Genomic DNA, 144,179 nt, shown 5'->3' on the forward strand with positions numbered 1-144,179 from the left:
CAGACGCTAAATAACCGAAGATGTTGATAAAGCGTCGTAAAATAACCTACTACTACTATACGTGAACTTGGTCATTTTCTTGCCATTTATTTGGCTGTTCAATTATGTAATTTTGATAACTTTAAAAGTTGCCTGTGAAGTATACAACCCAATCATCAGACAATGTTCAATCCGTTTGACCACGATTAATAATGTAAAGAGAATAGAATGCAGCCGTCGGCCATCTTTTTGACCACAGATCAACACAATTAAATGGACGAATTTGTAACAGTATGCTGCTGAAGTTTTAAGAATGGCTGTCAAATGGTTTGTGAAGTTCAAAATATAATATTTATGATTTTATTCAAATTGACGAGCATAATGTACGTATAAATAAATAAAAAGTAACTCATAATAGTAGTTTAAAGTTGAAAACACTCTTTCAGTCCAAGAATTCTGATAAGTTATTGGCTTGTTATTATCTCGAAGTCTTCAAAATGAAGTGCAAGAAGATAATGAACATTTGGGGCATTAATTATAAGTAATAGACCTAGTAGGAATGGGAAAGTTTCACTTGTTTTTTGCACAATATCAGTTGTTCTGCTGAGTGATGTAAGAATACTATAATGAATATTGGTGTACGAATTAAGTTTTGCAGAGAGAATAGTATAGATTTGTTCTTCAAATAGTGTAATTGTACTCTGAACTTTTTTGTTTTGGAAAGCGGTAAATGTTTATATTTACAAAAGAACTACAAATGAATGGTGATTGTTGACTTTTTTTGGGAAAAAGTGTAATTTGTTTTAAATTATAGAGTGTTCTTTCAATGTTTTGTTTAATATAGGCCTATCGTAAGAGGTTATGATACCTCTGTTGAGTTTTAAGCTGTAAAATTTATGTAGTCTGAAAGCTTAGAATGTTTACTTTGCCGATACTAGTTACTGTAGCCTGCCAACGAATGAAATAAGGTTAGGTTGGTTTGCTTTGTTTGCTGTAATTAATTTATACCGCAATGGTTCATAATTAGCAGGGTATTAGGTAGGCCTATGTAAGGGATACACATAAGTGGTGTGACTTACGTGGTGAAACTCGAAGTAGGCAGGAGTTAATGCATATGTGGCACAGTAATTCAACTTCAAGAAGAAACAAAGTACGTTTCTGAAATTATGTAAAAATGACAGTTTGTGAATCGTGGCCTCTGACAATTTATAAACTTTGCTGGTAGAGGTAGTAAATACTGTAAGTTATAACATTTTAAGCAGTAAGTTAGTCGTAGTAGCTGAATTATATTAATAGATAACAAAACTAAAATTGCAAATCTGTCTTAAAGGTATAGCTCCCTGTGAAGCAGACGTGAATAATTTCAAGGGAAAAATTGTTCCAGGGCCGGGTATCGACCAAACCAAAAGTCCCAGGAGCGTTACCCGCCCCCGGAACAATTTTTCCCATGAAATTATTCAAAACTAGAATTCTTTGACAGGAATTGTGTTTTGTCATTTTAAGTGACAAAGTAAGAGAATGGAGAAAAATGGAGAAACCAGCATAACGTGCAATATGAATGCAACACAGCAAAGCAAATGTTAACTCAAAAAGCAAAAGGATAATGTAGTCTAAGGGGAAGTAAATTAAGATGATGTGATCAAGAAGCTTGTGGGACCGAAACAGGCAGCTGAGGGTGGTGGTGATATATTCAACTAATTTTTAACTATTAACTTCATTCATTCTCAATGGGTTGATTGAAAAAATAGTGGCTAGACGTAACCTATTATAATTGTGTAGGCCTATATATACCCAAGTATTTTCTTGGAAAAACTTAAGATATTCACGAAACCTGAGGGTGTAATTGGCTTCAGAAATCGATTCTCTGGGATTCAGAAATAAGCCAACACAGTACTTGTAAGGAGAGGTACAGGTACGCTCGTAATTAGCTTAGGTTATAAACCATACTGTAATGTTCGGTGTTGAGACATCTTATTTATTTGAATGCTTTTATTTTGTCTGCTTTATAAATTAATGGGCCACGCATTAGCGTCGTGAAGAAGGCGTTGTGGGCGGAAGATTGCAGGTTCGGTTTCAAATGGGATCATGAATTTTTTCCATTGATCTAATCCTTGCGGCTGCACCATGGCCATGTGGTTTACTCATCCTCTACCAGAAAAGAGAATCCAGGGATATTTTCTTAGGACAAAGGCGGCCATCACTTATTCCTAGTCACTTTGCCTTGTGAGGTGTGAGCCTTAACATCCAGTCACAATACTACAGAAGAACTAGACCAAAGTAGACACATTTTTTCCTTCAATAATTTTGTAGGCCTACTATGAATAGAGTACTAAGCACGTGGTTAAACTTTCCAGCACCAATACTTTCCAAAGAATAACCTAGAACTATTCACCTGTCGTACGTAGTAATGAATGGATGTATCTATCCCATATTGTCCACATCAGAAGTCAACGAGCAAATGGATCACCATTTAATGAAATGTATTATGTTGAAATACAACCACTTTCAACAATAATCTCTTATCTCTATTTGCACTAAAAATGCTTTCCTGTTGGTGCAGTTCATGCCCCCAAACACCCACTCTCCAGAAATTTGCACCTCTATTGGCACTTAAAATACTTTCTTTCTGTTGTGATTCAGGCTCCCAAACACCCACTGCCCAGAAATTTGCACCTGGACCTCTCGAGCAAACTTAAGTACCTACTACTTAAATTACATGTCTCATGAGCACTTGCCATTATGGCGGCAGTTCATTCATTACTATGTACTGCAGGTAATAGTTATAGGTTAGGCTATTCTGTGGAAAATATTGCTTGCCGGAAAATAAAACCATGTGCTTAGTACTCTATACTATTTTTATTAAGCACTTTTTAAAGAAAAAGTGGTGCCTCCTTTGGTATAGTTCTTCTGTAGAATTACCTTTTTTATATTGAGGAAAAGGGTACATAGCTATATATTAAGTACCTACTTATAATCTTTCTAATCTCGGTATGACCAATTACTCAAACGCGAGTAGGTACTAATTTCTTAACTGTTAATTCAGTTGGCTGGCTGCTAAAAAAGTTTCAGTTTAAAAATGTTATATAAATTTTAATTTAGTCGTACAAAATCCGTGAGATGATTATTTATAGACTGGAAGGACTCGTGGAATCTACTCACAGTAGGTGTTCGTCCATTGATAGAATGTAACTTGTAATTTTATTTTCTTTGATCTGTCACTTGTATTGTGCACACATTGCATTTGTTTCTGTGGGTTTATTAAAATGTTACTGTTATTTCTGCCTGATATGGTGGCAGATGAAGTGATTTTAATGCAGTTTTGCTCGACACAACATAATTTATTTAATTAATATATAAATGAATCTTGGAGAGAATTTCAGCACGTGCTTCCCTGCATTTGGTTGCAGTTTGAAAGTAAAAAAAGTTTTAAGCCTTTCTGGACATATTTAACCAGTGTCTGTTCAGAGAAGTTTTTTTGTTGTTCTTTCACATTTGTCACTCAAAAAGCAGAATCTTCTTGATAGATCCCCTCCTCCAGCATATTAAAAAGTGGTGGTTTATGCATATATATTATAACTTTCTATGTTTGAGAAGATGAACAGTCATCAAAAGAAGACAGAAAATTGTTCAGCTATACATTCTTAAAAAAAGTTTTTATTGTTTCCCCTTTCCAAGAAAACCTAAGTTTGGAATATACGAGATCTGTCCAGAAAATATCCTTTCATTTTAAAAATTTCAAGAACTGGTTATGTGACCTTGATACAACTTGGCAGCTAGTCAGAGCATACATGAACAGTCTCTCTCTCTCTCTCTCTCTCTCTCTCTCTCTCTCTCCCATAAGGCTGTTCTGTTGGAGTAAGATATTGTTGAATGATTAATGAGCTTCTGTACTCTGTGACTGTTGCATTGACAATATAACAAAGCAAGTAGCGAATTTAATTTTTTTTAGTTCATTGTTAACTCTCTAGCATCCCTTAGTGCTTTCTGTTGTGATCACTGTTGTCATTACTTATTACTTGTCAACAATAAGATGTTGAAACATGTGTTCAGATTTCTGCCCAGTGATAGTTCTGATATTATATTGTATTTTATTTTGAAGATTGTTTAAATTAATAACCCAGCACACTTGTTGTCACACTCGCGTTTACACAAGTTTCCAGTTTCTAGACACCCAGGGAATTTTTATTTTTCGAGGAAAATTCTCTGATGGCTGAGCCTGGGAATCGAACCCGAGTCCTCTGGATCTGGAAGCCAGCATGCTGACCAACAGACCATGGCGGCAGTCAAAGTAGCGAATCTGCAACAAGTTTTGTTTCCAATTTGGATATTTGTCCACATAAACTGTTCACATGATTAGGAGACTTTGGGGGATGATTCATCGAGTGAAGCCCAGATAAATTGTGATACTAGCTCTTCAAAGATGGCCAAGAATCCATTGAAAGTGATCTACATTCTGGAAGTTCTTGACTAAGCAGAATGCATGCAAATTGTAATCAGCAAAACTAACAATTAATAGTACGAGGATTAGAAAAAGATCTGTAAATTCCACTGGCTATTGTTTCAGAGATTTTGACAGAGGATTTTGTTATGAAACATAAGTGGCACAAAATTCGTGACAGTGCACCTGCACTTTCTTTCTTTCTTTCTTTCTTTCTTTCTTTCTTTCTTCTTGTGGATAAACTTCATATCATTCCCCCATACAGTCCAGATTTGGTTCTTTGCGACTCAGTGAGGCTAGGATAAATACGAGGTCCAAGGGGCCTAAGATGTCATTGTCATACGTAGTCAATTTTTTTTTAATGTCAAGTGGTTGGATACTTTCTATACAGAACTAGTACAAATCAGTTGCCACTTGCTACTTTGTACGTTGAGACATTTATATTGCATGGATGTAAAATGCGTTACAGTGTACCTCATTTTGAGAGTAGAGTATCATCTACTGTAAATGTATTTAAAACACATAATTAAGAAGATTTATTAGTCTGAGACTGGACTACTGTTGTGATCACTGGACTAATGAGCAGGACTCGTGCTCTGAGACCACTCGGGCATGGTTTCGAATCCCACTTGGCTGATTATTGGATTGATTTTTTTCCCCCCTCATCCTCCGAGTCTGGTTTGGTGGTCAGATCTGGGATTCGAGGGTTCACATCTATCTGAGAATGATGGATTTTAAAGGATGCTAAAATCTTTGGAATGGCGTCCACTGGAAAGAAAGTGAATATATGGGTCCAGTATGGTACTTAAAGAAATCTGCACTTGATAGAGTACTCCAAACAAATTTGTCGGCCATTTTAGACTCACGTTGAATTTCGATGCCAAATAACCTCTGCAGTCGAAAGGGTAATTAAATAAAATACTATTACTACTACTATTCCCCAGTTTTAAGGTGAATTTTATGTACCGGTAACTCATGGTGAATCCTTAGACTAATCTCTTCAAAATATTATCTCGCTATCACCAATTCTATCAATGCTTGATAATTGCACAGTTGCTACAGGTTGTTAAATGGCAGAAAATAAAAAAAAAAAGAAATAATCCGAGAGAGATGAGATGATACAAGAGTCAAGAAGCTTTCATAATAGGAAAGAATCATAAATGTTCACAGTGTTGATGAATCTGAGGGAGAAAGAATGCTGCAGAAGCTAAAATTTAAGTTTCTGAGGGAAGTGGAATGTGAGAGTGAATTGGGTCAGCTGTGTTCACAGTAGCGTCATTGGGAAACTTACATTAACCCTTAGGAGCCGTGCGTCCCTTATAGTAGCCAGCTATTATTATGGTCATGACGTGATATATGTTATAAATTGTATGTTATACCGTATATAAAATACGTTGATATTCTTTAATTTTATATAGTGGCATAAGTCTTCCAGCTTCTAAGGGTTAACCCTTAAACTATTAAAACTATGGGTTAACCCTTAGAAGCTGGAAGACTTATGCAATTGCACGCAAATGCCTAACTCTTAACCAGGGGTTCGTATACCTGCATAATCGGGTAAATTCGTGTTGGGTTCGTTAGCCGAACTGTGGTGCACAAGATATGTCTGGCCAGCATATCATACCTAAGATCGCAGGTTCACGTCCCGGCCACTGCAGTCAATTGAGCCTGTGGTAAAAAGGATGGGGAGGGCCCATGTAAAACAATCAGTGTAATGGTACACATGGAAGCTGACAGGTTGCAGTTGAAATGATTTGCTCCTTTTTTAAGAGAAAAAAAAAACATTACAAAAAAAATTGTTGTTTTAATCAAGTGCAATATCCTTAATGTTATATAAAATTAAAGAATATCAACGTATTTTATATATAACATACAATTTATAACATATCACGTCATGTCTATAATACTAGCTGGCCACTATAATAGACACATGGTTCCTAAAGGTTAAAGAGGCAATCGGTCTATAGTTCTGTAAGAAATTGGAGACTTTCTTAATAAATCAGGAATTCAAAAACTGATTAATTAGTTGGGACAGTTATACCACTTGATATTGAATGCTGAAATTAGGAAAGAAAATGTAGCCATAATATTGTTAATGTTGAACGAGGATATTTCCATGAGAGTAAAAAAGTAACAATATGGAAACTATGAGAAATGTAATGCTTATGGAATAATAGTCTAAAATTACATTTAAATAATGCTAACTTATTTAATTCTAAATTTCTTGAATTAAAACATACGAATATGAGGATTATGGTATATGGAAATTTCTTATGAAGTTGGAAGAAGCATATATTGCTTAGTAGCTATAATAGATTTCTTATTACTTTGGTAAAAAGTAGTTATCAATTCTATCAGAACTTGATTATGTACATTTGCATCATATGCACATGGCAATAAATTCCATCCCAAATAAAGGCTCAGCCATAATTCATTGAAGAAGATTCGAAAATTAAAAATATTAATATTGTTCATTTCAAATTTGACACACATTTTTTATTTTAAATTAAATTTAATATGTAGATACCAGGTGATAGTTTTTAATGTTTGCAAGTGTTTTCAATCATGTGATTAAGCTGATTACATTAGTTTGTTACATCGAAACTGCTTTAGAGTTCATAAAGTTTCAAGTTGACTTAATAGAAACAAAGTAGGCCTATGTTGATAGTTATGACATCATTCCATTAAAGAAAGTTATTTTAGATTTCATTCAGACTTTGCGAACTTTTTTATGAATTTATATTCGTGTTTCCAGAGCATACTTCAAAGGATGGCGGGACAACAAATCTGCTTGAAGTGGAACAGTTTTCAGTCTAATATTGTTACAAGTTTTGAAAGTTTGTGGGAGGAAGAAGGACTAGTTGATGTTACATTGGCTAGTGATGGTCAATGTATTCGTGCCCACAAAGTCATTTTGTCAGCATGCAGTCCTTTTTTTAGAAGAGTTTTTCAGGTATGTTATGTAATTTACTTAGTTTTGCTTCCTAATAGATGAAAGCCATAACTTAGTAGAGTTGTAAATTATTAGTTCAGTAAAGAATGAAAGAATGCTAGAACATTCTTCATAGCCATAATTTTTCTCCATCATTCATTAATAACAATGTATAGCCTATATATTTTAAATTTTAAAATTATATGTTCTTGGTGTAATATTTAATCTTTTTAAGTCTTGATTTGTTTTTTCCTCATAACTTGTGCTTTATTGTTCTCAGTCTTTGTGTATACAAGCGCGCACGCACACATACACACACACACACACACACACACACACACACACACACACACACACACACACACACACACACACACACACACACGCACACACGCACACACACACACACACACACGCACACACACACACACACACACACACACACTTTTTTTTAATTATAGGAAGTCTGAAGAAAAGCACTGTTATGACGTAAAGATCTGTTTAAGTGTTTTACAGAAATACTTGTTTTCAGTATTCCTGATAACCAAAAAAGTCAGTCATTTTTGTTCATAATTAACTGCATAGTACCTCACCACAATTTCATCAAGGTCAAGCTTTCCTACATTAAGACTTGCTATATACGGTACCTATTGATAGAGTCTGAGGTTTCATCTACAGACACATCGCTGGCTCAATATTACAGGTTCTATGTCTATATCAGAAATATTACTACATACACCCTTGTAATATTTAGCCAGCGACATATGAACAAGAATCGCTTATATCCTCTCGAATAGATGTGACAGTTTCATTGTAAATTTTGTCTACATAATTTTTTTTAAGATAGATTCAGATGAAATGTTTTGTTTGCAGTATATTTGTAGAAGCTCCCTTAAAACTGGATTTTCAATTGGATTCCACAGAATGTTGGAAGCAATACTGTGGTTAAGTCTGTACAGAAGTTTAATAGGTTGTTAGTATAGTCTGTTTTATTTGATTTTTCTGCTATATGTCCCGCACTCTGCTCTCGACATGACACCACGAACTGAATTATTTAAAAACAGACAAAACATATGAGAAAATATGTATCATCTTCGTGATATTTATTTTGTACTGTAACTTCACTTTTTTGTTTTTTTGTTTTTTTTTGTTTTGTATGCCCTGTATATCTCCCATATTTCATCTACAGTCTCGGAAATGTTTGTTCACTATAACTACTCAAAGACAATACTGTACATAAATTTGTTCTCAGTAATGTTGATCAATTTGATCTCTCAAACAGATTTTGGGAAACTTGTGTGGATTATTGATACATTTATGTGACCATAGTGTGGCTACTGTGTTTCAGAGCAACCCATGTCAGCATCCAGTGATCATTCTTCAGGATGTTCACTTCACAGAACTTGAATCTCTTCTGTGTTTTGTATATAAAGGAGAGGTCAACATTGAACAAGAAAATCTTCCAGCTTTGTTGAGAGCAGCTGAGACATTACAGATTCGAGGACTTTCAGGAGCTTCAGAACAGGTCAAAGAAAAGGTACGCAAAATTTCGTCCCATTGTACTTACTTATATCTTTATATTTTTGTAATCTTGCAAATATCCTCTTGTGATTTGCACTAGGTTCATTTTAATAGAACTTTATAGAATTATGACATTAAAGAAACTACACTGTGAAGGAACGAAAAACGAAGACTTAATAGCCATGTAAAATATAGTGGGCTTCGACTATCATTATTCATTGATTCCACGAATTGGTTGAACGATTATGTATCGAAATGACAACAATCATATCATTTAAACTCAAGTTACAATGACTGTTCTTCCTGAAAATAAAACCTAGTCGCACATAAACATATTTCTTGTAAGTTATAACACTGACATAGTTAATGTACTACTACATTACAAGAAGTATCAACCTTTTACACTTTCACATTGATGTTATATTTAATAAACAAATTATTAAGCCGATCACATATTTTTATATGTTTTTAAAGGATTTCAGCAGAAAAGCTTAATAAAAAATTCATTGCCACCAAATTGCATGTTTCAATCGGACACCATGTTTCTTTACTGACTTTGACATAGAAATTAATAGCTGATATATTGTACATCTGTTATCAGGCAATACATTTCACTTGACGATATGTATCAGAGAAAGAACAATTGTTTGTATTTATCTGAAGTCTGATTAGTGTAATATGTAACTAGTCAGCAATGTATGCATTCGAGAGGGAAAGGAATTAGCCACCATACCCGATTATCTCCTGGCTTAGTTGCCTCACAAGTGGTGCCTTATTGATATCACTTGCGAGGTTCAGACCTGTCTTCGGACAGTTGACTAAACAACAATTGACTGTTTTAGGAGTAAACGATAACGAAAGATTTACGTTGTTCATACATGTAGTATTCTGCTAGGTGGTTACCATGCCTACTTCTGGATTACAGATTGAAATTTGGCCAAGGGCGATGGATTTTCAGATGGAAAATATCTTACATGTGACTTCCATCAGACTAGAAAATGAAGCGATTGGTTGCATATATGAATGTATGAAAAAACATTCCAATCTTATGAATCCATGCTTGTTGAATTAATGTACCATGTATCAGTAATCGCAGGATAACGGCACAACAAATATATTTGTTCAAAACCACAAATGGTTTAATAGACAACCCTGATCTTCTACAGCTAATTAGTTTCAATATTGGTAAATCAAATTTGAGAAAGCAATCTCTCTTTTATTTACAGACATCAAAAACACAATATCATAAAGTGTCTCCACTTTTATTAATGCTTCGAACATACAATCATCTATCAAATAAACAGGATTTAGATTTTTCGATATCATACAATATGTACAAGAAAAAATTATGTAAAGCATTATTTGATGTCAATGATTTAAGTACTGTTAAGAATTATTAGAGCTAATTCGTACTTCATCGTGCTTAAATATTTAAATGTGTATCTTATGTTACAAAGGACAATATATATATATCTATATATATAGCAATAGTTTCATGGTAATATGTTAACTTCTAGTTGCATGTTATAGTTATACTCATATATCTGTGGCTTGGTTCTAAAAGGGCCAATGTCAATTTTTTGCACTTTTGAGTTATTACACTTTCGAGCTTATCTCGGTCTGTTCTTCCATATACTAAAAGGGCCAATGTCTGCTGCAGTTAATATGGACGGTGCAGAGCATTCACAAGCCAATGTCATAGGTTCACTGTACAAAATAAGCAAACTTCAAACCCATTTATCTCAAAACTAACATTTTTGACATTGGCCCTTTTAGAACTAAGCCACAGATACATCCTACTGTAATTGGAACCCATGTTCTGTAGTAGTGATGAAATAAATAAATATGTAAGACAGAAGTTCTTTGTTCGTAAATAAAGATGATTGAATACAAAACTATGTGTATAGGTCCAACATTACTCCGTTTGATAACAAATGTAAGCGTGATACAATTGTGGAGACTTCTGGTAGAAAAGAAATTAAAATATTAGATTCAAAATGTCAATGAACTGTAGTCTACTGTGTATAAAGATACCATGGATGCAAGGTGCACAGACTGAAGATAAATATAAGATAAGCCAAGACCAATTGAAAGGAGCCAGTGACTTTATTTTAAGTTCTTGGCACTGGAAGCCAACTATTCTAATATGTTGTCATTTTTTATTTATTGTTGATCTTCACAGATGGGGGTTTGCAGTACTAAGAAGGGCACACTGCCACCCCCACAAGAATCTTCTCCCGATGGCCCACCTCCAGTGAAGCGTCAGCGAAGCTTGCAACAGTCACAGTCTCCTCCCCTGCCTGATACTCCTCTTGCCCTCACTCCTACCTCTCGCCCCATTCGTTCCCGTCATCCTTCGACATCTTCAGTAGAACCTTGGGAACAGCCACAGCAACCAAATGAACCTGAGGTCCCACCCAAGGTGGAACCCAGGGACAGTGAGTCAGGCAGTCCGTCCCCACACTTGCTGGCAGTGGAAGAAGCGCTGGAAGACAGTACCGATGGTTCTCTCGGAACTACTCTGGATCTGGCACAGGCTCAGGGAAAACTGACAGGATCAGACAGTAGCCAAATGAAAGGTAAGATTTGATTTCATATACTCTATGGTGTCCTTGTCATTAGTAATTGTAACATTGGCTCTTTCAGTTTTATAAAGAGTAATGTGTTTATTATTCAGTTTTGGATGCATATGGGTTAATAAAACAGGAAGTGAAACAGACTTCGTGAGGTGCATGAATAGTTCATGTTTAATTGGATTTTTTATGCTGTGTCATATATGATATGGTATGGGTGAAATAAGAGTATTTGGAAATTGCTTGAAATTAGCAATTCTATCAAATTCTTGTTTTTAATTTCACATTATACAAATTATAAAGAGAAAATATTGTGTTACAGCAAGAAAATTGATTCAAGATTTTCGCGGAAATATAGATACATTTTCCAGCATGGATAACCAGAAAAGTGATTTTAGGCATACTGTATATGTCCGTGTACAGTGATTTCTTTAAACCATTGAATGGATTTTGTCCCTATTCATTATTTATGCGTCAGTTTATCCAGGAATGATGCACGTGAAATATAATAGTTTTTAGTAAGAAATTAATAGGTCTTCATTTGAAATCGAAAATACAAAATGGTCATGAACTCTAAATATACCGTAACCATTTTTTTTTTAATTTTATTTCTTGCGTAAGATGAAAAGATAGGTTAAATGAGGAGTCCAGCATGTTACCAGATCTCTACTTATTGTTTTTTTTTTTATAAATATGGGAATTATTTCTGCTTTTCGTTATGAATTATTTTAAAGTCCTGAGCATGTATGAAAAATCAGAAATTTCTTAATTATTATTAACAGAAATTTCAGCTCGGTTGGAAAAATTTATCATCACTAGTGAATAACTGAAGAAGAATGCTAAGGGAGTAGAATTGAAAGAGAACGATTTGTTCAGAGTCTTGTAATAAATCATTAATATAAATTACTTTCAACATTCATGTTACTTTTAAATGCCGATTTTTTAAAATAGAAATAATAATATTAGAAATGATTAAATTAACATATAACAATTACATGCGAATTTATGAAAAATTACTTACATATATATCTACTTAAACTGTACAAGTCATAAATGAAGATAAATGTTGTCTTAATTTTGGGATTGTAGAAGGTACCTGTTATGTGTAACCTGGTATAAATTGGAGAAAAGTTTTCCGGGCTATGAGGCCGTGGTCCGTTGGTTGTGTGACCAAACGTTTCGTTCACTGCTGCGGTGAACATCTTCAGTGGTGTATATTGCTGGTGCAGCTGGTTCTACTGCGTGTGCTGATTACAGTCTGCGCTGGCTGCATTGTTGTATATATAGTGTGGGAGGGGGGTGGCAGCTTGCTGTTGTCGCCTTGGTCCACGCTCGAATGTGCTTCGTGGGCGGGTTTGCTGTTGCCTACGTGATCCGCGTCCGGGGTTGTGTTGTTTAATTGTGCTACGCGGGCGGGTTTGATGTTAGTTTTTCTTAATGCCAGATACCAGGCCTTATTAACCTTGAGGCCTTCCTCTTTGCGATTGAAATTTGTAATCGGCACACGCAGTAGAACCAGCTGCACCAGCAATATACACCACTGAAGATGTTCACCGCAGCAGTGAATGAAACGTTTGGTCATACAACCAACGGACCATGGCCTCATAGCCTGGAAAACTTTTCTCCTATTGACGCCGGCCATGAAAGCCTACACTCTATTACTGGTATAAATTAAATTATTTAATTTAGATTTGTCTTTTAAATAAAATAATTCAAGAAAGTAAACTACAATGACTCCCAGTGAAAGTTCCCAGTGTTCTGATCAGCCAACCAGCCACAAGTCCCCCCTTTCATTCCCCCCTCTACTACCATTGCTCGCATCCATAAACTCACAGTGCTTTGCCAGGTTAAAACTTATGTAGTGTGCTATATTAATAACATTCGGTACTCATCCTCCTCACAGTTGCTGCTGAATGTGTTGTCCATCTTATGTGATACATAATTCATAAATTTCCTGATTGCCCAGTTCCTTGTAGAGAAAGTAGAGAAATAATACTACATTTAGTGAATAGTTTTAATGAAACAGGTTCTGTTAATGATGTGATGTAAATTATGTGTCATACAAGATGGGCAACACTTCAGCAGCTACTGCGAGGAAGATGAGTATCAAATGTTAATATAACATAGTATATAAGTTTTAATCCAACGAAGCTTGCTCATGGATGCAAGCAGCGGCAGTAGTGAGGGGAGGGACCTCGGCCCACAGAAACACTGGGAACATTTGCTGGGACTCATGTATAAACAGTAATATCATTTGAAACATAATAAAGAAATTGAATTGTTCTGAAATACATGAAACCTACAATGAGAAAGTTTGTATTAGTTTCGTGACATTTCGGTTTTTCCTTCCTATATTTCTGGTTAAATAATAATAATTAGTTTCAGTCAAAAGATAACATAAAGATCAGATAGAAAAGAAGGCTTATATCTTCTGTGGTTTAGTACATAATATGTTATTTGCATTTATACACATTAACTTGTGAAAAAGGTAATTTATTAAGTGGAATTACATTTTGCACATCTTATGAAATAAGTGAGTTTCGTTAGCAGTATAATAACTGTGCAGTGAAGTTAACATGAGTGAAAATCTGATCTCCGAGTTTTAGAGTGATCAGAGGGAATTATAAGTAGCCTACTTCTTGATAATAGAATTCAGATGTGTATTATGGGCTTGTGTAAAATAATGAGTATTCAGTGTTGTTTAGTTGTTTTTATGACATGATTTCTGAATTAATGTCAATCTTCAGTTGAGAATAGTGTATTACAAACTAAATTGAATTCTGTGCTTTGTAATTGCGAAACCTTGAACTACCACTTCTATGAAAATGATCGGATATATTGTTAATAGGTAATAGATTATTTCACTTCAGGTGACCATAGATAGAATAGTGGGGCATTGTAATTTTTATGGTTAACTTCATCACTAAGAGGTAATTATGGTACATTGATAAGAAATTGTTGTGTGCATAGTAACTGAAAAAGTCACTTGCATTACATCATAACATGGAAAGAGTAGTTTAGTCTGTTGGATCTGTTACATTAACAACTGCAACTATGCATATTTTTTTATCTGTATTATTCTATTATGTGATCCTTTAAACTACAACAATTACTGAACATCATTAAAATTAAGTTACATAATGTTATTATACGGTATAGTGAACAGAAAAGTGCTACAGAAAAAGCAGTTCTTTTTTTCTCCCAAAGTATTCCTCATATTCTGAATAGATTACCTGTAATTGAGAAACATGATAAACAGTGCTAAGCAGTATAGCGAATTTGAAGATTTGAATACCATAAATGACAGATAGTATCAACTATACTAGGCTTACCTTACATCTAGCTACTTTTTAATTATTACTGGTTGAGTAGATTATATCCGTCCCACAAAGTGCCAGTGTGCACCCATTTCCCTGTTACTAAGATAGCATGTTGTCAATAATTTGATAATCTTAAAATTATTAACGTAAAATATCATTAATTATAAGCAATTAAAACATCATTTACTCACCTAAATCAAACAAAGAGAACTGTCTACCTTCTTGTTCCAAGCATTTGTGGCACATGCTTAAGAGATGATGCGTCACTTGCTGCAGTTCCCTTTGAGAAATAGATGCGATATTTTCCCGGATACAGTTTTTCAATTCTTTCAGAGTATGTGGATTATTTTTATACACGGTATCTTTAAAGTTCCTCAGAGAATAAAAGTCACAGGCAATTGTGTCAGGAGATCAGGGGACCACACATTCCTACTGATAATTTTCTTGTCAAAAGTTATATGAAATACATCCATAGAATAGTGTGCTGTATAAGCTGTCACAGAGCCCTGTGGAAAAAGGCAAAAGCATTCCCTTTCCATAACTCATCAATAAAGGAACTCATAATAATTTCCACTTACTTCTTGGTATTAATAGTTTGTTAAAAAAATAGGGCCTCTTATCCTTTCGCTACTCATACCACCATACTTATGTATTTACATCATGGGAGCTTTTCATGAAAGCAGTCAGGTTTTTCGGAGCTCCAGTGTCTACTATTTATTTGTCTTTCGAGATGGAACCAAGCCTTGTTGGAAAACAGAACGAAATTAGAGTCATTTTCGCTATCATGCAGTCTGTTTAAATTCGTTCACAAAATCTATGCCTGATCCTCAGGTCACAGTTCTTGCACTGCTATAAATTTGTAAGGTTATAACTTCAATTACTTTGTAGCATTTTTCACAAAATTATAAAACATATCCATTTCCTGGAGAAGATGACAAAGTGGTTTTTAACTGAAATTTCTAAGTGATGTCCATTGTCATCCAAATTTTCCTCAATGAGGACAGTACATCTTCTTCTGCATTTCTTATTTGTGACACTTACTGTCGTCTTGAATTTATTACAATATAATGTATCGTCGGTTGTCTTGGAACATTAACACAGTGAGTCTTTCCTGATATCTTCTTTGAAATTCATAAGCTGAATTTTTTTGTGCACGATTATCGAAAAAGTAATGGCTGTTCAATGCTGTAACATGTTGCTATTTTGAGCTATAAATTATAAAAGTGAACACACACATACATTGAATTTATTACAATATAATGTATCGTCAGTTGTCTTGGAACATTAACACAGTGAGTCTTTCCTGATATCTTCTTTGAAATTCATAAGCTGAATTTTTTTATGCACGATTATCGAAAAAGTAATGGCTGTTCAATGCTGTAACATGTTGCTATTTTGAGCTATAAATTATAAAAGTGAACACACACATACATCTAATCTCATCTTGGCTTCCATAAGACTAAGATAATCTGAGATCGCAATTCAGTGCTGTTAGGAGTGTTGCCACATTTACTCATTGATAACATGCTGTCTCTGTAACTGCTACATAGGAGTGCATTGGCTTAAAGTCAAGTTTCTGCTTCGTTGGTAAGGAAGTAATCTACGAGGGCTATTCATAAAGTAACTTCCGTTTATGTTTTACAAACCTGTGAATGACGTTACAGAATTGGGTTACAATACATTTGAAAGTATACACTCTAGTTTATTTTTCCACATAGTTTCCAGTCACATTGAGACACTTGTCAAAGCATTTGACGAGCTTTGAAATTCCGCAATTCCGCCACCTGCGACTGAAGCCAACCTACGATGCTGGTTTTCAACTCTTTGTCATCATCAAAACGCTTCGAGCCAAGCCATGTCTTCATGTGCATGAAGAGATGGTAATCACTAGGCGCCAAATATGGGCTATAGGGAGGATGATCCAATACTTCCCAGTTGAACTCTTGCAGTTTGGTCGCAGTGCGACGTGCTGTATGCAGGAAAATCACCCCAGAGCTCAACATGCCATGACGTTTGTTTTGAATGACCCTTTTCAAGTTTGTTAGTGTGTTACAGTAACGCTCAGCGTTAATTGTGGCATTCCTCTCCAAGAACTCCACTAGCAAAATTCCTTTTCTGTCCCAGAAGACAGTTGCCATGACTTTCCTCATGGAAAGTGTTTGACGACACTTTGTGGGTTTTTTTTTCGGGGAATGAGTATGACCCCACTGTATTGATTGAAGCTTCGTTTCTGCATTCACATACTGGACCCAAGTCTCATCTCCTGTTACAATCTGATCGAGAAAAGCATCACCTTCTCTTTTGTAACGCTCAAGAAAGGACAGTGCCGCTCCCATCCACTGAGCCTTTTGATCCTCAGAAAGGAGTTTAGGCACCCATCTGGCAGAAAGTTTCCGGTAGCCCAAATCTTCGGTAATTACTTTGTACAGAGGAGTACGAGTAATCTGTGGAAAATCCTCACTAAGCTCCGACATGGTGAACATGTGGTTTGCTCTAAACCTTTCGTCAATCAAACGAATCAGATCTGCATTCACGATACTCGATCGACCACTTCTCTCTTCATCATGGACATTAATTCGCCCATTTTTGAACATACGGCACCATTGTCTTACACCACCTTCACTCATTACGTCTGGCCCATAAACTTCATAAAGTTGGCGATGAATTTCACTGGCTTTACAGTTTTTGGCCACAAGAAATCTTATTACAGAACGTACCTCTCACCTGCCGGGACTTGCGATTGCAGCACACATTTTGACAGCACGTGGCTCAGAGAGGAACAAAGACACGACCTTGACTCTACCGCTGCTCGACGTGTACTGCTTCAAGGTACACTTTACCGCAAGAGTGGCGTCACTGTCTCTGTTACGCACGCTATATGAAAACAGAAGTTACTTTATGAGTAGCCCTCGTACTTACGAAGCATTATTCAAATACACTTGCGAATGATTAGCATTATTATTGTTTCTGCTGTCAGCATCAGCATCACAATCATTACCATCATCATTGTCACAATTATAGACATTCAAGAAAAATGGATAGTTGTTGCAATTGATATATAGGGTAGCCCAAAAGTCCTGCACCATAGGCTGGATTACAATATTTGTTCAATGTGTTGGCCACCAGTGTCTAAAACACAATTATATACATTCACTATGATTCGAAGGATGTAGGTCACCATGCCCAATGAAAAAGCACGCCACTGAGAAGCAATTTGCTCATGCAGATGCTGTTTGTCCCAGATTTTAAGACTGTACACTTTTGCTTTGAGGTGGCCCTACACCATTGGATTCAAAACCAGGGGTCAGGGAGCCCATTCCATATGTCTCCTACATTCAATCTGTTGACAGAAGTTCTTATAATCTGCCCATGATGCAGGACTTAAGGGCCAGCCTGTACATAAGCATTTTCTGTGTTTGTGGTTCAAGCATGTGTTGTAAGGAATAAAGCACTGCATAGTTTAATTTGAATTGTCGTAATATTTCTTCTTAATAAAATAGGGCCTATATGAACGTGAGATGTATCAGTGGATTCTTTTGTTTTATTTCTTTATTTGTGTATGTAGGAAACTGTTCTTAAATTTATCTTGGCACATTTTAGGCTTTATGAATATGTAATCAAAAAAGGAAATTGGTGTTTGTTGGTGTGCAGACAAGAAATCAAATGGAATAGCTACATTGGGATAAAAAAATAGAATAATGCCTAAAGTCAACGTCATTGGAATTAATGATAATTTCTGTGTGAATGTAGAAATTAATGCAAATGTTCTGTGTGAAAAACTGTAGCTGACACAAGTTAGTGTGTTCAGATAGGGTAATAAAATGCTGTATATTTAACGAATAATAAATTATTGTCTTGTTTAGAAAACCACACTGAATCGTGTGATGGTGATTAAAAGGCGACATGCAACATTTCAGTGCTTATGTCTTTGGAAGTATTTCACATTTTGGATATCTAATTTCTTAAGCTTCTTATGGACGCAAGGTTTTGTGGAGTAATGAATAAATATTCTGGAGTAAAAGTCTACAGTTATGATAATTTTACTGCTTTTATATCACGAGAATGTTAGTAAGAATACCTAAGGGAGGAGTAATAATACATTTCTTATATAACTTAGTCTTAATTTTGGTACAAGACAATAAGCTAGTATTAGAACCCCTTTGTTGTTGAATCGTCTTTTGTTCTTATAGGCTGTAGAATTTGTTTACAGTACTGAACAAAATCAACTTCGTAACAAATTTTGAACATTATTAAGCCATCTCTGATGTTAGCCAAAATAGTTTTACATATTACCTTTCAGAAGTGTCAAATTGCAGAAAATATGTATAAGTATTATGTGTGGATACCGCAAGTTAGGAAGTTGCCTGGATCATGGATGCATACACAGTATCCATTCCCTTCCATTATCCACGTAAAGATATATGGAAGAATTGCTAACTCATTGTGTTTACACTGTTCATATGATGACAAATCTCAACAACTGGAGGTTAGTCTTTCAGGTAATGTGGCTGTGCACTCACTTGTCTGCATATCTCATCTGTGGTAGGTCTTTTTCGTTAGCTGTGGTACCTCCCCTCTTGTGATAACGTCCTTGATTGAACTTATTTTTATACAGGGTGATTCACGAGGATATACCATCGCTTACGGAGCTTATTTCTGAGACATTCTGAGCAAAAAATGTCATGTGTTATCCTAATCTCAATATTTTCACAGTTACACTAATTTGAAATTGTTTGTAAAATACCATTATTCTTCAGTTTTAAGAGTAAAAGAATATTATAGATAAACAATGAACTATTCAGAAGTAACATTTCTTTAATTAGCTAATATTCTGAAGCTAAAAAGTGTTGTGAATTCCATAATTGCTTTGTACAGAAGTTTTTTTTTTTCGATTTTTAACTACAAAATTACATTTTCTTACGCATTTATCACAGCAATTGTTACATATCACGTCACTCTTGTAAATTCTTCAAGACTGTACATTAGGATGCATAATTAAACTGTAAAGTATCAATTTCCTAAAGTCGTATGATTTATAACAATTTTTGTGATAAGTCCATAAGAATGATGTCATTTTTAGTTAAAAATTGAAAAACAGAATCTGTAAAAAGCAACTGGCAACACATTTTTAGCTTCAGAACACTAGCCAATTAAAGAAATGTTACTTGTGAATAGTTCATTCTCTAATTGTAATATTCTTTTACCCTTAAAACTAAAGAAAAAAGCTATTTTACAAACAACTTCAAATTAGCGTAACTCTGAAAATATTGAGATTAGGACACATGTTTATATGACATTTTTGCTCAGAATGTCTTCGAAAATAAGCTCTGTAAGTGACGGTAAATCCTCGTGAATCACTCTGTATAGTAACTACTCTGTTCATACATGATTGCTGGGTTTCTTATTTCGATAATATAGATTGCAGATATTCATCTATTTGGATAATCACTAATAAGTAATCGTAATTTATAGTAATTATGTTATTTCAAGTGATATATTTGTCTTAAATTGTGATGTGTACTAAGCATTTATGAAGTTAATTTCTTATGAATTGAAATGTTTTATTTTATATTAAATTTAATTTTGAAGAACATTATTTGCAAATGCTTACATTCTTATGTTGAAATGCCAGCTTTCTCTGTTTTTGCATGTTCCTTACGTGAAATGTGTATAAATTTTTGGAATATGGTGCAGATGTTATGAGACTACAGATCAAGTGAAATTAAGACTAAGCATGGCATACACGTACTCCTTTAAAAAAATGCAATAATGGTATTACATTCCAAAATAGGGAGCACTAGTATTGAGATAAATTGATAACTATTACAGCATGTTAATTTCCATCACAAATTATAAAAGGTTAGGCAAGCTAAGAAACCTTTTGGCGATTGTAGATTGTGAGTTGAAATATGTTTTAACTTTTGGATGTTTAATCTGTGTGGTGAAACGGAATGTCTCCGTTTCAGTAGTCCTTACTTGTCCTGTCTTCTGTTACATGCAGATAATTAAAATTCAACACATATATTACAATTATTAGACATTTGATTAAAAAAGAGACTTTCTTTGTTGGTTCCATTTGTGGAAGATGGTCCATTTGCCAATTGTGTGTTTGAAGGGAGTTCTGAAACAGACATTTCATTTCACCATACCCTGGAACATCCAAAATTAAACCATTGTATGTATCTACGAAGTAATGGATTCCGCATAAGGAACAAATATATTGCTCTTGTTTATTGTAATGAATGTTAAACAAATTACACTCAAGTTAAGGAAAGCTTGATGGTATATTCAGAATATTTAAATTTAGGCTATGAGAAAATCAAATTATATATGATTATCTTTAATTCATGTTGATATGGTATTTATAAATTTCTTCTTAAAACATTCTAATTTAAAACCAGCCCCTTGCGTTGCTTATACCATAGATCATTCTGACTTCTTTGTATTTAAAGATTAAATTTGTATTTGACTTTCTGTGCTATATCTATTATTAAAATAGTTTATTGCTACAAACTTCCCTTATTAAAGGCTTGTCATAAGGACAAAGTGTTGCAAACAGTTAAATTTAGTGAACATAAAATGTTTGTGCTATAATGATTTCGCGGACTATCATCAGAGTTAAGACGTGGAAATGTTACGAGCTTTCGGCTACTGACTCTGCAGTCATCTTCAGAGTTACTGATAATCTTGGTCAGAAAGTTGTCTCTTCTTATAGTCAAGTTGTGTCAGGTGATCTGGGATTGGCTAGCGGTTCGACCAATCTGAGACTGGGAAATATTATGTATTTTCATGCGGTCTGCCACTTCGCCGGGGTTTCTGGTGTGATATTTGGTGACGGCAAGCTGTGTTCTGCTGATTGGAATAGGTGGCCAGTCGTAGTCCATGATTTTTCTTTTTCCATGGTGTGCGTGCGTGTTTGTTTCTTACGCTCATAATATATTAAAATAATGCTAGGCTGAAAAATTATTCCCATTATAGCTGCAACTTTTTGTGCATTTACAGTTTAAATTAGCTAATATATAATGATTTTTTCTATGCATTCAGATATAGTTACGGTATTGTACTGGAAAGTCTTTTAAAATACTGATAAATAATGTATACAGTTCCATATTTTAGCTGTATTTTCATTACTAGACGTAGAACGGTACCAGAATTTTTCGAAAGTATTACTCATTTTGTTTCATGTGATAGACATGAGTGAACAGTCTTTCTAAAAGGACTATTGGTTTTATTGCAAGAATGTTGAAAACTGAGCAATAAGCATAAGCTTTGTCATTGTTATAATTATAAAGTTATGTTAAGAAAAGTGAAGGAAAGTAAATTAAATAGTGACGATTGCACAAATAATGACGTATTTTGAGATGTAAACAATGTCTACTTAATCACTGCTTGAGTTCAGTCTGAATCCAGATTGCAAGAACAGTGTTTAAATCGTGTTTAATGAAGCAGTAATTGATTTGAAAGTTTTAGCCATAAAAGCAAGATTTTCACCATTATCTTTGACTTTTTTGACCAATAATACTGAAGCATGGGTGGTGTGAATGTGTTAACAGTATTACGTAACATATTTTTTTCTCGTTTGTACACTTATACCTTTATTGTTAATTAATTAATGGTAATAGGCAGTTCTACTACATTGGTATCTGGAAAATTGTACAAAGCCATTGTTGATGAAAGCCATTTCATTATTATTTGGGAAGATTATCTTCCTTAACCTCATTGGACAAACTGTAGTTGTTATGCAGGCTTCTGCTCTGGAGATGCTTGGGCTGTTCATACGAACCTTCTCCATTAATCACATAAAAACAGGATTGTCAATGGATCACATTGTTATTATCATATTAGTTATAATGGTTATACTGTACTCAGTTCGAGTTGTTTTCTAATGCCAGACGTTTGACAATAAAGTCATTTGACCTCTTGCACTCCAATATTTTTCAAAGATATTATCATGATCAGCCACTGAAGCACAGATTTTGAGGTGTTCCGAATCCATTTCTTGGTTTGAGTTGCACGATGGGCAGTTAGGGGACTGATATATTCCAATTCTATGCAGGTGTTTGGCCAAACAATCATGGCCTGTTGCCAATCTAAATGCAGCTACAGACGATTTTCGTGGTAAATCGGGAATTAACTGTGGATTATGATGCAGAGAGTTCCATTTTTTCCCTTGGGATTGAGTTATCAAATTTTGTTTGTTGAAGTCTAAGTATGTAGATTTAATAAATCTCTTCACAGAGTAATACATAGATTTAGTAACACGTCTGTAAGTAGCAGTGCTGCCCTTCTTTGCTAAAGCATCCGCATTCTCGTTTCCCAGGATTTCACAATAGGACGGTATCCATTGGAATACAATTATTTTATTGAGTGATATTAATTGAGAGAGCATTTTAGTTATTTCTGCCGTTTGAGATGAAGGTGTGTGTTAGAGACGATTGATAGAATAGCTGCTTTGGAGTCTGACAATATAACTGCATTCCTAAATTTATTGATGTGGCATAGAAGATTCCTGAGACATTCACTTATTGCAATGATTTCACCATCAGAACTTGTTGTTCCATATCCAAGAGATCTATAAAGTGAGAAGAGACAGCACGTAACACCTGCACCGGCACCTTGTTCTCTGGAGATCAAGGATCCATCGGTGTATAAATGAAGCCAGTTTTGTGGAGGGTACCTAATATTAATTGTCTCTAAAGACAATTGTTTCAGTATTTCAGTGTTTACTTCTGATTTCAGTATTTCTTCTGTTAAATTTAGATTAGATTCTATATTTAATAGAGTTAAAGGGTTTGGTTTAATTTGTAAGTTTTCTTTTAAATTTGGGATATTGATTTTCTGTTTTAATTCTTGAACAATGGATATGAAACTTTTTTGAGTTTTCAATCTACAGAGAGGACTGTATGAATGCCAATTGTTTCCTGGTAATCTAATAAGTTTTTCATATTGAATCAGTGCTTTTTCTTCTATTGTCATTTTGATGCCCCAAAATCATGTAAGATATGCACTGTGAAACAAGGCGAATAGGGACGAATTTTTACTATATTTATTTGTGACAAATAGTAAATATAATAATAAGAGTGTTTATTTGTTCCCTCGTTATGAATAATAGTAGTATATAGTATGAGAGAGTAAAATTAGATTTTATGCGTGAGTAGAAAGTTTAGCGCCTGAGACAAAGCTGAGGGTGATAATTTCCACAAGCACATAAAATCTGTTTACTGTCATGTGCTATACAATATTTTATCCATTACTGCTATCTAAATTGCATTCTGTTTCATTTGCTACATTCTAGACGTTTATTATTCATATATCATTCTCTTCATTTCATGTAGACAGGATCCTCCTATTAAAATTCTGTAGAACCTAAAATGCTTAAATGAATCATAAACTCCTATATATGCCTAAAAACTATGTGTCTGAAATGTACCTTTTTAGTATTTTGCATATATTTAAAATGGAAAAGCCGGAACTAAAATGCAAAAGTGCCAAAAAAACTAAAAAGTGCTATTTAAAATGTAAAAAGAATTCTTTTACAAACACTGACCTGACAAGTTCGTTCCATACTGGTCTTAAAAAGGAAGGGAAGAAGATTTTATCTAATTCCCTGGAACCGAAGTTCATTTGAATAAGTCCATCCTATCATAAAAGGAGTGGCAGGTTGTTCAGATTAGGCGAGAGCTTACAAATTAATTTTTGCGTCATTGCACCCCTTTTATGCGAAATGAAACTGACCAATCAGCAATCAGTTTCTTTCACTGATAGAATTTGAGTTTTCAATTCAGTAGCACTCATTGTTGGCACCAGTTCTTCGTACATAAATTACACCTAAATGGAATATTTACTAAAATTAAAATGATTGTTGATTTTATATTAACTCCTAAAAGTCTTAAATTGGATTTTACAAAGTCCTAAATCCCTTTTTTTTTTTAGCACCTAGAAATCTTTCATCTTGTTATGAATTTTCCGATAAGCAAGTTACAATATAATAAAGTTTGAGTAGGCCGTCTGTGCTTATCTGATTTTATATATTTTATGTTATAAACTAATATAATTTATATAAAATCAGATAAGCACAGACGGCCTACTCAAACTTTATTATACCTAGAAATCTGTTCCCTATTTATAAGTGATATGAAGGGGAAATTACTGTGAGTTAATTTGATATGTCTTAATGTTGTGGAGACAAAGTAGTTATCAGAACGGTGAATATAGGGACAGATTTAATTGTTAATTCAGTCTCTACTACAAATTGTAATATCCGAGGCCAGTCATTAGAGTCCAATAAATTATAGCATTATTGCTGTAATAAAATCACAGAAATTAAGAAGATTGAACGTTATTCAGAAAACAGTAGGTATGATGTTTAACATTCTAATCACATTCTTTGGATGACTATGATTGATTAACCCTCGTGAAACCATACTTTTCTTGTAATTCAGAAATGACTATTGACTAGGTTGATCTCAGCTAAATTAGCAGACCACTGTTGACAGGATGATGGTCTTTATATAAGAAATCAAGTCAACATTACTATTTGCAAATCTTAAGAGAAAGTGTGGATGACATATTAACATTCCAGTGAAATTTGCTATTCTTATCACTTGAAGAAGTGAAGTGGAGAACATAATTAACTTTTCGTGTGTTATTCAAGTTTAAGTTTAAATGACAAAACAACTTTTATTTGATGTATCATATCGTTGAACATTAAATAATTATCTGTTCTGGATTGCTGTCCTGATATTAAAATGGCATTGTCAAGCATAATACATGTTTGTTGAGAAAAAAGTACGAAGTTTCTCACAATGAGCATTAAATACTTACTATGGCAATTGATAAGTTTAATACGTTAAAGTATGAGGATTTTAACACATAATGTTTACCACCATGTGAAAATGAGAGGTTATAGTTTTAATAAGACTTAAGTTACTTTTGTCAGTTTTAAGAGAGAACATTTTTAGCGAGCAAATATTTGAATTTAATCTTTTGTTATGTAGGTAGTTGATTCTTTAATTTCATAAGTAAATTTATTTCCTGTAATGTATACAGTGCCTCTCAAAATTGAATATACATCCACTATTTAAGGTAAATTTAAATCAGTAGTATTCTGATCTGAATTACGTTGTTAAACTTTCATTTCTTGATAACTATTTATGCCATTTAATTTGTAATTTTAAGTTGTTTATAAGAAGTTTTGCTTCTTCACGAATAGCTGTTTATAATATACGAAAGAGTTTTCCGAATTCAATATGCAGATATCCACTGAGTAAACAAAATTGATGGCTGTCCTTTCGATCCAATCTAAGCAAAGTTCGTATAGATTATACACCTTGAATGTGTTAATATGTTCATTTATCTGGGTTATAATTTATCATTTGCTGAAGATGTAGATATGGCAATCAAAATTTTAAAATTCAACATAATGATAGGAGTTATTAATAATGTATTCAAACCCTCTCAAGTGCAACATCACACAAGGCTCTGTGTTCACAAAATACTTGCACTACCAATATTGGCCTATGGCTTTGGGGCATGCACCATACGGAAAGCTGGTGGGCGAGAAAAATGAAGTTCATGAGGAGAACTACATTGCTTGATCACTGGAAAAAATGAGGACATTCTTAAAGAACTAAAGATTGAGCCCATCATTCACTTCATAAGTCAATATAGATTTCAGTGAAAGGAGAATGTTGAGAGGATGGACTGTAATAGATGGCCTAGAGTCTAGACAAATTCTGTCATATTTCCAATAAGGAAGAAGAAATTTGGGAAGACTAAAAAAATGCTGACACGAGACCATAACGAATCCACTTGGGTCTAATACATGAAGACAGATGACGATGATAATTTTATAATATTATTTCCTAGTAACGAAATCCACAGGTTTCTATGCAGCTTCGTAACTGAAAGAAATTTTGCCTAATTCATTCATTCATAGTGTTCTGCCCAAGGGCAGGTCTTTCACTACAAACCCAACATTCTCCAGTTTTTCCTATATTCTGCCTTCCTCTTAGTCTCTGCTTATGATCTATATCTTAATGTCGTCTATTATTTGATATCATCTTCTGCCCCGAATTACTCTCCCGTTCACCATTGCTTTCAGTGCATCTTTCAGTAGACAGTTTCTTTTCAGCCAGTGACCCAGCCAATTCCTTCTCCTCTTCCTGATCAGTTTCAGCATTATTCTTTCTTCACCCATTCTTTCCAACACAGCTTCATTTCTTATTCTGTCTGTCCATTTCACATGCTCAATTCTTCTCCAATTCTACATTTCAAATGCTTCTAGTAGCTTCTCTTCACTTCGTCGCAATGTCCACGTTCCTTCACCCATACAGTGCCACACTCCACACAAAGCACTTCATTAGTCTCTTCCTTAGTTCTTGTTCCAGAGGGCCGCAGAAGAAGCCCCTTTTTATATTAAAGCCTCCTTTACCATTGCTGTCCTCCTTTTGATTTCCTGGCAGTAGCTTATGTTACTGCTTATAGTACACTCCAAGTATTTGAAGCTGTCCACTTGCTCTACTGCCTAATTTCGAATTCGCAAGTTTATCTTCTTTACTTTTCTTCCTATTACCATGGTCTTCGTCTTGTTTGCATTTATCTTCATTCCAAACTGCTCACAGCTGTCATTTAGCTCCAGTAGCATATCCCTTAATATCATCTCCTCTTGTGGTAACGTCATACCATCAGCATCATGCATTTTATTTTTCTTCCTCCTACTATCACTCCTCTCATGTTCCGAAAACAGTTCTCCTCTTAATCTCTCAAGTAGATGTTAAACAGAGTATGTGATAAAGGACATCCTTGATGTACTCCTCTTCCCTATTTCGCTTCCTTCTGACATTTCTTCTCCTATCTTGACTTTTGTTTCATATAAAGATTACTGAACAACCTCCTCTCTTTCCAGTCCACACCAATTTTCTGTAGGATTTCCATCAGTTTATTCCAATATACTCTGTCAAGCCCCTTTTCTAGGTCCACAAATACTATATATATATATACACACTTCTTTATTCTTCTCTAGGTATCTTTCACTGTCCCTTCCTGAAGCCAAACTGCTCTTCTTCCAATTGTTCTTCCATCTTAGAATATAAACGTCGATTCAGTATTCGCAGGTTCATCTAATTAAGGGAATGAATTTATTGGTTTTAATTTCGTCCAGAAACTGTTATGATATTTTATCATATAATTGCTGTCTGTTCAGTTTTGAGAGATACTGCATGTTGTGCCACATGATTATTGTGTTGTCAAGAGAGCAGAATAATATGTTGTTTAATTGTTTGTATGATATGGAAGTGGTAAAAGAAAATATATATTTTATCTTGTGTAACATATTTTGAGCTGTGGTGCAAATCTTTGGGTATTTGTACTATATGTTGAAGCATTTATTTGCTTTACTTTCTATCTGGCATTACAATGCAACATAATTTTCTTTTTAAACAGTACAGTGCAAATACCTAAGATGCTTTTGCCAAACTGATCAATGTGAAGCCTGATATCTAGAATATATCGTAATACCGTGTAAAGTGTAAAATATGCAACCTAATTTTGTGTTCAGTTGATGTCATTTGCACGTATACTTTAGTATAGCATTCACATCACTTCATATTATTAAAAAACTGGATCGTGTATTAAATGAATACATAGACCGTGATATTTTTCGAGAGTTGATTTGATTGATCGCAAGAGTAAATGGATTTTGAATGATATGTGTCAGACAAAAACTTTAAGGTTTTAATGGTTATGTTAATGGCGTGCATACAAAATTGTGTGTTGGTGTCTGGTTTCTGTTTGCTCCCAAAGGTATGAGAAATGCATATTTATATAAACTTAAACTGAAATAAGGAAATCTCTAAGGGGATTATGAGTTAATTTACTAATAGTCACGTCATAGAAAAATACTCTGCTCTGTTGTCTTGCTTTTTTGAGGAGAAAGTAGGCTTTTTTTTTGTATGCATGATGTTTGGAGTAAATCGGCAATTTTGAAATGTTCGTTTCAATAAAACAATTTATAATTGACATACCAGACGATTCTTGTTTCAATGATGTCTTGCTTGGAATTTTTATCCAACTTGGGAAATTAACTGAATAAAGTGGCAGTTGTTTTACTGTTGTAGAATTTTATTTTGGTGCTACTGTTAAGCTAAGGTTGACAGGACTTATTTAGATATCATTTTGGCTAATTCATTTGGGATATATAATAATTATCATGTGCTGTGTGAATGGTGTTGTCTTTGGTGTTGTGGAAGCACAGACTGTGTGAGTAGTAGCCATGTGTTGTGATGTGGCATGCTAGCAAGTGGAGGGCATGGGAGCCACGCCATTGAGAGCATGTGACTAAAGTCCATGTTGTCTTGTGTGGCGTGCGTAGGCGAAGGTGACGGGTCGGGGCTGGACCTCCTCCTCCCCTACCAGAAGCTGCCCTACGCGTGTCTGCTGCCCCGTGCACAGGTGCTGGCCACGTGGGCCAAGGCTCGAACCTTGGAGCAGTTGGCTTGTGACCTCATGAAGATCCTGTTCTCCACCGAGGAGCGCATCCTCTGCAATGTGAATGGAAAAATGGGGAAAAGGCAGTTTAATGTACATAAAATTCAGTTGATTCGCGAAGTTCTACATTTTTTTAGCAACCTTCCTCCAGCAGAGTTTGAGGAACAGTGGAAGAGCTGTGTTACAAAGATAGACACTGCAAATAGGGGACTAAAAAGAAATCTCGTGCTTAGAGGAAGGAAGGCAACTTGTCTTTTGTAGTTGGCTGTCAAGAACATGCTGCTTCAAAAACTGCTTGCGTCATCGAGATTACAAAGTTAGAATACGTTGAGAGGACCTACACACCTATAAATCAGGTTTCTGATAATGTTAACTGTTATTAAATTATCTAATAATAGGAAACCTTGACGGTATTTTTATGATATTATAGAATCTCATCCAAATGAACAGAAAATTTATGGGTTCATAGAGTCAAGCTTGTTGCCAGGGTTGAGTTTATAGTTGTGCCTATATTTGAGTTGGTCGAGGCCATAATCATTGCCTAAGGCACAAGTATGGATTTCTTCAACTCTCGTAATCTCAAGTTACACCCAGTAATAGATACTGCACAAGAATATTAGTTTATTTTACAAAAAAAGCACATTTCAACAGAAATTACGAACGTATTGTTAATAGTGGTCACCTTAACAAAATACTTTCATGTGGATTATAATTTAAATTATATATAAAATATATAAAACGATTTTTTTAATGCATGTATTCAGTTTTATTGCTATATTTTGAACTTTTTTTGTGCTGACAAAAAATGCAGTAACCTGAAAACTGAATTTAGTTTTCTAAATGTAGTAATATTGTTCTTATTTAAATGTGACTATCTGAGGATAAAATAAAGTTATATCCTATTTTTAATGTGATTTTTTTTTACTTTAATAATAATAATAATAATAATAATAATAATAATATTAATATTAGTAATAATAATAATACTCACTGAAGTTATTTGTACATTAGTTTCATTTGGAATGTGTGGAAGGAAGAGAATTCGCAGTTGAAGTTGTTTTTAATAATTAATTGTCACTTGTTCACAATTAGTAATTTTTAAGATAATGGATGACTCTTAAAATTCTATTGTCTTTTGTGTTGTGAGTGAAATTTAGTTGAAATTAATTTATTCTTGTTTCTTGTGCAGCAAGATAGGCATTTTACACTATGAAATTGTGTTTAAAAAAACTTTAGAAACAGTGCGAAAAATACAAAATAGAATATTATTATAGAATTCACGAAGAAACTGCAATATATGTAGACTTGTTTATATTAGTTGTTGTAGTAAAAGTCTATTGATTTAAATAATATTTCTTGTGTAAATCCTATATTATTCTGCCCTCTATTAAAATCAGCAAGAAGGAATATGTTGTAAAAGGCAATAAATTGCAAATTAATTATTTTAGGAGTTCTAATTGGTTTAAATGGATCGATAACTTGACATTAAGAGAGTTGAATTGTTGAGATGTAGGTGCAATGAGGTGGATGTATAATAGAGAATCTTAATTTTATTGGTTCTAGAAAGGAACATAGTAAATCTTTCTATTAGTCTTATACGTGCACCATATTCCACCTACAGAAATGTTAGTATTTGTGAGCATGTATAAAGTACCAGTAATAGCGGTTGGTTGGTGAGAATGGATAATCTCCCGTACATGTTTTAATATGGGCTCATAATTCAAGTTATGTAATTCTCAAGAAATCTTTGCTCAGCAGGAATTTTAGGGAGAAGACAATCTACCTCTTTAATAATGAAATTTAGTTGACGGCATGTGTTCTCGTATATATATAATTATGATGCCATAGATTGAATAAAAAGTTTAGACTTCATATGATGAATCTACCTTGAACATTCGGACTCAGTTTGCTGATAACCACCTAGTGTTATTAACGTGCTCCAGTGAAGTATGGAATAGTGCAACTGTTTGAAGTTGGTAGTAAATTAAAGAATTAGATTTGACTAATAAACTTGAAGCCATATTGGATCATTAATTAATTTAAAAAGTCTCAAAATTGAATATTAGGAGAAATGTTTGCTAAAAAGTGGCAGCTCATTAGATATCTAAGGCTGTGTAAAATGATAGTATGTGTTAGTTGTGCAGTTTGCATTGTAAATGGTAGATGCAGTCTGAAATCATAAAATAAAAGGTAATCTTTAATAAACCGTAGCTAGGGAAACATATTAATGATGTGTCTAAAATAGTCCTATTGTACAGATTTATGAAGCCCAAACTTTGATAATTTTACATCTAAATGCACTGTACTGAAGCAGTTCCTGTTGAGGAAATGAAGTGCCAAAAGCTGTGGTGCAGCAGTGGAATACTGTAACATGTTTTCCAGTTTTGTTTCTATTGTATTTAATCAATTCAAAATCTTTATGCACACATTTTGGATTTTGCCTAAGAATTGCCATCCAATTGCATAACAAAATATGTGCCAATTTTTAAGTATAAAGTACAGATTTGCTGTATTTATTTTTCGAGTTTTATCACGTTTACAAGGTAAACAGATTGAGAAGTCCATGACAAAAAAATTCAGCTGGCTGTGCTGTTGAAAATAAGTTCAGTACAGTTTTCATATGCAGTATATATTAGTTGCAGTTAAAATGTCCTTGAGATGTAAAATCAAAGAAAGGACCATCTAGGTCATATAGTCATTCACCTTGCTAGGGTATTTGTTGATGTCCATGACAGTACCCAATATATTTAGTGATGTGTATAGAGTATTATATTTGAGATGCAGTATTTATGTAATATTAAATAGAAATAGCCTTTGTGATAATAGATAGTGCTGGTGGTTGGATGTACTCTATAGTGTTTATTGTAGTTTGGTTGTGAGTAGGGAATTGTTTTAGTGAGTTAGATGAATATGATGTGAAGTTCTCATCTTCATTGGTGAATAGTCGAAGTATGTGGCATCCCTTAAAAGATGGTTATAGTGCTTAGAGCTATGAGACCCAGTTTAGAATGACTAACCTACAGATTTGTAGCACCTAGTCTTAAAAGTGAATGATTACAAGTTAGTCGTTTATGTGTCACCAACACCAAAAAATTAATTTTACATAACTGCGTACATATATGTAACTAACATGAGACTTATCTGAACTTCATTATCATTTACATTATGGTTTAGACCTCTTGGGCTGTTCCAACTCCAAACAATATTGGTTGGACCATCTTTTCCTAGGTCTTCTTAATAATCTTTTATCACATAGCTAGTATTTATATGTAACTTTCGTCATGTTTGTACCTGAGATTCGACCAATATGTTCTTTCCAGTTGTTTAGTAATATTTTGTTATCTGTAGGATATTCTGCATTTTTAAGTTTGGTTGTTCTCTTGTAACCTGTAACAAACCTCAAAAACCTTATCTCAGCAACCTCGATTCTTATTTCATTCTTTTTTTTTTTCTTAAAATCTTATTTTTATTGCCACACAACAATACAGGTAAAGCCATTATTCTTATAACATTCTATTAATTATTTTCTTGCAAACTTTCTTGTTTTTCCCCTAATGTTCGACGTAAATCCCTTTGAAGTAATTAAATGCATTCATTTTTTAAAAATCTATTTTACGGTTTTTTTTTCCCAGAAGTTACATCACATATCAGGTACCTAACTTGTTCTACAATTCTATTGTTTAATACAGTTTCACTCTTAATGACAGGGAACATAAAAATGTCATTACTTTTTTTCTGTCTATAGAAATATTCATCTTAAAATCTTTGCATAATTAACCAACTTCAAGAATAGCTAAATGTAATTCAGTTTAACATAGACAATAAATACCTGAGTGTCAGCAAATAATATTATAAAATTTACCTTGTTAATATTGAAATATGTGAATTATTTGCAATAATCTTTTTATATTTCATCTACATAAATATAAAAAGTGTGTGGTGATAGTGGGCACCCTTGTTGGACTCTTAGATTATTTCGGCCATTATATTCTCACTATTTCGTATTTTAATTTGTATTTTATTGCTCTCATAAAGATATGTATGGCAAATAATATATGAAGTGATTCCTCTATCATTATATCCAATTGTTTACTCTGATTTAACGTATCAAATGCTGTTTCATAATCTATAAAGGCAAATAAATTAGACAGGTTAATTTACAACCTTTTTCAATAAACTGTGTAATTGTGTATATAGTATCTGAGCATGATTTTCGTTTCCTAAAACCTTGCCGAGATCTAATAACATTGGATATATTCGTTTCATTATTATTTTAGCATATAATTTGTAGCAGATGTTAAGGAAACTATTGCTCTGCTAGTTTTTAGACTTAGATTTGTCTTCCTTTCTAATGCATTGAATTTAATTGTCCTATATTCCATTAATCTAGTATTTAACCGTTCTTCCAGCATGTATTCATATAATCTAGTATTCTTATCTTCATTGTGGTAGGAGTATCATCACTTCCTGATGTTCTCTTGTTTTTACCTATTCTTATTAAATGATCTGTGATGTGAACAGCCCATGAAGGGCCAAGGCTGACCAATCACCTGCTGACCTCATGTCCACATGCCTCAATAGATCATCCAACCAGAATGGAGATACCATGTGGTCAGCACGATGATTTCTTGCTTTTATAGCTTGTTTTCGAAACCGGCTTTTGTTACCTGTCATAACTCCTCAAATTCATCACTGGTCGAAATTTCATAAGAAAATTCCTTTCCCATGAGAATTTGAACATGCATTCTGTAATGCAGGTCCAGGTGTGATGTCTTAGACTATGTCCTACACTTCTTACTAGAGCCCGAATTTCTATGCACTATCAAATCTTAAAACATGCATGCATTCATGCACTAGTATATGACAAAACATGCACAACGAAGTGAAAAAACAGTAAAAATATACTCCATCAAAGTTGAGTTCTACATTATGTTACATTTTTATTTTATTTTGTAACAACGTACTACATCTAATTTCTCAGCATTTTCTTCACTTAAGCTCATTTGTTTATCTGAAGCACGTTCTTGAACACACAGAATGATCTTTCTATGTCACAAGAAGTGCCTGGTACATACGTAGGCCTAAGCGAAGAAATTCGGAGCAAAATGAAGTCGAATTGTAAGTCTTTTACATTTCTGCATGACAATGATCCTACTGGGAATCGAACCCGCGACGTTAAGACTTTGCAACGTTATGCCTCAACTGTGACGCTATTGCGTGCTCCAAAGTACACAAGTACTTACATCTTTATTACAACAGTCACAATAAACTACATCACCATCTGTCTTCAGAAATTTCTTTCTCTCAATCAATTTTGTCACAAGATCTCTTTTTGCAGTTCTAACAGAAGTTATAACAACACTTCACAATTCGACACAAAAATATAATATGAGTAAATTACAGTTTGCAAGCTTGCTGCTTCTGCCTTCCTTTCTTTCAATGGCTTGTAACGAGCTAGAGTTGGGGGTTGGAAATTCCAGTGTAACAAAGGGTGAGTTTAGTGGCAAGGACTAGTTCTCAGGTAGGATGCCATGAAACCGTGTTACCAATATCTTTCTTTTATTTATTATCTCAATAGACAAATAACGTGGAAATGCCAGATTCTACGAAGCAACATTAATAAAAGGCACTATTATGCAACTTATCATAATATATGCACTAAAGCCAGAAAAAAACAGATAATATACAAAATAAATATATGCTATTAAATCTAAATTCTTCAAAATATTCATTATGCGTGAATTTACTCCGAAAAAAGACCAAAACATGCGAACATGCACGGAAAAAGTACTGTTATTTAGAATCAGAAAGTCATAAAACGAATATCTGCAAAGTTTGAGAAGTGTAATCAGCTTATATAAAAACATGCATTTGGAAATCCGGGCTCTACTTATTATGTATTGTAATTCTTCTGAAGTTATACAGGAAAACCTTGGATTATGAGCATAATTCGTTTCGAAAACATGCTCTTAATCAAAACCACTCGCATATCAAAGCGACTTTATCCATAAAAAAACAATGCAAACTCAGATTAATTTGTTTCACAAACTTTTATTCATGTGAAAAACAGTATATTTTATTTTAGTAGGTTATTTTACGACGCTTTATCAATAGCTTAGGTTATTTAGCGTCTGAATGAGATGGTGATAATGCCGGTGAAATGAGTCCGGGGTCCAGCACCGAAAGTTACCCAGCAGAAAAACAGTATCATTTAGGTAAAATTCAATACAATAGTGCAACACAAATTACTTTACTGTATTTTGTTTTTGAGTGTCTTTCATTGTTTCACTGCTTAGTAAACTTCTTGAACATTTAAAGAAAATATTTTCACTATCACTAACGGAATCACTTCTGACTGCTTGACTGACTAGAATTTTTTGCTTTGACTAAGAACTTATCCAATGACACTTGCTTTTGCGTCGTTTTGAAGATTTTGCGGAAATATGACATTGCGTTGTTGTTAAACAGATTTATTACACACACTGCTATAATCTTATCAGGGTGGTGAATTTGAACAAAATTGTGTACTGCTTCCCACTTTTTACACACTTCTTTAATCTCATTTGAAGCAAGGAATTCGTCCGCTCTTTTCTCCTCTTCCTCCCTAGACGAGATCTCCTTCATTGCCTCTTGCTGTTGCTCACAAGCGAAGCAAGTTACATACAAATCATGCTCCTCATATTGCAAGATATCGCTTGTTTATCAAACAAAAATGTTTCCTCATATTCGTTCATTTTGCAAAACACTCGCAAACCAAGTTACTCATAAGCCAAGGTTTTATTGTATTCTCTAAATGTAATGAGGACAAATATACTTAACAGCAAATACGTAACAACTAATTTTAAAATTGTAGGTTTTAGATTTGTTAATACCTATTCGAGAAAAATGTCGTTTTGTTAGTTCGTCCACTCAGTTACAAATCAACCAAGCTTCTTGTAGTGATTATAGTTAATATAATGACACCTTTAACTGCAAGACAATTTTGTTTCAAAATTCATATGGGTGAGAAATCAGGACATGGTTCATGTATATATCATAAATCTATAGCACAGGTCTCCGGCTTTACATCCCTGCCAGAGGAAGTTGTGCTAAAGATTTATTAACCTTTAGGTTTGAACCAATGAAGCTCAGATACAATGGTCAGCATGGTACCACCAGACCACTGAGGATGACTTCCAGGCATTGCTTTAAATATCTGGTCCAATATGTATTACTTACTTGGTTACAGAATAAAATAGTATATTCAGTATGCTTTCAAACATGTTTGCTATGTAGGAAATTATTTTAAATGTGGGACTACTTCATGTTGGTATTCTTTTGCGTGTGTAACCTCGAAATAATGATAATTGACTTGCCCTACATTCTAACTGATGTGTCGAGGGTCAGTATAATTACGTAGTAGGAAATAAAAAATATGTACAACTTAGACTGTACTGTTAATAATTATAAGGTAATAGTGAAAAGGATTCGAAGAAAGACGACTGCAGATACACCTTTATTGAAATAGCAGTTTTATTATTGACTGTGTAAACTTTATTAGAAATCAGAATCAATTTTGTGTTCTTTGATTGTTTTTATATGTGAAAGTACAAATATGATAGAGCAGATATTTGCAGAACCACAATAAAGTAATGACTGATCTAGGGACACCAGGAAGCATATCGTCACTGCACCTTCAAAATTCGCCATATGTTTTTAGTAAGATTTTGCGGGAGAAAGAAGAAAACATTGTTGCTCCTAAGTCTTCCTATAACAGTTTATGTAATGGACTGTATTTTGAAACGTTAAACACTGATTTCCAGTTTGTTTATCATTATAATTATTGTAAGTTATATTTTACTTTTTCTCTGATCTTCCTAACTATTTTAAAGTGTACTTCGTTTTAGGAAACAGTGCTTTTCATTGTTTTCATCTTCGTAATTTTATTTTAAGTGTAGTTAATTTTAAGGTCTTTCTGTTTGCATTCTCTTATTGGATTATATTAGGTGAGGTGGAGGATTACCACTTCAGGAATCTAGATGTAGATTATGCACATATCAGCCCCACTCTCCTTTTGATTTCTTTCTCCATTTCACCCCCCCCCCCCCTCATTTCATTCCGTGTGTATTCTAATGTACGCCATTTACTGTAATTGATGTCCCTTCAGAGCTAGACATGCTTTGATTTTCGTCAAGTTCCTTTGCAGACCTACTTCTTTATTCCTTTTACCAAGATCTATTAACATTGCAAATAACACAATATCCTCTGTGAATCGAAGATTGGACAATCTTCCATTTAATTACTCCATTAATTTATTGCATTCTTATATTTTTTATTTTCTTAATATGTGAAGTATGAAAACAAAGTGTTGATAGTCAAAAAAATTATTTTCAAAATTTTCACAGGAGTACACTTTTTAATCATGATGTCTGTATTACTGGTATTCCCAAGAAACTAGTTCGATTAATTAAAATGTGTCTCAGTGAAACTTACAGCAGAGTCTATATAAGCCACTTTCTATCTGATGCTTTTCCAATTCACTTCGGGCTAAAGCAAGGAGATTCACTATCACCTTTACTTTTTAACTTCGCTCTAGAATATGCCATTAGGAAAGTTCAGGATAACACAGAGGATTTGGAATTGAATGGGTTACATTAGTTTCTTGTCTATGTGGATGTCGTGAATATGTAAGGAGAAAATCCACAAACGACTAGGGAAAATACGGAAATTTTACTTGAAGCAAGTAAGGCGATAGGTTTGAAAGTAAATCCTGAAAAAGTATATGATTATGTCTCGTGACCAGAATGTTGTACGAAATGGAAATACTATAAAAATTGGAGATTTATCCTTCGAAGAGGTGGAAAAATTCAAATATCTTGGAGTAACAGTAACAAATATAAATGATATTCGGAAGGAACTTAAACACAGAATAAATATGGGAAATTATGGGAAATGTGTGTTATTATTCAGTTGAAAAGCTTTTGTCATCTCGTCTGCTGTCAAAAAATCTGAAAACTAGAATTTATAAAACAGTTATATTACCAATTGTTCTGTATGGTTGTGAAACTTAGACTTTCACTTTGAGAGAGGAATAGAGATTAAGGGTGTTTGAGAATAAGGTGCTTAGGAAAATATTTGGGGCTAAGAGGGATGAAGTTACAGGAGAATGGAGAAAGTTACACAATGCAGAACTGCACGCATTGTATTTTTCACCTGACATAATTAGGAACATTAAAGCCAGACGTTTGAGATGGGGAGGGCATGTAGCACGTACGAGTGAATCCAGAAATGCATATAGAGTGTTAGTTGGGAGGCTGGAGAGAAAAAGACCTTTGGGGAGGCCGAGACATAGATGGGAGGATAATATTAAAGTGGATTTGAGGAAGGTGGGATTGATGATAGAGACTGGATTAATCTTGCACAAGATAGGGACTGATGGCAGGCTTCTGTGAGGGCAGCAATGAACCTGCAGGTTCCTTAAAAGCCATTTGTAAGTAAGTAGGATGTCTGTGTTACAGTGATTTCTTCTAACTATTGGTCAGATTTTATTCATATTCAATATCTGTGTTAATTTATTCGGAAATGATAATCTTTTTACTTTTAGTAAAAAATAATGTATCTTTTTATACTGTCAGAAACACACAATGGTGATTCAGTCCAAATTTCTGTAAATCCTAAAGATTTTTCTCTCTGTGTTTGTTTTTGTTTTTTTTTTTGTTTTTTTTTTTTTTTTTTGGTACAGAAGAAACTACAAATAAAACGGTATGATTTGTATGAAGGAGAAACCTATTTCCCATTGTTATATACAGAATTATTTATTTAGCCAGGTGACTGCACAGATGTTCTAAAAGAATTATCAGTCACTATTTGTAAATTACCTTTGTTATGCATGAATGAATGATAGCCATACTGAATCTGAGAAAAAAAGGATTACATTGAGAATTATTTCATTATAAACTACTAATATATGTGTCGAATATGAATGAGGTCTCGCCCACCTCATTGCATATTACATGACTAGTGTGAATTAGTCAGTTTGTTTTGTTACCATTAAATACGAGAAAAATTCGTACCGGCACCGGGAATCGAACCCAGGACTTCTCAGCTGTGTGCGCGCTGAGTGCCCTTAACCAACTGAGCCATGCTGCGACACGATCCACGACGCCGGCCGAACTCCTCTCGTAGTATTTTGTTACGGCCTTACTACCTGCATTTAAGACGATATTTTAACATTTAGAACACTTTCAAATGTCCATTTTCGTAGATAGGAGAGTAGTATTAGGGCCATTGGAAAGCAATTTTGTGTGAATCCGTGCAAAATTAAGTGTATGTACATAATGAAACTGAGCAGTTTATAATTAATGGAACCAAATATCTTATTTTCGGGATTATAAAGAATGCCTTTTAGTCTGCAATCTCTTATTTGGAGCAAATTAACTATAAACGGAAATATCATTGGAGATATGTTAGAACTGAATTGCTATGTAAAACTTACGAAAACGTATGTCACCTTCTTGTGTAATTTTATTATTCAATAACGTTGTTCATAGTATTATCTTTGAATGTCTCAGCTTATTGAAGTTTAACGAAATACCCGATACAGTTCATAAAATTACTTTTTTCATGTAAGTTGAGTTCCATATAAGGGAGAGGAAGTGTACGGATTTATATAACAGTTCAAACACGTTCGCGTGTTATAATTTGTTAGTTGGTTGTTGAAGACTCCAAATATAATTCTGTGAACTCAGAGGTGTGAAATCTTTGACTCCCAATAACTAGTGAGAATGATGAATGACAGTGTTAAATTGACTTGCACGAAAAATCCCTGGTAAATTCTTTCAGTTCCCAGTCATTTAGGGATAGTTTTTCTTTTTTGTGCTATAAATCTAACAGTTTTACATCTCTTCCAGAGAAGCCATGCTGAGGATTTAAAAACGTCTGTTGCCATCATTCAGATTAACTGCGAAATTCGGCTATAATGAAAATATGCTAACCACTAGATCACCAAGGACGACATGTTGTAATAGTATTGTAGGCCACTAGAGTTTGCAAGTGGTCTTGTGCTCTAATGTTGTGCTCAGGCATGGCTTTATATTCCACTGGTTGCGTTTATTTACATCGATATTTTCCTCGACAAGGCAAACCCATAATAAATCCTTGGTCTTAACTCGCCAAAATATCATCTCACTGTCATTAATTCCATCAATGCTAGATAAGCATGCAATTGAAACAGTGTTGTTAAATAACCAATTAAAAGTATAGTTCAGTCTCTTATTTTTTGTAACATTAATTGTAGTGTTAGTATAAATGTTTCGCCCCGTGATTTTGTAGGTGTAAAAAGTATAATCATAACAAAATATTATTTGTAATGAACAGTTACCGTAGATTATGATGTTGTTTTCTAATGCCAGGCGTTTGACAATGAAGTCATTTGACCTCTTGCACTCCAATATTTTTCAAAGATATTATCAAGGTCAGCCACTGAAGCACAGATTTTGAGGTGTTCCGAATCCATTTGAGGAGAGTTTAAATGCCGACCCTGAAATTATAGACAGGTTCTGCAGTTGTAGTATTTAGGAGATCTATGATCATTTTTATAGGTTGATTTACATTATTGTAGCCCCAAAGTTGGAAGTGGGCATTAAAGTCACCAATTATGATAGTTGAAGTTTATATTTAAAACAAAGTTAGATCAAGGGGAGTATTAGGTGGGTTATAGGCACTGTAGATTTTGAAATGTTGTTGATTTTTCCATACTTCAATTCTTATTAGTTCTAATTTGTCTTGATTATCCATTTCTTTTAATGATTTGGAAATTTGTAATTAATTTCTTTGATATACCTACGAGAATTCCACTACTGTCTACCTTTGAGTAAGAGTTTCATACTAAAACCTCTAAAATAAAAATATTTTAATTGGTCAGCATTAAGGTTTGCTTCTTGAATAATGAAGATACCTACATTATTATCTGAAAGAATATTGGTTAGTTCAGTCTTCTTAGCTGATGTTATATCATCAGCATTCCATTGTAAGATGTTTAGTTGATTCTACACCATTAAAGTAGTCCCTGCCCGGAGATCCGATTGGGGGACTATTTTACCTTTGGATAATTTTACCTTAATGGTACTCATTTCATATTGGAGTGGTTAAATGGCAAATTGTAGCCGATTGAAGTGAACACCATATTTTAACTTTTTGATGGTTACTTCACACACAACCCCCAGAATGTCTGGAGGACCACAACTGTTGGTCGACGGGTCCATTGGACCTAGTTGGGAGATCTTGTTGATCACCAGCTTTCCCTCCTTAAGCCACTGGAGGACGATTTTAGTGCCATAGCAGGTCAGCACTAGGAACAGAAAAGTAGGAAGGGTAGGAAGGAAAGTGAAATGAACCCCTAGGCCTCAAATGCTCTAATACTGTTGGGGTCGAAGAAAGTAAGAGTTCAGTCAGAGGACTGGATAGGAAAGGGTAAAGAGGGAATTAGGTATTGAATAGAGAACAATTATACCAAATTCAGTCATTAACTCATCAAGCTGACCAGTACTAATTGATGAGTAGCCTCTCGCTTTAGTTCAGCTTGTAAATTATGCTTACTAACAGCTGCACCACGGGAAGGTAGGGATGGGACATTGGGTATTTGTCCAGGTTGGTTCCTTAAAGCCTTCAATGAGAAGGATTAATGGCTCTTCCCACCCCTGTATTCGACAGATAGCCTTTTGCAGCCAAACATAATAGCATAAATTCTCTTTCAACAAATTAAAAATGTTCACAAAAGCAATAAATTTTACATTTATTTCTGTGAAATGGCATTGAAAATAATTATTCCAGATTCGTAAATCAACCTGCATTCAATTTTCTTATGTATCTTTACCGTAATTTTATCATTTTTAGTTGCTCAAAAACCCACCAAATGAAAGTCACTTATATTTCAATGCTGTAGCATTCTAGAAATTTTTTTTAGTTCAGTGTTGACAGATTCTGTCTGGTACTCACATAAGAAATTCGTAATTCCGTCATTTCATTATGGATCAAAGCTTGTTATTGAGTACCGGCATACATTTTTATTTGTGATTTCTGAAAGAAATTGCAAATGTAATCAAATAATGTTTTTAAATAGTTTCTTGAAATTTCCTCAGTAAAAACTGAGTTTCCTATAGACAGATGAATGGATGGATAAAGGTGTTTTTCACATAGTACTTTCTGTGTGCAAAATTTTCAATACAGTAGAATTCCTCATATCCGGCAGCTGTGGGATAAAGCCAATACCGGATAACTGATTTTGCTGGATAATTGGAAAATACGTTTTTAGGTTATGTAAAGACACACTGTACTGCACAAACATTTTTTTCCAGGTTGAAATTTAGTAATTTTCATATAGATATTTAAAAATAAAGTTTTGAAATACGTACAATGTTTATTTTTAGTACTAAATATGGTAATGTACATTAATCAGTTAATATAATTATTCTAATACAGTAATACATCATAGCATAAAAAATACTAAAAGTTTTCATAACCTTATGACAGTTTTAAATGGCAGTCATGTGAGTCATGTGACGTGAAGAGCAGTGTAGCCAATGTCGCAAATATGAAGACAGTGAAGTAATGCTCGATGATTTGAGCGTAAGAATATTTCGCTTGCGTTTTGCGGAACCCATTGTGCAACAGCAGTGCTTAGTGGTAATAGCCATGATACTATCTGTCACTCAAATGAAATTTTTGCTTGCTGTAGGAACAGAGAATTTCACACTTTCCTATTTAGACTCATCCAACACCCCTACGAAACGGGCGAGTTCAAGTGGTAAATTTAAAGATATTGTCTTTGTGCATTGTTTGCAAGGTCCAAGTGACAGCTTACCGATGCTACCCTTTATACTCCAGGGACATAATGGGTTGTTTTTGTCTTTGTTTTCACACGTGAACAATGTAAAGAGTGAACATGATTTGCGGCATGTGCGATCCATGAAAACCACTCACATCTTCGTCCAACTCTTCCCTTTCGCATGAATGATTTTTTTTTGGACCTAGCCAAAAGTGCCATTGATTTGGTATTGCCAGTTATTTGGGTGCCGGATACGAGGGATTTTACTGTATTTTGAGTAGATGTTTTTAGAGTAGACTTGGGGGAAGTTAGAAAATTCATATTTTGGAGAAAAATTTGCAAGTTTAAAATTTAAGATTCATAGCTTCACTGTATTATAATAAGTTACTTGAATAGTTAAAATTCCTGTTTTTTTTTTGCAATGGTAGGGCCCTTAACTTGTCATTACTCACCCCCCCCCCCCCCACTCTACAAGCGTGGATCATAATCTTCATTCCATACAAGAACAGAATACTCCCTGTCAACAAACATAATGCATAATCCTTCAGTGTCCCAACTGCTGTTTGGTCTTATGTTTACACTAGAAAATGAGGCATGCATAGACAGGTGGATTAGTGATACGTGACATAACATGTATTATTATTTTAAATGAACAGCCTAACATAAAGCATTAAATGCATGCAAAATTAAAAAAAAAAAGAATGTTCATAATGTTATGAACTTTCCATATTAGGTAACAGACTGTTTCTAAAGGGTTTCCACTTATGATGTTTGAACCCTAAATTAACTGGCATTATAGATGTACATATGATTCACCTTTACATCAAATTTGAATAGGGTGACCAACTTCTGATCACAAAAATACGGGAGACTTGGTCACGACAAATTTTAGCGCAATTTTTTGGGGTGTGAAGTCTGGGTTCATTGATGGAATGGTTTATATTTTTAATATAAACCTGTCAATTTATCTATAATGCAAATATGGTTTAGGTCACAACATTGAGTACAACAATATTTAAGAATACAATGTTTCTAGTTTTAACGTATAATATATTTGTCAACAAGATGTTGCAGAACACTTAACTTTTTATTCTGCTATACAAATTGAAAAAAAATCTCTTTACAATCATATGTGCATACAGTAACACAAAAGATTACAGGATTGCTGGAACTGAAATGTATTGATTGATACATACTGTACTTACTAAACTATCGATATTAATGCCAGTTTTTATCTGAATATATTTGGCGGGTATTATTATTAGATTGCATTAAAAATTGGCGATCATGATTCATAAAGAAAAATACCGGAGGATCCAAAAAGAAATATTAGCTCAAATAGAGGAGCTCCTGGAAAATATAGGAGAATTGGTCTCACTAATTGTGAAGTCTAATTAATGTAATTTTAAACTGGACGCATAATTGAATGATATATCTTAGTTAGCTCTAATGTATGTTATATAGCTGAGTTTATCTCTAATTTCATTAAAGAATGAAGGACGGGTAAAGGTACCGGTATTGGATGTTGAACACCGTAAACTTAAGTTCTTGCATCAGTATTGAGTGCACCACACACATACACACACAGCCATTATTTTCATTATCCTGTCAGTTGAACTTCTTGACCTCTAAGTACTACTTGTTAAGTCATATCAGCTGAAGCACTATAGTGGAATACTCCAAATGTCTCAAAAGTATGAGTGAAAGTATAACTTCTCCTTCATTGCAAATGATGATGTACAGTACAGTACTAATTGGTCTCAAGTAACTCTCGGACATGTATGCATTTATGTATTTGCGATATGTTATATTGCTGTTTGTCTTCGATAAATTCTGGTATTAGTTTCATAAGAGCTGCAAACATTTGTTCTGAATTGACTAACTACTCTGGTGATACATAAATGAGGACAGGTCAGTGATGATGCCGCATCCTGAAACCAAGTACAAAGAGTGCCTGTCATACAAGGGTTATCTTGTATATGCAAAATATTATCTCATTGCGCTCAAGTTTGACAAATTTTCATGATCTAAGATTACATTTGTTAATTTATGCTTTTGTGGATATGAATAATACACTTGTAGTCATTTGGCACTGAAGAAACAAGGATGTCCTTTGAAAGGCATGCACTTTTCGCCTGTAAGTGACATGTTTTTGATAGAAACTTGCAGGGTGTCTGGGTTTTTTTAAATTCAGACAATATGTACAGTGTTAAAATTTGTGGTGTCATTTGTAGAAATGTGACGGTTTTATTTGTATTAAAGATGTTTGCATGATTTTTAATGACATATGGCAATCATACCTACACATGATGAAGGTTGCTATTGTTACAGAATGTAAATTAACTGTGTTACATAATGTTTCAAGATGGTTGATCACTTTGATACACATTTGTCTACATTTGAAATGTCCAAAGGAGTATATAAAATTTAAATTTTGGAGTTAAAGCAAATGATTTGTCAACCTAATTTGTATACAGCTTGCAAGACTGAAATGTTTAATGTATCTAAGCAGATCAAATAGTACGCCTTTTTTTTTTTTTTGAGGCTGCTGCATACATTATAATATTTGTTGTTATAGTGGCCTACATAATTACATTTAAATCTCTGTATGCAAGGGTGTCAAGTGGAAGAAAGAATGGATCATGGAAACCTATACATATGAATATCAGTAGTTGTAAATACTTTATGTTGCTCTGTACAAACATTGAAATCTGTGAGATACTCGTATGAGATATTTTTATAATTTCTGTAGAGAGACCTTTTCTGTTTTACGTATTTTATGTAACATTATGTTTATTCTTTAAGATGTGTATACATTAGAATCACATGCAGGAAGCAATGAATTTAGAGCAGAGTATTGTATTATATTTGTTGTAATCAGAAGATAAAATATAAGCTGAATATTTGTGAGGTAAAAAGTGAGATAAACACATATCAACTTTGCTCAGAATTGTACTACAAGGTGGCGTATTTTCACTTAACCATTAAATATCTTAAATTAAGGAAATTCTAGTTGACAAAAATTATTTTATTGAAGCTAATGTGTTTCTACATATTGTTGGAAACGTGTCTCCGGTATTATTTTCTAAAAATAATGTCCTCCAGATGTCCACTAGCTTCTTCAATACATTGTGCCATTCGCTTGCAGAGGCTTTCCATCACCCTTTCGAAAACTTGGGGACTGATGATGTCATTATCCTCACGAATGTGTGCTTTCAAGTGGTCAATGTCTAGCAGAGAAAACTCTTTCCTTCAAGTAGTCTCATAAAAAGAAATCAGGAATGGTAAGGCCATAGGTTTGGGATAAACGAGTGTGTCTCTGAAATGAGAAATTACTCGTCTCAGAAATAATCTTTGCAGTGTGTTCATACACATACACAATGTGGGCTGTTGAAACTACAAATTTTGCAACTTCTGCGGGAAAGTTTTAAACTGTGGGCATGATCTCAGGTAGAACGAGTAGGATTATGCACCACAGCGATTTACACACACTCATTATTCTCAGAAGTTCCTATAGTTTTTGACTGTGGATGTTTATTTATAACTAATCCAGTTTGTTGCTGTTGTTGTATCCATTGACGTATCATTTTACGACCATGCCTATCACCAACCTTCATGCTGGACATTATCAAAACTGTAGGTTCTTATTAAATACTCAATGCAAAATATACACTATTGCACTGGCCACTTCTCCATTGCTACAGAATTATAACCTCAATATCTGCACAACAATGGTATGACATTCCTAATTCCCTCAACAATTATTGATTTGTAGTGTCAACTTAAAGTGGTTACTGAAATTATGCCACTTTGTAGATAAGCAAATCTTCTCTATACTGCACTTAGCATCATTGTTCTTGATGGGCATACTCGTGGTAAGGGCAGGCATCCAATGTAACGACAATGAGTGTGTTTCTTTGTTAATGTTTAATTGCCAAACATATAGTATATTATTTTCACAAAGAATGTTTGTAGCAGTGGCGCCGACTTAAAATTATTTTGGGGGGACAAGAGCTTGACTGAAAAGAACATCAGGATTTGGAGGGGGAAAATGGAAACAGTAAATAATAAGGTGAACATTGCTATTTTTTTTTATATTCACATTTAGGCCTACAGTATAAAAGTAAACACAACACTATAAGTCACTTCCCAAATTTTCTGAACGAAAAACATATTCACATGTAGGCCTAGCAGTAGAAAAATAAATATAACACAACAGTATAATATAATTTACAGATACATTTTCTGAAGGAATGTCCTCTTTCTTTGCTCATTTCTTGATATGAACTCATTTGACATCTTCTCCAGATCTAATGCCTTAGCAGCCTTCTTGTGAACATGTAAAATGCTCACAGAATTTAACCTCTGCTGTCTCGTAGTTGAATGCAAATAGGTCTTAAGTCTTTTAAGACCTGAGAAAGATCTCTCTGCTGTTGCTGTTGACACAGGAATTGTCATCACAATTTTCGAAAACTTGTACAGTTCTGAGAGCACGTTCCCAAGATGAACTTCTTGCTTGAAGTGACTGATAAGGTCGTCTATGTTTTCAACGACTTTTCCTTCACTCTGCAGTATCTCAGGAAGCATTCCTCTGTGAAGCAGGAGACTGTCAGAGTCTATATCTTTTCCATAGAGTTTTGTCTTTATCCCATAATTTTTTGTCGAAAACTTCCATAACCATCACAGTAGGGGAAATTCCGGAATAATTATACTGTGCACATAAAAGTGTTCAAATTTTTCGTATGCAAACAAATAGCATCAAAAGTGTAGTTGATTCTTCAATGTAGGTTTAATTTAGCTTGGTTGGTTAAACAGTTTTCAGCCACAACATAAAACATGTTTATCTAATATAATAATATGTAACTTTAGTTCATGCATTTTGAAAATAACTATTGTCTTTCTTTTTTCTGTGATACCCCTTCTTTTAATACCAACTTACAATCCAATGCAGTGTAGGCGTAGTATACCTTTGGACCAAGATTAGACAGACACACATTGCAGACCTTCTTTGTCAAGTAGTCATCACAGCCAGGACCATCTTTGAGACAATACAGGACACACCACATGACGGACAAACACTCAATCCCGTGAACAGAAGAGTTATCATTTCCATTGTCCATGCGGGAATCAAATCATGGATTACTGGGATGAGTAGCTGTCCAAAGAGCAAAGAACTATTGTGTTGCAGTGGGACAGATAGGAGGGCCAAGACCAGAGAGTAAGCACGATTGTGTGTGTTTGATTTCTTAAAATGACATGCTTGGGCAGTGCACGGATTAAAAAAAAACAGCTCTCTTGTTTCGGAATGTGATATATAAGTACAGGGTGTAAGCTCACATGCAGACAACCTACTCAAGGATCTGAATAAAAATCCATGATACTGTGTTTTGGATACTGTCGCAATAATGATACTTGTTACGACATTAAGAAAAGGTTCTCCTGTTATAAGCTGACTTCTCTTGCTCTATCATATGTGGCAAAAATGTTTGTAATTGTACAGAGGAAAAGGTTTGATCTAAAATGTTTTTATTTTTGTTTTGCACTTGCTTAAAAATTAACTTTTCTTTAGGCCTGGTAAACTACAGAATTTTACATTACAGTACTTATGCTCGAGTGTCAGTTGTTTGCCTTAATAGTGGGAGGCATGACTACTCTGACTAGACAATGCCAAATGCCTCTAATTTGGTGCAGCTATTAAGCCTTTGAAGACCATATGCAAAAGATTTGCAGTCGAGAATACAAGATTATTAAAGTTAAAGCAGTACAAAATTACTGTGTTGCAAGAACTACGACCCACTAATTCCGTATTCAGACATACAGAGAGAGAGGCAGTGAAAAGTTACAGCACTATGCAGGGGACATCAAGGAACAGATTGCCCGCAATCCATTGCTCGACTCACCGGTAAGCTGTAGCAGCACAGGTGGGCATTCAGTTTCATTACGGTAGGCCTAAAATTCCCGAGTGGTGTTGCATTACCGCACTTGTTATTAAACATTATTTGTGTTATTTGTGTTTGCTATCAGTAAGGTGATGTATAGTATTGCACAATGGATATTTCTAGTTGAAACATATCTCCTAAAGAAGAAATCGTATGGTAGTACCGTTTGCAAGTTTCTATGTCAGTTCCGTGATGCTGCAATGCCTTCGAGACAATATGTAACCAAGTTATTCAGAAAATGGCGAGAAACAGGGTCTGTTTTAAACAAAAAGAGAGAACCACAAAAAAGGGTATTAACAGAGGCGAAGCTTGCAGATATTCAAGCAAGAATTTAAATCAGCCCAAGGAAATTTTCACGCCAATTGGCGCAGGAGTGTGGTATTTCACAAAGATTGGCATTGTGAGGACTGAAAGTGCTACACTTTCGTTCTTACAAAGTGTTAGTGGTTCATCAGATAACACAACAGGATCCAGCTACCTGCATAAATTTCTGTCGGCAGGGAACTTCAAAACAGAAAGTGTAGAAGAACAATCCACATACTCTTGAAGCAAGGAGAATGAAATTAGACGAGAGATATCTGAAAGTCAGAGGCGGACATACAAGTGTTTCGGAATTTTTAAACTCAATACAGTGTTTATATCGAGAAGCTGGACATCATTTTCAACAGCTGCTTTGATGAAAGGTAAAATCTACATCAGTTCATTCATTCATTAGGTAACTCTTAACTAATAATTTAGGCCTACTGTAATGAAACTGAATTCCTGCCTGTGCTGTTACAGCTTACTGGTGAGTCGAGCAATGGATTGCAGGCAATCTGTTCTGCAACGTCCTGTGCACAATGCGGTAACTTTTCGCTGCCTCTTTCTATAGAATATATGAATGAATTTTGCAATACATAATGGAAAAATTGACTGTAATCTCCTATTCCCAAAGTAACAGATATTGAGTTCCGAAAATCCTATCTTTTTCATCAAGTGCTTTTCAATGATACAAAAGGTACAATATGATGCTTTATTAAGTGCAAGAGGATAATAGGGATTTTTTCCCTTAAGCTGTTAAGGCCGATTGATACATAATAATGATTTTGAACTCCTTTCTGGCGAAAAACTAAGTTTGCTTTTTCTAAGACTATTTTATTGCAGCACATATGGCGAACATTTCCATGTAAACAGTTCATGGAGTAATAATGTGTGACGCTCCTGCTCTTAACTCCTTGTGGCAGTTATAGGAAACTTGAAAGAATAGTGAACAAAACAAATCCATATATTGTGGAAGAAACAAAAAATAACACCTATCAAAATATTGCGTGCATTTCTCAAAGCAGACTGCAGGAAGTGACGCATAAAAAGGTCCCAAAATTAATGGTAATCCAAATCGAGAGATTTTCAGGATGTTTTTGTCAAATTTGGATGAGTGAATGACTTTTAACCGCTTGTAAGAAAGTGAGTAAATATAGCAACAGTTCGTATTCTGTTGATTCACTGATGCTGCCTTATGCCTGTAACCAGTGTACAGTAGGATACCTGCTGATAATAGAAATTGATGCATAGCAGTATAGCTAAGTTTTGCTCATTCTGTATTTTAAAAACACAACAACAACAACAACAACATTAATTTCTTTGAAAATTATAATCTTAAATTTATTTTCTACGAAAATATGAAAATCTAAATCAACAAGTATGATGTGTTACAGGTTACATTTGGGTAATTTTAATATAATTATTTTTGTATGACAACCCATCATGTTTGAAAATACAGTTTTGAAGTATGAAGAAATGTTAAAATATAGAAAACTGATTTATTTTTGGAGATTAATATGACATTTTGTTCTGAGACCACACAATCATTCTGTAATTTAATGATCAGTGTCACTGTGTGTTGTTTGCAATTATATCTATTTTTTTTTTTTTTGCCTGTAAATAGTGAATTTTTATTTTGTAACTTGAATCATATTCTTATATAGACTATTTTATTTTATTCTTTTTCATTAATATGCACTCGAGCTTTTTTTTCTATAAATCATAATTTGTCCCTTACGTAATTTTATAATTGAAATATTATGTAAATTTTGTCAAAATGAACTTTACAGTATCGTTTTGCACTCAATAATGAAAATACTTTTCTAGTCCTGAAGGTTGATGAAAGCTAATTGACGTTTTTTTTTTTTTTTTACGTATTATGTAGATTTAATTGATTTAATTTTAATTCTTAGTTATTAGCTATGATTTATAAACAACAGCTTGAATATGATTACAATTATTTCTTTGATATATAAGTATGAGTGTGTTGAAAATACTTCTAAAGTATTATGTATGTTTGTAATTTTGTTCCTAGAACATTGAAATAGAAATGACTTCCAGGTTTCAATTTCTGTTAAGAACTCAGGGTCCTTTTTACCTTCCTTGAAACTTGTAATACTCAATTATATTCTTTATTGCATGTTCAAATCCTAATAACAGATTTCTCAAGAGTTGTGTTTAAGATATGTATAACAGTGTGCATATCGACAAAGTATGTCAATACAGGATGGAAGGAATGTAGACGTAATTATTCTTTTTATAAGAATTCTTAAGTCGAAAAAAAGAGCTCATTTAAATTTTGTCTTTGACGGAAATGCTTTTCCCTTTCCCCAGATTCAGAATTGTTGAAAACTTTCATACAGTATAGCATTGAGGATTTCCAGCTGTGAAATTCATAACATGATAGTCAGTCAAAATTAGTACATACCATATTTTCCAGTGTTTAAAATGCATTCTCAAAATAAGACAGTTTTTAAGAACAATGTTATAAAACAAATTAAACTGAAAAACCAATCTTTTAAAATTCAATTTGTCTGAGTCTTCCATGTCCGCCTCTCCAGTGGACTCCAAGTCACTTTCTAATTCACTGTCTTCATACAGAAGGTGGTCTTCACTACTATTAAGAACAGTATTAAGCCCACATTTTTCGAATTATTTAATTATGCAGTGATCATTCACTTTGGACCACGATACTTTCAGCCTTTCACACACTTGAGTAATAGTATAATCTTATGTTCAGTTCCCCTCGCGTGTAGGTCTTATACTTTTATAGGCATGTTTGTTGAAATACCTAATGATTGCATTTGGGATGTAGGCTCTCATGGAATTACAGCTAGTTCAGTGTTACACTCTCTTAATTTCTTTCTCACGGGATTCTTTAAATGAGGGGGTCAGAAGCAAAGGGATACAAGCGACATTTCTAAAAAATGAGTTAAGTGCTGATTGTAAACACACCACTTCAACGTTCAATGATCTAAACACAAATGGAAGGTAATATCAGTGTCCCTAGCAGGCAAATAATGGATGTACAAAATTTTTGACACATAAAAAATTGCTGTTTATCATATCTATCATCCCAGAGCTATTGTAGACGACTTTTGACACACTTTGTATTTACAATTGAAAATAAATATCCAGAATCACTGAGTAAAAATTATGTTCAGAATTTTCGTTGAAAATGGATGGTTACTCAAAAAGTTTACACTGTACGATACACCAGTTGAACTCTTCATATTATATCTGTAAGATATCTCTCTGCCATTGCATTGTTGTGAATTTCTGCATATTATGTTCTCTTTGCTTCCTTCATATTTGTGAACAAATAGAAAAGTAGTAATCAGTTGGTGTCGGATTCCTCTTCTTCTAGGATGTGTTCTGTATTTGAGAATGCTTCTATTCTCTCCTGAAATTGAAACTATCTAGAAACAGTTCTCGTATTTCTATGTGACAAAAGAAATGACAAAGTTTATTTTTAAAAGACCCAGTATATTTCTTTCCTGGGCTTATCCTCAAGGAGAAAGAAAGACTGCTTTATCCTATGAAAAGCAGTTAATGAAAGCTATAGAAAGTTATTGTAAGCGAGGGTTCTTTAATCCTGGCACAGAGCATTACTTTCCTTCCATTCTGCATATCTTAGTTATAAACATGCAATGCTTTACACAAGTTTAGCTTAATGAAGTAAAAAAAGAATGCTCTTTCATTATACGTTGAAGAATTTTTAGTTTGTTTCAGTGACAGTGCAATCATTTAATTTTTCTTAGTGATGCAGTATTAAACAGTTCTATGTGTAATAATTATATATTATGTTGGAATTTTTTTTTACATGTATTGGTGCTTAGCAAAGAATGCCTCTATAATAGAATTTGTAAATATATCTTACCTAAACAGACATCACAAGCAGTTCTTGCTTAATTATTTTATTAGTTCCAGAAATTCAGGAGTTCATGTAAAAGTACTCAATCAGTGGTATAAAATTACTGACCTTAAAATAGAACTGAAGGTGCCAAAATTTAAATATGTGTAAAATGAAGATATTGTTCTGAAATTGTTATAGAATTCTAACTTCAGACTGATAAATCTGGTTTTTGGAAAAAAAATTTCACTTTTCAATTACTGGATATTTAATCTTCATTCTTACGATGTTGGATGACGTATATACGTCCGTTATTGTGACATATTAATGAATTTTAAATACTATTATAGTCACAATCATGCCATGGTATGAAAGAAAAATTTCACAACCTCGAGCGGGATTCGCCACCCTTGGATTTCCCACCCATAAGCAGTGCTGACTAGATCAGACGCTATGGACAGTACTCTATAACAGAGTCGCCAGTATGAAAGGATAATTCCAAGCCTTTGGCGTGAGATGAACTCGATAGCTCAGTGGTAGAGCACCTGACCGGAGTACAGGCAGTCACAGGTTCGAATCCCGCTCGAGGTTGTGAAATTTTTCTTTCATACCATGACATGATTGTGACTATAATAGTATTTAAAATTCATTACTGGATATTTCTTACCATTATATAGAACTGGACAAAAAGATTAGTTAAACATATGACCTAAAAAGGGAGAAAGCAACGGTGCATTGTTAAAGGTATAGATTGGAATTTTTCAATTTCTAACAATAAAAAGTCCAATTTATACGTCGTCTTAGTTAATTATATGTAAGTTGTCTTGAGAGGTTTATTCATGTGATTAAATACAAATGGAAATCATGAATGTTTTAAAAGACTGGACATATTTTTGTTTTTGAGTTTATTTTATGAACATAAATACATGTTTACATGGCAATTGATTTACATAAAATGAGTACAAATTACTTTATGAAAGTATTGGCACCTTTTGAGTACTAAATGTAGGACATCCATGCATACATGGGAAATACTGATATTTTCAAATTAAAAGAAAAACTCTTCCATATTGGAGGATAATCTCCACGGAAGTTTACGAGATTACTTTTTAAAATAGATTACAGATAAACTATATCAATTAATGAGTAATCATTGTATGTTAGCAGCCTCTGCTGCTTCCTGTAGTATAATTTTTTTTTTTTGTGAATGATTGGAAATGCTTCCGTCCCATGTCAATTTTATTGTCGGGAAATGTTTTTACTTTCGTATGTTTATAGTTGTAATGATTTTGTTGATTATTAATTTTTATTTGGTGGAGGGCAATACTACACATTGTTTTGGATTTGATCTCAGTTGTGGTACCTGATGGGCATGCATATTTGTATTTGTCTGTTGTAGCAGCAACAAAGCGTTTGAGTTAAAATAGATTTATAAGAAGATTTTCCATCTCTGTTGAGCGTAATTTGTGACGAATTTTAATAAAAGAATTCGAATTTATGTGATTCGTTTTATTTCCTGGTGAAGGTACATATTCAGCAGCAACTCTAAGTTTAGGATGGGACTCCATGAGCTTTGTAATTATTGAGTATATGATAATTTCGATTGCATGAAATGGTATAAGAAATTCATTTAATAACAAAAACTAATTTTACGACTATTACTAGAAGTTTAATTTAATCATTTGATTGGGATTTATAAAATAAATACGTAGTCCATTTTTATAATTTATAATTTTAAAATTGTCTTTGTAATTTGATCATATCAAGTGTTACATCATGTAGAGCAGTGGTATTCAATCTATGATACCAAACTCCTAGGGGTACAGGAGTTTATCTCAAGGGATATGCATCCCACTAACTAGATATGTAAATATGCTGACATTTATTTAAGTAAGCTTGTTGGTAAATAATTATTGCAGTTTACATGTTTTCTTTTATAAAATCCACTCTTGTTTTTTCTAGCTTCAATAATGTTTTACATAATTCATTACTATTATTATTGAATCAATAACTACTGAATAATAATAATAATAATAATAATAATAATAATAATAATAATAATAATAATAATAATAATAATAATAATAATTTATTTTACATACAACATCGATCATAGGCTTTTGTTATTTCTTGTAGAATTGCAATGCAGTTTAGGAGTACGAAGGTAAAACAAATGTATTTTGGGAGTACACTAGCAAAAAGGATTGAATACCACTGATGTAGAGGACTTTCACTTCTTATGGCTTGTTATACTTTCTTAGCTACTTACATTGAAAATCTAATCTGTACAGAGTGTTCACGTAAAAGTAGCTCACATCCATGTGATAGAAACATTCAAAGGAGCACGAAAATACTGATGTGTGTCTGCTGCCTGATTACAGAAGATGCTGAAAATGATCACTTTGACAATTTACACACCTCTGTGCGTGGTTCAGCATGTTCTGGTACACTCCCTGCAATTTAGACACTCTGATATGCTGAATGGCACTGCATATGTTTTCTTTGAGTTCATCCAGCGTGTACAGGTTGTTAGCTAACACCTTCCCATTCAAAGTGGCCCAGAGACAAAGATCACAAATCAATAAGTCTGGGAACATTGTGGCCACATCCTGTTTACTGTTCGTTCTTCAGTGAATTAATCGTGAATTCTCACAAGCGACACTCTTGATGTGTTGCATGTTGCTCCATCCTATTGAAAGGAGGCGTACTCTCACTTCTCGGAGTGAGTTGTGCACAAAACTGTTCAAAGATGTCGAGATAGACTTCAGAAGTGACAGTTGATCGAAAAATATTGAGCCCACAATCCGTAAGGTGAATACCCCTCACTAAATGCCAACTTTGATATCATGCAGCTATTCTTGATTAATCACATAAGAATTCTCTCCAGATCTTTACCTGGTGTTCCGAGAGTTCACGTGCCCTTTCAGATAGAATCATGCTTCATCAGTTATGAAATAACACAGAAGATCCAGCATTCCTTCTGAATTCACGTTTGGTTTTGTCAGTTTCCCTCAACTCCTAGACACAGGTTTAAAATTGAGAGATCACAGGATATTCAGGACACATTAGCTTGCTATCACAACCTTCATATTAATTTCTTCTGACACATTTTGATCTGCTGTTAAATATCAACAATCATGGCTGGCATACAAATGAATGGTGCTCTGTTTTTTTCACATTGGCCAGAGAACCTTTTGTGCGCCATTTCGACATCAGCTACTGAATGGCATGTTTGACTGGGACACTTCTACCAGGAAACGTGTCTGTGAAGATGTCCTTTATTCCTTTAATGGAACCGGTATGTATGTATGTATGCCTCCACAGTGGCAATCCTTTCTTTTCGAGAATACACCATGCTTCCGCCTCAATCATCTTTGCTAGATTACCAGAGAATTTGCTAGTGCAGGAAAGAAAGCAGACACCACACTTGCATATGCACTGTTTACTGTGCATCATGCCTAAACCGAAATTGTCTGAATGAGTATGACTGACCTTGGAAACACTCATACATTTGAAACCAAGCTACTTTTACATAGGGCACTCTTTATATGAAAAATTACAAGGCAATAAAAACTCGACAGTATGAAATCAGCGAATATCCACAAACAACAACAATAATGATGTAATGATGATGATGATGATAATAATAATAATAATAATAATAATAATAGCCAAATGAAGCATATTGTTTATTGCAGTCCCATAGGGTGGTATTCATAGACATTTCGCAGCACGTGCTACGAGCGTACTAAGCTAGCCCCCGGCTATCCACTGGTTACTAGTATAGAATTCAAGTCATATCCTATCGCTAACACTGGTTTATGAATACGAAAAATGCTGATAATCCACCGAAAGCCCGTGCTAAAAATCTGTGAATAATGATTTAATTCTGGATCAGTTGCTTTTTTCTTATACATTAGCAAGCTTTATTAGTCTGAATATTGACATTAAGCTGCTCAGCAATTCAGCAATGATTAATTTTTAATAGAATTTTCACTTTTAATTTGAATGGGCGTTGTTGCGAACAAAATAAAAACTATGAAATTGTTTTAATTTTCCTCTCTTTACCGAAAATGTTCAGCAATAATTGTGACATAATCTACACAAACTTGACAATTTGCATTTTATGCACTTATTAATTCCTATGCAAGCTCATAAAACTGATCACAAAGCCATCTGCTGACATGTTTGAAGAAGAGATCTTAAATTGCAGGTGTTTCCTCTACAATGGGTAAGAGTTGGTAGATCTGCAGTTAGTTCTGAAATGTCACTTTACCAGTGGTATGTATCTGTTAAGATATTTTAATGTTCATTTATTTTCATTTCTAACACCACTATCAATGATTCTTTATTTTATACAAAGTCTCAGCATTTTCTTTAGCTTGACTTTTCAGACTTACAGAGATGGAAAATCAACTTAAGCAAGTAGTGTTGAAATAAAAGAGAATCTTATGTTAAATATCAGTGCTTGAAGAGAGGAAATATTTGAATGCAGTTTAGTGTCTAGATTTTATAGAGTCCAAATGGATGTTTTATTCTGTTCTGTTTAGATTGTTACTTTATGATTAAATCAGCGAAATTGAACTTATAAATTGCCCCTTGCGAATTAATTAATTCAGTAGTTAAAGTACAAGAGATTTATGATATGGCAGTTAAGAGTGATGTTAAGGAAACATTATAATAAGAATGAATTCTCACCAGTAGTTCCCATTCGTTTCTTCTGAAAATCGTCGAAAACATATTAATGCATTTTGAGATTTGAGAATTAACATTTTAAGACGCTTGATGAGATATGATAAATATCCTGTAATAGAACAGTAAATTTTAAATCTTGTTGTTAGTCTTGGATGAAGACCATTAAACTGATATTTCTAGTATCATTTTGTTCTAAAGTGTGACCTGTTACTCGAAAAGGGACCTAAAGACGTGAAAGGAAATTTTACAGGAGAACAAAATAACGAATTTGCAGTGTAAAAACTGCATTTCTATGTTTTGACATCTTGCGCTACCTGTAGGCTTTCTTTACATACTAATCTAGGACGTAGTTTTACACAGTGCTTCTTAAATACCTACATCTTTCTTATAGTTGCTAAGAAAATAAGTGAAAACTTTAATTGCATTTTTCTCTAAAAGTACATAATGTAATATCAACATTCAATAAGTTATATATATTAAAAACTATAGCATCTAGAACCATGAATTTTTTTAAATGCTCAGTATTTCGTCCTCTTTTTTTTTTAAACCACAAAAAACAAAACAAAAACAAGAAATATGAAAAATCCGACTTTAGGTCCCATTTCTTGCAACTAGTCACTGTTTCTATTGAAGAGTTAATTTGTAGCCAAAAAATATGAAGAAACTCTTTCTGAACTCATATCTCCAAGAAATAAGTATCTACATCATATTGTCGATTAGGTTACGTATAAGCTCAGTAGGTGGGAGATCACCGTAAATGGTAGGGAGAATGTTGTTTGTCTACTTTTTCCAGAAATGAATGAATATACTTATTAGACTGACAAAAGTTCCTCCTTTGCACTTTTAATTAACCATAATACTATATAGCAGTTATATAGTTCCTTAGTCTTCTGTACCTGAGTTCGAATTCATTGTTAGTAATCTCACAAGCTTATCATCTATGTACGCCTGGGTTTTATAACATCACATTTAATTGTCTTAGAGAATATTACGTACATATATATGTTCACACACACACACACACACACACACACACACACACACACACACACACACACACACACACACACACGTATGTAAATTACTATTATTGCACCTAGATTAATAAATGTTTGTTTCTTCTTAAATTTTGTACTTCTTTAAGTGTTGGTGCTTGTATACCTTATGGTACCTGATTGCCTATACTTACATGAAATAAATATTTTCTTTCTCAAGCCCTTTAATGTGGCAACTTTGCAAAGTCATCTTAAATTTCATAGTTATGAGCTATATTTTTAAATTATAATTCATTAGTATGCTGTATAAGTGACAAGGGATTAGTTCTTATACTTGTGTAGGCTTCAAGTAATGTAATTATGACAAAATTAGAATAAGTTTAAAATGTCTTTCTTCTGCATTATTAAATGCTTTATTTTCTCTATTTAAGTAGACATTTATGTAATTGAACATGGAAGTGAATCATAGTTGGAAGATTCTCATTTCAAGCACTGATATTATTTGTAATTTCTGAAGTAATAGCTAATATCTATACATTCCGATGCTGGTTGTGAATAAAAGTCTTAAGAAATATATGAGAAATTAATATAATAGGAAAGATATCTACAGCAATGATATGATAATGTTGAATATTTGTTAAAAGAAATTGGATTTGTCTTTAAATTGTCTAAAGTTGAAATGTATATTGTATTTGTAACTTTCTGTTTTTCTTTTTGAATTGCAAAAGATATTTATTATTTTGATCATAAGAATTTGAGTTTAATGTATGTATAGACGTCAGTATATGTTGAAATGGTTCATTGTCCTGGCTTCTGAGTAGATACTTGATTATGTTAATGGAAGAGTTCACCATTAAGTCCAGTGTCAGTTGTAGGAGAAAATTAATAGATTTATATAGGTTGTGTAACATAAAACATAACTGTACTAGGTAGTATAACATACTGAAACATCAGTGTATTAGTGTCAGAGTTAGATTATGCGGTAGGCTTTCATTTATAATTTTATTATTCATTATTTTGCAGTTATTTTTCCTGGCACTGGTTAGGCATAATCATAACAAAGTGGCTAGATGTTTCAGCTTTGTAGTGTGTACATAAGAGTGTATGGATTACAGACTATGCAATAATTTCCCGAGGCTAGTGAAATGTTAATGATTAAGTAACCGTACTCTCCAGGTTGTATAGGTGATGTGTCATTATCAATAGACTCCATATGTTTAGCATATGTTTATTATTTTTTCCCATTTTGTTAGTAAAATTAATTTACCCATATTGTCAATGTAATGTTTAATTTCGAGTAAGAAATAAATATAGTTTACTGTAATTGTTTTCTGTGTAAAGTATTTTTTTAGCAGATTCACAAAATACGTTGATATTTTGAGCATGTAAATGTTTGTCATAATTCGACAAGTCATTCAGTTTAGATTCAGACAGGTGCACACATTTTCATTACCTTTTATTTAACGATGGCCAAATAGAATGTCATTCATCAGTCTCGAACTACTGAAATTTTCATTCGTGTTTGATATTGTTGAGTTAATATACAAATTTAAGGACATAGGAAATAACATTTTATTAGTTTAGATGGTAAGGAAGAAAAATAACTAAAACGACATCTAGCTGCCCTTAGGCCTATACATGTATTGTAAAAATTGTTTACTACAATTTCTGCAACTCTGCATTTCGAAAACAATTTGTTTCACAGTTATGAGGCTGGATCGGAAAGTAAAGCACAATAATTTTTTTCTGCGTTGGTATTGTGGCTGGGATGTTGACATTTCACCGAGATATAGTTTGAAGTTTTCACTACAGATACAATTTGTTTTGCATGTGCAACTCTAGCAAGAGAAGCGTGAACTACGCAACAAAGATGGCGCGCATATTGCTGTCGTCAACTTGTGAAGAATAGCAAAGTGTTGTTCATGGGGTATGAACTAGCTGTTCCATCATTTTTATAGCAGACAAGAAAGACTTTACTCACGCAGTTGTTTGTGAACCCAAAAGCGGCACATATGTAACATCTTAATTTTGTGATAACGTCACTTTCTGTAGGACTACACATCTGTATAGCGTATAATGGAAATCTGTGGAGCAAACACAGGTTTTTGCCTGCTTTAAAAGTGGCGACTTTTGGCCTCGCTTCCCAGTGTGACGTTAGTGACCTAGATGACTGTTTCTTGTTTTGCACACACATTAATAATACTGTCATCTAGTGTAATGGCTTCAAGTGCCTCATTAAAAAATGTAGGTTGCTACTTCAATGTGTAACTTATATATTGACTCTCTGTCTTGTATTTTAATTTTTCTTTTTCTTATTAGAAAGTGCCATTGTTTTGATATTGTCGGTGTTTGAGTGCCATATATGAGGGATTCCACTGTAATAAGGTCAGAATTGGATAATGAGTACATAGAAAAAAACAAGGAGAATAAGTCACGTTAGAAATGGATTGACATAGAGATAAATTAGCTTGTCACTTCCTACTAGAAAAGAAGCAGCTGCAAAATTTAGGCTATATTTGGGACACAATTGTCTGGTACACCATCTACACCACATCACTGTGTTAAATTCCAACAACTGTGTGATACGTAAAGATCACTTATTAACATGTATAAAACTAAACAGAGAAAAACAAACATTAAGAAATCAAATAAGCCTATGCTGAAAGCATGAAGAAAAATAATGTGAAATTAAGATCCTTCTTTAAGATTATATGACATGATATGTTAATGAAGATGAGGACCTGTCTTTCAGTTTTCGTATTCTTGGCTACTGACACAACCCAGTGCTTTATTATTTTCCTCTGAAAGAAGAGATTTACTTCATTGAAAGGAAGGACATTCTGATCGTTAACAGCATTTAACATTCATTTAAATTGCATTTAATTTTTACTTCATACAGTAGAAGAAGCAAGTGTAGGTAACTTACAAATTAATGGTTGTGCAGGTTATTCTTTATAGATTTCAGCACAACAACGAGAATTAAAAAACATTCTTCTTCTGTTAGTCCATTAGTCGTTTTTTATACAGGAGGTTTTAAATATATTCAATTTTGAATAACTCTACGATACCTTGCAGATATTGATAAAATTTTAATTAAGATCTAGTATTGTGCTCAATTAATATTCTTCACCATTGCTGAATGAATATTATACGTAATTTACTATAAACTTGGAAAGTTGATATTTAGAAAATATGTGGGATATACATTAAGTGGTGGTGAATATCTCAATTTAATTTGTTCATCATTTGTAAAATACTTGATCTCCAGAATGCATCACATCTTTTTCGCTTTCTGTCATTTAGTTGTTCACTTCGAACCTTTGACATAGCATTTTGGAATGATGCTGACAACTTTGATTTAATCCTTCAGTGGTCACATGAATTAGATAGTGATCCAGTACTTTATTTTTGATTGGTGATCAGAAATGACAGCACATATCGTATCTGCGATTTGTGTACCTTTCGTTCATATATTTCTCTACCCTCTCAGTCGTTGTTATTGACAAGTGTTAAGTGTTTTTTTCTTGGTGCATAATTAAGTTGGTGCATTTTTGGATCACGATTATGCTCCGTGCAAGCATTATCAGTCTCTAAGTTTATGTTTTTACAGCATTTATTATATGTTTTGTGAATATTGAAAAAATGAATATAATTAGACTCTGTTAATGTGTAATCATTAATAACTAACCAGAAAAATTAAAAATAAATAAATAAATAAAATTGCATGTAAAAATTAGCTTAAAATATGGATCACACTGTGATCCGTGTGACCACTAATGTTGCATTTGAGTGTGTGACCACTGGAGGATTAACAGTTTTACAAAGATTATTGAACATCAATTGAATGGAGTGTCTCACTTGTATTTTACAATATTATGTAGTCTTTCTATTTTAACTTTGTGTTTATTATTATTATTATTATTATTATTATTATTATTATTATTATTATTATTATTATTATTATTATTAACTTATAATAATTATATAAATGAAAATTTAACTTTGTTTCACTATTTTATTTTTTCAGGGTATTCGAAGTCAGAGTCGTCATTTCATGCAGATCTAAGTTATGATCCTACACAAGGTAAGATTTTGGCAAATCTGTCTCTTTTACTTTCAATACATAACCATATATTTTTTTTTTCCTACAAGAGCCTTATTGGGGCCTTGGTAGCTCGAATGATGTTTAAAACACGTGGACTATAGATTTTATGTGTTTTATTTGTTTGGTGGCTTCTTGGTTGCTACAACAGTACACTTACAGACTCTAACGTATGAGGCAGAGTTGCCAACCTTGAAGTCCCAAACAAGCCTTATGGTATTTTTTTAACTGTGATTGTACAGGGCAATTCTAAATGATTGGTACAAAAAGAAAACAGTTCTGTGAATGCTGTAATGAATTTATTTCACAAATACAAATATAACATGAAAGGTTACCTCTCGAAGTTTCCACGAACATTCACAGATATTCGCTGTAAGCGCCATTTGTGACACTGCAGATGTCTACACAATACCTACTCCATTTTTTGCCACACTCGTGCCAGCATAGTCTGATCAATTGAGTCAACCTTGTTGCCTATCCATTGCCTTAACTGCTGTAAGTCTGTGGAAATGGGAGTATGAACACCTTGTTCTTCATATACCCCCAAAAGAAACAATCACAAGGCATTAGTGGCACGTCATCCAAACCAGCATTCTGGAAGATGCTGGTTGAGGTGATTATGTACGAGATTATGCCAATATTAAGTTCCATATTGGCACAATACGTTGATTTTCAGAGGCTTTGTACGTAGGTCACATGAACATTTTCCACCACTTTGTTGTTGATGGATGGCCGTCCTGTGATTTTCCTCTTGCACAAGCAGCCTGTCTCCTCAAACTGTTCCACCCACCTTATGATGTTGTGAGTGTAAAGTGCTTCTTTAGCAAACTTGGTCTGTAAGTATCTTTGAACAATGATTATTATCGATGACGTTTTTACGTATTCTAGGATAAAATAACCTTTTGTATTGCTGATGCCGCCATTTTAATTAACAGAGCCTTGAATGAGCAATGGTGAGTTTTCAGTGTTTTTATTATTGCCAATCGGGACTTGAAGAGTTAACCCAGCGGTCATCAAAACACTGCACGCTCGGGATAGTGTCTCTTACCTGCGGACAAGACACTGCTCTTGCATGCAATCATTGCTGCTGGCGGGAATGCTCTCTCTCTATCCCTTGTGCACGACGTAGCAGAGTTCCTTACCCTCCATGCACTCTACCCATTTCAGCGAGTGCTGACGACCACTGAGTTAACCTTTCATGTTACATTTATGTTCGTGGAATAAATTCATTACAATAGTCACAGTGATGTTTTCTTTTTGTACCAGTTATTTAGAATTGCCCTGTATAATTATTTATTCAACGACCCCATTTACTCTGGACACCATTCAGATGCGATATTACAATCATGGAACACTGGTGGAATGAAAATGTCAGGAGAAAACAAAGTATTCTGATTAATATCCAGAGTTATCCACCACAGATCTCACAGAATTTGCTGCGGTTTGAGCCCAATTTCTGAGGTGATAAACCGTAACTGTTTGCTACTTACTACCAGATTAATACATGAGTATAACAACATTGTATCCTTCACTCAGCATTAAAAGAATTTAATTTTGTTGTAATGAATTTACTCAGAGATGATGTGCATGATGTCGACCTGGTTGGTGCAATTGGTATAGCACTGGCCTTCTATGCCCGAGGTTGCGGGTTCGATCCCGGACCAGGTCGATGGCATTTAAATGTGCTTAAATACGACTCATATCAGTAGATTTACTGGCATGTAAAAGAACTCCTGCGAGACAAAATTCCAGCACACCGGCGACGCTGATATAACCTCGGCAGTTGCGAGCATCGTTAAATAAAACATAACATTTAACATTTAATGTGCATGATCACTTCTGCCTTTTTAATTGTATGAGTGTTACAGGCTATCTTCGAGAATATGATGTCTATATTAAAATTCCCGAATTTATCGTATTCTCAGAAGTAAACAGCGATAAAAAAACTTTATTCACATAGGTTGAAGTTTATTGAGTTCCTTTTAATTGAAATTTATCATTTTGTAAGAACAATATGTGCCAATGAATTTTCATGTCTTCATTTCTTACTCTATAGCAGAAACCCGATATATTATTTGGAATATCAGTAATGGTCTGTCTGTCTGTTTTTCACTCAGCTTCAAAAAATTTCCCTTACCCGCCATTTCCTTGTCCATTCTGTGATCGAGCTTACACAAGCTGGGGCTTCAGGCGTCGTCACATCAAGGCAGTCCATACTCAGTCTCCAAGACTTTCATGCAAGTGGTGCCTTCAAGTGCTGCCCTCGCACAGTGACTGGGAGCAGCATGTTATGTCAGAGCATAACTTATCACCAGGTGATGCACATAATGGGTTGTTAATCCTGGAAGAAGCCCACATGGTGCTACAGATCCCCAATCCAACGCGGTTAGACACTTTTGTTAGTATGATTAAAAAAAGTGGCAGTAGTGAAGCAGACAAGTCGAGTGGTTCAGGAAGCAGTCAAGATCCTGAAACTACCTTGAATCCCACAAAGACAGGTACATAGTACAGGCTTGTGTGTGGTAAGTAGCATTTTACAGCTAGTCGGGCATAGAAAGTCCTCAGGGAATACAGTAGAGTTGTACAAAGCCAGAAACTAAGTAGATCATTGTTTTAAAGGATTTTATGCCCAACAGTCTTGTGTAAAGTATTTTTGTGATAGTATTGACCGTTCGTGTATTTAAGATTTGAGAATCTGAGATGACTTTAATTCTGAGATTATACAAAATTATGCATTGCGACATTTCTGAATTTTAATCTATTTACTGACTGTGATATTGAGTGGCATTAGCTAAAGTTGCCTTAACGCTGGATAAATTAGCTTCATTAATAATGAAATAAAAGTAATGGATCAAAGCAATAGAAACTAGATATGGAAATGCCCTTATAAAACATACTGTGAATGTCAGCTAAATTGGTGTAAAGGTGGGGTAAAAATATACTTGTTTTATATAATTTTTAGTGTATTAATGAATAGAGGTTATTTGACAGTGATTAGATTGTTCGTAGAAAATAAATTTGAAGACTTGGAGTGGTTTTCCTTAAAATTCTGTCATTGTGTAAGATTATGGAAAGTGAGGAGAAAGATACGAAGTCATCATATTCTTTAATAATCCCCTCCCCACTCTCACAGAAATATAATAAAATTTACGTTAATATTTTCTATAAAAGAAATGCTGTGTAACCTTTTGACATTAAACATTATAAACGTAATTGAACTTGTGTTTGGTTTTCTCTAAAATTGAAAGGGAATGGAGTATATGGTATCCACTATACAGTACTCTTGGTTTCACAAGTAAAGAACCTTCGTTGCAGGGTTGGGTTCAGGAAGCCATAAATCTGACTGACACGCTCCCAATTAGTGAAACTGTGGACAAAGATACCGCCAGGAGACCGCCGAGAATGCTGTGTTGTGAATTTTCCATTTTTGAAAGAATCTAACCAATTGCAAAAGAAAATACATTTAAAAAGTCCAGCCAAGAGCAAACGTGGCAACAGCTTCCCCTAACTGGCCTGTCAATCACTGTCATCTGTGCAGAAGTGGTGTGAGGCCAGGGTTCTTTACTTGTGGAGCCGAGAGTACAGTGTAGTGTCTTTATTTGTATGTACAGTTATAGACAATTATTCATAGTAGTTGTCTTGTCAGTAGAAGCTCCACTATGACATGAGCTATTCTGTTCTTTTCTTGTATTATTTCTGTCTATATGTCTTAACAGATTCTATTGTATCTTTTGTCCTGGCTGTACTACCGACAGTACAACAACTACAACACATGTATTTGCAAGAGATAACACGGCAAAGAAGGAGTAAAAGTGAATTAGACAATACGGAATTAAAAAATAACATGAGAATAAATTACCAAAAAAAAAAAACAGCTTTTGAGTTAGCTGTATTTTCCACATAAAAATGTTCGTATTAGACGTGACAACAGCTCCTGACTTGTTTTCGTTTCCTGATTTCATTGTTGGCTGAGGTTTGACCAATGACCCAGCATTTAAAAAAATCCATTTCTTAGAATTACATATGTTGACTGACAATTAATTTGACGAACTTTAAAATATCTCTACTATTAGGAACATCAGAAGGTTAGTTCTAGCACGTTATTAATATGGTAGAAAAATGCAGGCTATAAGGTAAGTTGGTAGGGCAAATAGCCTATATTTGTGGTGAAGCATCTGTAATAGTGCGTTGTTTGAATGAATTGCAGGAAAAATTTCTAGCTGGTCTTTGCACAAATATCTGTAAAGTGAAACAGCTAATGTAGGGGAAAAAATCGAATGTACCGAAACCAGTAATTTTGAGTTCATTGCCAATTATTGGAACCCTAGTAATGTCGACATTGGAGTAAATGAAGCTGACATACTGTAATAATTTCCGATTTAATAGATTTGATGATTAATTCGAAATGCACACTGTTGGTGCAAGATAGAATCGTTCTTTAAGTGATGGCATTGCAGGAGCATATGTACCATTTTTCAGTTTTAGGCTAACAGTGTTTGCGCTTACGTTTTGTTCTCACTGACGTAAGCAAATCCAATATACACAACATCATCTAATTGATATCTTAATATAGTTAATTACTGAGAATTACACTTGATGTCACAAGTTTCGTCCAGAATTATGGAAGCATATGTTGAATCTTGGATCCTTTATTTTATGAATCAACTTCAGAAATAGCCTGTACTGCTAGAGATGGAAGACTCTAGAGTTCTGTAAATGATATTGATGACTTAAAGGAAGATCATGTTGCCAGAATGCATTCAGATAAGTAAAAATAGTTTATTTGTTGAGAGAATCAATACTTTTAATGGCCACAAAAGGGAAAGATAGCCTACTGCATTTGTAACCTTTTCATTAAATTTTCATTCTTTTTTAACACATTCGTTGTGATGGTTGGCACTTTTGTCTGCTTGATCATCTAGCATGACATTTGCACATTGTCGGCCAAGCATTCTTAATTGAAAGAAACATTGAAGATGATTTTTAATTTTTTAATGGCTGAGATATTCCATCCTGTTTACATATTGTGGCCAAATTATGTCTGTAATTACTTGTTTTAAACTGTGGAAGTATGAAAATTATAACAAGTATCTGAAAATACTAATATGAAATACATCGTGAAACTGAAGACTTTTGTATTTCATGTTTTGGGAATATTAATTAGATCAGCAGGTTACATTACATTTAGCTCATATTTCACATGTATGTTTAGGGATTTTGAACCATCATCTCAGTTCTTTTTAGTCATCTCTGACTATAATGGTCTGGTCAGTAATATGTAAATAAAACATATAGTTTGCTGTTTTGAACAATGTTGTTGGAGTGCAGTGGATGCTGAAACTTCTGTAAACACTTCAGGAATGTTTTTATTTTTTTCCACGTATGAATAGTTTTATATAATGTATGTATTGTTGTGAGTTATTTTGTAGACCAAATTGCATAAATATTTGAAGTACAAATGAATTTAAGGTTGTATGTGTCACATCACGTAAATTGTAAGAATAAAATTATCTTATAAGTTATATAGTGTTTTTGAAGAGCTTAGCTATTTATACTGTAGAGTTACTGGAAAGTACGAATAAATTCAGAAGAAAAGTGAATCATGTGTGACATAATATAGACTATAATCCCTTTCTTAGTATTGGTTGTGTTTATTGAGAGTGTTAAATCCTTATTACAATATGTGAAGTATGAAAAAAGTATTACTGAGTTAAGAAAAATAGATGTGGATATTTTGGCGAAAATGCCCTTTTTAACAACAGTGATGCTGGAAAGCAGTTTCTAACTTCGTATATGTCTATGTGTACTATCTTTATTTGCCTTCAGAAATTTTGACCGATTTTGTTTATATTTAATATTTTGTTAGTTTAGCTGAGTATATAATTATAAAGTAACAAATTAATTTGAATATGGCTTTAAAAGAGGATGTCATAAAATGGTGATTCATTTGAGTTAGTCGTAAATTAATTTTATTTACTTTTAACTTTCTCGTTACATGATTGTGCAGAAAGTGTTGTGCCGCTGAAAGAATTGATTTCTATACTTTATAAAAGTACCATTCTTCAGCATTCCTAATAGCGTAAAAATGACTTTTATCATGCTGCTAAACGTCTATGTACAGCCTTTTCTCTAATACACGATGTGCCAGAAATAAGGAATTAAAAAGAACAGTGGAGGTGTCCTCCTACCAGCTAATGTGTATTCTCAAGTTGACATGCAGTGAAGAGGCTGAAATCATGCACACTCACTAGCACCAGCTTAACAGTTGCTATTAACCCGCCAGGGGTCGTGCACAGTTTTTTTGGTGAATTATTCGTTGTTTCTTGTTGCAGTCTTCAGTGCCTCTCCCCTACATTTTTAGTGTGTGTAACAATAAAACTAAGCACCATTATTGATCTGGGTTTGGCGTAAACCCTTGTTGAATAAGAGCCTGGTCATTTTCACCATGTGTGATCTTTAACGTTTCATTAATGAACACATGCTTTAAATTTGAATATACTTTCATTCCTATCAATGGACCGCATTCTGTGACTTTGTGAACAGATGCTATTACACATAATAGAGAGTTAATACACATGGATATCAATTTACCTCAACAATGTCAATGTTAATTGTAACACAAATTTCTGTTTTGTAAGGGAGTGTTTTTCAGTCGGTAGATTGGGATTATCAAGCTAATACTATGATAGAAATCAGTCTTCTTGTCAGTTGTTTTTGTATTTAGTAGGTTGTAAGCAGTGTAGTGCAATAAAAAACTACTACTTCTACTATTACTGCCATCACTACTATTACTGCTACTTCTACTACTACTATTACTACTACTACTACTACTACTACTACTACTACTGCTGCTACTACTACTGCTACTTCTGCTACTACTGCTACTGCTGCTACACGTACGTACACATACACACACACACACACACACACACACACACACACACACACACACACACACACACACACACAAAATTACTTAATGTACCTTGCTACTCTGGTAATAATAAAATCACCATACTTTTAATTGTGAATCAACAAAACCACCGCAATTAACGACTGTGATTGAAGCAATAACACAAGATATTGGTACTATTTCCAAATGGCATTTGACAAGGTACGAGTACTGAATCATTAAAATGGCGCACAAACAAATAAAACTATGATGGCTGTAATATTAATATTACACTGTTCAACAAATTTTAATGAGTTCAGTCTATTGGAGATGAAACTGTTCAATTCTCATGTATTTTTTCCTGCTAAATTCTAAAATAACAATAAAAATGCTTAGTTCGTGTTTTAAAGATACGGTATTTTGTATTTTTTTGAAAATATTACCAGCAAATTTGCTCATGTAGTGTACAAATGTTTAAACATTTTTCACTCACCTTATAGACAGAGACATTGATGAAGATAGCAGCAAATCTGGAAATCTTGTGTATTACTCCCAGATATGGATGCTATGTCAGGAACTGAATTAGGACTACCCTCATTAAAAAAGAGTATAACGTTTCAAGAGTATATTGTGTATTAAAATTCATGAGCTTTGTTAACGAGTATAGAGTTTAAAATAACGAGAAGATTTCATTGCAACTGAAATTTTTATATCTAAATTAAAGGGGGGTAAATCAATCGAAGTATAGAATTAGGCTCAACTCACACGGACCACAACTTTGCGATTATTTTGCAGTTTTTTGTGTGGTTGTGCTGTTGTCGGAACTGACCACATGCAGACTTCTTTTTTGTGGTCGCTTGAAGCTCATATTGACCTCAGACAGCCACACCACAAGCTTGCTATTTGCCAAGAAAATGTCTGTCGTTTCCAAGGATATGGTGTCGGCGTGTCGCACTGTGTGATTTGCACTCGACCACCGACAGCAACAATTCTGTGGTTGTTGTGTGAGTGTACCGACCACTCACGACCACAGATGTCGACAATGACTTCAGTTTGTCACTTCGTGATCTGTGTGAGTTACCATCATCTGTTTCCATACTAATTCCTGACCGCCCACAAGTGGACCACCGTTTTGTAGTTGTGGTGTGGTTGTGCTGTGGTTCGTGTGAGTTGAGCCTTAAACTGGTGGTACTCTCAGCATCTCGCTCTTATTTATACTTATTGCTAATTTTTGTTTTGTTGTAATAGTATTGAATGCACTGTTCTGTTGTAATACTTGATTGTTTTCCTTGAAATAATTTCCTCGTTTTATAATACGTAATTGCCGTGTTTGTGTCAAGTATTTTTTGCTCTCTTCTCAGTGGTGTTACATTTAAGAGTATAACCATCATTATATTTTTAAAAAATCTAGTGCTATAGGTTTCTAGTGAAATTCTGTAAATTAAACTCACTAATCTCAGAAAGATTCAGGTGACATTTGTGCACTGGAGTAAATAAAGCTCCTAAATTGTGGGGTATCTTATTAGAATATTTTCAGATTATTTTCAGCTATATCTTATTTGTATCAGTAATAATATTGAGGAATTTAATTTGCAAATATGACAATTTTTATGTTTATTACATATTTTCTTTACAAATTAAAATAATTTCTGTTGTTACAGACTACATGTTTCAAATAATTTCATATGAAGTTTCATTCTGATAATATTTATCTCCATTAATTGACTGGAAAAAAAGTTTCTATATTAAAATAATATAGCTATTGGATCTTGCCTTTTTTTTATTTTGAGGTTTCGGCAACAGTCTGTTCTTCAGGGTTTAAAACTAAATGTTTTTCAGTATTTAGAAAGTTACAATGACTCGACATCGGTTTATATGGAAATACTCTACATATTTGGTTGGTTTTACATATGATATAGAAACTAGAATGGAGGTCATTTTAGATTGTATTTCTGTACATATTTACATATTTTTTTCTTTTGAGAAAAAAATTGGTTTGAAAATCTCTTTTAAAAGCAAGGTGTCCCCTGCTGCTAAAATGTGCTATATTACATTATGTTTAAATTTTAGCAGTGCTTCACAATTCCAGGTAACCCCCTGAAGTTGCAGCTGTCAGAGTCAGAAAAAGATATTGGTAGATCAACACAGGGTTGAGAAATTAATGAGTCATAATAGTGGGATTTGTTTCTAATGTGCAGGTGTGTCCTATAATACTTACTATAGATAATAATGAAATTGTTAAGTCTTCGGTTGGACAGTTGGACTTTGTCTCTATGACGGTAAAATATATTTAATTTAGTTTATTCAGTGTTCGGTTAGTGAGGTAGTGTATTTATACTCTGAAGTCATTTTATAATGCCGAAAGATGTCATGTTTAATTGCTTAATTAAGACCATGAATTAGGGACTGCGGGTCGTCGGATTTCAAAACAGACAGGAGAGTGATATTTTGTCAACTGTGTAGTAAAATAATTGCGTCTAAAAAAAGGGGTTCAATTGAAGCAGAACTCGAATACCAACCAACATCTTGCGGCTAAAGAGAGAAAGAACTCCTCAATGCAGACATTATTAACACACAAAAAAAAAAAAAAAAAAAAAATCTCTGTAAAAAACTAATTGCCACAAATATACTGTGGAGTACACTTCCACAATATTCTTGAAAAATACTGCAATTTTGCTATCCCACCAGAATTTATTCTTGAAAAAAAACTATGTCAAGGACTGACATTGTCCGACTATTAAAGATATCGAGATAATCTGAAAGACACTATCATTTGGAGTGTGTAGCTGAAACTATAGATGCTTGTGGTCGCTGTGTGGCGAATTTTCTTACAGACAAATTAGGCAAAAAAGCCAGGAAAACCTTAGTTGATAGCTTGCATAGTCTTAGAGAAAACTAACCCACTGTCACTTATTTCATTAAGGATTCTCCCAGAGTGCTGCGGCCTTTATGTTACTGGCTGCTTCACCTTTAAAAGTATTTTCTTTTCATATCTGATTGACTTCACTTGTATTGTGCATGGGATCAGCAGAATATCGGAAGTAATACTCTTGAGCATTTGGAAAAAATCACTATTGTATACTGCAAGTCAAATTACAGCCACCAAGATGATAAGTAAGGAAGATAATGTAATGTTAGTAGACTTGATATTCACATAATCCAACTTTATATTTTTACATTTTTTGACCATATATTTAAGATTTTGTCAGCATAAATGAAATGCATACATAGTATACATAAATCCAATGTCTACATCATGTGGTTTAATTTTAAAGTGTTACAATTCGGTAGTTTTTGATAAACAAAATTGTACATATGTTTGTAATATGTTTACTGTTCGTAATATGATAATTATTTCACGAATATGTAAGTAGTTGTAAAGTTAAATACTATACACTAGGTCAAAATGAAACTGGCCAATGTCTGAAAGACCAAGTTAGAATCGGGTATTTCCGTGAGTACTTGGGACAGCCAGGCTTTGTTCAAAAGATTGTGTATATTCTTCTAGTACCCGTAGTTATAATGGGGAACACAACTATTAATCACTAAAATCTTCCGAGAAAATAATTCATATACGAGATTTAAAACAGACAGATTGTTCAGAGTGTTTAAACAGTAAATATTGTAGCACAAACACTATATATAACAGGTTCTCAAGTGGAATATGACTGTTGCTCGTTACAATGCCATACTTACTGCAGTAGTACTCTTAGTGTAGTGGTAGAGCGTTAGCTAAGTGTTTGTGAGATTGCAAGTTCAGATCTTCGTAGAGCTACTAAACTTTTTTTTTTGCCTTTTAAATGTATCAGTGAAAATATAGCAGGTTTTCGTCATTTTTTTATCCTTAGAATACATTTTGCTTTATTATTTTTGTTCCCATCTTTGGTCGACACGAAACTTAAAAGGAAAAGGGCACATAATTTGTTACAAATATATAGTATATCTATGGCATAAAATAAAAGATTGAACTTCTTAAATAGAAAATGAAATCGTTTATTGTAGTATATAACAGAAGAAGAAATACAAAATAAAAGGAAACAAAAATGCCACATCCTCAATATCTACTCCAGTAGCCTTCTGCATTTATAACTTTCCTGAGTCTGTTTCCTATAGAATTCACTATTCCTGGGAATTCATTCATTCTTAGTGTTCTGCCCAAGGGCAGGTCTTTCACTGCAAACCCAGCATTCTCCAGCCTTTCTGCCTTCCTCTTTGTCTCCGCATATGATCCATATATCTTAATGTCGTCTATCATCTGAGTTCATCTTCTGCCACGAACTCTTCTCCCGTTCACTATTCCTTCAAGTGCTTCCTTCAGTAGGCAATATTGATTATTTTCAAATGCTTTGTTTTTAAGTTTCCTCGGTATATAAAAGCCACACAGACGCATATTGAGACCACAGGCTATGACTAAAAATATGATTACCAATACCAAATACTTTCACAAAGTGTGATCATTAAATGATTGTATAATGACAGTGCATTCAATAAAGTATACATCATTACCTTTATTTTCCAGCAAAGACATGACGTAATTGCTGAGTTTGTCTATTAGGGAAGTATGGGTAAAATAATCTTATAGTAATAACACTGACAATAATAGTGATTACTCAATATACTTCGATTTCTTAAACGTGTAGAGAGACAAAATATCATTCAAGACTTTCTATTGGAATTTTCTGCGGCATTTTCTCAACATATATTAATTGATTATGCTTCAAGTAAAAAACTTGTTATTGAAGACAATGTTAACAGCAGATTCATGCAGTGGTTGCATTAATTTGATTTTCTCATAGTACTGACATATATCTTCCTGTTGAAGCATGCAGTTGATCAGAGTGGAATGCCAGTGAAGAAAGAGAACTTGCTCTCTAAGTTCTAGAAATATTATGTTTAAGTTTTCATTTTTTTGGATTTTTTCTATCCTGTTTTCGTTGTTTTAACAGCTTTGATTAATTTTGTTAATATTATTATACATTGTGTGGTGATTTTAATTGAGTGTCTTTCCAAATTTCAACGAGTTTGTAAAGAGTTTTTTGTATTAATTCTAGTATTTCAAGATTATACAGTTCAACAATTATGACTGCTCTAATATATAAATAATATTAGAGACTTACATTTGATTTGTTAATCTAATTTTATAAGCAGCATATAAAAGAGGCATTTGAATGGTTGTGTAAGGAATTATATAGAAGATTTCAAGTACAATAACTGTCAATCTGTAACACTAGATTAATTTTAAAGTGGGCTGCAAGATACTGACTTTTATAATGTGTTTCATCAGTATGTGAGCATATTGATCAAAGAATACATTATTTACTACTCATTGATCAAAATTGATAGATTTCTTCCCAGCTTCAAATCAGAAAGCCTGTTTATATCTTGGTGCCAAATTGAAATGAGTAAAATTTTTAATTAAACTAGCATCACAGATTGGCGTTAGTGGACTTACATATGATCATAAATTGCTCTCCCTGGTGTCTTCTCGAAGTTTTAACGAAACCTTTTGAATGACCCTATCTTTATTATATTTTGTATTGTAAAAGCAGGTACATACATATTTTGGAACAAATTGGGATCTATATTAATGCTGAAATTGATTTTTTTTCCCGAGGAGTTTGTCACTTACTGTCAGTAATTACAATTTAAAATTGTTAATTCTTTATGGAACTCTAGGTTCTCATTTATATTTTGTTTAAAAATCTCTTTGTAGTTGTTTAGTTGTTTCTTAAATATGAAACTGCTTATTTTAACTATGCACTTTCCAGTACCAAAGTGTCTTTGTTCGTGGGACTAAAATACTATCCTGTTCTACATCACCTGTACCAGAAATACAGATAGCTAGTAGTACAATTATTTTAAAAGTATCATATTGGTGCCATGATGAACCAAGTGAAAGTCACTATATGTTTGTCAGTATTGCAGTTCTTTTTATGTTCATAAAAGCAGGACTTAAGAATTCCTACTGTAAATGACAATGATGTATGTATAAATCTGAAATTTTGGTTAATATATATCTTATTTTCACAGTGGAATATCACCACAAGTTTATATGTATATTCATTTCAACTCCTTGAAGAAAGTAACATCCTCTTAAGAATTTAAACACTAACGATTCTTCTGTGGTGAGATATAAATGACATGAGGAACCCACCTCTAAAAGGAACTGTTTTTTTTTAACAACACTATGTCAACTACTACGATATTTAGTGTCAATGGAATTGATGATAACAAGATGAGGCTGGGGATTCGTTATAGATTACCTGACATTCACCTTACAGTTGGAGAAAATCTCGGAAAAAAACCCAACCAGATAATCAGATCCATACTGAACACAAGTCCAGATCAGGCAAATGTGCAAGCCACTTGAACTATGCCAATGGTGATAGGAAATGTTGATCATAGGACTCATCTAATCATAAAACCAGGACATCAATACTTTTTTTATATACGTATCTTTAATTAGTTTTCATTGCCTGAACTTTTTTATTGTCTTATATGAAAAGTTCTGTTCTGAATTATTCACTCAGAGGTTCATTTAAAAAATCATGTATCATTATTTTGAAGTGATAAAATATAACCTTATTTTGAACCAAAATTTGAATCTCCTATTTGCCTGAATTAATATATTTTAAATTCATTACTAGCTTGAATTTCTTCTACTGGTTTATTCGTATTAGCAAGAATTAAATCACAGAAAGTAACTATTTTTTAAATATCTAGTTTTCTCCTTTGGTTTAATTTGTAACTTAACTATTACAGATAGAAATAAATTTGAAAGTTGGCTTGTAATTTTGATTATTATAAATTTTATTTTTGCTTATTTAACAGGAGAAAAAGATCTTAAAATACTGTACATTGATGTGTTTGTCAACTTAAGATATACAAAGAAAAGTCCTAATATTTCTTCTCGTCAGTAATGCAAGAAAAATTGAAATATATTTAGTATTATTTAAACTCTGACAGGGTATTCCCTGATTAGAGATTTGAACACATGTCGTTAGTGAGTTGTTCATTGTTGCTGAGATATACTTATCAAACATTAAATATTAAGCAAAGGAAAAAGGAAACGTTATAGGTGAGACATATTTCTAAAAAAAAATTAATTTAAGAGGCATCATCTCCACTTCTATCGAAGAATTCTGTTCTGTATGAGGTGATTGACATTTCTCCTGAAAGATGGTCTTCTGCTCTGAACTTCTGTCCAGGAAACACAATGGATTTCCAATACAGAACAAACTGATTCATTATTAGAAATAAGCAGCATTCCCTCTCAAAATAGTTCTAGTGATAGGGCTTGAGATCTGTACAAAGGAACCTGTGCTGAACAACAGTGGCAGCTGAGTAGTGCCAATATTTTCAAGTTAGAAAGGAAAAGTAACAATGTATCGTTTTATATCGTGAAATGTTTAATAATAATAATAATAATAATAATAATAATAATAATAATAATAATAATAATAATAATAATAGTGATAATAATAATAATACAATAAATTCGGGACTTGGAACTTCTATATATGAATTCTATTTTCCTGTCCTTATTTTCAACAAAGAGTTCAATGACCTTCTGGCTGAAATTGAGGATCTTGCTAGCAGAAATGAAATAAATCCACCACATATTTCTTATACCAATGCTAATTACCACCAAAAAGCACAGAAGGAAAAGAGATCCACACATCCACAAATTCATTGGTATTTTACATAAATGTCCAAATTTAAGTTTCGACATTGGCTCACATTCTTAGCACCTTTTATTTACATATTTATATTCAAATCTGGAATTAGTCGTCCCATATACTTTACTTCCTGTTTATCTTCATATGATAATGAAGAAAATTAATTTTGTAATAAAGTATTTATGTTGTTGTTGTTTTCTAATGCCAGGCGTTTGACAATAAAGTCATTTGACCTCTTGCACTCCAATATTTTTAAAAGATATTATCATGACCAGCCAATGAAGCACAGATTTTGAGGTGTTCCGAATCCATTTCTTGGTTTGAGTTGCACAATGGGCAGTTAGGGGACTGATATATTCCAATTCTATGCAGGTGTTTAACCAAACAATCATGGCCTGTTGCCAATCTAAATGCAGCTACAGACGATTTTCGTGGTAAATCGGGAATTAACTGTGGATTTTGATGCAGAGAGTTCCATTTTTTCAATAAAGTATTTATTGTATTCATAATTTTATGTTGTTTATCAATACAACTATATTACATGCAGATGACGCCAGGTACTGTACTGTTTCGCTTACACTCTTTTAAAAACGGATTTGCCGCCAAGAAAGTTGCATTGTTAACCCTGATGTGGAACAAAAAATATTCCGTATTTAGTGCTGCCATCTCGAATCGAGTTATCGACTGAATGGCACGGAAAAGTCTTTTCCTCCTGCCTTTTGCACTCCTGTGAAACTCTATGGAGTGAATAACGAAACATTTGTTCGCATGCCCTTCCAGAACTGGCTCGCAGCTGACATGAATGATAAAGATTATAATATTGTTGGTTGGTTGTAGCCAATGCTCTGGTATCATGGCAATGAAGCCATCAGCTGTCTTGCAGTCCAGTATTTTTCTGTGATGTTGAGATGAACAGGCAAAGCTTCGCAATTTTTCAGGTGATACTTATCCATGATTACGTCTTTTCCACATAACACACAAGCTGGTGAGAGGGAGATGTCGATTCTATGTAAATGAGCTGTCAAACAATCATGCCCGGTCAAAAGGCGGAAGGCTGCCACTGCTGAATTTCTTGGTTCTTCAGGGATGATGTTTAAATTTTGGAGAAGAGATTCTCATGATTTATATGTAGCTGACTCCTTTATTCTGTTAAAAAAATGTTGTTTGTATTGGAATTTTTTTATTGAATTTTACAGAAATAAATGATTTTTGAGTAATTTGGTTTTATATTAGGGTGCAGCCTTTCTTAGTCAGTTGATGTGCCAATTCATTACCTGGAATGCTGCAGTGTACTGGAACCCATTGCAGAACTATTTCCTTGCCTAGTTTTTGGAGCTGCTTGGTCAGGGTACAGCACTGAGAATTTTTGTCAGTTTTCTGTAAACTATTATTAGCTGTAGCTTGTATAGCTGCTTTTGAGTCAATGACGGTTACAGCTTTGGAAAATTTATTTATTATTTGAAGTAGATTGGTTAGAATAGTGAATACAGCTTCAACTTTTCCAACAAAGTTTGTGAAGCCCTTCCCGACTGCTTCGTAGAATGATAAAAATTTACAAGTTCCTCCAGCTTCTCCACCATCATAGTCGTTTTGTAAAGATCCATCACTGTAAATGTGTAGCCAGGTTTCACAAGGATATTTGCTATTAATTGTTTCTAATGTTAATTGTTTTGCTACATTTGGGCTTTTTCCCACTACAGTGTTAATGTGATCTTTCTAAGATAATTTGTTATCAAAGATGACTCCTAGATATTGTGAATTAGGCCTAATTGTTCCTTGTAAGGGAAGTCCTTTAAGCTTGATGTTTATGTTAACTGGTTTATTGTCATTTGTGAATATCTGATACTTAGTTTCGTCTGCATTTACTTGCACCAATTTTCAAATTTAGTCATAGCTGTTTAATTTGGTTTCCAATAATTTGAGCTTGTTCTTTGGTTTTGAAACTCAGATGACGAGGTCATCAGCAAATTATGCACACTTTACTTCTTTGCCCAAAGATTCGGGAAGATCGTTGATAAATATATTAAATAATGTTGTACTCAACACTGCTCCTTGAGGTACACCCATAGCTGTTTGTACTTCGAAAAAATGTGACTGATATTTAACTGTGCTGTATTGCTGTGTGATAAATTCTTGTAACCAACGGAGCATATTACCTGAGAGTCCTATTTTGTGCAATTTTTCTACAAGCTTACTCTTCCACATGCTGTCATAAGCAGATTTAAAATCAATGAAAACAGCTGCAGTATGTTCTTTTTTGTTCATGGCTTCTTTAATGCTCTGAACTAAAGAACTTGTTTGTTAGGTGAGTTGTATTGTCTAAAGCCAGCTTGCTGTTTTGAAAACAAGTTGTTGGATTCAAGGAACCAATTGAGACGTGTAGCAATCATTCATTTCATAGTTTTGCATATCTGGCTTGCCAGGGATATAGGTCTGTAGTTATTAATATTGGATGCAAATTTACTTTTCTTTAAAATGGGTGTAATAATGCTTTTTCCAGTTAGCAGATACTGAAGTATTCCACACAATTGAAAAAAGTTTAGTAGGATTTTTTTAGACTTGTTTCCAAGATTCTTGATAAATTCTGAATGAATTAAATCTGGACCAGGGGTTTTATTGGATTTAAGAGTCCAAATAGCTGCATCAAGTTCATGAATTGTGAAATTAGCATCAAATACTTCTGTTTTGTGTTTGATGTAAATAGACTTGTTTTGTTTACCTTCATATTCTTTTTCATGGTTTTTTCTAACTTTTTGTGAGTTGTCAGGATTCTATGTGTTATTGTATATGTACTTAAAAGACATTTGCAATAAACTGGTGGTTCTGTCAGTTGTGTATTTTTGTATATTATAGGTGAGTTACTTGATGGATTACTCTTTGTGATATTAGATATAAATTTATACCATCTTTTCTATAGTCCATTTTAAAGATGAATTTGTTAAAATTTTGCGTTTTGACTGAGAGTATTTCTTTCTTAAATTTGGCCGCTTTAAGCTTCTAGTCTATAAAATTTTCTCTGTTACTGTTCTTTTCTGCTGTGTCACGGGGTACTTTCAACGTTTTTAAATCTGTTGTCCAGAAAGATTTGTAATTTGGAATCTTTCCTTGGTGTACCCATTTCTTTGCTGCTTTTAGTATAGTTGCACAAATTATATTGTTACATTTGTCTGAGGATTCATTCATTTTAATGGAGAGGTTATTTTCTAGGTCTTCTCTGAATTTAGCCCAATTGGCTTTTTTAGAATTCCAAGAACATCTGCTATAAGATTTGTTTGTAGTTTTCTGATGTAGTAAAATAGATATGACAATGATTGTGGCCAAGTCGGGTCTTCCAATACTTTTCTGCTTGCCTTGTTATATATGTCTGAAGATATTAAGAGTTAAATCTGGATTAGATGTTCCATGGGATTGAAGAAATATTGGAGGGTCTTCTGGATTGAATAATAATTGGATTGATTGGTTGTTAAGAAAATCTTCTATTGAAAGGCCAGTAGAATTGATGTATGGTTATTCCCATTTTTTAGAATTAACATTGAAGACTCCAATTATGAGAGTCTTAGGTGCAACTACTATACTGTTTAAATTGAGTTTGTTATTAGGGGGTTGTATATACTATATATTTTGAAATGTTGTTTATTTACCCAAAGTTCTGTTTTACAAATTTCAGATTTGTCTTCTTTAGTCATTTGTTTAATAATGTTAAAGGTTGAAGTTATTCCTCTTTTGATGCCAACTGGTATGCCACTAACTATTTGTCTTGCTTTAGGTTGTAGAAATGTATTGTAATTCTAGAGAACAAAGTACCGGTACTGTAATTATTCAGATGTAACATTGGCTTCCATTATTGCAAACATATCAATGTCCTTATCTATTTTGAACATGTTGGATTGGTCGTTTTGTCTATATTCATTTAACATAATTCAGGGGACGCCACAAGACGGCGACCATCATCACCCTATCATCATTATAATATGTACAGCTGCTAAAAATAGCTATTCAGCAGCGCACGAGTAAGTGAACGACATTATTACCTCTGACCTGATGCAGTAGTTCAAATCAATACATTCTGCTTGAATCTTTCCATGAAAAACCAGTATTTTTATAAAATTTATGATCTTATAGCACTGTGAATGTACAATTGAAAATGAGAAATAATTACATTTTATTTACATGTGTAACAGTATATTTGTATACTTATGTTGGCAACATATTTTGGCCCGTCCAATAATCTGTTCCTCCGTGTGGAGTTTGTATTGTACATAGGGCCAGTTGAAGAACAGATCTGCACTCGGAAATTAGTCTTGCCTAGGCTAGATGCTCAACGACAGGAATTCGGGTGGTATGTTTCCTGTATCTTGATTTAGTTTCGCTCTATGGAGTGTAATAATTGCCGGAAGATTTGCTTGTGTTTAATCAGTTTAAATTGTCCAAGGGTCTAAATTGTACCAAGCTTGTTTCACTTCATTCTCTGTTCAGCATGCATTTGATACAGTGAAGTTAAATTAGGCTGATCAGATTGAGTTCTTTGCGGGTCTTGGTTTTCCTCAATGTTGCCAGATTTACTATTATTTCATTATGTGTACTGAACTTAAATATTGTTTCGTTTACTATCAGATTGGGTCATATGTTATTTGTACTATCATACTAAGAAGCATGAAACTGACTAAGCATTACTATGATATTCTCTGGCACCTAATGCGTTCAGTTCTTGTTACGGAATCAATCTTTCTTCTTGTAAATAAACTTTATCTTAGAGAAACCGAGGGTTTATTCGAGCACTTGATCCCTTTTATTAACCCTTTTGACATTTATTTTAAGGTCATGTGTGACGGTTGGCAAGGGGGGGAAATTGACGAAGGATATCTGGTGCACATGGCACAAGGGCAATACCTCTAAAGCTGCCTCTGCTCAGCATGTCCTTTCCAAGACCCCATTATGGGAAGCTGTTATTCTTTTGAATAAATGGTATAAGTAGAAACCTTTTGGGCAACAGCAGGAAGAGATTTTCATAGGCACATATGCAAGGAAAATGTAGTGATTTGTTTTGTTATATTATACATGCATTCATACATACATTATATGAAAGATAAAAAATCCCTTATATGAGAAAGTATGTGCAGTTAGTTACACAGTTTATTCAAGTTTAATTTGGACTTACATTCTTCACACGTGAAAGTGTTATTATCTTATTTATAATGCCATTTGATATATTAAATAATCAATTTAAACATTAATACAACATATGTTTTCGTATCTAATTTTTACATAAACAGAATACTGTAAAAAACAGAATGTTCAGTTGGTGAAGCAAATAACGTTAATACATTTTCACAGTTGCAGTTCATATTTTGTGTAGATTGTACTGTAGGCTGCCTTGATTGGATCTGCTGTCAAAATTCAGTATAGTTCATGGCTTTGATACTTTTACATTCTTGAACTTTTGTTAGTAAACTGTGAATTGTAATTAAAATTGTGTGGAGTAAGTGATTTAAATTAATTTTTAAACCATCAGACTAAATACAAAATATTTTTTTTTTTTATTATTTAACAATAAACATTAGAATGAGGAGTTTCTGAGGAATGAATACTATATGTAATGTACTGTGTCTTGATACCTTGTCTTTCGTGATGAGGGCTGTTGCTTTGCTTTTTAACTAAAGCTAACCATCAAATCCATAAAAAGTTTTATGGTTCAATGTAATAATAGTACCTGTAATACACATATTGCATCCAGTGTTGTCCCAAATTTCTTTTTCTCTATGATGTGGTTTCATACAGGGCTTGAAGTGTACATTTTCACGAAGCAGAATACTGTGTTATTTTCGTGGAGATGGTGATATTGATGATGATGGAATTAATGACTAGTGAGATGACGCCAAGTATTACCATGCTATATTTATAATAATTAAGTTTGAACTATTCATATAAGTACGCATCAAATAATACAAAGGTTTGGAACTTTAATAGTGGCAACTATTTATTTATTACTAATACAAAAGTAATACCTGTGAGAAACTTCTACAGTCCTTCAATGTAGTCACCAACATTGTCAATAACTCGTTGCCAGCAATGTGGAAATCGTAGTATCCCTGTAGCAGGACCTGTTCTGTTGATGTTTCTGATGGAGTGATCTACTACCTGCAGAATCTCGGGAACAGTCCAGAATCGAATGCCATGAAGTGATGCCTTCATCTTTGGGATCGAGTCATAATCACAGGGGTTTAAGTCCAGTGAATATGGTGGATGGAAATCACTTTTCAACCCCAGCAACGGTACAGATCAGCTACAGAGTGTGCCACATGCACCCGAACATTATCATGTAAAATGCTGGGAGGGTTCTGCAAAAATTGTTGCCGCTTCCTTCACAACGCTGGTATCAGGTTATGCTCCAAAAAATGACAGAAATACTATGCTTCAACAGTCTGCCTTTACGGTACGATATTGTTAGAATGATGCCATCACAGTCGTACACAAGAATCACCATAAGTTTCACAATAGTAGGAGTATGACGAACTTTGTTTTGCGTGGCGACCTGTAATGATGTCATTCATTGGATTGGCATTTAAGTTGAGGTTCATACGATCTGGCCCATATCTCTTCTCATCAAGTGCAATAATACGGTGTAAAAAAGCATCTTCATCATGACCATAACACTCCAAGTGAGTTTGAGCAGTGTCTTATTGTATCCATTGCTGCACTTCCGTCAAATCGTGGAGAACTCACCATGATGCAATTTTCCTCTTTCTCAGGTGATTCTTTAGAATATGCAGCACAGTCGTATGCAATAATCCTATCTCTTGGCCTAACTCATGTATCGTCTGACATCGATCTATGTCTAACAGCACAGAAACTGCACTTGCTTGTCACTGACACTAGGGCAACCTGGCTGAGCCACGTCTACCACGTTCCTCATTGAAAACTTTAATCCACCTCGCCACTGTTCTGTATGGTAACGCCGTTTCCCCACATGCCTCAACAAGACCTTCATGACGTCTTGCTGTGCGATCACGGGCACATTGAATTTTCAACCAACTACGCTGTTCCTGTTTTGTGAACATGGCGAAAACACAATAGTTTAGATTGGTAACTCACACAAGACTCTCTTCTTCTCACTGCAGCGCTGATTTGAGTCGGAAGAGAAAATTCATTTACAGTGAGATAGTTTAGACATAGACTAACATATGATAGAAGTGAGAATAATTAATTCCGTGTAGTTTTGCTTCCACAGCAGTGTTGCCACTAATAAAGTTCCAACCCATGCATGGCCATGTATAAAAATATCAGACACATCTTTGGAAATTGTAATAATTCCTTTATAAAATTCACTTTGACAGAAACCACAAACGGTAGTCACTTCTTTTAATCGAAAAAAAAAAAATAGATTGAATAAAATGTACTCATCCTGAATAATTTGCTTCAATTTAAAAGAAAAACTTAAGCTATACAAGTGAAAAATGTTGTCATATAGTTACTTTCCATAATGATTAACGACTATATATATCTAATTAATACCAAATTAAAATGAACCGGACGGAATGGAAAGGCTCCTGAAATTCACGAACCAGAACACTGTTCTGATCTGATCTGCCCCGGTCCATTTCGAGCCGTGGTTTTATAGATTTTAAGTGTGAGACACATTAAATCAAGTAGTTTGTAGTGAATAATTTTTATATTTTGGAATAGAAGAAATTGTTTTATATATTTAACCGATTAATACAGTTATTATGAAGGTATCACAATGCTAGTAACAAGAATGATGTCAACATCTATAACCACATCACAGCTGAGTACAGTGCTGGACAGAGTATATTAAGCCAAAGAGTTCTGAATTTTATGAAACTAGGATTCTTTGAAATAATACCTCATTCTGAATTAAAAAGACTCAATTTTGTTACTTTAAGAAATGTAAAGTGATAGTAATAATTACCTTCATATTACATTCATCATCTGCATTATCATCTTACATCAAATGGTAATTTTGTTTGTTTCATATCCTACCTCTCGGCACTTTAACTATTAATTAAAGTTTGTCATCAAATCTGTGAAAAGGTTTATGGTCAAATAATATGCAAATATATTTTATATAATATTTTAGAAGTTGACCAGAATGTTGCACCACACAGTCTGAGAAAACTCACATTGAAAATATCAAATATAGCTCCATATTTTGGGGTTAAGCAGACTGACGTACTCAGCTGTTATATGTACTAGTCTTGTTATCTAAAGATCTGCTACTTGTCCTTGTATGATTAGACCAGGAACCAATTCTGTCGTAGTTGTTTCTATTTCACTCACCCATTTCTCTTCTTTTTCTGTAAGGTGCTGTTTATCCTCAATCAACGAGATTTTTGAATTGGAATTGGATCCTTCCACAGAACTCTCTTTTTCAGAATACTTTGAATCAGTTTTCGGAAACATTTCGTTTCCTTTGAGAGACTTCTTGGAATTTGACCTACTTAAAGAGCTCTGACTTAAAGAATTTTCAGAGCCGTATCTTGCACTCTCTTCACTAGCATTTCGTAAGCTCATAAAATCTGTTTTATACAGATCGTATCTGTCACTCTTTTCCTTTTCATATTGTGTTTCCATAGAGACTGATCTGTCCAGTTCGTATCTGTCACTCTTTTCCTTTTCATTTTGTGATTCCATAGAGATTGATCTGCTCAGTTCGTATCTGTCACTCTTTTCCTTTTCATTTTGTGATTCCATAGAAATTGATCTGCCCAGTTCATTTCGAGTTTTCTTAGAATTTATTTTATCTTCTTGCTCACTCTTGTTCCAAGATTTAACAGAATCTGATTTCATAGAGTCATATCTTTGTTGTTCATTTTCATACCAAGACTTTTTAGAGTAGGAACTATTGTCACTATCATTCCAAGATTTCGTTGAACCTGATTTGTCCCATTGTTGAGTTTCATATTTACTCCATTGTTCTGTTTCATTCCAGGGTATTTTGATTCTTGCTTTTTCGTGATTTTCATTCTCTATCCAAGAAGGCTCTTTCAGATCAGATCTATTCATGCTAGAAACAGAACTTGTGTGCTTAGATCTAATGCTTGATCTTGAGTTACATTCTTCAGGTGTTGGTGCTTTCTCATGATTCCTTCTGAGGGATGCTCTGTTGGTGTTAGTCTTCCTCAGCATTGCCTAAAAATATTTCACAGTTTCATTATTGGAAAAATTTGCAGACCATTATTTTATCACACTTTGTTAATAAAGAGCCATCTTTAAACTACGCAATGACATGCAAACAGGCTGCAGACCAGCAATGATCTTTGAAACTTGCTGCGTAACTCTGGGTGGAAACTGGTAAATACTTTCACAACCGTACCTCCTCATTCTTCTAGGCATAACTGGCATCTGCGTAAAAGATTCGAATTTACACGAAAGAGTTTTTGGAGTCTTTTGAGAGTACTTAATATACTTTATTCCGTAAATTTTCTCATAGATACAAATCGCTTGTTAGCACCTATGTTAATATAATATGGCCCAGAATAAAGTATTCTGAAGTTTGATTATGTTGCACTCGCTGCTCAGTGAGAAAAAATTATTGGCGGCATTGTTAATTGTTACTTCAGTTGTTGCTAAAGAAAAGAAAGCTGTGAAAGAAACATAATCTAAATATTACTCAGTATCCAAGAAAAAGAATTCCTCGTAGAGCTTTATTTTCGTTCATATGCAGTAGGTCGAGCTAGTGTGAAAGTGATATCGTCGGCTTAGAGTGTAAACCTGCTAACTACCAGAAAGGAAATTTTACAAGGGAAGCAAAAAATTGAGTTTAAATTAATACTGAAACTTTAAGACCAAATCCAAAATACAGATATAAATACCACTTATACTTTAATTTAAACTCAGTTTTTTGCTTCCCTTGTTGGCAGTTAGCAGGTTTACACTCTAAGCTGACAATATGTGAACTTTATGAAAAGGAGTTTCATAAAGATCCATCATCAACACGGGCAATATTACTCTTGGTGAGTAAATTCAGGAAAACTCTCGATTTTGTGTCAACGGAAAGGAAGAAGTGGGAGGAGAAAAACAGCTATGGAAACATCAATACCAATACGTGCAATGTCTTTAGTTGTTTTTCTCCTTCCATCTCTTCCTTTTCATTGACACAACATTGAGCCAATTTGCCTGAATTTATTCACCAAGAGTAATATTGTTTGCTTTGATGGTGGATCTTTATGAAGTTCCTTTTCATAAAGTTCACATATCGCTTTTCACACTAACTCCTACATCTCGGCCTTTCACAGCCTTTTTTAGCAACAACTGAAGTAACATTAACAATACCGCCAATAATTTTTTCTCACTGAACTGTGAGTACAACTTAAACTTCAGTATACTTTATTCTGGGCCGTACTATATTTTTCTTTTATTATCTGATATATACAGTCAACTCTGGATATATTGAACCTCTGCGGACTTGCATATTTCGTTCACTATATCCGAGGTTCACTAAATCTGAAGTATCTACTAATCTGGTAGAAATGACAAATGCTGTTATTGTGTGACTGCATACTCAGCCTTGGAATTTCCCGGGTCATTTAATGGAAACTGGGAGGAGGTTGATGGAGTTTGAAAGCCATCAGAATCTTACCTTCATTTATGCTCTGGACATATTGTCCTTCCCCTTTTAATAAAAGGTAATTTCATGTTCCGTTGTTTCGATGATATCCTTCATAATGGATATGTTTCTGAGAACAAAAGGCAACCCTTTGACGATGGAGGATTACAAATAACAGTAGAATAGTGAGCCTGAAAACAGAATGGCAACCCTTCGATGATGGAGTGAGGCAAGGTCGTCACTCATTGCCTGGATTTACAGTACAGCTTATTGTCTAGGAATCACTAATTCTACATTTGCCCTTTAACTAAAGGAGTAAGAAACTTAGAATGTTGTTCTCAACACATTCTTTCAATTTTATACAAGGTCTGACTTCAAATAAGAATTTGTCAGGATGTAACTCTCGTAACTTCAATTTTTAAGGTTCGCTATAACCGAAGTGAAGGTTCACTATAAATGGAAATATTAATGTACTTTTTAATGTATTTGGGTCGGGACCAACGATTTAGGTTCACTATAGCCGAATGTTCACTGTAACCAAGTTCACTATATCCAGAGTTGACTGTACCTTTATATGATGGTCGTGTTGGCAATGGTGACATCAGGAAATTCCTATGGAATTTTCTTGCTGTCCAGAACTATTTAATTTTCGTTTGAGTATCATACACACATTAACCACTGTTCTGACTCGTAGTCTCAAAATGATTACCGATACTGGTATCAACTTTTACAGGTCCTATTTGTGCCGGTAATTTTATGAAATGAGTTTGAATTTCATAAAGATCATGAGTTGTAAAATTTGTATTAAGAGCTTTTATCAAATAGGTTAAAAGGGATTTAAGTATTGGATGAAAACTAGGGCTTCAAGTAGATGAAGATACCTATTCTCTATGATGAACTGTGCTTATTAAATGAAGAGTCTTCTTCCTTTGTAAAACATAAACATTGGACAAGTGTGTGAAAATTACGTAAATGTTTTCAGGATACAGATGCCCCAGAGTATCTCCACAAATAAGAATAGTAGTTCAACATGTGTTTGCTATTTCTGCAAGCAGTGTTTTTGTGGAGAGTGTCTTGTGTATCATGAATAACTTATGGAATGTTGAATTGTTTAAGTGTGTAAATAGTAAAAGCTGAACTTTGTATCAGGGAAAACCTAAATTTAGTTGTGCAGAATTTTATCGCTTTATAGAAGAAGAAAAGAAGTTGTTGGTATCAAGCACAAAATACAAATTAAAAAAAAATAATTCTGAATATGGATCATCCAAATTTAAATGTGTAAAATGGCTGATAATTGTATTTATATGTTGACAACTTTACCCTGAAGAGATTATATTTGTATTACCAAAATGAATATCTTACATGTTTCGTGGGCTCATTTTAATTACTGAATGGTATGCAGCATGTTTTGCCACAAGGGAAGTGATCATTGCCAGTATGCAGTCACTTTGCAGGCTGTTACATAGCTTAATGACACTGTGGTAATTTATTACGTATATTGACTATGAAAAGATGTGTTATAATTTGACTTCATTTAACTATGTTGTAGTGGTTTCATGTACAGGTCAGTATTAATTTTCTGGGTGGTTACTTGTTGTCAGTATGAATAAGTGTATACAGGATGGAAGTGAAATAATCCTTCTGATTGAAAAGGATGGTAGGGTACACTTAAATGAATAAAAAACCTATATTATGTTTTGTAATTAAATGCATGGCTAATTGAGTTGGAAGTTTCAGCAATCTGGCAACATTGGCGCCTCTTTGTTCTCATAATACAGATATAAGACGTCAGTGGCTTCAAATTAGTAATTTTAAATTTACACGAAAATCGTCCACACTATTGAAATATGCCAGGGCGATAAAGAATTCTTTATTAGATTTTCTATTGTTATAGACAAAAGTCATAATTCTACTCGCAATACTTACCGAATAAAAGGGTGTTAAACATTTGGGAAAGAAATATTTTTTCTGAGGAAACTATGAACTTTCCACCAATATGGTATTACACTTTTTTGTTACAACATGATCTGTTCACTCTGAAAATCTACAGGGTTATTTCACTTTCACTCTGTATATATATTTTTCGAAGCATAATTATTATATTGAAAGAAACTGTCTAGGTCATTGACCAGGTACGTGTAGATGACAGAGAATTAGCTGAATTGCAGATCGTGCCGAAGAAAGCGAGACAGAACAAGGAATGCTGAGAGCAAGAATACAGAAGAAGAAAACATATGTGAAGAAATCAGATAAGAGCGACTTAAGTACCACAAATGCAATGAAGTTTAGTGACACGAGTAAAAATTCAAGTGATTTAACCAGATTAATGGGAAGGAAGATCAGTGCCGAGAGAAGAAGTGAAATTGTTTCTGTGAGTGCAAGAGCTGAAATGGTGAGAAATGCAGTGAAGAACAAGAATGTCTAGTTTATAACATAAAATGGTGAAGTGGATGTTTCTGGTCCAGAGACGGCTAAGGAAGAGATGACCAAGGACTTAGTAAGTAAATTGAAATATGAATTAGAGGAGTGCAATAGGAAGTTAAATAAGACGATAGAGGTAATAAAAATAGGTAAGGAGTATGGTGGAGGAGGCTAGCTAGGATAACGAAGTATAATATGTAGAAAATTAGTGAGATCTGAAAATGAAATGTACACAAGAAACAAACATAATAACGAACATATTGGACAGTGGTGTAGTATGTTTTAGTAACAAGTAGGTTATTATTAGAAACATTGTGTGTTCGACGTAAGTGTACTGAAAATCAAGAACAGAGTCGTAAAAGTGTCAATTTTTGAATGATCTAAATTAAGTTGTTAGGATTTAAATGTGTCGAAAGTTAAATTATAAGAGCAACTACAAAAGGTATATCTGTAATGAATGTAATTGTGGCACTGGATACAAAAATTGTGAGGTCCACATTACATGGATGTAAATGTGGACATCAAATATATATATCATATATCTGAACGTTGTGCATTTTTTTAGTGTTATTAAAAGATTATTTTAAAAAGTCTCTCAATAAATTTCTTGGTCAGAATTTTTTCAGAAAAGAGACACAATACTATATGAGGTGGATAGATAACAATAATATTTCTAAAGTGGCTATCCAAAGTGGAACAATTTTTATGCTGAATTGTCGCCTACAAATCCGAGTTTTTGAGTGTCATCTGTTTTTGTCATGTCCTGATTACCTGAAAGTTGAATGGTGGTTCATCACTGTCCTCTCTAGCAGTTGATCTTCTGCCTTTCAGCTCCATCTCAGCAATAGGGTTGCTAGAGAGATGACCCTTTCCACCTCGGTTTATAAACTGAGAGGTCATCACATGCTCCTGTCTGTACAATTAAATATACTTATAGAAGACAGCATGCATAGATGTGTTATTAACATATCATGATGCACTTCTGCATTGAAAACATATTATTCTCTAAATTTAAATGTCGTGTTAAAATGTACTGCAATATTTTGTATGCTTCTTGTAAATAATTATTAAGAAGTGAAGAAAATACGTAACTAAGGTATGATATTCCTTCGAGAATTTTTTGTTTCCCAAGGACTTGGCCTCAAGTCTTAACTACTCTGTCTGTACTTCATTAGTCCACAAACTCATTACAGGGAAGAAACATTATTGCATCTTCGTTATTGAAGTTTGAAAGGAAAATACTTACTGGTTATACTGATTTTTTAAGTTGTTTGACGCTTTTTTGTTAGTGGAGCTTGGTGATTCCCATTTCTTTTCTTTGGAATATCTCATATTATTGTCAATGTCTCTTGAATTACTGTTATTAGAATTCTTTCTTATTTGCTGTGGTGTGGGTGAGGCAATATTTCTTTGATTGTACTTCGGACTGGTATCTCGTAGAATATTGTTGTTTTCCTTTTCCATTGCGCGATTATCCATTTCATATCTCTGCTGCAATATATACGAAGATGAAATATGTTAAAAATAGAATTCCAAAATATGAGTAATATATCGCCGTCTAAATTAAAAGTGAGATATGTTGTAAATCAATCACTTTGAGGAAATTCAGAAAGAAAGACAAATATTTCCTTTATCCAGCTTTCAAGGTTACAGTTTTCATCTACAGAGTTGAAATTTGGTGTAAATATGTAATATCTTGATATTTTATTTAGTGTTATATTCAGTTTTGCTAAATAATTAAATAATTTTATGACAATTTCATCAAATATCCTATTTTTGCAGTGAAGTCATTAATATTAAATACTCATTTTGTAAGATAATCCAATATTTCATTAAACATTCATTCTGATTTTAAAACTTTCTACAGGCTATTGTTAACTTTTTAAAGAAATTAATGTTTAAATTAAAGTTAGATTGTTTTTGAGCATTTGGAGTTTTAAATTTTATTGGTGACAGATACAATTCCTGCACGAAATATTATCTAATGGTGCATACTTCGACTTAAAATTTTAGTTTTAAAGGAGAGTGGCCTATGCCACTACAGTTAAATTTTTCGAGTTGATAACAGTTCGAAAAAAAAAACTGTTTTAGAGAGCGTGTACTAAAAATATATTTATTAAAACTTCAAACTGAATTTTAGTCAGTTAATCGAAAGTTTAAATTTATATAAAATATTTGCCGAGTATTAGAAATCAGATTGTTATTGCACAGCCAAACTAAATCTCTTATTTTGTTGAATAAAATTGCTGGAGACTCTCTATAGGTTGGTTCAAGAGTTACGAAGTGTACTTGTCAGTGAATACCCCTCAAATTATGTTAGTATCCATTAATTTATATTCAACGTCAGCATGACTGGTCTTGTAATATATTCATTTAGATTACTTAAATTTTTTCACATAATTCCATATCACTTTTTCACCCATGGTATTTGTTTGGTAGTTGTTCCAATCTGACTGGATATTTTTTCGATCTTAATGGAAGTTCTACAGCGTGTTTGGTACACATTTCTGTAGAAGTGTTTACATACTAGTGGTAATTCTGCAAGTGATATAATCAGTGAAAACAAAATTAATTATTTTTACTTTTGATATACCACTATAGGCCTACAAAATTGTACAGTGTAAGTACCTCTTTTAAATATGGTCGTAAGTGGAGGATCTTCATATGAATGGAAATCTTAATGTGGGCTATATATTAAAACATTTGCATTTTTATATGAAACAGTTTGACGTGTTGCAATGTAATTCTTGGTATAATCGCTAACTAAGAAAGAAATAACTTGTCGTATAGTAAGATTACTACTCATACCTCTAGACGTCTGGCTTTTCCGGGATTATAGACTTCAGTTCTCTTATGGTGTACGTATGGCTGTACGGGAGATGGTGTGTGGCGTTCTTTTTGTTCAGTAACACTGTTTATGTTACTTGGTTTCTCTGTCTTATCCTGTGAGAGCAGTTTTCCTGACTGAACTTCAGTTGGGTCCCTGCAGAATGGTATTTGAATAAAGTGCTCCTCTTGTTCATTATCATCTGGCGTTGGAGAGAAACTTGTCTGGACCTCTTTATCTGGAACAAGAAAGACGTATGTTTGACAGTGGCGTACACAAAATTTTGTCAAGGGCGGATTCATTATTAAAATTGTTTGCAATTTACATTATTGGTATTTTATATTTTTTGTATTATTATTATTATTAAAAATCTTTGAAACGTAATTTTTTACAGCCATCCAATTTTTAACTTAGTTTAACTTGTGTTTAATTTTGTATAATAAAAAATGTTTGCGTCATTATAACACTCAATAATTATATATACATTTAGTCAACAGAAGATTTAGGGTTTCAGTCTACGAGCCTACACTTGATTGAAACTGTTGCAACCATCACATGGGAGCTACATGCTTAGCATAACTACACTTTGATTCTAATATGGGTAATAACGATAAGAACTAGGATAGCAAAAGCTTTTGTTCAGAAAATATAGAGTTTTAAGTGTCTGTATATTGTTTTATTGTAATTACAATATTATTACACTTTATATGTTTAAGAAACTGGTATGTGAAATTTAATCGTAGACCTCGGATTTTAGGTTTAAAAAACTTGATTTTAGATCCTAAATAGGTCACAGAAACATTAAAATGAGCTGTAAAATACTATTTTTAGGCATTAAAATATAATTTTAGTCACCAAAAATGCACAGGCTACCGATACATGTTTTAATACAAAGTAATGTTACAATCTTTAATATCACAAAGTACATAAATTCAGGAAACAAATAGTAACTAAATTACTTGCAAAACCTATTATCTCTAAACATAACAGAAAATAAGTTCCATGCTTGGAATGTTACTAGTTCTAATAGATGAAATAGGGCGAGCCAGTTTATCAAAAGCAAAAACAGTGCCATTTAATTTTGTTTCAACATTGCGTACATATTGTATAAAATATGGTCACTGGAACATGTTCAAGAAAATTGGAGTCTGCATATTATTGGAATGTTACCTCTTGTAATTTGTTTGTCTGTTTTCCATGGCGTGAAATTCCCTCTTCGGAGAGGTGCGTCCCATGCTTCATGGTCATCTTCACTGAATAATGAAGGCCCTGACCTAAAATAAAGTGTAGAATAATGTGTACTCAGACATCCGGGACAGTTATAATTTTGTATTTGAATAATCTAAGGATGTAAAAATAAAGACAAACTGGAAAATAGTAAGTTTTGATATATTTTCCGTGCTTCTGTATATGTTAAATGAGTTCTTTCCATCCTCTGCCATTTGGCAGTGTGGATAATTTAATTTCTGATATAAAGACACTTGTGAAGTGGATTTGATTTTATGATAATAGAGCTTGATAGACAGCAGTATTGAATTTTTGTGTTAGTGAGAAATTGCTACTTAACTTTACCTTGAGCTCTGTCTTTTAAAGAAGCGATTCTTTTACGTACCAGTACTATATATCTACAAAATGAGACTTCAGCTTTACTTCCTGTCTGAACGAGACCATATAATGGAATTTTGCTGCCATTCTCCGAGTTTGAACCCGTGAATCTCTGAGTCAGTGACAAACCTATAACTACTCCACCACTGATGACAATATATAAAGACAATATTAGTCTCTGTGATGTTTTTGGAAATAAAAAAAAATCACTTTTTGTAACGTGTTTGTAGGAATTTATTGCTTAAGCATACCGGTGCTTGTCGAATTTTACTCACCCTGAAATCATAGGATCATTTAGATAAGTGGTGTCAAAGTAGGGAAGATCTTGATCAAGCCGAAATGGCAATTTCCACACAGCTGGACGTTTCTTGCCAAGCACGAGAGATGCGCGGGCTCCACACTCCACACTGTCCAAGGACATTTGTTCCCTGTTACATTTATCCAACCCACTCATCACTGCCTGGTTGTACAAGTGAACCTATTGGAATAATAATTAATAATTATCGTTACTGCATTATCGCTTTTATTTAAATATCATATCATATCATATCATATCATATCATATCATATCATATCATATATCACCGGCGTAGCTCTGTCGGCTAAGGCGCTTGCCTACCGATCCGGAAGTGCGCTCGGGCGCGGGTTCGATTCCCGCTTGGGCTGATTACCTAGTTGGGTTTTTTCCGAAGTTTTCCCCAACCGTGACGCAAATGTCAGGTAATCTTTGGCGAATTCTCGGCCTCATCTCGCCAAATAGGATCTCATCATCACCAATCTCATCGACGCTAAATAACTTTGTAGTTGATACAGCGTCGTTAAATAACCAAGTAAAATCATATATCATATCATATCATATATCATATCATATAACATCATATATCGGGAATCTGTGTGTACTAAAGATACTTTTCATTTCATATTGTGAACATTTTAAAGGTTCAGTTCTGGCTGAATGGCTAAAGGTTAGGAGATCTGAATTTAAATCCCATAAAATTCATGTTAAATTTATTGTGAGAAAAGGATTTGTCAGAATACCAGTTTTTCCTACCATCATTTTACAATTATTTCGTCATACTTTATGTATTTTAAAATGGAATAAATGGGTGTAAATTTATCTCTGCATACTAAAATTGTGCTGATGAAGAATGCTAATATGAGGAGATGGAAAATAAATTAAAGACACAGATATTCTGCACCTGTGCATTACTGAAATATGACTGTTCAGACACTATAAAGACATGGAATCTGTTAGCCATAAAGTCAACAGTATAATGTACTTTAAATAGGGCGATCATCCCTTCAAACAGTTTAAACAGTAAAATACTCTCCTGTATAGATAAGTGTGGCATGCATACTGCCACTATGATGTTCTGATGTAAGAGGTACTTGTACACTATGTTCGATAGCTTTAGATCCAGGAATATACACAATTTCTTAGAAAGAAATTTGAACATATTGAATATCATACTCAATGTTTCATTAAAAGAAAGATATTCGGAAGCGAAATTTTCCGAAATTAAAATGTGATACTGAAATTTAGTGTTATGTACGGTATCTTATTTGTAATACCTTACATTGCTAATACAAATTCCTAAAGAAGATAATTACTTTGAGCGTACAGTTTCACAGTATTCAGTGATTGAAGTACATCTGACCTGTTGGGAGAAGTAGACGAGGTCTTGTTGTCTGGCCGCTCGGTACATTAGCAGCACTTGGAATATCGTTTTTGCTTTCCACCTTCTGCAATACTCTCGGATGAATTCCACAGTATTTACGTCCAGTTTACCTAATAAAATACATGACTAGTTTTAAGGTTAACCTTACATTTTAGCGTACAGGTACATTTGAGACTACTTCAGAAGTTATTTTGCTATAGACTTTCATTATAAATTTACAAGTTTTGATTTTTCTTAACTCGTGTTTAATACATATTCTTGTTCAGTGTAACTGAACAGCACCGAAATTTGCACCTGACAAAAATACAATATTATGTATTTGTATTTCCTAATCGAAAGTGAAATTCATTTTGTGATGTCGCCTAGAGTTTTGAAGAAAATAGATGAGCATATACGAGTATATATGTATACACACAGTAGATCCTTGATTTAACGGACCTCGATTCAACGGACTTCGGATTTAACGGACATATTTTAAAATCTCTATTTCTAGACTATTTTAGGCAGTTTCGATCTTTAGTAATAAAAAAACAGCATGCAATTGGAAAGCAACTGAAGATCGATGCTTTCTTCATTCAGCCTACTAGTGCACAGCAACCAGTAAATAAGTACTTGTATATTTTTTTTGGACCATCACTAACAGAAAGGGGGTTTTTCTATCACTAAAACAGTCTAAAATGTTTTTTTTTATTACTGTACTGTGTTTATAATCGGACCCTAATACTGTATAGTGTTTAGTATTAGAATAGTAATTACATTGTACTGTACTGTAGTATTAAAATTTCAGTGTTGTATTATAAAATATTACCCTTTAAAATTCGCGATTTAACGGACTTTCGGATTTAACCTCTTAGCCCCTATTAGTCCGTTAAATCGAGGGTCTACTATATTGTATATATATATATATATATATATATATATATATATATCTTGGGATAGTGGAATATGTGTTGCGGATAGTCCCAACCAAACATCTTGTCTATAGATTTGGGGTTGTAGAGGATGGCATTCAATAACAGTATGTTTTCAATTTATAGTTTCAGTAGTATTTTTTGTCTTTTATAATATAATTGTTTGACAGATAAATTCTGTAGGACCAAAAATTAATCGTTACGTAGATATCATAATTGAGATTAAAGACTGAGTGCTGTAATTTTCTAGGACATGTAAGGACTGAAAACTAAAATAAATTGAGAACGTGCTAAATGAATATAGTACTTTGGGATGTAATATTTAATTGAAAATACATTTCTTGCCTTCCCACTTGGACTTTTCTCTCGACCTGGGTGCTGTCAGTTATGAACTTACGAATGCAGAGAACGTTTTCCATAAGGATTTTGTCATGGAAAAACAATATAGAGGAAAGTGGTCATCTAGAATGTTAGGCGACTATTGTTGGCAACTAATTGAGGACATTCCTGCTGTGTTACAAACAGGGTCTTCTAGAATTAAAATATACGTGTGTTCATATCAAAACTTCCCACCTTGAATTCTTGAATGAGGCATACTTGTATATTTTTATATTGTGTGTGTTTACGTTATTTGCTTTGGTGGAATTTTGAACTAAATGGAAATATAGACTCATAAAAATTGTATAAAATATTTTTAATTTCAAACTGGAGTTATTTGCAATATGGTATCTGTTGTGAAGATGTTTTTAAAAGTTAATGAGAATTCAACGACACAAAAGTATTGCAGTCTTACGTTTTGTGAGTGGGCCCAGCTCTTTCCTTACACGGTAGCCTCGGTATTCTGAAACAGGCAGATTGCTACAGTTGTAACGATTATAATAAATCATCTTCTGTTTAAATATATCTTATGTACTGGATTTATTCTGAAGGCAGGTAAATTAAAACTGATGTACTATAATAACTGAACTTATACAATTTCATGATTATCTTCTGTGATATTCATGAAACAAAAATTAAATTTCAGTTTTCTATTTACACTTTTAACACTTAATATATTACTGATTAAATTTCCAACTTATTTACCGTGTTAATGTTTAGGATTTACATCGAAACTAGTCAAGCAAGGTAAATTCTAAACATTAACACGGTAAAGAAGGTTGAAATTTAATCAGTGAAAAATTAAACCTGAACTTCCAACTTTATTTCAGTTGTTATTTACATTGACTTTTATAAAATGTGCAATGTATTGATTTAAATTATGATTTCTGTTTGTGATGAGATTTATTGAACAGAATATGCATAATCATGAAGTTTATGTGATTTGACAGAACTTAAAGTTTACTATATTTGAAGTATGTAGTTTATATGTGTTTACGTGCAGCTGTACAAAGACTTCAAATAAGCCCCTGATACCTTTTTAGCAGAAATTTGTGCAGATTTGCTGTGTAAAATTTTCAATACTGTAGATGTAGGTTCATACAGAGTGGAAGGAAACGTATTACATTAATTCTCTTCAGTTATAGGACAGGTTATTACGAGCAGACTTTGTCAAATAATGTTTTAAATACCAAAATCTATTAAGAAATTCAGTTTTTTTTCGAAAAAATTAAATACAATATGTAGCAACGCTGCTGAGTATAAGTAGCAGTACATAGGTCCTACTCTTTAACTTGTCTCTGATTGAGGTTTTGGCTGATATGTACAGTAGTGGCAAAAAACCCGGACGGACCCTTGTAGCTGATAAAAACGAATCCTGTGCTGTGTATTGTGTCAAACTGTGGTAATTTCAATATGAATAGTGAAGCCAGAGGTATGTACTGCTATTTAATGTAAAAATATGCAGTTATCTTTGCCGAATAGAGGTAGAAATGTAATATTGATGCCAGATGAAAATAAAACTCTCAAAGTTTTTTCGTCTGAGTTTGAGGCACTGAAGGAAACAAAAGACGGTAAGAATCGAACAAATGCAATAAATTTCATTGTTACAATTAATTATACAAGATGGATGTGTTTTGTGGCTAGCAAAATTTGAATCTGTGACTCTGAAATCAGCTACAAGGATCGGTCCGGTTTTTTTTGCCACTACTGTACATCTATTATCAGGCAGTAGGCCTACATCTCACTTGACGATATGTGTCAGAGGAAGAACAATTGAGTAGCTTAATATCAAAGACGGACATCTGTCGTCTCCATTGTTTTGATCTAGAGGCAATTTTTAAATTCACAGTGTTCTTCGTAATATTTAACACAATTTATTTTGTAAATGTAGTGTTAGAGTTTGCATATGGTTTCACTATAACTGGAAAGAGCATGAAAAATTGTATAAAAAACCACAGCTATCTAAATTTCGATTGAGGTCAGATGTCCGTCTTTGATATTAAGCTACTCAATTGTTTGTATGCATCTGAAGTCTGATTAGTGTAATATGAACTAATCGGCAATTTATGCAATGGAGGGGGAAAGAAACTGGTCACCCTACCCCATTATCTCCTGGCCTAGTTGCCTCATAAGCAGTGCCTTGTTGGTATCACTTGCGAGGTTCAGACTTGTCTTTGGACAGTTGACTAAACGAGAAACTCTTTCACTTTGTCTCGAGCCATATCATCATGATATAAATCATCATGCCTGGAACTCGCGTTACGGAATGTGCGCTGCTTTGAGTCTTCATGGGGAAGAAATTTTCTCATGGCTAGTGTATGGGATCGGTATTCACCTAGTATCTTGATGAATTTGGGGAGCTACAATAGGTAGTGAAATCCAGTTTCGTAAACCAGCTATTACAGCTGGGGAGATCATTGCGCTACCACACGATACATCCGTTCTGGTTGGTTGATCGTTCACCTCTGCTGAGGCACACATGAGGCCAGCAGCCGGCTGGTCGGCCTTGGCTATTCATGGACTATTCGCACCACAGGTGGATGGTCTCCTTTACATAATTCTTCTTGATGCACTCTGGCTGCAGCATTGCCGACTTTCCACAGGCACATTCCCATGTTATTATACTCGTAATTGACGAGTGAAATGTGTAATTATTTTTAAGCAGTTAATTGAAATATGCATTTTTATGACTATTACTGCTGAAAATGACAATAAATAAATAACTCCACACAAGGTACTCTTCAAAATAAATAACTTCTTTTTTAAACGCTTTCATGGAACCATCCAAAAGTTCAACACAAAATTAATTTTTTTAAATCTATCCCCAAGAGAAGATAATATTGTTATACGGTACTTCTTTGTTCGTCATATTTTTAGGAATCATATCTGAGAAAGAATTGACTTGTTCTTTCCCATGTTCATAGCATGCATACTCACTCACTCACTCACTCACTCACTCACTCACTCACTCACTCACATTGGACAAATATATTGGGAAGTCTGCATATGAAAAATAAGAATTTCTGCTAGGAAGATAACAGATTATTTGAAGTCATCGGACAAACATGACACAAAATGATGTTTAGATTTTATATATTTTGACATTTATTATAAAAGCAGACAATAGGACGTAAAAACACAATAAGTAAATAATTGATTAATGAAGTATAATCTTACGTTTCTGGATCATGATAACGGCTGCTTCTTCAGTGAGATTGCTTTTTTCCTCTTCTTTTTTTCCATTCTCAACTGAAAATGTTCATTAAATGAAGTGATTAATGTTGCAGTAAATACTAAGACTGGCAAAGTGAGGAAACTTGATTGTGTAATTTTATTTAAAAATCAATATTAATATTTAAAATATTAGGATTAGCTTTATTAAATTAAGTTTGCTGTCTCGGAAGCATTATACTGAGGTCACTTTATTTAGTTTCTATCACGAAAATATTGGCGAGATCTAAATTTAGAATGAGATGATCGCTAATTTTCATGTTTATGTTGATTGTCCATTCTACTCGTACTTCCAATTTCTGTAAGAAGAAAACAATATGTACAGTTTTCGTTAATTACTATCCAAACTTTCTGTGATGTGATATACAGGTATAGTGCTCTAATGTTGGAAACTAGACAAAATTATCTGACAAACGTATTCTACAGCAATGTAAAAAGTTTAGTTATAATCTCTGATTATGATTTCAAGCCACCATATGTAAAGTGCCCATGGAACATGTCTTCTGTTATTGTATTTATTTCGCAACGTTGATATGTATATGTAGGTCTATATTTCATGTCAGCAATTGCATTCATTGTAATTTTTCATACAGTGCCACAGTTACATTTATTACATAAACACTTTCTTGCAGACACACTATTATACCTAAATTTCATACCTAATAATTTATTTCCTCTTCTTACCCAAACGTCACATTTATGCTTTCCCTCCTGTCCTTGAAATATAGTTTTTATGCTTAGTCAATGCTTTATATCAATCGTGAACTTATCTCCTGTTTCTATCCTAAGTAATATTTATTTTTAAATTCTATTTTTCATTATCATATAGTAACTATTTATTTTACTATACTGCGTATTCGTTTCCGTACTTTTTCTTCCATTTTTAACTAGCCTTATACTATCTTTCCCAATAATTCTTATTACTTCCCACTTTCGTTTTTCTCTTCACTATTTTCTGCAACCTCTTATATCCATCCCCAACTAATTTCTTCTACTCTCTCCTTCATTCCAACACTAATGACTTAATGTAACTTATTCAAATTGTCACTACCACTACTCCTTTCTTGATCCTTTTTGTTTATTAGTTTACTTATCTCGATCTCATTTTACTTACTACTAATCACTAATAATTGCTTTATCCGTGTACAAATACATTCGTTGTTAAATATTTTTCTTACATTAAACCACTGTTCTCTAATTTCATTCATTCGTTTCTTGCACTTATTTATCTCACGTATTTCCTTTATGTAACGTTGGCATATATAGTAAAAATATAAAATATCCCCTACTACACACCATAAAGACGTATGGGAAGCATGAAGGCAGAGCTCCATGCTTTCATGGCCTCGGTACTAGAATGAGGTGGTGTGGTTGGCACCACTCTCCGACCGCTTTTTACTCCCGGAAAAGTCTAGTACCGGTACTCAAATTGACAGAAAGCTGAGTGGACCTCAAAGCCGTTATAAACATTTTGGCAACGAGAAAAATCTCAGTATTGAACCAGGAACTTTATTCTACCAACAGAACTATCTGCCTATGGTTTTCCCGTGGCTTTCGTAAGGCGCTAAGGCAAATTTCGGGATGAGTCTTAAAAGAAATGGGCCACAGACCTACATCCTCGTCCCCGCGAAATTTTGGCATTTTTTCCCAACAGATGTCTTCGAAATATAATCTAGGCTTTGGCTTTCGTAAATTACCATTGGTACATGGGCGAGTTTACTTGAATCTACTTACACAGCGAAAGGATTCGGTACCTTTCAATGAGTAACATGCTCCTTCCGGCGTTTTTCTCTCGACGCTCCTATCATGCATCTCTCCCCTCCTTCTCCCCTACCTCCTCCCTTTATGTGTACGTCCATTTTCGGCTTTCCCCTAAAATTTTTTTAGAGTTCCTTGAGTGGAATAGCGAAACTCTGAGTGAGACAAGTGGCCAGCAGGCTTGGAGTTCACATATTCATTTTTTCTCAGCCCCGATCTCCTTGCAAGGACTCGTTTTCGCGTAACTTTTAATGTTTATTTTCCCCACTCATTCATATATATATATATATATATATATATATATATATATATATATATATATATATATATATATATATATATATATATAATATTCCTGTTCTACTGTCCTAAGAGGTCACTAAAATCGCTGCTACAGAAATTGAAGATGAATAGAGAGTAATAATTTCAGTTTTCATAAGATATTCGTGTAGAAGTATAGATTATGAGTTCATCTTTTTTTTTTTTACTGTGTTTTATGTTTTTTTAGGAATATCGTTTACATTAGAAATGTATGATTTAGCTAATTAATTTTTAAGTTATGTTAAAATACTATTGTTAGTGTCAACCAGAATAATTGAAAGAAAAATGGTTTACATACACTGCGGACGATAATCTACATTTTATGTATAGAATGTTAACAATCTTATTTAAAAAAAATATTAGGAAAATGAGAACAGCAGATAATAGTGCCTCCCATAGTAACGTTTCAGTTTTGATTCTTATAGTTTTTGTCATTTAACTAATGTGGTTGTATACTTAATAGCAACACATTTTTCCTGGGAATGTAATGAAAATAAAGTGTTATGCAATTTGAACATTTGTTTTTGTAAAAGAACCGATCAAAAGGACTTTCAAACGAGGGAAATATAATAGTCTGAGGTATCTTTCTCACTACTCCAGTGGTGCCCGAACTTCGAATTGTGCGCGAAGAAAACAATTCCTATGTGATATGGAAATTTAATTTATACATGTTAGTGCATTTTGTTTCGGTACTGATAAACTATACATTTCAAATTAATAATTAAAGAGTCTGATTTATCTTTATAGACATCACGTGTATAATAAGTAATGTATCATTTTATGATGCAATGAATTGTTGCTTTGTGAATTTTTCTTCACAGTTTCAAAAGTCATTGTAGGCTTCTCAAAACTACAAATGTTTTTACTGTTAATTATAATCAGTAATAAAAACTGAGCATTTTAAATATAGTTATTCTTCTAGAAGGTGGGAATACAGTTTTAGGATTATACAATACATTTGAAAAACATGACTATATTTCGATTCGAAATTTAGGAGTTGTTAGTGATCTTATATACAGGATGTTTCAGAATTCAACCGAAGAACTTTATCTGATTATGAAGGGGTTGTTGACAAACAATTTGAGATAAGGAACCCGGGGTCTCCGACGAAAAATGTCTGTTGTTAAATTTGTTTACATTTGATAGGCCTACTCATTGACTAATGCAGTATTAAAATGAAATAGGGGTTTGGAATGGTATGAGATGATTTCTAACCTTATCAAGGATTGGTGGAAACTCAACTGTTAAGAACTAATGACCCATGTTTTCAAAATTTAGCTTTTACAGAATCCGTAAAATTGCCGGCAAATAATGAGACAGTACGCCACTGCATTGTAGTGCGTTCGAGTCCCACCGTTTTGTATCCAATTACCTCTTATTTTATTGATGAAATCTCTGTATTGTTTCTTTTCTGAACCATCGAAGCAGTAATATTTATTACCCCTTCGGCAAGCGTGTACTGTACAGTACTAGCCATTGGTTCAGTAAGCCTTACAGTCAGTCATTTTGGTCCCCTTTGGAACTCAGACATTTGTTTGAAACACGCTGGCCTTTGGTTATAAAGGTGACGAGTTCATGATTTTTTTTGTATTCTGTGTTATTTTCATGTATTTTGTCCCATTTTATTGTTTAAGTTGTATGAAATTCGTTGTACGTAGTTTCTAATGGTTAAGCCAGAATAATTAATGAACTTCAGAAAAGGTACTTTATTTATTGCAGAAAAATACTGTACTTAAGGAGGAGGTCGTCATTTTGAACAGTTCCTATAATCTGTTTTCCCATTGACAGGGAGTAGTTGAGGAACAATTTGTTTTTCTTCATTATAGTATATGTACGTACTTACTGTACTGTACAGTAATTCCTGAATATTGCTTACTTCCTCTAAGAGAAACAAAAAGAGAAATTATTTCTTCATCTTTCTGAACAATAACCGTATTATCATGTACATTACAGAATAACTAGAGCTGGCTTTTTAATGTTACATATTTAAAGTTACATAACTTAAGTTAAAAAAACTACCTACTGAAGTTTGAACGTTCGACTTAATTCTCTGACAGAAACCATCTACAGTGTTTACCGATTGTGCTACGAGATATAGCAATATTGTATCCGACATATTTCTAAATGTACCCCTATGTCACGTGCAGGTTTAATCAGTGGCGTACTGGCCCAAAATATATTTCACGCCATTACGTGAAGGTTTGAATCTTGAGATCCCTATTCCCTATCTCAAAATACTTACCTAGGACACCTCCATAAACCCTTCAATTTCTTTGGTTAAATTCTGAAACACCCTGTATACAGAGTGGAAGTTAAATAATCCTGCAGATTGAAAGGGGCGATAGGGTTCACTTAAGTAGGTAGAAAATCTATAGTACGTTTTGTAATTTAATGCACGGTTAATTAGAAAATTAAGTTGGAAGTTTCAGCAGTCTGGCAACATCGCCGCTAACAGAATCCTCTTTCTTCTCGTAACGCAGATATGTATAAGAGATGAACGAACTCAGGTCTGTCTCCATATGTGGACTTCCTCGCATCTCCGTCTCTGGCTACAACGTTGCAATCTGGTTGCATCGTTCAGTGGCTTGAAATTAGTGGTTTTAAAATTAAATTTTCACAAAACTGTCCACGTTATTGAAATATACCAGAGAGATAAATGATTCTTTATTAGATTTTCTATCGATATGGACGTAGTTCACGATCCTACTCGCAATAGTTACCGAATCAGAGGGTGTTAAACATTTGGAAAACCACTTTTTTTTTTTCTGAAAAAAAAAAAAAACTATGAACTTTCCACTAATACGGTATTACACTTTTTTGTTAAATACGACGTGAGCTTTTCGCTCTGAAAATATGCAGGGTTATTTCACTTCCATTCTGTATTATCAGTTAATTTATACATGAAAGGAACTCTGGAAATTCGAGTTTATGCACGCTTCACAAATTTTATGAAGAATTCATAGTAGGCACTTTGTGGATGATTTCCAAAACATTGCTATTAGAAATAATGACATAAGTTGAGATTTTATACAATATTAATTTTATTCATTCAAAAATAAATATTCACATATACAGAACAAGATGCTAGTAACAGTTGGAGGACAGTGATATTATTTTACATGTAAATACAACGAACATATTACAAGAAATTACTCCAATAGCGAGTTTCTGGAAATCAACCACAAGATGCGCATGCATGATGAATACTGCATGGCAATACATATGTGAAAAAAACTACCTCTATGTGGTCGTATAAAATCCAAATTAGCAAGTCTGTAATATGGTAACTAATTCATACAAGAATTCATTTAACTTTTGTATGTAAACTTGTAAAAAATTAAATTAAATTTATTTGGATAGTTTTAATGAGTTGTTAGACTATAAGTTTAATTTTAAACTAGTTAAATGTTTGCATGCGCATATTATTGTGACAAAGTTCCAGAAATAATCTACAGCTTGAAGAAGGGACAAAGATAGAAAGTAAGGTAGGGAATTCAAGTGTGGTAGCACAGTAACGGGAAAATACATCATTATAGAAAGACAAAACATCTCTTTAAATGTAGTAACATGGCTTTTCAAATAACATAAACAGTATAGTACCTAATCTATAATGGAAATATGACAATGTCTTTCACGGCTTAGGTGTGTGATATAATTGTAACAGACGAATTTATGTAATACATTAGGGCATGAAAGATAAAGCTTACCTTGATGTCGTGCTTTAAAATTTATTTGTTCAACAATTGAATTGCGACGCATTCCAAAATTTCCGATAGCTTTATTGTATGTTGAATAATATTTGTTTTTATTCGACCATACTATAATACGCTAATTACATGTGACATAGCTGTACCTTAATAACATAAATTAAAGTACTGCTATTCATTATGTATTTCCAACTAAACATATGCGATATTGATTAATATCGTACGCGCAACAACTCGCAAACCTTGAAAGCAGCAATTCAAAATGGCAGACGCGATAATATAATAATATTCTAATATTCATTTCCTGTGTTTTAATGTGTGTCGCTTTGAGGTTAAAATCTCCAAACCAAAGCCTTACAAAAATTCAATAAATACTATGTAGACGCAAAAGTGCTTCGTGCCTGCCATCAGTTGCAATAGTCGAGAACACGCCGAAAATACTCTCATAGTTCTTTCGTATGCATCTTGCTTATAATGGTAATTGAGACGCTCGTATGAAAATTGTGAAACTCGCTTACGCTAAGTCAATTGGAAATAAATAAGAACACTAAATCTACGTATTAAGATTCAATAAGTTAATATACAAATTTAAATTTCCTTACTTTTGTAATATTACAATAGGCCTAAATCAGTCATAACATGAGATTCCTTAAAGGAAACATCATATAATAATTAACATTGAAATGTGTTAAATCACATTTGTGTCATTACCTCTTGGAAAGCATATTATACGACATTAATTCTGTTTCGTTGTTGCAGAACACTGTATTGTAATAATACATGTATATAAGAAATGTACTTATTCTCGGAGGAATAGGAGGATGATGAAGCTTAAAATATTGGAATTAATTTAAATATTTGAATTTGCAGGTTAAGTATTATCATTTACAAGTAAAATATTGATTGACTTAATATTAGTACCGTCTACTGGCTTAAAAATTAGTAATAGCTACTTTTTATTGCATATGAAGATATTAAACAAGTTTTAATAAAGCGTGATAATATTTCAACACTCAAATAACACAACATTAATTGTATTCAGATGTAAATTTCAGACTTTAAAACTGTTCTCTACTAAACTACGATATATAAATGTAAGTTAAAATTTATGATAAAGATATAAAATTTGACAATGTCATTACGTAAAAATTTAATGAGAATTAAGAAGATCCTATGAGTACGTTTAATACCCAGTGAGTTTTCGTACTAAGCCTCAATATATTAATAAAAGTTAAAATTTTATGAAGTAGGTAGGCAGTGCCATTTATATAAACTTTTAATATAAGTTAAGAAAAATTCAGGTGTACGTTAAATATCCAGTAAGTTTCTCCACTAAGCCTCGCTATATTAATGAAAGTTAAAATTGATGAAAAATATATAAAATTTGACAATGTCATTTACCTGAAAGCTTAAATAAAAGTTTTGAAAAAGTCAGGTGTACGTTAAATATTCAGTAAGTTTTTCCACTAAGCCTCACTATATTCATGAAAGTTAAAATTGATGAAAAATATATAAAATTTGACAATGTCATTTATTTGAAAGCTTGAATAACATTTTTGAAAAGTCAGGTGTACGTTAAATATTCAGTAAGTTTCTCCACTAAGCCTAGCTATATTCACGAAAGTTAAAATTCATGAAAAAAAAATATATATGAAATTTGACAATATCTTTTACCGGAAAGCTTAAATAAGAGTTTTGAAAAAGTCAGATGTACGTTAAATATCCAGTAAGTTTCTCCACTAAGCCTCGCTATATTCACAAAAGTTAAAATTGATGAAAAATATATAAAATTTGACAATGTCATTTACCTGAAAGCTTAAATAAGAGTTTTTTTAAAAAGTCAGGTGTACGTTAAATATCCAGTAAGTTTCTCCACTAAGCCTCACTATATTCACGAAAGTTAAAATTCATGAAAAATATATACAATTTGACAATATCATTTACCTGAAAGCTTAAATAAGAGTTTTGAAAAAGTCAGGTGTACGTTAAATATTCAGTAAGTTTCTCCACTAAGCTTTGCTATATTCACGAAAGTTAAAATTGATTAAAAGTATATAAAATTTAACAATGTCATTTACCTGAAAGCTTGAATAAAAGTTTTTAAAAAGTCAGGTGTACGTTAAATATCCAGTAAGTTTCTCCACTAAGCCTCACTATATTCACGAAAGTTAAAATTCATGAAAAAAATATAAAATTAGACAATATCATTTACCTGAAAGCTTAAATAAAAGTTTTGAAAAAGTCAGGTGTACGTTAAATATCCAGTAAGTTTCTCCATTAAGCCTCGCTATATTCACAAAAGTTAAAATTGATGAAAAATATATAAAATTTGATAATGTCATTTACCCGAAAGCTTAAATAAAAGTGTTGAAAAAGTTAGGTGTACGCTTAATACCCGTAAGTTTCTCTACAAAGCCTCGCTACATTAATGAAAGTCATAATTTATGAAGAAGCTATAACATTTGACAGTGCCACTTACCTAAAAACTGAATATAACTTAAGAAAAGACAGGTATACGTTTAATACGCAGTAAGTTTAACTTTACAGCTTGTTGGAGGCATGTAGTCAAAATTATTTTTTAAATAGCCGTGTTATTGCTACGCACATGGAGTACGGGACTGCATACAACGATCTTAGTTTTGATAATTTTATTGCTTAAACATTGTAATTGATTTAACTGCACACGCCTATGATTTTTTATTAAAGTCTTGGTTTTTCTGAACAGACGCATACGACGTGCGAGGCCCGCCTCGCACAAATCCGGACTACACGAGAGATAGTGAGTGGTTTCTATGGCTGCGAGGTGTGCAGACCTCGCATCTCGCAGTTATAGAAACCACTCACTACCTCTCGTGTAGTCCGGATTTGTGCGAGGCGGGCCTCGCACGTCGTATGCGTCGGTTCAGAAAAATCAAGGCTTAAGATAGGTAAGTTAAGTCTGTGTGTTTCATAGTAACTGGAGTTGGTATTGCAACTTGCAATGTAATAATTTTATGATACAAGAACCAAATATGGCAATGTATTAATTCAAAGTTTTTGTTTAATTCTTTTTTGAATTTTGAAAACTCTTCTCTATTGGATGTTTATGTAATTTATTTTTATTTTTATCAGTTGAGAGAGAGATTGAATTATATAATTGTAGTCCCGAAAAGAAGAATTATAGAAGTATAACTGCACTAGTTTTTCGTCTTTTGTGACAAATCAGATTTTTGCATAAAGTGCATTTTGATTCTAGGCGACTCACTTGAAACATTTATATTCCAGGGTATAATTTATAATTATAAAATGTGATCAAATGAAACCTGTTTATGTCATCTCTATTATTCGGATGATGCATGTAAATTGAATTGTAGATGCTGTCCTTCGTTACGATAAAAGAGTGTAGTGGTGTTGCCTAACTGGCAGGCACTTCCTGCTCTGATGTGGAGTCTTGTTTACCAGATTGCCTGCGGAACTTGAGAAGCTTGGAGGCGACGTTCCTCTTGGCCAGGAATGCCCTCATCATTGTCTGCACCTTTATGATCTTCTTCACTTTGATTTCATATGTCCTAAGCAAAACAAAAAAAAAAAAAAAGGAAAATTAAGTTTTAAGTAGGCCTATTTTGTTCTCTCGCCCCCGATTTTACATGTCATCTTGTTGGTAGTATACCCTACTTGAGTCGCCTAGAATCAAACTGCACTTTCTTCATATTATGAAATATGGGATTGTGGTATGTTTCTGTACGGAATTTTGAAGAGAATGTGATAAACTGCTCATTTGGAGCCAAATTGGAAATTATCTGCCTTAACTTTAGTAGTAAAATCACCCTGTGGAGTCTAACTGCGCTAGTTTTTTGTCTTTTCTGACAAATCAGATTTTTGGATAAAGTTCAGTTTGATTTAGGGGATAAACTCCAGAACATGGATTGCACCCTTTCCCTCTTACTTCAAAATTCCAACCTTGTGCAGACAAAATAAATTATTGGCACTGAAAAGTGCCTTTTCGTAAATATAATGATGCGCATTCGACAAACGCAGACAAATCTGCTCTTTTTAGTATTTTAAGATGTAATTTGATAGGTGCAATCCTTGTTCTAAAATTTTCCCGATTTAGGCGACTCACTTCAAGCATTTCTATTTCAGTATATAATTTATAATTACAGATGTGATTAAATGAAATATGTTTGTTTCATCTCGCGTTTGAATGAAATTTATGTATTAACAGGCTCGAATTGGCTTCTGGGTGCTATATCGTAAGCACTCTTGTATCCTTGAGGAAAACCTCGAGTCAAGCGTGAAAGGTTGTTTTTAAATCACATCCGAAGATAGAGGTTATGGCAAACAGTCTGTCCAAAACAGATGAAGTTTCTTAATTTCTAAACCTTAGAAAATCATAGGCAAAAATCTTAATTAATGTTTGTGCAACGACCAAGAACAAAAGACCGAGGAAGTTAGCGACTGAGTCTTATTGCATGATAATGTGTGTCCGTGTATTACGTGCAGGAGATTCTGAAGCTGGTAATGAGAAGTGTTACAATATTATTTACCTAGATTGGAATTGTAAGCGTGCGATTTTCCTGTGTTTGATAATTTCAATAATACATTTAAAAAATGATGAAAGATGAGTGGAACGGAGAAAAATTCTCTCCGGCACCGGGATTTGAACCCGAGTTTTCAGCTCTACGTGCTGATGCTCTATCCACTAAGCCACACCGGATTTCCATCCCGATGTCGGATCGAATCCTCTCAGTTTAAGTCCACCTCTTTGGTTCTCTCTAGTGGCCTACCCTCATGCACTGCGTCATAGATGTATGATAGTGGGACCATGTCCACATACATGTGCAGAGGTGCACTCGTTATGAGTGACTAAGTGGCCGGGATCCGACGGAATAAGCGCCATCTTAAATCACTGAGTGATTATTCGCATACCATATATTATTATGATGTACCGAAGTACATATGATATTTCCGTGCAGATATTCTGCGTCATCATATGATGAAAGATGAGTGGAACGGAGAAAAATTCTCTCCGGCCACTTAGTCGCTCATAACGAGTGCATCTCTGCACATGTATGTGGACATGGTCCCACTGTCATACATCTATGACGCAGTGCATGAGGGTAGGCCACTAGAGGGAACCAAAGAGGTGGAACTTAAACTGAGAGGATTCGATCCGACATCGGGATGGGAATCCGGCGTGGCTTAGTGGATAGAGCATCAGCACGTAGAGATGAAAACCCGGGTTCAAATCCCGGTGCCGGAGAGAATTTTCTCCGTTCCACTTATCTTTCATCATATGATGACGCAGAATATCTGCACGGAAATATCATATGTACTTCGGTACATCATAATAATATATTTTAAAAATGCAGAATCAATGCAGATGACAAGAAGGTTTTGGGCTTCGTGTTTGGTGGGGGAGGGGAAAGACATGGTCGTGAATTAAGCATGAACGAAGTGCATTTGATCACAACTTATATGTCTATTACGGATTAATCGTATATACAGTATGTGTGCAAGTGGAATAGTAAGATGAAGTAATGATTCGTGTTTAAGTTACAAGTAGGCCTATGCTTGTTGATTAAATGAAATGTGCTGTTTGCGAGACTTGTCTTACCTAGCCAGGTACTCCTCATTGTAATACTTCAGGAACACTTTGCTCTTGCCAATGACCCAGCCCTCCATCTTCAGACGCACCAGCAACAAGCGGCTGTTGTCTTTGGTAATATCCACGGTCTCGTCGAAATCAAAAGCCAGGAACTTGTATCTGAAATTTAATCAAATCACGTTATGAAGTAGCGTACTGGATGAAATATGGCAGATTGCGTTAGAAAATTCTGCACTATATTTCGAAGAATGATCTTTGTCTGTTACTTAATTTGGTAATAAATAGATCTTATGTTTAGGGTCCGGATTTATACTATTTTTACTCGGTATAGTCTATAAACATAAAGCCATGTCCCTATACCTTTTAGATTCCATTCTTGTCATTCAGTGAGTGGCTTATGCGCCACTTCACGTCAGCGCGCGGTTCACCCGATGCCCATGTTATCCCGTTCTCTTGTTAGATTTTGGAGTGTTGTGAATCAGGCCCTAACAACCCTCCCAAGAACACCTCATACCAGGGGTGTGTTGGCAATACTTTAACAAAGGGCCCACAAAAAAGAAAGAGTGGGTGGCCAGCGAAGAGATACATAGCAGGGGAAGGGAGAAACATTGTCCACTTCGCAATAATAATAATAATAATAATAATAATAATAATAATAATAATAATAATAATAATAATAATAATAATAACAACAACGACTTTTACCTTTAAAATAGGTTCCAAACTGCCATTTTGCTCACCGATTAGTTCAGCTCAGCTGAGGGACACATTTGAGTGTCAGTAGCGAGACGATGATTTCTCAACCAGAATGGCACAAACGGGACTGCGTCCCATTCTCTCATAGATTTTCCAGTAATTTTAAGTCATTAAACTGGACAAAGGGAGACTGCAAGCTTACTTCTTTCACAAGTGCTAATATCATTACGCTGAAGCCTCTTTCAGCTTCCGCGCTGCTAATGGTGATAGAATTCGCGATTTTTTGGTTTTAACTATAGTCAATGTCAAAGTGACATTGTTATTTTCTCTTAGGCCTAAGTTATCCACGAAATCACGGAAATCATAATTAGTTTACAGAAAATTTCCAACAAATAGTGCAAAAGCTGCAAAATTCCTATATTTTCAATCGATGTCTTCAGCAGAATATACAGTAGAATAGGAGCCGGTTAATTTGGAAAAGTGCGTTCATTTGGTTGATTTTTCGTCTTGAGCTATTTTAACAAAGGACTCGAAACAAATATAAATATTTTACAAAGAACTCCCACGAGCCCTTTCGAACCCTCTCTGACACACTCCTGCCACATACAGTCTAGTGTACTCGCTGTGATACTTAACTTTTAGTGTATATAAATCCGTTTACGTTTACGGCTAAGAGCTTTTGAATCAATCTATGTATTGCACTGCTCCGCCGATTTGGTAGAATGGGTTTGATTCTAAAGAAAACAGCAATACAGTGCAACGTGGTCTGTTGTGTCGAGAATCCAAGCCCACGTATACCGGTAAAGGCTGGTTCACAATAAACCGGGAACGGAAACGACAACGAGAACGAGAACGGAAATAATGTTAAAATAAATGTATTTAAATGTGAGCATTCACAATACTTAATTGTGAATGCCCACATTTAAATACATTTATTTTAACAATATTTCCGTTCTCGTTCTCATTGTCGTTTCCGTTCCCGGTTTATTGTGAACCAGCCTTAAGGCATCATGTCACAAACACGTTCACGTCTGAGTATTTCTGACAAAGTAAATATTATTCAACGCTTTGAAAACGGCGCAAATACTAAACATATTGCTGGATCTTTATTTACTTATTTAATTATTTATTTAGTTATTTACTTGTCTATTTATTTATTCATTTACTCATTTATTTATTTACTTATGCATTTATTTAATTTATTTAAAATATGATACGTCGTCTATATTAATGTTGTATCAGATTCACTTTTTATAATGAATTCATTGATAATTTTCTGGTGAAGGACAGGTATTTCCCTCGGCATTAACAGCTCTTAAATACCCATTCTCGTATGATCGATTTTTTTTACTGCCCATAAAATTCCTTGACTTTCATGCTCTACCTGAAAATGATGCTTGCCGATTGCAGGGATCTTGCTCGGCGTGTTATGGGCCTATTATAGGCTAAGTAGGTAAATATTGGCTTTTTCCTATATCGACGGAGCAGTGTACCTTGGTCGTCCTGTATGTATCCGAGTTCCACATGTCTGGCTTAATTGCTATGTACCTGCGAAGAAACTCCGGGAACGGCACACGATACGAGTAGCCTTTCTGTCTGGCGACGGCGGTGTCAAGGACGGCCAGTGCTCTGAGTTGCTGGCGCACGACGTCGGTCTGGAAGCCACGGGGCGTGCCAGCAAGGTCGGAGCGGATGCAGCGCACGAAGTGAGAGCCGCCGCTGCTAGGCCCCACAGTAAGGCCACGCAGGATGTCCAGGCTCGTGCCCCGGAAGGTGGCCGCCGCCGTGCGCAGTTGGCGCGACTGCGAAAACCGTCCTTGCGTCTCGCGCGCCCATCTCTGCGACAACAGCATATACCGAGGATCACGTAAGAGTAATTCCTAAAAGACTAATTTGGCCGATTCTTCATTGTTGCCAACTAATACTAGATATCACCAAAAGAGGATAAAATCACACAATTCCATGTACTATAATAATAATAATAATAATAATAATAATAATAATAATAATAATAATAATAATAATAATATAGTATTAACAATAACGAGTCTTGCTTATTTACCACATCTCATCTTTATGTTGGGGAGGTGTTTTCTAAAAGGTTCAGTAATTTGTGAAAGAGTATATTTTTCTTCAGGACCTCTCGCACATTATGTTAGTAGTTAGTAGATTAGTGTATGATATAATATTAAAATGTATTTTGTCTGACAACATGAAATTCATGTACTGGGTAGGTTTTTTTTGATCACGTGAAATGATTAGTATGAATTCCGAAAACGAATGCCACTTTGAAATGTATGCTTTAGAATATTTAAACCATTATTGTAATAAAAGTCTAAACACGAAAGAAATTAATTAAAATGTGAAATTATATTTCTATCGATTACTCAAGGACATGTATCACACGAAATATGTTATATTTATTTACCTGACTCTAATCTTGAAATTGTAACCGCAACACAAAGCAACACATACAATAACTATTATGTATTAATATTAATACTGATATTAATTAATTATTAGTAATGTTCAAATTTCACTAGCTTCCAGTAATGGGCTCAGAAATCTAGAGCAATTTGAATTTTCAGAATTTAAACTACTGACAACTTGTGTCACTGCTGCCAACACAACAGTTATAAAATCACTACCAGTTGTAGTATTTCTCAGTACCGAAATTCGAAACGAAGTTGGTAAAAGAAAATTCAACCTGCAAACTAGAAAATCACCATAATCCACTAGATTATGTAGTAATGGGAGGGAAATGGTTAGGTTTCACCCGTAGGGTATTAAGTAAGCTGACCCGGACTATACACAATTTCCTAAAGAATTTCTTATCTTGCGTGTTAATCCTGAGTTATGGTCAGGCCTCGGTCTAGGGCAGAGTTCGGCAAAGACGATGTCATATAAAATGCAACCCGGAAAACACAGAAAGGGAGAAGGTAGGAGGAGGGTGGTATAAGAGAAGGCTAGAAATACCTTCACTATTGCACTTGAACACTGTGTACCTTGGAATGAACAAGTGATGATTCAGGGGAGGGAGATCATGCCTTACCCTTCCACCTGCTTGTACGTTAAGGGGTTGACTCGCGAGTCAAGAAATGCTGTCCACTGGTCTAGAGTTACCGAGTCACCTGTTTGAAGTTTGGAACGCACGGAGTATAAATGATATCATGACCGTGGCACTGCGAGAGTACAGTTTGTTTCGTAACAAAGTGCATTACTGTCTTTCTTATTGGTGCTTGCCGTGGGTCCGTGCGATTATCATACCCAATTCAGATTCTGTGACTAAACAAGTATATTTTATTTTATTATTTATGTATCCATATTTGTGTTAATGTTAATTTCACTGCTTTATAATTCACAGTACTGAGGAACATGTCGAAAATTAAGAGCACTAACTTTTAGAACAAACTTGTAGAGAAGTTCGAAAAAGAATATTTTCTTACTAAAGTAGGAAAAAAACACTGCATTTTACAAATTGTACAAAAAAAGACATGAGAACAGCTAGAACTCGATTCTTTGAAAAACACTGCAGCGTAATAGCGAAAGGCACATGGAAAATATTAAATTACAAAATAAAGACAGGCCTTCAACATCAAAATCAGATATAGAAAATCAAATGATTATGTTACATTATTAAGACGTGTACAGGCAATTCTTTTATGCACTAGAAATGCACTGTTATATCATATCTGTGAACGTGAATATTTATTTTATACCCTACTATGACTGAAAGTTTACATGTTGAGGCAAAGAGTAACTGCACGCTCCATCTCTCATTCCTTCGATCCACACAACACAGACATCCGTAAGTTAGTAACTTTATGCGTTTCGGTACCCTGGGCTGAGGCCTGATTATGGTACACTGGATTCCATTAATACCGTCATTCTCTAATAGTAACCACAAAAGAATTACGTCTTCTATCTCTACCGTGCACGTGCGACTTGACTCGTCTTTATTGTGTATTCCGCTGTTCAGTGGTGTTCATGCTAGAGCAGTAACTACAGAATTAGAACTCATTTGCGATGTATGCCAACATTTCAGAGTGCAGCAGCACGCCACTGCTTATAGGAATGGCTATCTCTGTCGGCCTATACGTACTTACTGGCATAGTAGTGGAAAGGGGATGAAGTACTGAATGTAAACACAACTTCAAAACGTGACAGCATGAATGGAATAAATTGTACGTCGGTCAAGGTTTCAAATTTTGCAATACAACGGCCCTAATGGTAGCTTTTCACGGCAGAGATATTATAAGATTCAAAATAAGCCTAGACAACGTTATATTAATATAAATAACACATTTCAAATACCTCGGATGTGACGTCACGCACAACTGTAATAAAGACATCGAAAACAAATTCATCAACTTCTCAAGAATGCGTGGAGCTTTTAGAAGAGCTGTAGGACGACAATGTAGAAAAGACTCACAAATGAGATTCTATAAAATTATTGTCCCTGCTGTTTTGTATGGAAGCGAAACATGGATTCTGAAAACCCAGGACAAAAGTAGAGTCCAGACGACTGAAATGAAATTTCTCAAATGTGTTAGAGACTGCACAAGATCAGACCTTATAAGTAGAGTCCTGCGTTTGGTTACCTAAAGTCACCAAGCAACTCGCAACAGTGTAGTTGCGTATGAAGTGTAGGCCAGTAGCATTGAACACGAATAAGGCAATGAACATGGCGAAACAAAACAAGTAGTCAGTGTAACTGATTTTGTTTTACTGTGATTTACTGTAATATTGTAATTTCCACCTTTTATTTACTAGGTTATGTATTTATAGATGTGTAGGGTAGAGTTGCCTAATGCCGTGATACCCCTAATTCCGTGATACATTTTTTTCGGTGAATATCACGGAATTGGGCACCTTGCTATGAAGTTCACCGATGTCTCAAAAGTAGGTGAAATATACACTCTTTCGAGAAAGATATCTGTCGCTATGATCGAACGGCAAAGCTTGACTGACATTCAGTTAAAAAAAAAAAAAGGTATCACGGCATTAAGCAACTTTACCCTACATACAAAGGCTGTATCCAGTTACAACGTCACGTGTAAAACAAGTATTCATTAATTTCTACAATCTGGCATTAGAGACGGTAATACGTGGAGACAAAAAAAAATTCTACAAATAGAGTTGGTGCGAATAAAGGTTACACTATTCCTACATTGAATGGTAATTTACATTCAAAGAACTGAAATATAATTAGAAGTATGAGTAATAATATAAGTTTCCAGCTTCAACTATTTTGGTTGAATATCTAATCTACAAATTTTAATTATATAGAGAGGAAAGTGTTCAATCACAGTAACTTCTCAGAGCAATTCCTTAAGGCCAAACGAATAAAATATTCCTTTGTCATTTTATATTATTTCTTTTTGTTTGGGGGAAATCAGCTTTATTTATAGAAGAAATTATAACATCGCAGTAAATACGGTAGCATTTGCTAACACAGAGATGGACAGCTGGAGCAGAGAAGAGCTGGCTGGCTTCACGAGGGCTGGACCCGGGATGTGTCCATACATTTGGCACGCTTTGGCCCATTGTGCGCCGCGATGATTGTCCAAGTCCGACAGGTGGGATTTGTCAATCCGATGCTGACAGGTGGGCCATTCTGCCTCAGTCCCTGATGAGCCAGATCACGTTTCGCGGACAAGTAGCCTAGTAAGTCCCAGGGATCCGGAGCCCCAAGCCCTTTCTGTATCAACATCGGAAACCCGTACACCCTCAAGCTTAATTTTACTATTGCAAATTTTAGATGAAGATGGAGAGTGTCGGTGAAATGATAGGGGAAACGGGTGTACTCGAGAAAAACACTTTGCAACGTCTGCTTTATCTGTCACAAATTTCATCACGACCTGCACGAGGATTGAACTCGCGCCCTAGCACTTGAACCACAGACGCGGCTTGTTCGTTAAAACTTGAGCTCTGGCTTTTGGTTGCGCAGTGGCACACAGCACATTGCAAAGGGAGGGGGGGAAGAAATCTGTCAGTCGTTCCTCAGTAGGGAATCAGTTAAGATCATATTGCATTCGTAATTTAAATAATATCGGTCAAATATAATCACAATTTCAGTATGGAAGAGCAGGGTTCCAGTAAAAACAAAAACAGTAAAATTGGTTCTTCTGAAGTGCTTCATACTCAAGAGAGGGAAATGATTTTTAAGGTAAGAAAATAATTTCAGAATACAGTAGCTTGTTTTCATATCGCGTAGTTACGTATTACAAGTATAATCCAACCCTCTGCTTACAGAGGAAACGTTATCTAAGGCAATCAGCTGACACTAGCTCTCCCCTTTCTCGAAAGTCATAGCTCATGTAAACCGGTACGCGAACTACTCATGACTGCTGACTTCGCCGAATGGAGATATGAGTATCACTTCTCTTTATCGTTCTTTGTCTCTTGTTACGGTCTAACGCAATGCACGGGCACGGAGGGGCTTAGGGCCTACTAACGAATTAATTTGCGATTAATTCGCGGTGTTCATTTTATAAGACAAAACTTGTATAGGTCTACTATTTGTGAATTATATAAATGTGTATTTATTCATTTATAAAAGAGGAAAAAAAATCCATCTTTGATAAAGGATACCAACTGAGAATTTCATGTAAGTAGATCAATGTTGTTAATTCAGTTCCTATTTAAGTGAACCAGAGGTTATGATACTTCTGTTACGACATCCATGCTTTTACATTTATTCTGGTTTATTGTTAGAACCATTCAGCATAATTATCATGCATATCTTATTATTCCCTCAATATAATAATTTATTGCCCTGATATCATATCCTGGTTTGTTGCCAACTTTTAGAGTAATCGCCTAAATATGAAAATATTTTATTGTGGTTTATTATGTCTTTCAGCATAATTGAAAGCCCCCCCCCCCGGAAAAAGGATGTAACATCAATTTCTTGAAATATGTGATCTAGGTGGAAAAAGTAATTTTGAAGCATTTATTTATAACAATGAATTATTACATTTAAAAGCAAAAAAAATCTTATATCTTTGTTTAGTCAAATAATTGTGATAATAAATGTAGGCCTAATGAAATAGGATGTCCCTTAAATTATTTTCCTTTCTCCCGAAACATTAATTACAGTTTTTTGATTACATTCTTATTCCGAGGTGGTCTTCAATAGGTCCACACCTGTGGAGTAACGGTCAGCGCGTCTGGCCGCGAAACCAGGTGGCCCGGGTTCGATTCCCGGTTGGAACAAGTTACCTGGTTGAGGTTTTTCCGGGGTTTTTCCTCAACCCAATACGAGCAAATGCTGGGTAACTTTCGGTGCTGGACCCCGGACTAATTTCACCGGCATTATCACCTTCATATCATTCAGACGCTAAATGACCTAGATGTTGATACAGCGTCGTAAAATAACCCAATAAAATAAATAAAAGTCTTCAATAATTGTCCTACATTAATTTATTGCTATATTTTCAAACATAATTGCCGTGCACATCTTATCATGGTTTATTGTTAGTCTTCCTACCATAGCTACTGCTATGGTTATCTAGCATTTGAGTAAGATGAAGGTGATAATGCCAGCGAAATGAGTCCCAGGGTCAAGCTCCGAAAGTTACACAGCCTTTGCTCTTAATGACTTGAGGGAAAACCCCGGAAAAACCTCAGCCAGGTAACTTATCCCAACCAGGATTCGATCCTGGGCCCACTCGTTTCACAGTCAAACATGCTAACCGTTACTGTACAGCGGTGGACATTGTTTTTGTTGACACACTTTCGTATACTCAGAAATAGTACAAAACACGTATACTTTACTTGGAGACAGCTACAGTGAGCTACGGTAATGTATATTTAAACCGTTTTACCACAGATTTGGTCCATGGTAAAATAATAATTTCTGTTCAGTTTTATTATATTTTTCATTCGGGAAAAATATCGTATTTTACGAAATCACTTCTTTCATTCAGTGATTTATATTATTACGTAGCTCACTGTAGGATAGCCTACGTTAAATACTAGGGCCTACTCTTCTGCGGACCTCTGGAGAAAGAACTAGGAGACCACTGAAGTGCTTTGTGTGGAGTGTAGCATTATATGGGACAGAAACATGGACATTGCGACGAAGAGAAGAGAAGCGACTAGAAGCATTGAAATGTGGATATGGAGAAATATGGAGCGTGTGAAGTGGACATACAGAATAGTGTTGGAAAGAGTGGATGAAGAAAGAATGATGCTGAAACTGATCAGAAAGAGGAAAAGGAATTGGCTGGGTCGCTGGTTGAGAAGAAACTCCTTCTGAAGGATGCACTGTAAGGAATGATGAACGGGAGAAGAGTTCGGGGCAGAAAAAAATATCAGATGATAGACGACATTAAGATATATGGATCACATGAAGAGACAAAGAGGAAGGCAAATATGAAAGACTGGAGAATGCTGGGTTTGCAGTGAAAGACCTGCCCTTGGGCAAAAACACTGTGAATGAACTCATTATTGCATTATGAAACAGTTCTAGGTAAATTGATAGGAGACGTCCATGTCATTACGTTGGTTTTGCTTTACGTAATACAGAAATTCCTGTTCATTTTTGTTCTTGGGTCCAGAATAAAAGTTCAAGGAATAACTTAAATATCTTCGTTGAATTCAAATAAATTGCTCTGGACTAAAGACTTCAGAATTTTTTAAATTAAAGGAACAACAATTTTATTAAATAAGAATAGGTGATAGTCCACAATGCATTTTCTTAAAAAAGGATGAATATGGCAATGGGAACAATGTCTTTTCTGGTGATATTTTATAATAGTAAGTTATACAGTGCGTATACTAACTGGCTCCGCAGCGGCAGTATTCGACTCGGCAACAATGTAAAGTTGGTGCTGTGAAGAGCTTGCTTTGAACGTAGGAATATTACATCCCTCTCTCGCTCTCTCACCCTGCACCATTCAATGCGGCCAAGGTCATTGACTCTACCTGTACAATATCAACACAACTTCTAGAGTCCCCGCGTTCTGTTTGCCATTTCTCCTGCGGATCCAGTTAGTAACCTATACGCACTGTATTTGATTTCAAATGTAAACTTAATTTTAGAGAAGAGTAACAATAATAGATTAGGTGAACACTTCACAAGTTACCTGCCGTGAAATTGGATTATTTTATTCAGTAGTTTCTTTGTCTTAATGTTCACCATTTCTTCCTTTCTTCATATCTACCTCCTTCACCTTGGTTTTATTTTTTTACCTTTTTGCACGTTACCTGTACTTAATATTATTTATTTCACTTCTACTCGCCATTCTATTACAGTAATACGGAGTGATAGCTGAATTGTGTCATATTCAGCCTTATTTGAACTTCCAATCATGTAACATAGACCTTGCATATTTATGAAGGAAGGTAGAAACTAAATTAATTAGATTGGGACTTCCTAATGATTAAACCTTCCTTACTGGTATTGGTTCTGCGACATTTATCTTCCCTTTTTTATTCTGTTTTAAAAAATTGGTTGTCACAGCGTTTTTTAAATGTCTAGTCTTCAATTTTTCAGTATATTTTATCCTAGTTTATTTTCAGTCCGTCAGCATAATTATTGTAGAGGTGGATTCCAAACTGACGTAAGTCAAAATGACAAGTTACGAGAAAAATGACAAAAATTGATAAAAACTAATTTTACGTCCCAAATGCCTGCATATTTAATTTAATTAGACAGTTGAATTTATTTTTCGGCACTTCCCTGTAGTATTTAGAGTTACTCTGCTTTTATGTAGATGTAATGAACTTAATGCTTTTCAAACGTATCTAAATCAAGACTTGGAAGAATCAGGAAAACAACTTACACAGGTATAGGCTTATGTGGGCTTGCAAAGGATGAAATAAAACGTGAATGAGGCTGTCTAAACAATTTTAAGAAGGAGCAAATTTTATCCTGGTTCATTCCGTTCACATTTCCACATGAGTCATAGATTCTTAACACCGAATTCTGCGGGTGGAGGGGGATAGCTTCTTGCACTATTTTCCCCTGCCATAATGGCTCCTTCGAAATGTAATGATCGAATCTAAGACGTGCAATCCCTTGTAGTTGCTTGCTACCCCCTCTCCTTTCTGGTCTACTGTGACCTTAATTCATTAAACAGGCTTACCTACACAAAGCATTCATTTTCTTCCATCCAACTTGGGTGAACAATGTTTTCCTATTCGGACACTGTTTCGTAACTGAGATTTATTTTAAAAATATTTTATGTCCTCATTTGTCAAATTACTGGCGTTACAACCATGTGTTTCTGTATGAGAATAGGTTATGTTAGGTTTGTTTCTTGCATGTGAATCTGAATTGTTTCTCGCATACTTATGGTGATTTGTACATCAGTCAAACTCATTTCTGACAGTTTTGTTTATAGTTTATACTGCGTGTAGTGCATACATGCCGACTTAGATCAGCTTGGAAGTAATAAACAGAAAACTTAAGACGTTTGAAAAAAAATTGGCATTTCTCACTACATGTAATGAATCATTTATGATATTATAGAATATATATTTATGTTCTTTTGCTAGAAGGTGGAACAATAATTCTGAAGCTACAGTCAGTTAAAAAAAAAAAAAGACTTAGGACACTTTGAAATCCATCTCTTCAATTATCGTAAATATCTACCCTCAATGACTTTCTGCTTCTCAACATAATTTTCCTATTTATCTTATACCGCTTTCTTATCATTCCTTCAGCGTAACTGCCCTTCATATCTTATCAGACTCTTCTGGTTTGCAACTGCCCAACATTTTGTACCGGTCTGTTGTCAACCTTTCTGCATAATCCTCCTACTCGTACATATCTTATCAGCCCTTCATTGTAATCTAGTACAACAAATTCTGTTCTTGCCTTGGCTCTGCCGTCGCCATCGGTCGCCAGGGCGGCACCCCATCGGCTGCGCTGGTTGTTGACGATGATGCCGCAATCGGCGGCCGACATGGCCAGATTGCCGGTGCGCGTCAGCTGGTTGCTGAACGTAAGCTTCACCATTTTGTCGCTGGACATGCGTAGCGTGTCCACCATTTCCGGTGGCAGGAAATCGCGGTTCTTGTCCGCCATGTCCCGCGAGTCGTACGCCACTCGACCCGTGTAATGCGCCACGCTGAATTCGCGGTTGTCGACAACTTGAAGGCGTGAAGCTTTCAAAGATTCTGCGAAAAACAGATCAAATTTAGGCTTTCCTGAAGTTCAGTTTCATATCGATACATTCAATTTCAGTTTCACATAAAGAACAGTAGGCCAATGGAAAATGGCTAATGTATAGGCCTACCATTTATGAGAGCTACATACGTTGGTGATTTTTTTAGTGGGTTATTTTACAACGCTGTATCAACATCTCAATTATTTAGCGTCTGAATGAAGTGAAGGTGATAATGCCGGTGAAATGAGTCCGGGGTCTAGCACTGATAGTTACCTAGCATTTGCTCATAATGGGTTGAAGGAAAACCCCGGAAAAAAACTTCAACCAGGTAACTTTCCTCGACCGGGATTCGAACCCGGGCCAGACACGCTAACCGTTACTCCACAGGGTGTGGACACGTTAGTGAAGAATGTATTGTTTATGGACAAAATAATGGCATTTTTCATTCTCAGTATTTGGACCTGTTTTAATTTTAAGAGCCGAAATCAATTTTAGTAGATACCATAATTTATTTAGAATGGAACCTCACAAGTAAACTTACAGTGATTAAACATTAATGATGAAATTAAAGTAGGTCAACTGGCCGCAATGAAGATTTTTTACTTAGAATTATGTCTTTCTCCTCGCTAGGTATTGGGGGGGGGGGTAATTTGGGAATTGGCCGTCACATAGAAGTGCAACATCCTCCCTTGTTCTCCTTCTTCTCTTTGCTTTACCCATATATTTCTATTGTTATTCTTGTGTTCGCCTTGTTTTCCTTCTATTTCCCTGATTATCCTTGTCTACTTGCTCTACTTGTTCTTCTTATGTTCCTTTTGTTCCCCTATTTTCGCCTTGTTTTCCTCGTCTTCGCTTTGTTCTCCTTATATTCCCCTTGTTCTCCTTATCTTCCCCCTTTTCTCCTTGTCTTCCCCTTGTTCTTGTTTTCCCATTATCCTTGAATTCTCTTTGTTCTTCGTGTATTCTTTTTCTTTCATTTCTCTCACCACCCATACTTAGTTCTACGTAAAAATATAGCATAGTGAAGCTATACACCTATCGACATGTGATCGCACCCACGCGTAGGATTTAGCTCTACGTAAACATATGCAGCACAATAAAGCTATGCATCTTTCGATTTTTAGTTTAAATGTTACATTATTATTATTATTATTATTATTATTATTATTATTATTATTATTATCATCTTCATCATAATTATTATTATCATCATCATCATCATACTTTATTCAATGATGAATAGGCCTATATGACTTTACGTCATTCACCAAAAAGTTCTCGTCTAGAGCGACGCGCCGAAATTGTAATTTTTTTTTATGTTTAATGGAGCAATGGTGGAGTGCCGGTAGAGCAGGGACGTCAAGCGCGGGAATATTGTACTCTCTGACAAGGAATCTAAAACCTTTTGCTTACAGAATTGCATGTAGACATACACTTAAAAGAGATTCTACGTCACTGTTAGGCCTCGTTTAAAGACTAGAAATATCCGCGCTTGACAAGCTTGTATTATTTTGATATGTATAATGATAAGAAGGCAGAAGGTCGTCGTTTTGACTCTGGCCACCTTTCCTAACATAGTGCACCTACCCATCGCGCGCCGAACCCGTTGTACAAACGTACTAAATTATAGAATATAAAGTAGCCTATTATACGTACTCTTTTGTGCTTGTAAAAGTATACATCGATCATGAATATAAGCCTTGAAATAATGTTCAAAAGGAATGGACCTTTATTCATGACGTAAAGTCTGGGGTAATTTTTTTTCTAATATTGATACATTAGTGCTTAATCTGGGAATGGCAAAATAAACTATTTACTGTGAAGCTATTTTCATGTCTAATACTTACTGAGTATAAATTCTGAACCTTGTCTCGTTCTACTGGCCTCGTCCAACAAATACAAGAATCCGTCCGGTTTGGCCATCAATTCATCCACTGACATCTTATTGTCGTAGTACTCTAGCGTCTGAACTGGAATTTCCTCCTCTTCTTGTTCTTGCTGGAATCATAGGTAGGAATTCAATCAGTTGTGACATAAACGTTAAGAAATTCAATAATTCATACTGTTTATTGTTTGTGTATCATATCTGCTTTTCTAATGAATACCGTTACGACCTAGTCATGGTACCACCACCACCACCACCACCACCACCACCACCACCACCACCACCACCACCACCACCACCACCACCACCACCACCACCACCACCACCACCACCACCACCACCACCACCACCACCACCACCACCACCACCACTGCTACTCACACTAATATTAATACTTCTACTAATGTTACTACAATACTACTACTGCTAAGGGTAATAATAATAAAAAAAAAGGTAAAGGTATCCCCGTAACATGCCATGAAGGCACTTGGGGGGCATGGAGGTAGAGCCCCATGCTTTCCATGACCTCGGCACTAGAATGAGGTGGTGTGGTCGGCACCACGCTCTGACCGCCTTTTACCCCCCGGGAAAGACCCGGTACTCAATTTTATAGAAGGCTGAGTGAACCTTGGGGCCGTTCTGAAAGTTTGGCAACGAGAAAAAATCCTGTCACCACCTGGGATCGAACCCCGGACCTTCCAGTCCGTAGCCAGCTGCTCTACCAACTGAGCTACCCGGCCGCCCAAGGGTAATAATAATAATAATAATAATAATAATAATAATAATAATAATAATAATAATAATAATAATAATAATAATAATTTTAAAAATTTACACAACAAGAAATGAATAATATATCATGAAGATGACACATTTTCTTATTAGTTACGCTTTGTGCAACAATTCAGCGTTTTTTTATCTTGTTGCGCTTGATATTACCGTGTATAGTTTATTTCGTTCAATTATTATTTAAAATACGTAACGAATTTCCTGTGCATGTAAATAATAAATAAACTTCTAATTTTTTGGATTGTATACCCCATAGAAAGCGTTCTTTGTAATCTCGAAAAAAGACATTTGATATCATTTACAAATTCTACGACATACGTAAATAGATGTGCCATCAATTTGGTAGACTTACATGAAATATTCGTATGTTTATAATATACTGTTCTCCTATTTACAAAAACTTGCATTTATTTTTGATGTATTAGCCGTTTATAATGAGATTCTAAGCTTATTCCTGCTTTTCATTTCAGCTTCTGTGGGACGTAAAACCTCGTTACGAGTGAGTAAATTTCCATAGAATAAATTTATATCCTAATAATCTTTTAAGAAAAGGTTTATATACAATTCATAAATGCGGGCCTAGTTGATAGAAAAATGTTAAAACTTAGGCAGAATTTTCATTGAAAAGTAGAGATAACTTAATATACTAATTAATTTATTTATGAGAGAATTTTTTACTTGACAAAGAACTTCGCCGTTTTATTTGCAGTTTTATTCTACGTAATGCAAAAGTCACAAAATAGATGTTCGTGTAGTTTTCTTAGTGAATTGCCCTTATTTGTTTTTGATTTCCATTTTTATTTAATGTGCATCACTCCCGGATCGGTTGACTTGTGGATACTCAGTATTGACGAAGTTCGACAAATGGGTTACTTTAAGCAAAATCTTTGTACATAGATAGAAACCACTTTTTTGGTATCGGGGATACTAAGAATTTGCACAGTAAATCCCCTTAATCCTGACCATTTGGAACTGAGTGTTGTCCGGATTATGAAAAGGTAGAATAGCCTAAACTGAGATGAAAACGATTTCGTGAATAAAACCAATTAGGTACATTATAATAACTTATGAAGTTCAACTGTGTGTTGATATCATAAGTTATAAATAGTTTTCCTTCTATAGTTAAAAAAATTGTATATATTCTTCGTGGTTGGTGGCACACCATCTTTACTATAAGTTCATGCAAATGCCCCATGTGGTAGTAATGTGAAGAAAGCCTGTCGGGATTAAACGATATTCGGTTTAACGGGGTCCAACTTAACGAAGTTTTACTATATTTTCTTGAAAGTTTCGAAATCTATTTTTGAAGCATCATAATATTTTCTCTTCATATTTCATATTATGAGAAAGTTAATGTAATTGAACGGATACAGAAGATCAGTATATCGCAGTAGTAGTATTGGAAATAAAATAAAAAATAATCAAAACCATAGCAGCTCAAAGTCTCATCAGTTCATAGTCACTTTGTAGGAAATAATTATGCTGAAGTTTATGCTTGCAAATTTTAAAACAATATTTAGCCAATAAATTGACAAACCATTTCCCATGTGAATACTCTCTGGTTGTAGTGGTACTGCAATTGTTCGTTGAGTGTGTTCACAAACAGTTGCTCCATGCCGTTGTTCTTGAAGCATTCAAATCCGAACAGGTCCATCAGAGTTATGGAATATTTGTCGCCACTGTAAAGTAAGACATATAGAAAGTAAACATACATTTTGTATTTTATGTCATCCTTGTGTGTAGAGAAATATATACATGTAAGTAAAAATATATTCTATCGGCCTACTGCTTTTGAAGTGGGATTGTATTTTATCATGTTGTAACTGTAGCTGATATGTAAAAGGCGACTACAACGAACACTTAATGCCTCGGAGTGTAATTGGATCATCCATATTCCAAAGATGTATCTTGGTCCTCCACTCTGGGGATTTAGCATGACTCTGAAGACCCATTTCGTAAGGAAAATGACATGGAATTTCAAACGTCTTTATTTTTGGTATGCAATTTTTAGGTTAGGTAAGGATATATTTAAGAATTAAATACTACTGCATACAGGATGAGTACATCTAATCCAATAATTACATCAGATACTGAAGCGAAATGGACCGTGTGAAATGACGCAATGAAATAAAGTGAAATGGAAGGAGAAATAATTAAAAGGCACACAACCTCCCGACCTTTCAAGGAAATTTGGGCTGTGAATAATAATCTATGTGAGTCCCAAGACTGTTGGTTACTTGTCTCATTCCGTCTTTTACCGTTTCGTTGAAGGAGCTTAAGAGAATTTTGAAGGGGAAAAGCCGAAAATGGACGCAATCTAATAGTTACTGGTATCACATGAGGGAGAGGATCGTGTGGAAAATCTATAGGCACGCACGAAGTTATCTTAATCTTCTGTTTTCATGTTACTATGAGTGACTTCAGAGTAAGCCTTTAGTGTCAAAACGTTACAATCTTTCCCTCCTTGTAGATCGAATATAGTTTAGATGTTTCACGTCAGACAGATAGAGCCAGAGAGAGAAAGAGAGAATAAAAAACTTAATGAAAGTGAAAGAAGAAAAACACAGACACGTCTTAGGGCAAAAATTATACGTCTTTTTTAAACCAATACGAGTAGAATATTATAAGAAGAGGATGGTATGTCGGATAGAGGCGATTGACGGAAAACCGTGGGGTCTGAGGTCGGCCACTGACTGTAGCGCTGAATACCTACCAAGTTTAGTATTTTATGAAGATCTGTAACTTACCCTCACAAGCAGACTTTTGGGTATTTCACGTTGCGCTGGAACTTGAACGTATTCAACGTTTCGAAACGTTTTGTTTGGAGTAGCCGATCATAATGGGCCTCCTAGAGTAGGTGGCTCTTGAGGTCTTAGTAATTTTCCCTGAAGATGGAATTTTTATGTAGGTCTAGTTCCGAAACTTTAAAGATGTTAAATTCCAATATTCAGTGGAGTGCCCAGAATTTTGCTTCTGATCACAACCACCGTGAAAGTTTAAATTCTCGTAACTTACACTGTTAAACTCAGAAACTTTCCTCAGGAAGAGAACTCTAAATATGTGGGTAAGGAATTGATTATGAAGTGGAAAGTAAAAAAATGGCATTGAGAAATAAAATAGCCTATGCATCTCAAGAGAACGATATTTTGCTAGATTGTGCACACAAATTACGGTTTGCAAACTAGAAATAAATGTCTTTATTAGTGTGTTTTATAATGTGAATTAGAATTGAAGCGGTGAGATCAATAACCATTCAAGTCCACTTCTGGTCATTCATTTTTTACAAATTTGAAATTAAATTTGGGATATTTCCACAAGTGTTACGACTTTAAAAGATGGTATACTACTTTGTCTTGATCTCTGAAACAACCAGAAATATTACGTTCAAAAAATAATAATTAGGTAAGAAATAAAAAAAAAGTTTATTGCATTTTTCTCGAAACTTGTGTAAATGGACTTGAATGGTTATTGATCTCATCGCTTCAATTTGCATTCAGTATTATTTAGGTGTAGTCAATATATTTATTTATAACTCAAGCTAATTTTATGCTTAATTTGGTGTAGTGAAAAACACACTCACACATACACACACACGTTCACGTGTACACGTACGTATAGTACGTATACAGGGTGGAAGGGAACCTATTACATTTACTCACAGGGGTAATAGATCAAGTCAGTGTGATCAAATTTTGTTAAATAAGTTTTTTGATATGTCCAATAGTTTTGAGAAAACGATATGTAACATGTTGTAACGCTGCAAAGAGTAGCAGTGCTTCTTCAGGTCATTGCTCCGAAGTGGGGATTAGTGTAACTCCAATCATTCACTCCGCAAGACTTGCGAGAGAAGAATGTAAACAAAAACGTCTAATCAGACACGTACATACGTAAGACAACGCATTACTTAACATTGCTGTAAACTTAATTTCTTTTCTAAATGAATTTGTTTTTAATTTCTTGAAATATAATAACTTAAATGGAGATTGAGTTACAGAATGTGTATTCTTAATAACGTTATTTTGAGTTTACATAAACGGTGAAGGAATCTTCGATGGAAATAGATTTGCTTTATAAGAATGTACATTCTTTGCTATTTTGTAATTACGTAAAAGGCAAAGAAATCAACAGATACTGTGAATGTTAAATAAGATTCATGGTACTAAATTTAGAGTTAAAGAGGTTATAGCGTAATAAAGAATGTTAAAAATCAAACAATTTGCGTGGTTAACTCATTGAATACTTTACGTTTTGATGTACAGCATTTTGATCGAAACGTATCTGATGAGACGTTTTTGTTTACATTCTTCTCTGGCAAGTCTTACGGAGTGGAAGATTGAGTTACACTCACCCGCACTGCGGAGCAATGACATCAAGGACCACTGCTACTCTTTGCAGCGTTGCAACACGTCACATTTCGTATTCTCAGAACTATTGGACGCATCAAAAAACTTATTTGACAAAAGTGTTCGCATTAACTTGATGTATTACTTCTGTGAATTGATGTAATAGGTTCCCTTCCATTCTGTATAAGGATATTGATTTCTATATGTTTCTGTGACACGAGAGATTGATAATACATAATCTGAACATAATCTTCTCTTTCAAAATCCACTTTGCTCTTCGGATGATAACGTCTCTGATAACACTGATAAGTCCACCGCTGTGGAGTAACTGTTAGTCCGCCTGACCGTGAAACGAGCAGGCCTGGGTTCAAATCCTGGTTGGGACAAGTTATGAAGTTTTTTTCCGAGGTTTTTCCTGAACCCATTAAGAGCAAATGCTGGGTAACTTTCGGCGCTGGATCCTGGACTCATTTCACTGGCATTATCACCTCCATATCATTCAGACGCTAGATAACTATAGATGTTGATAAAGCGTCGTAAAATAAACCACTTATATATATATATATATATATATATATATATATATATATATACAGCTGTTATTTTGGCATATATTTTAGAACGTTATTGTAATCATTTCTGTCAATAGTTATTGGTTCCTAAAAAGCGCGGGAGAAATGTGTATTTGGGTATAGTTCTTATAATATTATCTCTGGGTGGAAGTAGGATATAGTAATATGCGTTACAAGAGCGGTATGTTGAAGTTTTCATGTTCGAGGAAAAGTTTGAAAAAGCGAAACGTAATTGAGCTTTTTTAATTTCCGAGAATTGAAAGAAAACATACCGCTCATGTATCGTACATTATTTTGTGCGAAGATCGTTTATTACATACCTGAAAGAGGAATTTCGAATTAGTTGCAATGAAATCTCCATCTTGGTTTCTGTTCAATGACGGCAAATTTACAAAACAAAAATATCTATCTTCAACATTGTTGCTTTAAAATGTTTTCTGTATTGACTATACTCCAGCAGGCCGTGATATACGTCTGTCTTTTTTTTCCCCCCAGTCTATGATGAGTCTGGAATCTTGTTGATTTTTTCACGGCTTCCTTAATGTTACTTGCATCACGAATGCAGTAACTTTAGTGGAGTTGTAGAGTTTACTTAATTTTTGCAAATATTTAAAAACAATAATTAACAGTGCAATTTAGGTGAAATTGCAGTGGTAAGTTTCCAATTTATAATTATTACTATATTGAAAGTCTCTAAAAATAATATGTTAAAAGCCTAAAGCAGTAAAATGAATATGTCACTTGAGCGGTAAGAAGAGGGAAATTGTTATGTGTGTTAGGTTGGGAATACTGAATGTGGAATTTTAGACTTTCCGCGGATTGGTTTTGTGCGGAAACCAAGCAAATACGCACGATCTCGCACAAAATAATTTACTTGAAGGTAGAAAATTCCAGCTCCTTGATTCTTACAAGATTGCTCTAGTGAAGGACAGTTTGTAGTTGATGACGTTGACGATCCAGTCGACGAGTCTAGAGTAAATTCCGCGCGCCAGGACATCTCTGGCTTCTTCGGCCTCTCGCTTGGTGTGTCTGCGCCTCACCGCTGTGCCCTTCTGCACTGCACAGTAGTTTATGAGAGCCCACGAGAACTTCTTTTCATCCACACCCAGCAAATTGGCCACTGAAATTATGAATACCACAGAATATGCATTACTCTACCACATAAAAATGGCCCAAAATTGAAATGTATAATAACTCTTATTAGAAAAATGTACAACATGAATAAAAAATGTTGTTTGTAAAAACCGAAACAATATTTAACTGCATTTCACGTCATACCTATGCCTAACCGAATTACAGGAAAAGTTATGAAATTAACCATCTGTGTAACAATACATCCGAGTTTCTTTTATCTGTTGTCCTTAGAATTTGGGAACCAATCCATGTAGTACGAGAGTTACTAAAAAGTAATGGGCCACATTTGTTAGAAATATGAAATTTTCTCATTATATATATATATATATATATATATATATATATGGATGTTTTCTTTACACGTACTCCTTTTCTACGTATTAGTTCAGGTACATCAAGTAGTGCGGCCTTACGCACTGAAAGAAATTAATACATATCTTGTCTGTACTAGCTTTTGTCCTGTTCACATGCACATACCCTCATTGCATGGCTCATGCCTTTGCAATTCTTACATCTTTTATCTAATTTTGTTCAAGAAGATGAAAATATAAGGGAGTCATATTTGAACTATAGAATGGACGAACAGATTACTATAAAAATGTCTGATGTAGGCTTATAAGCCACCTGGGAAAAGAAGTACCATTTGTAGGCTATATGACGCTTTAAGAAGAGCTGGAAATATCAGCCTTGACCTCTACACCTTACGAACAGCTGAAGGCAATATGATGTGCGAGATGGTAATAATAATAATAATAATAATAATAATAATAATAATAATAATAATAATAATAATAATAATGCAGTTCTGTCCCGTCAGTTTGGTTCGATCTCATCAGTCTAGTCCAATATCGTCAATCCAGTACGGTCTCTTCAGTCCAATCCAGTCTTGTTAGTCAAGTTTGCTGTAAGACCACCCACATCAGTCTATACAGTTCAATCCTGTATGTTGGTTGGTAAATCAGTTGGTCATGCTGTCAGTCAGTTATTCGGTCAATCAGTCGTTCAATCAATTTGGTTGTCACTCATTCACTCACTTATTTGGACACGAAGACAAAACTAATATTAAGAACGGAATTTCAGGCTGTAAAGCTAAAAGTGCAATGGTCATCAACTACAGGAAACTCGAGGAACAGTCTTAATGTAGGCCTAAATAAACTGTGTAGTCTTTTAGGTATTTGGAAGGTGCAAATTTAAAGATATGTGCAATTTTTCAGTTTGTTTTTCACGTTTTCCTTAAGTGATCCCTCTTGTGTTTGATTTACTGACTATGATCCTTGATTATAGATTTTAGGGCGTCGAACATTTTAAATTTTTTAAAATGATATTATTTTGACTAGAGCACTGAACTCCTGAATTATAAAATATTTCGTAACAGTTATGAAGATGATGTTGGTGATGATGGTGTTGAAATTAAATCCTTTACTGCCTTTACTGAGAAACTCCCTTCTTTATCAGGCACTAGCTAAAAGCACCCGGCGCTGCCCGGGTTATCCTTTTTGCTTCTGACTTAAGGAGATCTCGGCACTCAACTATAGAAAACCAAAACGAATTACTGTCTTTACTAAGTTTTCCTCGTCCCTAAAGATGAATCGTTACATAGCGTCACTTACATGAATTAGTGACCTTAGCCAAAACGCCTGCCAAGATTAACACAATTCAAAACGGCCAAAGATCAGGCACCGAAAAGAAAAGATATCATCATGTGCCTTACTGTTCTTGTTTTTAATTAGCTTTGTTTTTAGCTAAACAGAAACATCACCTCGGTCCCTTTACATTCGTTTAGCATAGACACAATGTTCTACATTGATCGAAAGCTGTGCTGACATAAATTTTATGTAATTTCCTGTCTATGTGTGCTTTCGCTTGACGTTTAAAGACAGTTGACGATAAATAGAGAATTCTTTTGTTCTCAGTCTGAACCCCTTGGGGTATCATGGTGAGTTAAAATTTACCTCTTTATCGGTCGTATCAAAGAAGCAATATGTAAATAAATAAATAAATAAATAAATAAATAAATATATATGTATATATATATATATATATATATATATATATATATATATATAGGACCTGGTTGGCAAGTTGGTATAGCGCTGGCCTTCTATGCCCAAGGTTGCGGGTTCGATCCCGGGCCAGGTCGATGGCATTTAAGTGTGCTTAAATGTGACAGGCTCATGTCAGTAGATTTACTGGCATGTAAAAGAACTCCTGCGGGACAAAATTCCTGCACATCCGGCGACGCTGATATAACCTCTGCAGTTGCGAGCGTCGTTAAATAAAACATAACATTTAACATTTAACATATATAGGATTGGAGAATTTTGTACTCCACGTCCGCATTACGCCCGCTTATGTCGTACCCGGTTCTTAAATATGACTTGAAAAATGACGTCTTACAAATACTAGTACGTACTATGTCATTTTTATTTTATGTACAGAATACAGTATAATCTCGCAATAAATCATTTTTGGACTTGAAGAATAATATTATGAGGGAAGCGTATTCTAAAAATTAACAGATTGTTCTTTCCATGGGCTTAACATACATATTACTGCACATTCACGATATGGTAGGTAATACAGATGTAATTTAGCAATAACACATATACGGACATGAACAACAATATTTTGAAAGATATATATTTTGGAATTAATACACTGTTATTTTCAGTAAGCTTACTTACGTACATTTACATAATTATATAGTAACTTTGTAAAAATAAATAAAATACTACGGATGTATTTATTATGTAGTAAAACCCCCTTTATGTCGGGTTAAAATAAAATAACGCATTTAAAATAATGTAAATAAATTATCAAAATAATAAAACAAAACAGTTGACCTCAAGTTCGAACCCTGGTCACCAAAGCCTTTGACTGTACCACTACGCTACAGAGAGCTATGTAGTGAAGTCGTTTAATTTACGTGTTATGAATACTTTCATGTTTGCTGCCTATTATGTTTGATTTAGAATTCTTAAATATTAAACAAAAATGTGTTTTATGCCATATTATTTTGTATATTCATGCCACATCACACATTCAATCAAGAGATCGTCCCTCATTTACGTAATTTTAATTTTATGTTATTTTATTTAGTATTTCAGTAGCAATATTCCCATTTTTACAACGGAGGAAGAGTTGTAACAAAAGATGCGCGCGTCATCGCGTTTCTGATTCGTGATTGGATGACGTCCAACTTACATTATACAAGCATGCTTGATCGTATTTCTTTCTAATTTTTATTGTTCTGAATAATTTAACGTCCATCTGTCCAATTTTAATGTAGCCTATCTTCTTTTCCTTATTATGTTAAATGTACAAACTTTGGTAAATATCGGTCAAAGCGTGTAAATTTGTACAGAGCACATACATACATACATACATACATACATACATACATACATACATACATACATACATACATACATACATACTTTCATACATACATACATACATACATACATACATACATACATACATACATACATACATTGACTTTTATATATAAGATTATGCCAACAATTTTGTCATGACGTCCAATACAACGCAGAGAACCTTCTAACCATGTCCCTCATCGAGTATTATTGTATAATTTATACTGTGCATTGTAAATTAATCCCTTATATATATTTAGTGAACTTCACTGCGTCCTGCAAATAATAATTTCATATATATTTTTATATTTGCATCTTGCAAGTATTATTTCAGTCATTTTCAACGTTTCATGAATCCAACGGTACTTAAAACTACACCGTTTGTTTGCATGTAAGACTGCTATGTCATGGATTCTTCCAGTTTCCTATAGCCGGTGACAAACTTTACGGTTTACTACCTGATCTTCCGTTCCCTGAGATACGTAAATAATACTGAAAGGACTACAAAAACATATGGGAATTGTATACACCACCTTTCGCAGCGACGTCCGGATTTCCCACTTCTGCATCGTTGTCGTCGCCCTCCTGGAAACGAATCTCGCCCAGCACGAGAATGGCGGCCAACAAGCTGTACAGTGTGTGCAGCTGTTCGTCCTGGAAGCCCAGCTGCTTCAAGTTCTCCTCGAACTCCCTAAACTTTTGGACGTTTCCTTGAGGATCCTCCCTTACTCCCAAAATATTCTCAGTGCTTCCTTCTGTTTTCTGCGTGCGCAGATAGCGGTACTTGCGGCCGCCGACCAGATTGTACTTCTCCAAGCGCCCGCTGGCTTCCAAACCGTCGTAATAGTAGTAAAATACGTGAAAGTTTGCTTGACCCCTGGAAACAAATTTCTGCATTATCTGTTGTATCCTTGCAATATCATGCAAAATTACTACATACATACATACGTACATACATACATACATACATACATGCATGCGTGACATACATACATACATACATACATACATACATACATACATACATACATACATACATACATACATACATACATACATACATACATACATACATGGACATCATTTTATTTTTAATGACATTTTTAATATTAACCTGGCTATACCTTTGGATCACCCGGAAACATGTTTTCTATCCCCTTCCACGACTGGACTTCGGTGATACTGGCGTAATATACAAACAAATCACTTTACTAGGTATAGGAGGGAAGAAAAGTAGTTCATGCATTTACGTAAACTAGAAAATATCACGCTTTTGAGTTTGATAATTTTCATTAGGTTTTTGTTTAATCAAAATACAGTACAGTATTAACAATGAGTGTTTTTACTCACGAACTGAGCTATCCATTCGCACGTATTCATTATGCAGTGTATATTATACTGTCTAGCACATTAGCGTACACTATAGAGAATGAAGTTAAATTGAAAAATAATCGTAATATGGATATTTAAACACATTTTTGAAAATGGTGGCCGTTCATTTAGATTCAGGCTTCAGTTCTAATGTGCACATTATCGCACTATAGACTATTGCACGTAATTCCAATTACCAGTTTCGTCCTTCGTACCAGTAACTCCTGTTGAAATAATTCTGTACCTACTCTATAAAAGAGTACCTTACGTACTGTAAATTCAATCTTCACTTCTGCCCGATCCGGAAAGATACAATTACTCAGACATGCTATCTACTGTCCGTCCAAGTGATTATGTCGCGGGATCGTGACAGTTAATTACTTAACGAGGCCCTTTTATTTAAGTTATTTTAAACAGTTGTATGGATATAAAATTACGTAGACGTCCAATTTCTAACAGAAATTAATGTTCTCAGAAAAGAGCTAAGACAGCCCATTCACTAGCCTTTACAGAAAGGCGAATAGAAGCGAGTGGTGGAAACCGAGATGCGACGTAGGCAAACGGACGATAGTACCTGTGCGAAAATGATTCAATATTGAAAGCTCTTTCGTCACTGGAAAACGAGAACATATTTTTGGAACGTACTGTTTACTACAACCGTAAGGCTACTATGACTATATGCGGTGTTGGGTCTGTGTGGAGGACGGTTGAACTTCATTAGTAGAAGGGATGGAAGTGAAGTACATTAAAAAACTCAGGTACAATAAAAATTGAAGTAAAAATAAAATGATGTCCCTGTACATACATACATACATACATACATACATACATACATACATACATACATACATACATACATACATACATACATACATACATACATACATACTGTAGGTACAATGAGGAACATAAATTGTTGAGCGGACGAAAATGTTTCAAGATCTGTAGCGCAGTTCACAAGAGGCTATAGTTTTAATTCCTTCTCAGCATAGACATGTAGTAATTATTTAAACAACAGCGAAACGAGTATCTCTTCAATATACGACCGAAAGCTTTCGGTTCGGAACATGTGCAGCGTGGCAATCTTTGACTTAGAAAAAAACTCGAGTCGCTCAACTATTATGTCCCTCATTATTAGGCTTCGTATTCCAGCTACCAAAAGATTAAGTTAAAGACACATTGGTATATAGGACGCCGAACACAGGTAATGCGACTGTTAAGGATATAAGCAAACAGTTCTTCGCTTCGTGTTCGCGGAGTACAGTCAACTCCCGACATTCTGAAGCTATACTAGTAAAGACATGCTTGAGCCGTGAAGTTCATTTTCGTCGTGATCTTTGAAGTTAATAAACGTGCATTCCTAAGTTACGGAACTTCAACATATGCGGATGTAACTTGAAATAATTTTATATTGCAAGAAATTATTTCAATAACACATAAAGTTATTGGTGCATGATGTAGTACAAGATATTCCTATTGTCTGATGTTTTTTCGTGTTTCATTAGAACATTGCATATGTCGCTAATTACTGAGCCAAACACCTGCATAGAATTGGAATATATCAGTCCCCTAACTGCCCATTGTGCAACTCAAACCAAGAAATGGATTCGGAACACCTCAATATCTGTGCTTCATTGGCTGACCATGATAATATCTTTGAAAAATATTGGAGTGCAAGAGGTCAAATGACTTTATTGTCAAACGCCTGGCATTAGAAAACAACAACAACTGAAACCCCACTAAAAATTCCCTAAAATATAGACTATGTAATTTATTAATTGGGATATTGGGGCTGAACATTATGGTAGACTACACAAATACATGCTGAATGTGGAATTAATATCTTCATAATTTTCAGATTTTTATGATAGACTACTGGTTCTTTTGGAATACGTTCAACACACTTTCTGTGCCTTTTTGTATTGCAATGTCCTTCAGTGTACTGTTTTTGTCGCTTTTAAGTTTATTTTAAACAATGTATATGTAATGTTGTCTATATTTACAGTGAAAATATTAGTTCAAATATCCTCAACTTTGCCCTACAATATTACACGCTTGAGCGTCTTACCTAAGACATTTTACCACTGCAATCAACCTTCAATCAGCCACAAAGATGTAATTATTTAAATAATACGACTAGTAAGAGTACTGATCGATAAGAGTACTCACTATGACTGCGCCACGGCTTCGACTTATTAGAGCGAGAATGCTGAGCGTGCAAAACTATTTTGTATACGAACGTACCTGTACCTGCGCTGTGACGTCACATATACTTCGAATCAAGCAACTTCATTCTAGCTTATAGGTAGCCGAATTACGAAGCCTACTCATTACACATACACAGACGGATGTAAATAAACATAATAGTACATTATGCAACGAGTCTATAATAGTAGTAATTAAGACGCAAGTATGATAGTTTATGAAACGAGCGCAAGCGAGTTTCATAATTTTCATACGAGCGTCTTAATTACCATTATAGGCAAGTTTCATACGACTTTTTATGCTCGACCATATTTCTAACTTGAAAGTATTCAAAATTATAGTTATGTGCGAACTGACCTGAATTGTGAGATGTGCGCAGACGCGAAATTATTGATTTTTTCCGAGGCCGAATTTCATTGACCTTGGCACAGAATAAGATGAACATTACTCTGGTATAACCTGAAAGTTGATTTAGAATTGAAAAACGAGATGACAAATTGAATTTATTTGAATATTATTTACAATTAACTCTAATTATTATAGTAACAGAACATAACCTTCTGCGACAGTATTGGATTTCCAGCCTCCGTGACTTTTCGCTAATTCTCTTTCGATTGCATATCCGAGAATAATCGATACTTGCGGCTTTATAACGGTACAAAGCTGACTTGTCATTGGCTGAACACCTGTAAGCTGACTTGTCATTGGCTGAACACCTGTACTTTAATGAGTAGGTGTACTTTAATGACATGCATTAAAGGACTGCTACCAGGTGTATAATTACTACATTTCGGCATGGTCGAGCATAAAATTATATAAGCTACAGTACATATGTGGATAGGCATATAAGGGTTCACATATAGGCCTATACCTATTACGTACTTATATACGATAGAGGAGGCAAGACCTGTCCTGTGATTTTATCATGTGCCGTGGCTATATCACCAATGGTTATGGAGGGGGAAGGGAGGTTTTAATATGAGCTGAACTTCCGTGTCGGTAGATTTGTGTAATATTAACCATCATGAAAAAAAATCTCTTGCTGATAGCTTAATCTTTCCCCTCTCGCACAGCTCACTATACATACATCCTGGGCGCGACAGTCCATTACAGGGCGAAGGCCGATCAGCCTACTGTGGCCTCACGTCCACATGCCTCAGCAATTAGTGAACTTATCATCCAACCGGAACGGGGGTATCGTCTGATTAGCCAAATAACGTACAATTCGGTTAAATAGACGACAGAACTGACCTGCGTTGATCGGTTACACGCCATTTCTCGAGCTGGTAGAGCCAGAAGGTGGCGCCGCTCACTTTGCCGGTAGGCGTGAAGGCCAGTTCGAGCTGCAGCACGTGACGCGTGGAGTTAGGGTTGGACGGCGTCGTGGCGTTGCCCAGCGCGTGGATCACACTCGTCGCACTGTTGACGTCGCTCCCGATCTTGTTGGGACCCTGGACAATAAAAAAAAATGCTGTTCCTCTGGTTGATATTGTGAGCAATAGAGTTGAATACGGAGACTTCTGATGCGCTCCGAGTCGCGAATTCTATCAACTGATGGAGACGCCGGAGATTGAACATCTTAGTGCAATATCACAAAATTTGAACAGAAAAAAAAATTGAAAGAAATTTGTTCAAAAGTCAGCAAATGTTTGATAACTACTGCCCTAGGATCCGTTCGCTTTTATTTGCCCTACTCCTTTACTGCCCATGTATTGTGGGTCCCTATCACCACGGCATGGCGCGTCCTCAGGTTGCCGATCGAGTAGACGGCCTCCAGATATGGAGGCCTATTGAATAAGCAGTCGCGGACAGCCGATGAGGGGTGGTCCTCCAGCTTGGGGGTTGGGCGAAGGGCTAGCAACCCATCACCGTAAAAACAGCTTGTTACGAATCTTTCAAATAAGCCTCGGAATGGGACTGATTCTCTGGCACGACCACAGCAAAGGTGTTAGTTGGGAGGCCGGAGGGAAAAAGACCTTTAGGGAGGCCGAGACTTAGATGGGAAGATAATATTAAAATGGATTTGAGGGAGGTGGGATATTATGATAGAGAATGGATTAATCTTGCTCAGGATAGGGACCAATGGCGGGCTTATGTGAGGGCGGCAATGAACCTCCGGATTCCTTAAAAGCCAGTAAGTAAGTAAGTAAGTAAGTAAGTAAGTAAGTAAGTAAGTAAGTAAGTACTCCTTTACTGTGCACGACATCAAAATTCTTATACAGAATGTTCCATTTATCTCACTCACCTAAAATAAACTTTTTGTAAGGCGTCAAATGAATAATTGTTTCAAACAAAAATGGTTTAAGTACAACGGGGAATTAGTTTTTTAGTAAGTTATTTTACGACGCTTTATCAACATCTTTGGTTATTTAGCGTCTGAATGAGAAGGTGATAATGCCGGTGAAATGAGCCCGGGGTCCAGCACCGAAAGTTACCCAGCATTTGCACATATTGGGTTGAGGAAAAACCCCTGAAAAAACCTCAACCAGGTAACTAGCCCCGACCGGGAATCGAACTCGGGCCACCTGGTTTCGCGGCCAGACGCGCTGACCGTTGCTCCACATGCGGGGAATTAGTACTATGGATATATCTTTCTTGTAACCTTGCTCATTCAGGAGATACGAGAAATGACTTTCATTCCTTTAAATGACACTGTGTATCATATATATTATTTAATGAAACATTTAACCTCTTCAAGATTTGTCAAAAAATTTATCGCAATGTACCATTCTAATAAACAAAACATTGAAGGGTGTAAAAGAATATGTAATTCATAGTGTGCATACTTATTGCAGGTTCGAAATAAATTGGTACTTTGTAACATTGAAATATCGTTATTGGGCCCCTATTTTATAAATAATACCATAAATGACAGAAAATATGGAGGTCATATCTTCGAAGAACATAATGGTTATATTGTACCAGCATAATACTTAGAAGCCCAGCATGTAATGCCTTAAGAGTTCGTCATGTTCTGGACCGAAAATATCCTGGTAGGTAAATAGAACGTGGTGAATCACTTAGTTGGCCAGCTCGTTCTCCTGACCTTACGACACTAGACATTTTATTTGGGGAGCTGTCAAGGACGCTGTCTATCGAAGTGCTCCCACACCATCAAAGGACATACAGCAAAGTACTCGTATTATTGATGCTTGTACAACTATTCAGCAGGTAACACTAGAACGATTTATGATGTCATTCATCCAAAGATTGTAGTTACGCATTTATTCCAATGGTCACCATTTTGAGCAGGACACGTGCAAATGAATGTTCTGTTGTAGTAGGAGTACCAAAATGAAGGTTGTAATCTTAAATTACTTTGTTACATTTAATGTAATATACTATTTCATTTCTTTAATTGAAGACAGGAGTGCGTTGCTGAAAATTTTTGAAGCGAAACGTCTTTAGGTGGGGTACGATTCGAACGCTATAAAACAAAATTAAATTATGTGACGGACTTTTGAAGCGGGCTTTGCATACTGTAGCTACGGGATTATGTACGATGTTATGTAATCGCGTAAAATAAAATTGTTGGCGTTAGCGATTTTCCGCCAATTTACGCAAATTAATGCCTAGTCTAAATTAGTGGGAGTGGCGCTGCGGCCGGGCAGTGTAATGTTGTGACGTTATGCAGTCAAAACTAGTGAGTAAAACTACATTTTGAGAATCTCTTTGCTAGAAAATACGCTGAAATCAGGAAGCATGCAAAAGGAAGCATGCAAATGAAAAGTCGAAAATTGAGCCAGTTACGAAAAAGAGTAGACTGGAACCAGTCCTTGAATGCAGAGCAATGAAAAAAGTCATTTCCTTCTGCAGCTCAGTTACAAAATGTCAACGATATAGTGAATGTTCCTACGCCGCCAACAATCAACGAACTGTCAATGAATGCAATGTCTAATCCAACTGGTTCAGTGATTTAAAATTAAATCGTATTTCACCATATAAAGACTTGAAATCAAATATAAGTACTTATCAAATACTTGAAAAGCAATTTATAAACAATGAATTTGGTTTTGTGTGCTCCATTTTTCATAAACCAATTGTTTTATTTTTAATTTCTGAACATATTAACTATTGAACATAAAAATGCTAAATTTAAACCCAAACTATTGTCCTTCATAGAACGAATGTTTCAAAAGATTACTAGGTACACATTTAGCCTACAGCTCAAGAGGTTTCACTACTGCTC

At 34.4% G+C, this 144,179-nt stretch overlaps 2 protein-coding genes across 5 annotated transcripts in view; one reads left to right on the top strand and one right to left on the bottom strand.

Moving 5' to 3' along the window:
• Positions 1-224: 224 nt before the first annotated feature.
• On the top strand, positions 225-66,293 carry LOC138710808 (protein bric-a-brac 1-like). 4 transcript variants are annotated; one of them, XM_069841933.1, is made up of 6 exons: positions 225-306; positions 7,173-7,370; positions 8,698-8,886; positions 11,053-11,449; positions 62,864-62,920; positions 65,056-65,577. In XM_069841933.1, exons 1-6 carry the CDS (start codon positions 304-306, stop codon positions 65,442-65,444), a joined length of 1,233 nt encoding a protein of 410 aa, XP_069698034.1. In that variant the 5' UTR covers positions 225-303; the 3' UTR covers positions 65,445-65,577. The 4 variants fall into 4 exon arrangements, with proteins under 4 accessions (XP_069698034.1, XP_069698037.1, XP_069698035.1 ...); XM_069841934.1 differs by having other exon boundaries at positions 250-362; positions 65,056-66,293; XM_069841935.1 differs by lacking the exon at positions 225-306 and adding an exon at positions 457-591.
• Positions 66,294-85,197: 18,904 nt separating this feature from the next.
• ninaC (STKc_myosinIII_N_like and MYSc_Myo21 domain-containing protein ninaC) overlaps positions 85,198-144,179 on the bottom strand; it is a 109,102-nt gene continuing 50,120 nt past the window's right edge. Inside the window, exons 11-28 of the mRNA XM_069841932.1 lie at positions 141,242-141,441; positions 136,948-137,291; positions 132,813-133,023; positions 128,526-128,667; positions 126,162-126,312; positions 124,023-124,324; positions 114,743-115,032; positions 112,508-112,657; positions 110,350-110,459; positions 101,072-101,143; positions 98,310-98,357; positions 96,585-96,715; positions 95,202-95,404; positions 94,492-94,595; positions 93,303-93,559; positions 91,741-91,985; positions 91,266-91,407; positions 85,198-86,656 (exon numbers count right to left, since the gene is read on the bottom strand). Of these exons, the coding sequence (XP_069698033.1) occupies positions 85,730-86,656; positions 91,266-91,407; positions 91,741-91,985; positions 93,303-93,559; positions 94,492-94,595; positions 95,202-95,404; positions 96,585-96,715; positions 98,310-98,357; positions 101,072-101,143; positions 110,350-110,459; positions 112,508-112,657; positions 114,743-115,032; positions 124,023-124,324; positions 126,162-126,312; positions 128,526-128,667; positions 132,813-133,023; positions 136,948-137,291; positions 141,242-141,441 (4,029 nt within the window). The 3' untranslated portion in view covers positions 85,198-85,729. The remainder of the gene's footprint in view (positions 86,657-91,265; positions 91,408-91,740; positions 91,986-93,302; positions 93,560-94,491; positions 94,596-95,201; positions 95,405-96,584; positions 96,716-98,309; positions 98,358-101,071; positions 101,144-110,349; positions 110,460-112,507; positions 112,658-114,742; positions 115,033-124,022; positions 124,325-126,161; positions 126,313-128,525; positions 128,668-132,812; positions 133,024-136,947; positions 137,292-141,241; positions 141,442-144,179) is intronic.

Source organism: Periplaneta americana, chromosome 12, assembly GCF_040183065.1.
Source record: "Periplaneta americana isolate PAMFEO1 chromosome 12, P.americana_PAMFEO1_priV1, whole genome shotgun sequence".
Lineage (NCBI taxonomy): Eukaryota > Metazoa > Arthropoda > Insecta > Blattodea > Blattidae > Periplaneta > Periplaneta americana.

What these genes read in the sequence shown, in the direction of transcription:
- LOC138710808 (XM_069841933.1), top strand. An exon ending in CAGAACAGGTCAAAGAAAAG is followed by an intron (nt 8,887 to 11,052) that starts GTACGCAAAATT and finishes TGATCTTCACAG; the next exon opens with ATGGGGGTTTGCAGTACTAA. An exon ending in AGACAGTAGCCAAATGAAAG is followed by an intron (nt 11,450 to 62,863) that starts GTAAGATTTGAT and finishes TTATTTTTTCAG; the next exon opens with GGTATTCGAAGTCAGAGTCG.